Source organism: Microtus oregoni, unplaced genomic scaffold (assembly GCF_018167655.1).
Source record: "Microtus oregoni isolate MIOR12 unplaced genomic scaffold, Mior012 000019F_ref0000042, whole genome shotgun sequence".
Taxonomy (NCBI): Eukaryota; Metazoa; Chordata; class Mammalia; order Rodentia; family Cricetidae; genus Microtus; species Microtus oregoni.
Window position 1 is genome coordinate 40,315,528 of NW_024543078.1, and position 121,896 is coordinate 40,437,423.

General features: G+C 51.2%; 2 protein-coding genes across 3 annotated transcripts; both read right to left on the minus strand.

Annotated features, from left to right (window-relative positions):
* Window positions 1-61,980: 61,980 nt before the first annotated feature.
* LOC121459721 (carboxypeptidase Z-like) lies at window positions 61,981-82,981 on the minus strand. The gene is made up of 11 exons (XM_041669698.1): window positions 82,770-82,981; window positions 78,518-78,550; window positions 76,411-76,785; window positions 74,076-74,288; window positions 71,728-71,924; window positions 70,975-71,136; window positions 70,270-70,428; window positions 67,665-67,800; window positions 66,676-66,815; window positions 63,459-63,558; window positions 61,981-62,408 (listed from the first exon to the last, which is right to left on the minus strand). The coding sequence occupies exons 1-11, from the start codon at window positions 82,855-82,857 to the stop codon at window positions 62,062-62,064; spliced, it is 1,950 nt and encodes a 649-aa protein (XP_041525632.1). The 5' UTR covers window positions 82,858-82,981; the 3' UTR covers window positions 61,981-62,061.
* A 15,964-nt stretch (window positions 82,982-98,945) lies between these two features.
* LOC121459606 (probable tRNA (uracil-O(2)-)-methyltransferase) lies at window positions 98,946-119,134 on the minus strand. 2 transcript variants are annotated; one of them, XM_041669495.1, is made up of 11 exons: window positions 118,638-119,134; window positions 116,468-116,582; window positions 115,114-115,333; window positions 113,490-113,558; window positions 112,357-112,464; window positions 111,607-111,678; window positions 107,727-107,833; window positions 105,784-105,967; window positions 104,457-104,886; window positions 102,402-102,518; window positions 98,946-99,615 (listed from the first exon to the last, which is right to left on the minus strand). In XM_041669495.1, the coding sequence occupies exons 1-11, from the start codon at window positions 119,131-119,133 to the stop codon at window positions 99,386-99,388; spliced, it is 2,148 nt and encodes a 715-aa protein (XP_041525429.1). In that variant the 5' UTR covers window position 119,134; the 3' UTR covers window positions 98,946-99,385. The 2 variants fall into 2 exon arrangements, with proteins under 2 accessions (XP_041525429.1, XP_041525430.1); XM_041669496.1 differs by having other exon boundaries at window positions 115,114-115,304; window positions 118,638-118,772.
* Between the last annotated feature and the right edge of the window lie 2,762 nt (window positions 119,135-121,896).

Sequence of the window (121,896 nt, forward strand, 5' to 3'; positions counted from 1 at the left end):
ATTTGCAGGGCGGCCCACGGCTCGCCAGCTGGGAGATGCACGATTTCTCTCCAGGTCAATCATACCCTAGGCTGCCCCAGGCTGCTAGCTGGCTGCAGAAAAAAAACTCCTGTTCTCTTCCCACGGCCTGACTCATCTGGAAGCATCCATCTGGGTGTGGGCAGGATTGGTTCTCAGAGGCCACATGACCTTACGGTTCTCCACGCCCCCTCCACACGATGCCACTCAAAAAACATGCTAAGCTGTTGGCTTCCTTTAAATGAGGATCTCATTGCTCAGGGCCTGGGTTAAACGGCCCCCAGACGGGGACTTGGCAGTGTCCTACTGCAAGCAGCATGGGCACAGAATTTCTCTTGCATTTTACATGACTGCGGGGCTGTTCCTTGCGCCTGTCTGGTTCCATCTCATCACTGAGGGCTTCAAGGGGTGGCTGGCCGGTTCCAAGCACAGCCGTGGCAGCTTTGGCAGCACAGCTGCTGCTGGGGCTCCAGGCAGAGGTGCAGGTCAGGTACCATGGGGGACAGCACTGGGCATCCATGGGCCTTTTGAAGAGGGCACATGCTGGTGCAGGGCAGTGGGTGCAAATGGGCCTCACTGACCCCTCCACTTCTAGAGATGGGAGCATGGAGTGAGTCAGGGACTGCCCAGTGGCCAGTGTCACAGGGGCGTCTGTGTGAGCTGGATGTTTGCAAGGCTTGCAAGTCTTCACCTGTGGCCTCTCCATGCTCTCTTTATGCACAGCCATACAGAGCAGTGTAGAAGGCCACTCTGAGCCTTGAATTCCATTTGAAAAAAATGCAAATAAAACTCCTTTTGTGTTCAGCCAAGGGGTGCAGGGCTTTTCCCTGCGGGAGTGTGGGATGTGTTTCTGATATGTGTGGAGTATGGAATAATATGGGGAAGTGCACACATGTGTGACAAAATGGGAATGAGCATATGCACACGTTTGTCTATGTGACACTATGTGCATGCAGGACACAAGCATATATATATATATGGTGTGCACACTCATGTATATACATGTGTGCACATGGGCACTCAGAATATGTGCATAGATCATGTGTGTACACAGGTTGAGTGCGTGCATACGTACATGTACTTCCCTGAGTGCATGTGTGAGCATTGTGCGTGCTTCTTCCGGGCCCTGACCTTGCCTGGCAGGACCTGGCATGCAGCCGATGAAGAAGCCCTGAGACCCGCTCTCAGCTAGCATGACAGGACTCTTTGCCTGGCAGTGACACCAGGAACTTCCAAGCAGTACCCTCATTCCCTATTTCCAAATTGCCAGGCTTGGTCAGGATCCCATTTCTTCCCCTCCTTAAATCCTTTCTCAGCTCCATGAGTCAGGGTGGAATCCTCGAGTGCTGGGTCACAGGTCTGTGTGCTTGTCTTATAACGCTGAGCATTAGCTCACAGCCCCGTCCCCCAGCCTTTTCCTGCTGCCCTCTTGAATAACCATGTGCCATACAGTGTAGATGGCTTCTCTGAGCCTCCAGTTTCTGTGTGTAAAATTCAAACAAGTCATCTTCTGTGCTCAGCAAGGAGGTTGAAGGTTTTCCCTTGCTAGTCTCCATCCCTGCACTCGTGGTATTTTTTCCTCATCCACAGGCATCCTCTCAGAGCTGGGGCCCTGTGCCATCCACCTGCAGACCCTTGCTACAGTTAGCTTCCCTAGGAGAGTGAGACTTCCTTGGGACCCTAACTGCACACTCTCTATTCTTCATCAGATTCAGGACACAGCCTGAGAAACTCCAGGTCACAGGTCCTCACTGGGCAGGGTCTCTAGTCCAGCCTGGGAGTCTTGTTCACTTGGACCCTGAACTTTCACGACCAGGCTCACGGGCTGTTCGTGGAATCTGAGGCATTTAGGAGCTATCTAATTAAATGTTCACACGTCACTAAAGTGATTTTCCATAAGCACAGTTAACAGTTTGATAAATCTTCTCCTGGCTAGCTCCATGGCTGAAAGCAATCACTCCTGATCAGTAGGAGCCTGCTGATATCCTCTGGTGAGTTGAAGACAGATCACACCTGCCACTCAGCCTTCCCAGGGTCCCCAGGAGTAAAGACATTCCTATGCACCCGGCCCTGACCTCAGGGTACCTGCCCTGCACCTGGCTCCTACCTCAGTGTACCTGCCCTGCACCTGGCCCTGACCTCAGGTTAACCTGGCCCTGACTTCAGGTTACCTGCCACACACCTGGCCCTGACCTCAGGTTATCTTCCAAGCACCTGGCCCTGACCTCAGGGTACCTGCCTGCACCTGGCCCTGACCTCAGTGTACCTGCTATGTGCCCTGACCTCAGAGTACCTGCCATGCACCAGGCACTGACTCAAGGTGCCTGCCATGCACCCAGCCCTGACCTCAGGTTACCTGCCACGCATCTGGCCCTGACCTCAGTGTACCTGCTATGTGCCCTGACCTCCGAGTACCTGCCATGCACCAGGCACTGACTCAAGGTGCCTGCCATGCTCCCAGCCCTGACCTCAGGGTACCCACCTTGCATCTGGCCCTGACCTCAGGGTACCATGGCCAGGGGCTCAATCTCAGTGACATTTCTGGGTTCCCCAAAGAGGCCCTCACACCTTATGCAGGGGTAAGAAAAGGCTGAAGGCCATGAACTGTGCTTCCCTGATGGGACAAATGGCCTTTAATTCAACGCACCTGTAATGTGTGTAGAGGTTGCAACCATTTCTGTGGAAAATATTGGTGGTAGGAGGTGGAATGGGGACAAAAGGGCTATGCATGCTTGTATAGAAGTGTGACTATGTCAAAAAATGCAGCTAGAGACTGGAGAGAGTGCCCAGCTGGTAAAGTGCTTGTATGCAGGCGTGAGGACTTGAGTTTGATCTCCAGAGCCCTCGTTTAAAAATGCAGGTGTCTGTGAGAATGGCCAAGATCAAAAACACCGATGACAGCTTATGCTGGAGAGGATGTGGGGTAAAGGGAACCTTCCTCCATTGCTGGTGGGAGTGCAAGCTGGTACAGCCACTCTGGATATCAGTTATGACGATTTCTCAGAAAATCAGGAAACAACTTTCCTCAGGACACAGCAATACCATTTTTGGGAATATATCCAAAGGATGCTCAGTCATACCACAAGGACATGTGCTCAACTATGTTCATAACAGAATATTATTTGTCATAGCCAGAATCTGGAAACAACCTAAATGCCCCTCGACCAAAGAATGGATAAGGAAAATATGGTACATTTACACAATGGAGTACTACACAGCAGAAAAATATAATGACATCTTGAAATTTTCAGGCAAATGGATGGATCTAGAAAACATCATATTGAATGAGGTAACCCAGACCCAGAAAGACAAACATGATATGTACTCACTCATAAGTGGCTTTTAGACATAAAGCAAAGAAAACTAGCCTACAATTCACAATCCCAGAGAACCTAGACAACAATGAGGACCCTGAGAGAGACATACATGGATCTAATCTGCATGGGAAGTAGCAAAAGACAAGATCTCCTGAGTAAATTGGAAGCACGAGGATCATGGGAGAAGTTAGAAGAGGGGAGAGAAAGGGAAGGGAGTGGAGAAAAATATATAGTTCAATGAAAACAATTGAAAAAATGAACATGCAGGTGTCGTGGACACAATAGTAATCCTGTCACTCGGAGGAGGACACAGATGGCTCCTTTGGCATTCCCAGCTTGCACCTGCTTCACAGCCACTCTTGCCTCTGTGGTGGCTTGAATTTTACTTGTTCCCCCGAAGCCTCTGTATGGAAGGCTTTCCTTGGAGACAATGTTCTGGGAGGCACTGGAGACCGTAGGACATGGGACCTATTGGGGGTAGTAAATTGCGGGACTGTGTTGTTTGGACTGTATCTCTTGGTCATTTTCTTGCTTTCTCTCTGCTTCCTGTCTTCCATGAGGTGAGCAACCTTTGCCACAGGCTCCATGGTGCTCTGACTCACCAGCATCAGAGGAGCCATAAATGACAGAAGTCTCGAAAACCATGAGCCCAGATGACTCTCCTGTTTTGAACTTTTTCCGAGCTATTTAGTCACAACAATTAAGGTTTAACTAACACAGCCTATGCTGTCCTGTGGCTGTCTGTCCCTATGTGTGTGTCACTGGGTTTAGGAACACTCAACCTAGTCCAGGACAGCCTTGCTTCCACTTGATCACATCTACTAAGATCCTGTCTTTAAGGACGTCACACACTCAACTACCATGGCTCAGGACCTGAAGACATTTTCCGGTAGTGAAAAGGGCATGCAATTCAACCCCACCAGGGATAACAGGGGACTGTAGCATCCTCTATGCTTCCTGTACCTCTGAGTCGTGTGTTCTGGGCATGTCTGTAAAGAACTTTTGGTCCATTTGTTCTTGCTCAGCAGCTGACACCCAGTCCTGGGGCCCTGGGAAACCATAAAGTATGGAGTCATAGAGGCACTGTGGTCAGGAAGTATGGAAGGTAAGAGAGCCGCTCTCGGGCACACTCAGCCTCCGGTGAGTGGGCAGCACACAGGGAGGGGAGATGCGCCCTAGGGACAGAATAGGGTCCAAAATGTGGCAGCCCTCAATGCAAATAGTGTATATATGCTGGGCCTGGGACCAGTGAGTAGGAGTGAACTAAGGCTCAAATTGCCAAGGACCCCATGATGGTCCTCTGAGCAGCTGTGTAGGTTGGCTCTCTGGAGAGCTCTCTGCAGTTGGAGGAAAGACCAGCACCCTAGGAAAGAATACTAAGCATGGCATCCCCCAGAGGTGACATTTCACTAGCAACAGGCAAAAGATGGGCTTAAGCCTGGGTGTGGGAGAAGGGATAGGTTTGCCAGGGCTGGGGGAGGCAGTTTGATAGATAGGCACTGAATCCCTGGACACCCAAGCACAGCGTGCCCACGTCAGGCTCCTGGCGCCAAAATTGTCTTGAAAGCCCATTGCAGACAGCAGCCCACCGCATGCAATTCTGCAATTACATGGTAAGTCATTAATTAAAGAAGACCTGCTTTCTAAGCCTCACAGGAAGAAGGCTCTGTGTGCGCATTCACTCAGTGGTTCTAAGTGTATGGCGGTAGGCGAGTGCCATCACCATCTGGGGGCAGGGGACCTGGGTTTGAGTTTTATCTCAGTGCAGGCCCCTCAGTGGGTGGCTGGGGCTCCAGACTCCATGCACCATACCTACCTGTGCATGGGGAATGCTGCAGCTTTACTTGGTCCCTTCTCTTGGAGGCAGAGCAGAGGTGGATCAGGTTCACGGTAAGCACAGAGCCTGGAAAAAGGAAGTGGGGTCCCCTGGGTTTTTCTGGGAAAGGCAGAAAACACGACAGAATCAGGAGGATGGGATGTGCAAAAGGCATCTCAGTGTGCATTGCTTCTGTGCCTCAGCCTGGCCTATTGTCAGCTGTCTCCCAGCGCAGTGCTTGCTGAGCATCTCCTGGAGTCCTGTTCCCTTCAGCCTCATCTTCTCCCTCTTCCCTGCTTCACACCCTATCACCACAGGCTCCACTGAGCCCCTGTGTCATCCACTCAGGTCACGGCACACCCTATGACTCCTGGTGGACTGCTCCAGCCTTCACCGACCAGGACATTTTGAAGCAGCTGAAAATGTCAGGGTCATGCTTGTCTTGGAACTCCATCTTCTCTGTTCTCTTCCTGGGCTTATCTCAGGGTCGCTGGGTACCTCCTGCCCTGATGGTTATAGAGACTGATGTCTCTCTGCATGCCCCAATTTTCTTCTACCCCCTGATTCCTGGGGAGTCTAGGGCAATTGCAAACCTGGGGCAAGATAAATTAAGTTCCTAAATCCCATACCAGGAAGTAATACAGCCAAGTGCCAGATTTGAGGTTGATTGAGTGGGTGAATCTGGAGGACACAGTGTAGGGGAGCAACCACACTTGGCCGAGCTCTCACCTACGGAAGGCAAGAAGACAGCAATGAACAGCAGCAGTGGATGGCAGAGTGGCAGCAGGCTAGCAGGTGAGCATCTCTGAGGAGACAAACAAGAGTTCCAGGTAAGGGCCACAGTAAGCAGGGGCAGCCCTCTACAGCGACTGGAGGGGGAATATTCCTTCCCCCTGGAGGGGTCAATATGGGATATTAGACACTGATCGCAAGTGGGAAGAGACCCCTGCACATCTGGACATGATTCTTCCTCTAGTAATAATACCTTCTGTGCACCAGTCCCCTCTGGAACTCAGGCCTGGCCACCAGCGAGGCTCTCCAGGCTCTGCCTTGTCGCCCCTCATGCAGTGTTACTGGAGGTTGAGTCACTCTGGTGATCCCAGCTCCTCTCATCTGAGGACTACGGACAAGCACCCTACTTCTCTTTGACCTGGCTTTCAAGTGTAGATTGGGACTGATGGCCCAAGAACCATGGCTAAGACTGGGTAGTGTATGAGAAGCACTGTGCCACTTGGGCTCCTGACACGCACGAACCAGTGGTCACACAATGAGCATGTGAGGATGGTGACAGGCGGAGGAGCCAAGCACCCTGTCTTCCTGGCAGCCTGGCCCATCCCTGGTGACCCCACTGACTGTGGACCACAGGAGAGACAGGGCTGGGCAATGCAGACTCCAACCTCACACCTGACTAGTCACGGGGCGAATGCCTCCCCAAGCCCATTATGGCAATTAGGAGTCAGCGCTCCACTTAACTGCCAGAGCGGCCTTGCGGCTGGGCCCAAGGAGGCGGATGCTCCAGCAGTCTCGCCAGCCTGGAGCCCCAAGCTCATCTGTGCAGAGGGAGGGTGTGAGACCAGGCCCAGGGCACTTCCCTTGAACTTCAGTCTGGATGAGCCTTAAGGGCTTTGGGGACGTTGGGGGCTGGGGGAATAGGTAGAGCATGCTCACTTGCTCATGTGTACACCACACACACACACACACACACACACACACACACTGGGCTCTGGGCTTCCCATCCCTGGTACATCGATTTAGCTCAGCTGCTATGACGCACAACACATAACACATGCATAACACATAAGTCAGACCTGAGCTTCAGCCACCGACAGTTAAAGTCTTGTGATCCAGAGGCTGAAGTCTGAGATCAAGACATTGTTGTAATGAAGCCACCCATGCCTAGGCCCTGTCTCCAGATGAGGCCCTGGGTTCAGCCCTTCATCATGAGAGACATAATTGAGACCCTCATCTCTCCTGGCCTTAGATGGAAGATGGCGACCTTTCCCACAACTACAACAGAGGTGGAGCCCTGAGGCTGAAGAGTTCCACCTGGCTGGCTTTGCCCCTTTAGCAAACTACTGCATACCTCAGAGGAGCTGGACGTGGTCTGACCCTCTACTCTTGGGCCTGTGCCTCCTGAGTTCACAACTGCACTCTCTTGCCGCCTGTGTCCCAGAGTTCAGCACTGGCTGCGGTTTGGTGTGAGGGGGGCGATCATCAAGCCGTGAGTCCGGCTGGTTTTCTTTGAACCCCGATGGTGATGGCTTGCTCCACCTAAACATTCTGCCAGAGAACCACGGACTTGGACTCTCCTAGAAGCCTCTTCCCATGGCATCGGCCAGATGTGCTCACGCGGTCTCCGCTCTGGAGAGACAATGCTTTGCTCCCAGCCTGGACACTGCCTGTGTGCTTTTCGACTTTGTGCGGCGGTGTTGGGCCAGGCCGCAGGATAGATACGGCTGTTGACGCTCTGGATTCCGTCTAGACGCTGTAAGGAGTGTGAGCCACGACAAATTCATTAGCTGGCCTGAATAATTCAGACAGATTTGGAAAGCAGATGAGCAAGGCTCCCCTATGGCCTTGATAATATAGATTCTCCTTTAAGAGACAGAATATAAATTAATAACAGTCCAATTGCCGCTAATGCCACGGTGGAGTGGGCGCGGCTTCCAGACAGCTGCTCATTAAGGAAGCCATTCATTTCTGTCCCCTGGACAAATTGGTTGGTTAAGTTCTCAGAAGCAGCCCGCTGCCCTGGCCAGAGCTGACCACGCCGCTAATGAATTGCGGGCTGTAAAGCTGTATGGTGGAGGAAGGCTCCACTGAGATTGTTCTGTTCCAGACACCCCAGAAACTGCCTGTGGAGCAAAGGTGGGGATCACCTCCTTCCCACCAACCAGAGGAGGGGACTTCCTTTTTTCAAATTTTCTAATTTATTGTATTTGCTTATTTTATGTGTGTGCAGGGGTAGAAGTCAGAGAGGCAGCTTTGCGGGAGTTAGTTCTCTCCTCACCCACCACGTGGGTCCCAAGGACAAAACCCAGGCAGGCAGAGCTGGTGGCCAAGTGCCTTTCCCTGCTGAGCCAACTCACTGTCCTCACGAGTGGACTTTCTGAGAACTGTAGCATCCCTGTTTAAATATATGTCCATGAATACACACCCAAATGTGCCCCTGCCTGGGTCTGAGTCGCAGCCACACATAACCTAATCACCCCTAGGAGGAGGCCTGCGCAGATTCGATCCCCACCAAACCATGGCCCCACAAAAGGAGTAGCCTTGAAGCAGGGGAGCCCTGCTTCTCTGTGGCTCGTCTGGGAAGTGTGCCATCCCAGGAACAGAGACTGGCTGTACCCCAAAGAGATCCCACCTCAGATCAGAGAAAACTTTCAAGTGGTCAAAAGTAACTAAGACAAACACCACTGGGTGGGGGTGTGTGTCTTTTTCCTCTAGGCTCAGCGGTGTTGGCTCTTTGAGGTGCCCAGGCTGAGGGTGCCCAGAGGGCCTCCTTCTGGGTCTGTGTGTACGAGGTGGGAACATGGTCTACTTGCATATCCAGGGTATCTGCGGTATTTTGCAGTCACCCTGGGAGTGGCTCACAAGCAAGTGATCCCTTCCCCCTTACCTCTGATTTCTCCCTCTCAGCTCTGTGGCCGGTGATGAGAGCTGGCTTTGAAGGGGTAGTGGTGGCCAGGGCAGGGTGGTTATGGGGGAGGGCAGGGGTCCTGGGAACATGCAGGCCTTATCACTGATCAAAGCCAGGAGGTGCCGCCCAGCAGAAGAGGTGTGGCCCCACCTGGCTTTCATTATGTTTCAGCTCCCTCCAGCCTGGCCTGCTCTTGCTCAGTCCTCCAGACAGCCGGCCAGGAGGCCTGCCCATTGCACCTGGGGCATGTGGGGGCATCAGCCATGGTCTAACACTGCACTGCACGCTCAGACACCTGACCGCTGCCTCTGAGCGCAAGCAAGTACCACAGCCCTGGGAAACTCCTGACTGCCCACTCCTGCTTGGCCTTGGCACCACTGTTCTTTCTTGGGATACTCTCTTCCATGTCAGCTCTCACCCTAGAAATCTGCAAGTCTGTGTGGCCCCGAATACAGGTTTGTTTTCCTGCTTGGCCACTGGGCAGACCTGGAATGACCAGTGGTGCCCAGCGGAGACCTGTAGATAAGACCCCTTTGTTAAACAAGCCTCCTGGTCATGGGGGACTATAGTTTGCATCTTAAACGTCCTCACAAATGGCCCACATGTTAAAGTCTGAGCTTCAGTGTAGCACTGCTAGCAAGTGATGGAGCCTCTGAGAAGGGGGCTTATCCTAGCAGGTTTATAGGCGGCTGGGGGTGAGCTCTTGAAGGGGTTGGAAGTCTCTTCCTTTTTTGTGTTTTCTGTCCTCAACCATGCAGTGAGCACCTTCCATGTCCACTCCCCACCTCCCAATAAACTTGAAAGCAACAGAGCGATCCGGCTGTGAGCTGGAACCTTCAGATGGTGAGCCACCATGTCTGTTTCCTCTCATGGTCACTCTGCTCTGGACCGACGCCTGCTGTGACCCTAAGACCTTCTCTCTTGGTCTCTCCACCTGTGTGGGTGTTTGCCCAGAAGAGAGCTCCCTACATCACAGGATGAGCAGGAATCCCAGGGTCCTCAGCACCCCTGTCTCCATGACCCTGTTCCCAGAGAGTTCAGCCACAGAGGGGACACAGCATAGTGGGCACATGTCAGGAAGGGGACCCAGCCTAGAGAGAGAGAGAGAGAGAGAGAGAGAGAGAGAGAGAGAGAGAGAGAGAATAGAGAGAGGGCACGTGCCAGGAAGGGGACACAGTATAGAGAGAGGGCACATGCTAGGAAGAAGCCAGGACTGGAGGCAGAGATTGGACTCCATTCCCCGGTTCCACAGATTCCCTCCCTTATCTCCACTTCTAGAATGTTCCAGCTATTGACAGTCTGTGGGTTACTTTGCTGGTTCATTCCAGGAGCCCAGATAGTTATGGTTAGCTCCAGGGGGCTACTACTGCATTAACCTGAGGACCTCCCAACCCCAGTGGTGTCTGTCACTGTTTCAGCTGTCCCTAGAGGCTGTGGTTACACTTTCATACCTGAGCATGAGTCCCTAGTTCCTCTGTTTTAAGATTTATTTTTATTATTTTTAATGATATGTCTTTGGATGCATCCATATGTAGATAGCTGCACGTGACTGCAGGTGCCTGTGGAAGCCAGAGACATTTGGATTAGCCCGGAGTTAGAATTCCAGGCTGCCTGAGATGGATGTTGGTACCCAAACTCAGGTCCTCTTCCAGACACCACTGAGTCATCTCTCCAGCTCTGGTGTCTCCTTTGGTGCCCATAGGTTCTGGGGCACAGTTGGTGAGCTAGCACAATTTGCTTAAATTCTAAGTTTCTGTTTACAGAAGAGAAGGGTCAGTGGGCTGACTAAACCCAGAGCCCCACAACTGGCATGTGGGTGTAGGGATGGATGGCATAGTATGTCAGGTATGACATGACCAGGGTGGCATGCCCAGTGTAGGATGGGGTACAGCTGGTGGCTGGCCAAATTCTGAGAGAACTGCCCACTGTGTTGCATGTTTGAGTAGGCCAATTCTCTGTAAATCCTGGCCAGTCATTGTGCAAGAAGAGACAGTCCCAGATAATCAAGCAGTCCCCCTCCCCCCTGACTTCCTGTCTTGGGCAATCCAGGGACACACAGGTGCCTTCAAGAGAAGTCAGAAGTTGACAAAGGTCACGTACCCTCCAAGAGGAGACAGTCCACTTCTTACCTCCCTATGCCCAAACTCAAGTTTATTAGGAAAAAAGAACATTACAAATAGAATTGCTCACAGAGTATGATAGCACACACCTTTAATCCCAGCACTCAGGAGACAGAGGCAGGTGAATCTCTGAGTTTAAGGCAAGCCTGGTCTACAGAGCAAGTTCTAGGGAAACCAGGGCTACATAGAGAAAAACAAAACAATAATAAAATAAAACTGCCTTTCTCCCCTGCACCCGTGCTGAGACTCGAACCCAGAGCCTGGCCTGTGCCCCCCCAGATGTTCTTCTACTGAGATCTGCCTTGCAGCCACTAGTGTTTCCAGTTTGAAAAAATGACATATGCTCACAGTACACACAAGAGGAAACTGTGCAGCCCACGCTCTAGAATCTCCTTCTAACTGTTCGCCGCTGTGTCAGATCTCACAGAAACATGGCTGCAAGCTGCAGAGCCCTGCCCAGCCAGTCGTTTCGTTCCTTCTTAAAACTGTGTCCCAGGCGTAATTTCGTATGATTGAATGGGGCTCTCTCCTCGGAATGCTTGGTAAAGTCAAAACTCCCCTCCACTCGTTCTCTCTAGTGTGACTGATATCCCATCGAAGTCTCTGGTTTGCTATATTTTAAGTTACGTTGTTTAAGGGTCACTCTTTCGAGGAAGCCATGGGTCAGCTTTGGAACAAAATAACTCCACCACAATCACTACCTGACCACAGCCAGCTCCACCTGCTTTCTTCTTGTGTGCGTGTGAGCATGCGCATGTGCACACGGCCAGGAAACAACCTTGGCTGTGGTTCTTCGGGCACTGTTCATCATGATTTTTGACACAAGGTCTCTTGATGGCCTGGACCTTACCAAGCAGGCTAAGCTGGCTAGCCAAAGAACACCAGGGACCCTCTTGTCTCCATCTCAACAACACACATCTTTTATATATGGATTCCTGGATCAAACTCAGGTCCTTGAACTTGGAGATCCTATCAAAGAACGTATCTCATGTAGCACACGGTAGCCAGCTTGCTATGCAGTTAAGGCTGGCTTCAAACATGTGACAACCCTCCTACCTCTGCCTTTCAAATGCTAGGATTATAGGCTTTGCAAAAAGCCAGAAGTATTTGGAGAGTGGCTGCCACATTTCAAGAGTTCCTGACCAAGTCAGGACTTTCCAACTGTCCTGAGTGGAGAGGTGTGACTAAGGCCTTTTGTAAGACCCATTGGCAGCCTTGTGCCTGGCAAGCTGCTCTCGCGTGCAAGGGTCACCCAAGATTTGGACAAATGGGTAGCATTATCGAGGCGTGAGTTAGGGACTTTGTGTGCTGTGATTGACGCACCTCCCACTCCAGGTGTCCCAAATAAGAAAAATGCCATTTCTAGACACCAGGGAGGAGCATCTGCGCGCCCCTGCCCCCAGGACCACCTACTCAGGATGCTCAAGCTCTGCAGTGTGAGAGTGTTCTCAGGACGGGGTTGCTAATGCAGAATCTGATCCAGCGGGCACACTGATTTCTACCACAGCTATATTTCTACTTTGAACTTACTCCATAGCGCTGCTCTCCAGGAAACACGGTCAGCAGCCATTTCAAGTCTCAGGTGAGAGACTGTCCGACAGTACGTCAGACTAGGGGAAGCTGTCGGAATCACACGGTTTCTGTTGGGAAGTAGGGAAATATATGGTATATATGTATACTATTTTCATATATTATGTACATGGATGTTATAATGATGTATAATACATAATACAATATGAATTGTTTAATAAAATAATATAATATGCTATATAAATATACTTAGAGGTTGGGGGATGTGGATCAGAGGTAGCACTTGCCTAGCATCTATAGGGCCCTGGGATAAATTCCCAGTATTAGAAAAATAAATAAATTTGCCAATCAATCAACCAATACACTTACACATAAACATACATAATAATATTACAAAATAATATATAGAATATTATAACAAAATAATAGTGAACTAGAGGAAAATATATAAATATCTATATCGTACAGATATAAAAATATATAAGTATATGTGTATAATATATAATATAATTTATTATAAATAAATTCATCATACACAGCAAATATATTAAATATTTGCATATTTATTAATATTATCTTATTGTGTTCCATGTGGTAATAGACTTGGGTCAAAAATGCTTTAAAAACATTAATTTCTCAGGGAAACACTTCATTTATAATTTATACATGTAAGCCCATCTGTGGCCTAATTTAAGTGTGCAGCTGAATAGGACTTGCTCAAGCTCCACTTTGGGTCAGGCTCTTTCATGTAAAGAGGGCAGCCTGTGTTCCTGACACCCATAGGCAGCACAGGGACTTGTGGACAGGTGGAAATCCCAGGAGTCAGGGCAAGAACCAGGCCAGCTGAAGGGCTCAGAGGCGGCAAGCTGGTGGGTGAGTTAGCCAGATGTGGTCAACACAGCTGCCTTTCTGCTTCCCAGCATATTAGAGTGTCCGTTTCCACTCATGTATTCATGCAGCAAGTATTTACTGTTTCCTGTATGGTAAGAGGTAAGACCAGTTTTGGCTCCAGTTCTGTGGTGAAGTGTAGGAGCGGAAATGTGGCTCAGCAGTTAAGATCAGTGGCTACTCTTACAGAGGACATGAGTTTGGGTCCCAGCACCTACATGGTGGCTCACAGTGACATTTAACTCCATTTCCAGGGGATGTGATGGTCTCTTATGATATAAATGTGCACCGGGCATGCACGAGATGGCCAGACATGCACACAAGCAAAACACTCATACACATAAAATATAATTAATAAACCTAAAACAAATGCTGTCTGGCTGGAGAGATGGCTCGGCAGTTAAGACCACTGGCTGCTCTCCCAGATTCCCAGCACCCAGGTAGCAGTCTGTAACTCTAGTTACAGGGGACCTGATGCTTTTCTTCCAGCCTCTGTGGGCACTGCATGCACGTGGTAAACAGACATAATGCAGGCAACACATCCATACACATAAATAGATAAATCTTATGCGCACGATACACCGCTTACTTCTCAGTTCCCGCCAATCAGCTGAGTGAATTTGCACGTATCCCCTCTCCCTGGTTTCAGTCACCCACTCAAACACCTCCACTAAGTGACAGATCTTTCTAGAAACACAGCTGCTTCAGATCACGATGCCTCCAGTGAGTGTGTCTAGACTCACGCTCAGTCTGAACTTCCAGGCTGAGCCCTAGGTGGGGCTCCTTTTAGGGAATCTTCTAGTGACAAAGATAAATGAGAGGCCAATCTCTTTGGACAGGGAGCATTCCCGGCAGGCTCGGGACATCTGGTGCCCCGTGTTCCTGTGTGTCAACACTCCGGGAGATGGAAACTCCTTCTGGTACCTTATGTGGATTCCTTTTCCCCAAACATAGCTGCCACCATAGGCCAATGTCGTGGACCAACTGGACCTAGATATTCCTGTAGATTTCCCTGTGTCTAGTCTGAGAGGCTTGGTGTGACCTGCAGAAATGAGAGGGGATGTAGGCGGTGGTTCTGGGCACTGGGGTCTGAGGAATCGGCTTTTGTAGCTCTTCTTTTACCGGACCAGAACAGCTGTTGCCAGAGCCCGCCCCACCCCCGACGAGAGCCCGCCCCACCCCCGACGGAGACATTTGGTTAGTTTTGCTCCCTGGTTTGTTTGAGACTAAGGTGGAGTGGCTCCTGAAGTCATCCAACGACAAGGGCTGGGGTTTGCCAGCTTTGGTGTGGCATTAGCATCAGTTTGTGGATCCATCACACCGCCTAGGGAGAAGCGTTCACATTTATTCCAATGAGAAGAGAGGCCCAGGACTGAGTACTGCAGGTTCCAAATGCAGGCTGGCGTGAACTCACTGAAATCTGAGTTTCCCTGCATAAGAATGGGAAGAAAGAATGCCAGGCCAGCGCACACCAGGAGGCATCAGAGCATCCTACTGAGCGGGGAGGCAGTGGATGGCATTTCCAGGTTATTCTCTAGATGACGTGGGGGGGGGGGGGCGTGGAGGTCAGAGGGTAGCCTTACCTTTTGAGACAGGGTCTCTCCCTGAACCTGGAGTGCACCAGTTGTTTTGACTGGACAGCCAGCTAGCTCTGAGGAGGCTTCAGTTTCTGTCTCTCCAGCACTGGAATTACAGGCCCACCCTACCACGCTTGGCTTTTAAAATGTGACTTTTGAGGTGTCAAACTCAGCTCCTCATGATCACATGGCTAGTACTGAATGACAGCCGTCTCCCCAGCCTATAGACGAGGACTCTAATTGGCTAGGTGATCCAAACTGTCTTTAAAAACCCATTAAACTTAACGGCCCATCACACCAGACTTTGAGCTGCAAGGCTGGTTCTCAGAACTCAGCGGCCATTTCTCCACATTGCCAATAGCTTGTAAGATGATTTTTTTTAAAAAAAAAATAGGTATTTTAAAGAGAATACTTTCTTTTTAAGTATTTTCTTTTCATTATATGCATCTGTGTGTTTGTGCACATGAGTGCAATGCCTGCTGAGACCAGAAGAAGGTATCAAATCCCCTGGAGTTTGAGTTATAGGTAGTTGTGAGTTGTTCTGTATGGGTTCTGAGAACCAAATTCAAGTCCTCTAAAAGAGTAGTACATACTTTCAAAAACTGAGCCATCTATCCATCCTCTAATTTAAAAATACATTTATTTATTTATGTACTTATTTATTTTATTGTATGTATGTGTGTGGTGCACGCACATGTGAGTATGCACATGGGCATATATGCATGCATGCATGTGGTACATGCAGAAGTTGGAGGACAATATGCAGGAGCTGATTCTATCCTTCCACAATATAGGTTCTGGAGATCAAAGTCAAGTTTAAAAGACTTAGTAATTGAGAGCCCTTACTTACTAAAGCCATCTTGCCAGCCCATAAGTTGATTTTTTAATTAGAAATTGAAATAAAATAATAAGTACCATTTGGAGGAATAGAAGATAATAAAGATTATGTGACACTGCTACAGAAAACCTCAAATCATTGCTGGGCAGTGGTGACGTACATTTTTAATCCCAGTCCTAGCGAGGCAGAGACAGGTGGATCTCTGTGAGTTCAAGGCAAGCCTGGACTATAGAGCGAGGTCCAGGACAGGCTCCAAAGCTACACAAAGAAACCCTGTCTCGAAAAAACCAAACCAAACCAAACCAAACAAACAAACCCTCAAATCATTGCTAAGTGAAATTAAAGACAATCTACAGAAACGGAGAACAGTCCCATGTTCAAGGATGGCGGAACTCAGGATGGTGAAGATGTACCTTTCCCTTCAGCTGATGGATAGCTGGGGCTGGCAAATGGCGGTCACTTCACTGAGTGCCTGTTTGCATAGGTAGCATTTTATTAAACATGATGTGCACTGGCAGCATTAACTATTCGTGATAGCATCCACCAAGTCTGAAAACCCTGAAATCCATGCTGTCCTGGGATGCTTTAGAGCATTTCCCTTGTCCTTTACTGGTAGGTTTTGTATACTCCAAATCAAAATCCTGTATGCTTTAGGTTTCACTTTGCCAAAATTTGCGGAGAGCGAGAAAGCCTGAGTGACTGTATAAGGAGTGGATGAAATCCTGAGCAAATATGCATTATTGACAAGAACCAACGCTTCAAGCCCAGGGGAATTGGTAAAGCCTTCCTTCTGGTCAATCTCAGGCACAGCAAGGCCTCTCTCTGGCCCGAGCAGAGTGGTTTACTAATGATTGACCAGCAAAAGTAGCGACTGTGGCTTCCTCCTTCCTGACTGCAACCTGAGACTGCTCCCCTGCAGAGACCTCCTACTCAGCCTGGCTGTGCTCCCCGTGTTGTACATAATAAATGTGCTGAGGTTCACTGTGGTGTCAGAGTTAACGCCTGTGGTTCTACCAGAGGGAGCATGGCCCACCTGATTCCGGGTTTTCTGTATGTGTGTCTGCCCTTTCTTTGTCTCCTCGTCATCCCAGTTAGGTTTCCAGGACCAAGTTGTGCCAGACATGTGGGTGGGGTCTGAACGGGGACATCTAGATGTCAGGGACCTTGCATCAGTCAGATGGGAATGCACAAAAAAAGGTAACAATAAAGATAAATAGAAAGAAAAGGGGGTGCAATTCCCAAGTCGGGTGTGAAATATGGGACATGCAGGATTATAGATGAACTCTTATGTTAGTTATGAGGCTGAGAGAGGCAGTTATATATTAGTGCTTTAGAGATGGGTGGCTATAAATATATAAGCCTCTGAAGGAGACTCTGAGGACTCTTGGAAGTGAAAGGACCAAGCAGACGCCTAACAAGCTGCTCCATCTTCTCTCAGAGGTCAGGCCTCAATTTCAGTTTCCTGAGACTGAGCAAGCAGTTTCGGAAAGAGCCGCCAACAAAGGACAATCTCCAATATCCTTCACAACAAGGAAGAGCCCTGGTACATGTAGTACCAGGCTAGGCCTGAGCCACTGTCAGCAGAGCAAGGACAGGGCCTGAGACAGGGCCTGCCTAAGAATAGAAAACTGTAGCCCGGACCAGCCCCTGACTAGCCCTGGCTAATTAGAATATACTAATATGATTGCCACTTGCTTAAACCAATTATAGATAAAATGCCCTAAATGCCTTAGGACCTCCCCTTGACTGTGCTTAAAAGCAGCCCACACATCCCTCTCTGGGTTGTTGCCATCTTGCCTGTGTGTAGGATGGTCGGCTCCAGCATGTTGGAATAATAAACACTCTTGCTGACGGCATACGTGGATGGTATTCTTTTGTGGGACTTCTTCTCCAGTACTCTAACAGAAGCAGGGTTAAGACTATGGCTTCATCAGTTCTTAGGCTGTGTTCAGGACACGTGTCCTTGATGTTTGAATCTGCAAAGTGAGCTAATAATCCCATGTGTCTTTATCAGGGGTTCTAGGTTTCAGCTGGTAAAGAGCTTCGGTTATCCCATGCTCTTGCTCACTCTCTGCGGGAGCCTTCCTTCTGTTTCAATCACACTGAACTCAGCATGTCCCCAACAAGCTCCTGTTCATCTGGCAGATACCCTGCTCCCAGATATAGTGAGCACCTGTCAGGCCAAGGCTTGGGGCCTGCAGTTGGGGTAGGAAGGTAATGGTTTGACCTTTGCCCCTTAGCCCTGAAAGGTGTTTTGGGAGATACTTTTCCAGTCAGGCCTTGTATCAGTCTATATTAATGTTGTGGTTTGAAAGAAAATGGTCCCCAAAGGGAGTGGCACTACTAGGAGGTGTCTCCTTGTTGGAGGAAGTGTGTCACTGTGGGGGCAGGCTTTGAGGTCTCATATATAAGTCAAGCCCAGTGAAACGGTTCACTTCCTGTTGCCTTTGGATGAAGCGGTAGAATTCTCCAGCACCATGTCTGCTTGCATCCCACCATACTCCTAGCTACCATGCTCCCTGCCATGATAGTAATGAACTAAGTCTCTGAAACTGTAAGCCCCAACGTCAATTAAAATGTTTCCTTTGTAAGAGTTGCCAGGGTCACGGTGTCTCTTCAAAGTAACAGAAACCCTGACTAAGACAATTAATGGCTTTTCTCATACCTAGATACCTAGCAAGAAGCAACTTTAGAAAGGAAGGGTTTGTTTTGGCTTCCAGCTTGAGGGTACATTCTGTCCTGGTGGGACAGAGAGGCGGGAGGAGCCTGAGGCAGATGGTCACAGAGAGGGGAATGTTAGTTGTCCGAAGCCCACAATTCAGGATGAATCTTCCCTCCTAAATCCCCGTGGAGATGCCCTCCCACACAGCTCCAGAGACACTCCCAATTGTGGTTTTAGATCTAATGAGTGGACAATGGAGATCAATCATAAAGTAGTCTTGGCGACATTTGTTCTGAACCCTGAGAGTAAACTTCAGACAGTCACATAGGTCACAGGTCCAGGGTGTGAGAGTCAGGTGATGGCAGGGTTATGCTCCCTCTAAATGCTCCAGGGGAGGGTTCTCTGGTCTTCCCACTCCTGATGGCTCCAGGCTGTGGCCATTGTCCTTCAAGCCCCTGTCCCATCTACACATGGCGTCCTCCATATGCCTGTGTCTCTCTCTCCTCTCCTTATGGGGCTTAGGCTCTTATCCATTCTGGCCATGTCTCTACAGACCCAATTTCCAAGTAAGAGTCACAAGTTTAATCTCTGGGTAGACAGGAATTTGGGGAGCGTGCACCTAGTACAGAACACTGTGTTTCCCAACAGGCTGTGGGAATCCTTCCTTCCTTCCTTCCTTCCTTCCTTCCTTCCTTCCTTCCCTTCCTTTCTCCCCCACCCTCTCTTCCTTCTCCTTCCCTCCTTCTCTCTCTCCCTTTGTTCCTTTCTTCCTCCCTTGATTGTTTTACCCTTTCCTTTCTTCTCCTCTTCCTCCCTTGACTGACTGTCCTGCCCTTCAGCCTGGATGTCCTCATCACAAGAAAGCCAAGTCCCGTTTCACAGGTACCACACTCACCATGAGCCCCAACATTCCTGACCACGTTGGTGCTGAGTGCACAGAGACCACAATTGCTGGAGAAAGTCAGGGTGGTGGCCAGGCTGCCTCTCTCCTCCCAGGGCGAGGGTGGCCTCTGCAGGTTCAGTGCCCTAGAGTTCACCCGTTACTTCTGGCTCTTAGCATTTTGTGTGTGGTGGGGGTGTCCCAGGATGTGAGTAAGATATGAGGAAATGCTTCTAACAGCAGAGATGTGTGTCTGGCCGGGATTAACACCCTATGCAAGAGGCCCCAGAGCTCTGCCCCGCACTTGAGGATTTGAGGATAAAGTGGGAGGACAGCCACCTGCAGCTCTGGAGAGACCCTCCCAGAAGGGGCCCAGCCGGAGCCCTGACCCTGGATTCCAGCCCCTGAGCTGTGAAGCAGAAACAGCAGTGGGACATGTGTCAGGCTTTGTCCTGGGAACTGGTCCTGATGCTCCTGTGGGAACTAGGAGGGCTCGGGAAAGGAGGTGGTGGCAGGAGTCCCTTCTTCCCACTCCACTCCCTAGTCTATCCGGGGCAAACCCATCCCTGACCTTTCATGTGTTCCGACCCACTTAGCAAGGAAACCTCAATGCAACCTTCTCACCCAGCTCCCAGCACTGCCGAGAGGGGTCCTGATCACCTCCCTACCAACTGAAGAAACTGAGGCTTAGAGAGGTCTGTACCCCAGCTCTCTCTGCGCCATGAAAATCTGTTGCTACTTCCTCCCTGTCCCAGCACCAGGCCCTCATGGATACCCTGTTCCAGGGGCACCTGTTTGGATCTCCATGTAGGTTCCCTATAGTCCACAGGTCTAAGAACCCTCAGGCCCCTGGCCACATTGCTTTTTTGCTTTCTCTAGAAGAGGTGGCTATTTGGACTCAAGCTGGCTGCAGCCTCCAGGAGATGGGCCCCGCCTGCAGACACTATTAGTCCTAATTGCTTGGTGCTAACTTTGAAGGACACGGCCCTGGAAGGACAGGGAGAGGCCTTCCTCGACCTGTCAGTAGTAATTGAGGGTAAATTAATATTTACTAAGCAGAGTTCCACGGAGAGGGGTGGGCATGAGAATGGGGGGCCGTGCAGTCCAGGACCTGTGGCCCTCTCCCAGCAATCTGTGCTGACGGCAGGCTCCTGGGAACCCAGAGAAATCCAATCCACAGCTAATTGTGGGGCCAGCCTTTCTCGGAACTCTTCTGCCCCGACCTGGCTCAAAGTGTTTCACGTGCCCTCGGATGTGGTTGCACACATCAAAGGGAGTCACCGGAAACCTCATAATGCCCCGTTTCCCCTCACGCCACCCCCACCCCAGGACCAGGGACAGGGACTTTCTACTGCCTCCCACAGCACCTCACCCACTTGCTTCCTAGGACCACAGGCTCCCGCTACATTTTCACATCAGGAGAGAGAAGCTCTGGGAGGTGAAAGAAGCCATTCAAGGCCGCAGTGGTGGGTAATGGCGCAGCTTGAACTTGAAGCAAGTTTGCATGGGCTTTTAAGGGCATTTATGGAGAATCTTCCCAAAGAGCATGGCTAAGACAGTAGTCACAGTCTTTTTCACTCTAGAGGTGACAGTGCAAGATGAACATGTGCGTGCGTAGGGCTGGTTGCCCTGTGGGACTCAGGTGCCCCCGCTTTGGCTCACATAGCTTCCAAGGGTTGTCAGCACTTAAGGGCCTCCTGTTACCACAGGCCCCTTGCCTGTATGTGTACATGCAAACTGACCTGGGAGGGGTCACACTCTGGTGTCCACCACACCTCTACTACCTGGTCCTGGCTGGCTTCTAATTGGACTCCAGGCCCAGGTTCTGTTGGGATATGCCCCAGATGAGCCTACCAACCCCTCCTCTTGAAGGAACCGTGCTGAGCTCAGAGCTGGCCTCATTCACTATGTCTCATCTTAACCAAGGGCGCAGTTACATTTCCCAGTGCTTCTTCATTGCAGGTTCCAGGGTATGAGGCCACACTAGCTCATGGAGGGGGCGCTCACCGAACTTTCCAGGGGCTTGGCTTCTTCTCAAGCAGGACTCTGCAATGAGAGTCTCTTCTGGGTCACTATAGCAACTGGGTACCCAGGTCAGAGCCCTTTCCTCCCTATCTCTGTGACCAAGGGCCAAGGCTGGAAGCAAAGCTGCAGGATTGAACTTGGTGACATCCCACTGCCCGCTGGGATCCCCTCTCCAGGTCAGCTCCTCATGCCATGTACAAGGTGGGTGGCCTTTGTTCTCGGAGCAGCATTATCACAGGCCAGGGGTTAAGTGGCCACCCCAGGGCTGTGAGTCCTTAGTGGTAGGTCAGACAGGAAAGAGGGTCAGCTGACCTCAAGCCTGAGCACCCTCCTAATTTGGCAGAAGCTAGCCAGTTCTGGGAAGCTGGTGTGCTGCAAAAGTCACCAGTAGCTCAAGCTGCAGGCTTGGCTCAGCTTCTCGGCACCTCATGGAGAGGCAAAGGCTGCAGAAAGCAAGCCTCAAAGCTGAGAGCTTCCCCTTTGCATAGTGAAGACATTTCAGCCAGCAGAGGGGTCCCGGGACCATGGAAAAGGGGAGTCTGCATAGGGTGGAGGGTTCCCTCACTTCAGCAGCTCATTGGTAAGAGAATCCTGAGTGGTCCCTTCTAGCCCAGGCTACAGGTAACCCCAAGCAACCTCTTGGCCATTGGATAGGAAGGGTGATGCCTTCTCCTTACCCTAGCAGACATCACTAATGGATGCTGGTACCTTTTTCTGTCCTGGTAGACATCACTAATCAACTATCTTCTCTTCTGAGGCTGTGGCCAGTCCCATGCTCATAAATGTAAGCTTATGTACTTCTTAGGCCCATCGCTTTATGGCCACAGAGAGCCAGTTTAACACAAGCCATCTCTGTGTGCGAAAGCCCATAGGAGATTCCTACAAAGCCTACTGGGTCAGTAAGATATCATAGGGTCAGAGAGGTCAAAGCCAAGAAAGAACCAGCAAGACCGTACCTGGAACACAAAAGGAAGCCAAGGCACAAGACCTCCCAGTAGCCAGAGTCACGCCCACTAGAATCTCCCCATCACCCAAGCCCCTTGGCCAGGTTTCCTAGGACAGCTCCTCATACTCTGCAGTGCCATCCCTGCCCCTCTGATGCCATACAGGACTGCCATACAGACAGTAGCCTTGTCGGGCTCTGCCTCTAGAAACTACTGGCTGGGAAGCAAGGCTTGGGTCCAAGCCAAGAGCAGACCCTTTTCACACACATCTCACAGGGCCTGCACTGACACCCCCTCCTCATCTGCTATACAACTCTGGAGATGCTACGTGGGACTGGTTTCCATCATGTCTCCAATGCCTGGTCCATTCTGGAACCTGACTGGATTCCAGGCCCATCCAAGCTTTCTAGGGATGTGCCCCAGATGGGCCTGGGGGCTTCCTGTTTCTGCTTAGCTGCATGGATAGGGCAGAAGGAGTCCAAAAAGCTGAAATCCAATTGAGACAGGACATGCAGTGCCCAAGCTCACAGCCCACAGCCTCTCCCCATCCTTGTCTGTAGAACTTATTTAAGTGACACTCTGACATCCATGGGTACAACAGAATCACCAGCACACAGCATCCTGGGCTATAAAGAATGTCAGTCTCTTGGCACAAGACCTGGATCCCCAGCTCTCAACACCCTTTTCCATGAATCCCAGGCCTGGGCACACCGTCCTGAGTCCAGGCTCCTTGTGCTCAAAGTGACATCCCAGAGACTACAGTGCCTATGTCCTTTGTGGCCAGCTTCCTGGGAAAAGAGTTTTGGTGCCTGTGGTGACCTCTGAGATCAGGCTTGTGCTGGGCACCTCTCTCAGGGTTAGGTAGACTTGCCACATCAGCTGAAGGAAAGCACACTGGTTCCCGAGGCTGGTATGAGCTGGCACACTGCCCTCACTCCTAGAGAGGACCCGCACTCTCTGCCTGCTGTGTCCTGACTTTCTCCCAAGGTATCTATCTTTTCGCCCTAAAGAAATCTGGCAGTCACATCTGCACCAATATCCCTGCCACAGGTTTGTGGACCTCAGAGCTCCCTCATGTCTACATCCTGGCTGTGAGCCCCTTGTCAGGACACCTGTTCACACTGGGTACTGGTTAATCTGAGTCCTCTGAGTCAGAGGTCTTCGCTATGCGTGGGCTGTGGTCACCCATGTCTAGGGTCACTATTTGGTATGACCACAGTGAGTCCTGAACTGAGCAGTGACCAGCGTGTTGGAGACTCAGCCTCCTATCATAGCTGAAAGAGGTTCAGGAACCACTGGCCGCACCTGTTGGAGCTGGTGCTATGGTCTGCACCAGGACTCCATCTGAGTAGGCTTCAGCCCTGTGACAATAGAACCAATTATATCTCTGCTCTCTCCCTCCTCCTCCTCCTCTCCCTTCTTCCTTCCCTCCCTCCTCCCTCCCCTCCTCTCCCTTCTTCCCTCCCCTCTTCCCTTCCTCCTCCTTCCTTTTCTCTTCTTTCTCTCTTGCAGAGGAACAGCTGGAGTCAGAGTGGCTGCTAAACACCCTCCCCACCCACCTCTCCCTGCTTGTGACAAATGGGTTTGGAGCCAGCTGATTCTGAAGCTGGTTTCCCTGGCTAAACTTCAAGACATCCCAGGAAATGTCTTCCCCTGAGTTTCTAAAACTGGGGGGAGGAATCTGAAATCCAAAGGGGCCAGAGACTTGGGATCTATGGGAAATGGGCTGCCTTCACACTTTTCTCCCCCCCCCTCCCCCTCCCCCTTTTTACCTTCTCTTTCTCCCTGCTCCATATCTTTCTTTCAGTGAGTCTGTCTCTCCCCCCTGCTTTTCTTTCTTTCTCTCCCTCTGTCTCTGCCTTTATCTTCCGCCCTTCCTGTCTCATCTCTGTGTCTCTAGCTCCCTGTCTTTCTTTGTCTTGTTTTTCTCTCTCATTTGCATCTTTCTGTGTGTGAGAGCTTAGGCTTCTGGGCTGAGGCTGCAGCCCAACAGTAGAGCACTTGCTCAGCATGCATGAGGTTCTAGTACCACAAGGAACATACATTAAGAAAAAAAAAAGTTAAGGCTCATTTATATCTTATCAAAAGGAAAACGTAGGGTGTGACGTGATCAGTTCCATCAGACCCGAGCTTTTGACTCTTGTCTCCCCCATCTGGGTCCACAGTTTCCGCATGCCCATGGTGGAGGGGGCCCAGGGTGTGAATCCTGGCCAGTCAGTGCAAACTGGTCTCCCCTCCCCGCCTAGTCCCCTCCTCTGAAGGAGGAGCTGGATCAAATGTTAATCCTCTCCACATGTAGAATACTCCAGATAGCCTCGAGCTCATAGCGCCTTTTGAACTTGTGAACAGAAATTGATTCAAGGTGACGAATTTGTAATCAGTTTATGATTGATGGGCTGAGTTTCCAGAAAGGCAGCTCGGTGTCCCTCCTCCCTCCGGGGAAGCAAATGTGTTTCACTTTATCTCCCCCCAGCTCGGGACCCCGAGGACCAGGAGAAAGAAAATAAAGTCAACTGCGAGGTTTAACTTGTGTTAGAGCAGATGCCGCTCAATCTGCGCCGCGGGAAGGAAGCGCGAAGTGGCTCTGCCGCTCCCGCCCCCGCCCCAGCCCCCGCCGGCTCTGGCAGATCGGATGTTAAACTATTAGCGTGATTGGGTGACTGATGACTTTGCAACTAATTTCGCTGGATTGGAAAGAGAGCAGGACAGGATGAAAATAGAAACATCTGTTTGGCTAGCCTAATTTCAAAGGATAATTGCCCAGTCGCTTCGCCTTTTGCCACCCCCAAGCCTGCACCCTCGCTGGCTTGCTGCCTTTTTTCTTTCTCTTTCTTCTCGCTTCTTTTTTTCTTTTTTAAATCAACCTTGAAGTGATGTTGCATTTGGCCCTAAGTTCTTCTGAAGAGCTCCTGGGCCAGGAAGCTCTGAGTGCCAGTCTGACAGGAGCAAATCCAGAAGTCCCATGGGCTCTGGACAGCGTTGCCCTCCTGCTGTGGGGCAAGCTGACCCGCAAAACTGCAGCAGGACACTCTCTGAGTCAGGTGGCCTCAGCGAGCCTAAGAGAAAACATAACCAGCCCTCGTGGGAAAGAGCAGACACGCCGCAAGTGGCTGTGAGGCAGTGGGGCAGGTTCCTCAGGCCTTCACCAGCACCATCTTCAGTGTCTGCAGTCATGGGCATTTCTAAGTCTGGACAGCATTGAGCTGGCAAGCCAGCACTCCATAAAGAATAAGAAATGGCTATCGGGGGCTGGAGAGATGGCTCAGTGGTTAAGAGCACTGGTTGCTCTTCCAGAGGTTCTGAGTTCAATTCCCAGCAACCACATGGTGGCTCACAACCATCTGTAATGAGATCTGGTGCCCTCTTCTGGCATGCGGGCATACATGGAGGCAGAATGTTGTATACATAATAAGTAAAAAAATTTAAAAAAAAAATAAAAAAGAAAGAAAGAAATGGCTATGGGAGAAGTAAAGGAAGGAGGGGGCAGGGTGCACAAAAAGAAGGAAGCCTCGTTCAAGATATTTGCCATTGCTTCTGGTGTAAATACTCCCATGCACCCATTTACGGGCCAGTTCTAACAGCCTGATCTTTCTAGGAGGTGATGCCCAGCTTGATTCTTTTGGGCCGATCTAAACTAATTGCTGTACAATGCAGGCCTCCCCGCTTTGCCCTCACTGTCTCCCCTGCCCAGACACCTTTATGGGCCTCTCCTGCCTGAGATATCCCCCCTGGTTCTCCAAGTCACTTCCCTGTTGCAGGCCATCTTTGAGAACTCTTAGTGGTTGCTTCTAGACTAGCGATGAATCTTATTTGTTCGGTTCATGGAAGCCAAAGGCACCCCATATCCCTCCCTGGGACGACATCCTCCTGACAAGGCCTCTGACCACCAAGTCCCCTACATCAAAACCATTCCCTTCTTTCTTGTTTATTCATCCCACCCTCTTTGAGCCCCTATTGCAGTACACTGCCCTGGGAACCAAAGACCATAGGTCTCAGGACACAAGCAGCCCTGGCCTTGTAAGCCTCACTGTAAACAGAAAGGCTACCCAAGAACTCACCAGAGATGGAAGCTAAGTGTCAGCATGGTCTGGAGGGGAGGGGTGGCTCAGAATCCTCAGGAAAGGGAACTTTCCAGGAGCCTGAGTTAGGGCTTAGGATATGAACAGTTTTCAAGAGGAATCCCAGGGTGGCAGATGGAGGATGGGTGGTGTGTCTAAGCAGGACCGGAACATGCAAAAAAAAAAAAAAAAGGCCTTTGGGGTGGGTTCAAGGTAATTCTGAATCCAGTCATAAGGAAGGGGCGGGGATGGCTACCTGCTGAGAGTCAGGACACAGTACTACTACCTTCATGGCCTCATGGGTGGGCAGGGGTGAATTTTGTCTCCAAGATGACAGGAGGAGTCTACAGGGGCTTATGGAGGTAGGAGGGGGGGGTGTCTCAGACTGACATTCAAAATTAAAGATGAACATACATGGTTCAGAACCCTGAAGATACAGAAAAGAACAGGAGCCCTCTGCCCTAGAAATATAACTGCTGTCTGAGGACTGTGCCTTCTGCTCTCTGCTCCCTGGTCCCTGTCTAGAGACTGATGGATGCATGACTCACACCCCGACTTGTGTGTAATCTGATTACAGCTCTGCCCACTGTTTTCCTGCTCTTCGGCCATCCCTCCTCATCTGGGGTCTCACTTTCTGCGTTTAAAGTCACATACTATCATATGTAGTCTGATTATATTATATGGAAAGATCCAGAAAGAAACAGCCGTACGTTGGAACAGTCACACGTGCTTCTGAGCAGTGCGGTGGAATCTCTTGCTGTCACATTCTATCTCAAAGGATATAAAACACGAGGAATCCAGCCGTCTGGCTGTATGCTCGCTGGTCACTAGGTCATATTTCCACCACCAGAGCATCTGCTATGGAGCTCTGGGTTCGGGTGACCCTGGCTTGACTGGACCATTGTCCCACATGGAAGGGCACTGAGGCTGAGCCAAGTGTGATGTGGCACACCTATAATTCCAGCACCTGTAAGGCTGAGGCAGGAGGATCATCCTGAGTTTGAGGCCAGCCTGAGCTACATAGTGACTCCCAGCAAACTTTAGAGACAAAAGGTAGTGATATCGTTCATTAAAATATGCCAAATAGAAGGTAAATGTGTGTGTGTCCCTGTGCATGTGTGTGTGTGTGCGCGCGCACATGTGCATGTGTGTATGTGCGCCCGTGCATGTGTGTGTGCGCGTGCGTGTGTGTGCGTGCGCATGTGCATGTGTGTGTGTATGCGTGTATGTGCGTGTTTTCACAGAATCGTGGGTACAGGTGTGAGAGTCCATATGGAACAGAAACATGGAAGAGTCTCCCATGGAAGGCACTGGTCATGGAAGCTTCCACATAGGACACAGAAGTTAGTGTGACTGATGGACCCAGAAAAGGGCTAGTTGTCCAGAAGCCCAGAATGCACCCATGTCTTGACCCTGACACCTCAGTATATGGCTGTGTAATCCTGCATAGCCCTCTCTCTGGGGACCCAGTAAGTGACTGGAGGGTCATGGGATGGGGATGCTATAGAAACGTGTGGATTTAGGAAATGGAGAGGTATCCATGGGCATATGCCTCTGAGATAGGCAGGCATATCCTTTGGCTGCTGGGTAAGAGAGGAAGTCATTCAAGAGAATCAGGGATCATCCGGCCAGACAGGGCTGGGTACCTTGGGGCTACTTTCAACTAGCTGCCAAGCTCTTGCTTTCAAATGGAAGAGCAAGTGTGTCTGTCTAGTCTGGAGAGCAGTCACACCCGAGCCAGCAGCTCCACATGTAGAGAAGACCATACATAAGAAAAGAGAACACATCTGCATATGCAGTGACTCACATCAGGCGAGAACGCTGCACTTTTCCAGAGATGAAAAAGTCCAACATCTGTCCTCCTGGGGACAGCTATGACCATAGCAGAGCAAGCAGCCATGTGGAGGAAGTGCTGTCTCCTGACATTCACCGGGTGACCCACACGGGCATACAGGTGAGTGGACAAGGCCAGCCCACATATGAGTCCATCCTACAAAATGTCCTGACAGGGACATCCTTAGCCAAAAGGCAGACCTGTGATTGCTGCGGATGGGTGGGCCAAAGGTGGTGGCTGGCAGACCCCAGACTTTTTATAGGGTGATGCCCTAACCCTGGCTACACTGGCAGCTGCGGGTGTCTTTGAATGCTCAGGACCACTGAACTGTGTGTTCACAAGCAAGACCTTGACACTGGCTTCATTCTCTGGGGAGGAAGCAGAGTCCTGGCCAAGAAAATTTGACAATGGCTTGATCAAGAGAGCTGGGGGACAGAAACTCTCGTTGGGGTGAAGCTGGATGCTGGAACTCAGCCATGTGGAGCTGGAAACCCACTGGGCCTTGCATACATGCACCTGTGGGCAGAGCTGGCAACCGTCACTTGGGCCTTCCCAGGACAGCAGCCTTGCAGCTCTTCACAGCTTGAGTTCAGCGTCCTGTATGATCCACAGGGTGAAGGACACAGGAATATAGAAAACTGGAATGCTCCTGGCTCTGGAAACCTCTCTGGGGTGCCCCTGATAAAAAGAGGGGTACTGCAGATGACATGGCAGCCCTTGGCCACCAATGCTGTCCTGAGCCAGCTGCAGTGTGTGAATGTCCAGCCCCTGAGAGCAGCACTTGGCAGGAGTTCCAGTGGGGCGCAGTCTGGAGCAGTCCTCAAGGGCTTCCTGATGGAGGAGGCCCTGGGCCCGGGCTTCCTGAAAACTGGGTCTCATCCACTGTGAGTGGGAATAAGAGGTGTGTATGGAAAATTACTGGAAATACTCTTCCCTTTCTGTCTTTGGTGGCCTGCTGTGCACCACCTCACCGGATGAGAAGTGTCCCAATAAAGCCTGAGGGGAGCTTGGCCTGCCGTGGACTACAAGATGCCCTACTGGGCTCCTCCCACACCCCAGAATTGTAGCTGATAAAGTCAGCCACTGATTTTTTTCTAACTGGGTATTTTAATTAAATAGTTTGGGGAGAAGGCATTTTGTTCCCTTCTCTTACAACGTGTGAGCGTCGATAGATGAAGGGTCTCAGACTCTGTAGGAAGGAGTCCTCTGTGAGTGAGCATACACATGTGTGAGTGTGCATGCCTGTGCAAGTGTTTAAATAGTGGTCATATGTCAACATGTGTACACATGGCCATGTACCCGTGTGCACGTGTGTGTATAAGACTGTATGTGCTATATGTGTATGCATATCTGTGGACCCATGGGTTGGGAAACACCCGTACATGTATGTCCGAGTACCTGTTTTCACATATGTATAGGCGATGTCTATAGACATGTGCTCTTGTGCTTTTGTGTGCACATATGTATGGCGGGTACATCTGCATGTGTCTGTAACTCTGTGTACTTATGTGTATGCATAAGGATTCATGTGTGCCATATGCCCAGGTATTTGTGCAGTTCTTGTGTGCTATGGAGACAGAGAACCCCAGTACTCAGGGACTTGCTACCCCTGGACACTGCCCCTTCGTGTTCTGAACCCTGGGTAGTATGCCTGCCAGAACCTAGGTGTGTGTATACAGCCTTCCACAGAGGGAAAGCCTTGCATTAGCTCCTCCCACAGCATCCAGCCCTCCCTGGAAAGTTGTGGATAACTCCCTTCACATCTTCTCTAAGAAGAAAGCCAGGGCTCGAGGAGGGCAGGTGACCCTGGTGTCCTGGTGAAAGGTGGCTGGAGCCACAAGGCAGCAGATGCTGGGCTGGGTCCCACCCTGCCATTGTGCCCTTGGCCTTAGCCTCCCAATGCCAGCTGGGGGTCAGGGCAACATCCCATGGGAGGGGCTCCCCAACCGTCCTGCCTGCCCCATGCATTCTTGGGCTGGTCCTCCAAGCCTGGCCCCTTTGAAGTTGGCTCTTGAAATCTGAGGCGTCTGACCCACCTCTCCTCCCAGCCTCAGGCCTCTGCCTGAAGGGAATGGCCCACAGCAGTCCAGTGTTGAGGGCAGAAGCCTGGAATCCCAGAATCCCAGCGCTGTCTGCCTCCATTCCAGTATGCTCGGGGCTCTGTGCCTTCTGAGTGCCTTGCTCCTGGCAGAACTGGGCCATGGCTGCTGCTCTTGTTCCTTCCCCCCACAGCTGCACACTATCACCACGTCCCTCTCGAATACCTCTAGCATCACCTCAGGTGAAGCTGCCCTTGGCCAGCACCTTTCACCATTGGGAGCTCCATCCTGGGACACCCCTCTAGAGCACTCAGAGAGGGACCCTGCCTTCTTTGGAAGCACCACCGTGACCTCTCCCCTCTTTCCAGCTGCTCCTGGCTCCTCCTCCTCCCTGCTGTGGTAGGTGGTAGCTCAGCCAGTCCCCTCTCCTCCTCCCTTCTCCTCCCCTCTGTTGTGCCCTGGCTCCTTCTTAAATGACCCATCGGTCTCACCAGCTCAATACAACCGAAGCAGTAAGAATGCTGTGAAGATGGAATTAGACCAACATTACAGGAAAGTAAACATTGCCGAGAGGTTGTGAAGGAGGGGGTCCTCCATGTGCTTGACACCCAGGACTATCACAAAAGACCACCAAAGCCCCAGACTGCCCACAGGCCACCATGGCCCTGTGCAGCGAGCGACTCACATCCAGGCAGCTGCGTTGGGCCAATGTCCTCTCTTGTTGACACCAGCCTGACTTATTTTTCTGAACAGCAAAGACCTTTACCTGATTTCTCTCTAGAAGTGTCTCCGGTCTCAACATCCCAGGAGTGTCCTCCAGAAGCGCCTATTCCTATGTCGCTATCCTTACTCTTTGGGGGTTCTAACAGCATCATTAGTCTCCCCCCTCCCAACTGGCATATCCAGTCTCATCTTGTCCCCCCACTCCCGCTCACTGGTCACCAGCCACCCTCTCATATCACAACAGCTTCTGCACTCAGCCCCTCCATAGCTCTGGCTTCCTTCTCCCATCCCCTTGTCTTTCCACAGGCCAGGCCACCTGCCAATCACCCCACCCTGGATTCAGTGACGCTTTGAAGCTGGAGAAGCTGGTAGCAGCGTAGTCCTTGAGCTGAGAGCTGCCAGAAGCTGTCTTCCGAGTCGCTCCAGAGGTATTTATATTCTGAGCTCTTTGCCTCTCCCAGGCATGGTGGTTGGGGTCGAGCCCTACTTCAGTCCACTTTTGTGCTGTGTGCTCAAGGGAGGAATGGATAAAAAGGGCTGCAGAATTGTGAGGGGAGTTAGCGGCACAATCCTGAAGAGACAGCTCGATGCTCAAGTCCCTCCAAGACTCAGGAGACACCCTAGCCCACAGTCAGGGTCCCTGGAGAGATGGAGAACTGGGATCCCTCATTATGTTTGACCTATGGCAAGGTAGGAGAATGAGGGAAGCAAAGCCACCTACCTCATAACTGCGCGGGGAAACAGAGAAGAGACGGGTTATCATCCTCCCACTAGTGACCTAAAGACCTCTGGCTAGACCTCCTTCTGGAAGGTTCCATCACCCACTGATCATGCCATGGGCTGGGATAAGGATCTGGGGGAGCTCACTCACCAGACTACAGCTCTGTTCTTCTTGAGTGCACATAGAACCTTCCACACATTGGCAGTTGGTCTTCCAGCCATGAGGTGTGTGGTTCACAGGGCTGTGATCCCACCCAATCCTGTCCTGCTCAAAGCCTGCCATCCTTTTCATTTAAAAAGGCTTCGGTTTCAATGTGAAATGTCCTCATGGGCTCCTTGGTCCCCAGCTGGTGGTACTGTTTTAGGGAAAGTTGTGGTACCGTTAGGAGGTGTAGCCTTGGGGGGGAGGGTCTTAAGATTTATAGCTCCACATCACTTTCTGTCCTTTGCTCCCTGGCTATTGATGCAGGTTCAGCCAACCCATAGTCTTGCCGCCATGATGTCCCTGCTCTAACCCTGACTGCATCAGCTAAAGCTCTTCCCTTTGAACTGCTTGTTCTCAGGTGTTGGATCATAGCCAACATGAGAGGAGTAACTAGCATACCCAGGTGTTCTGAGACACCTGTCACAGTCCAGGTCCAGCTCCCCCCATCTTCAGTCCTGTCCCTATAATCCTGAACTGGCTCTCCCTGGTCACTCCGCAAGCTCCTCCAGACTCAGGGGCCACTGTGGCGGCTCCAGTCTCTGACCACAACCACACATATCCAGCTTTGCATCAGGGACACTTGGCCTCATCTTGCCATTATCCAAGAGCCTTGGCTTCAGTGCAGTACCTTGATATTAGCACATGCCCTGAGCCTAAAGCCTCCATGCAAGTGGGCTGTAGGTTTCTTGGGAATCCCATCTTTGGACCTTCCTTCTGCCTGAAAGGTGCTCACCACAGCAGGGCACAGCTACCTTACCAAGAAGGAAAGCCTGCAAGGAGCCCTGGGTACCATGGTTTCCAGGCAGAGGCGGCATCATTCCCAGAGTGGACTCCCATCCTGACTTTTTGCTTCTAAGACACTTCAATTTTTTTCATAAGAACATAAATATTGGGCTTATTCTCACCCTTAATGCCTGTCTGTCTGTCTCACCTCATAACCTATCCCAAACACTGACAGCTAGCTAGGAACTGGAGATTAGGAGATGGCCTCCAATGGGCATGAATGTGAGGTGTTCTGGAAAGAGCTTAGGCTGCAATGGGACCCTGCAAACTGAGAGGGCCCTGACTCAGGAGATCTCGGGGCAAGGGAGTGGTTACCTCTGTGGTGCCATGGGGAGGGCGGGCTCAGAAAGCAGCTGCTGGGTGAGGTGACAATACTGGGGACAGAGGAGGGGGTGTCCATGGGTTGGACACTGACTTGGGCTGGGGAGGCATGGTGGCTTATCTCTACCAGGGTTTTCTGATGCCAGGGTCAGCACCGTAGAGTTTACATCACTCCAGACTCCAGAACTGGAGAGAGGTGCCTTATCTTATAGACAGGGAAACTGAGACTTAAGGAAGCTTAGTTTAGATAATATGGAGTGGAGGGAGGCTCCCCAGATCTGCAGCCTGGTGCCTCAGAGCCCAAATGTACCCCTTCTCCTCATGTCCATAGCTTTGTCTGGCTCTAGGCCTTTGCTCTCGTTTTGTCCTTTCCTCATCACCAGCCTGTCTAAAGCTTCCTCACATGGCCAGGAAGCCTCCTCAGTTCCCTTGGGAGCTTCCTGTGCCACCTTGGACCGCCACCTGGATTCACCTGTCTGTCTCTTGCGTATCACTGTGAGCTCTCTGGAGGTGTGCCTGCTCAGCATGCCCACCCAGAACATAGTGGGGTTACAGCAAAGGTCTGTGATGAACAAGTCTTTGTTGTTTTTGAACAGGAATTTTAGTTCAAGCTGACCTCTAACTCACTACACAGCTGAAGATGACCTTGAACTTCTGGTCCTCCTACTTCAGCCTCCCAAGTCCTGAGATGTCAGGAGCTCAGTACCACACCCTGGCTAGCATGAGCATGTGCTGTTTTTCCTTTGGCTCCTTACCCACCCTCTGCACACACGGGCACACTGAGCAGGCATGCAATCACACACACCTTGTGTGAGAAGTACCAGTGTTTCCTTTCTGATGGGACCAGTGGGTTTGTGTCCATCACCCTTGGGTTCAACTGGGGATCTGTTTCCCTAAATCTGAGCCTGCAACAAAGTCATCCCTCCCTTGTGGGAACCCCCAGGAGACTTGAGCCTCTGACACACCTCTGGAACACTCGGACTAGGACAGGGACTTGCCCTGGGCCACAGAGAGTTGGAAATAAGTATCACTGTGCCCTAGACTTCTGCCAGCTTAGTGCACTCTCGTGTGGTACTAAAGATGGAGGTGAATATTAGAACAGAAACACACCCCTGCATCTATGTTGGGTGATTTTTCATAGTTAAAGATGCTTTATTAAAGAAATTATGAACTGTTGGCCGTGGCTTCTGCTCCCTGGGGGGAAGTGTGCCCCTTGGTGGCCAAGAAGAGAAGTGCAACCCAGGAGTGTGGTCAGACCCTGGAGGGCAGGGGGTTGATAGCCACTAAGTCACGTGTCTCTGAGAAGACCTTGGAAATTCAGATCTGTATAGAGCAATTGTTTCTACAAGTTCCCACTCTGTCCTCCATTCTCTCACACGAGGCTCTTTCTGTGTTCCCATGTGTCACAGAAACATGTAAGCCCAATATGAGCCTCTTAGAGGAGTAGGGATAGGGAGTGGGGCAGGGGTGGAGCTGAGGCGGACTGTGTGATTTTCCCTCCTTCCCAGCCTGAAGAGCCAATCCATTTTGTTCCCAGTGTCCTTGGAAGATGGCACAGTGGGAAGAGAATGATATTGGGTCCCCAAACCCGGACTTTTACCTCAGTAAGATGCGGCAAGTCTCCACCTGGGATCCTCCCTTACGGGGCAGGTGACAGCCGATGTGGCACCTTAAGGGGAGGTTGCAAGGGTTGACCTGGGATGTAGGGGTGCTTAGAGTGACCACACACTGCAACCTTTGAGGGAAAGTCCCTGAATGACACTGAAGTCATTGTTCTGGTTGCTTTCAAAATCTCGGCCTTATGTCCTTCCTGTGGGGTGAAGGTTTAAATCCTCACGTGTGGGAACTTGCACAGAACTAATTTACATACATTGTTGCTACCCAAACCGAATTGTACAGCATCCAGTTTCTCACCTCAATGCTTGCCCAGCAGACCTGAGTGCCAGAACACCTACCCTGCAAGGTGGACCACTTCATGATGGTGACCCGCTTGTCCTCACCTGCATTTGTGAGTGTGACTTCTCGAACCCAGCAGACCCCCAGAGCTCTGTGCCTCTGTTTCCCAGGCTGTGAAGGGGACTCACACTGCAGCTTCGAAGCCTTCAAAACCATTTTGGGTGGGCTCATGTGGAGAGTGCTTGCCTCGTGTGGGTTCCTCTGGGGCCTGTGGATCTCCTTGGCAGAAGGGCAGGATCCTCTATCATTAGCAAGTGTCCCTGTACTTTAATCCCAGCAGGATGCAGGCAGCATGCCTGCATGACCCTGGGTCTTGTTCAGTTCTTCTTGTCTGTTTGGCAGATTCCCACATCAAACCAGGGTTTTCAGTCTTCATGTCCAACTGTCTTGCCTCATATGCATTTCACTCACAAACTGCCGCTCATAGCCAAAGGGAAGCTCTGTAAAGAAAGAATCATAAATTTTTGAGAAGTCACATACCATTTAAAACATTAAGAGCACCCTTGCTCTCTCCGTCTCCAATACCACCCTCCCAGGACACTGCTCCTGTCTAAGACTCTGTCGGGCTGCAGTTGGTCAGCTCCCAGGGGTCAGCCTTGTTTGGCATACAGCCTCACCCAGCAAACTGCATCTTGTGAGACAAATTCTGCTGTTTTTTTTAGTACGTAAATAAAGTTTTATCAAAACATAGTCATGACCATTCAGCTACTTTCATGCTATAGCCTCATTATTGAGAATTTGGTTCCCAAAGACGAAAATGCTGCCAGAGGGAAGCTGCCCAATCTGGCGCTGAGATGGGGGCCAACCCATCCCGTCTGGAAGAATCTGTGACCCAGTTCAAGGCAGTGAGATGGGGTTATGTTGAAATACGAGCAGTGGGCTGCATTCCTGCCACCTGGCTAGCTTTACCTGAAATAATTACACAGACACTATATTCTTTTAAACACTGCCTGACCCATTAGTTCCAGCCTCTTATTGGCTAGCTCTTACATATTGATCTAACCCATTTCTAATAATCTGTGTAGCCCACAAGGTGGCTTACCAGGACAGATCTTAACCTGCATCTGTCTGGAGTGGGAGAATCATGGCGACTGCCTGACTCGGCTTCTTTCTCCCAGCATTCTGTTCTGTCTACTCCGCCTACCTAATTTTCTACCCTATCAGAGGGCCAAACAGTTTCTTTATTAATTGACCAATGAAAGCAACAAATAGATACAAGACCCACCTCCATCAGGGTTAGAGGGCCTCTGAAAATTGCTTCTTTACTGATCAGTAAATGTCAGGGCCCCTTGCCAACAACAGGGACCATCCCTGCCTTCAGAGTGGTCACTTCAGGTGATAATAAGGATGGAACAGGGATACTCATTATCACCCACCTGGTCAAGATAGAGTCCCGTGAAGAAGGCTTCGCTTGGGGACACTGCCCATCATGGGGGTCGGAGTGTTGAGACTGACTCCACATTACTCAGGTTCCTTGGAGACCATGCAGCTGCCAGCAAGGGATGTCCTTAGTGCATCAATGACAGCTCTTTATGAGAAGGGTGGCTGAAGCTAAGTCCCAGTGCTTTCCGCTTGGTGTGCAGGACACTTGAGCTGAGACCAACGTAAGAAATACCACAGACAAGGAGGTCATCAACATCCATTTGTACAGTTGAGGAGGACAGAAGCCGAGGCCAAGGCTTGATTCCTGATTTGCACCCCCATTGGCTTGCAGAAATGGCCTCATCACTATGGCCTGGCCTGGGCTCTTCCTCACAGGAGAAGTCCCAACAGGGAGCCTCAACTCAAGACTAAGTAAAAACCCAGGTCCTCATACAATCCAGCTTCAAAGACACCCTGGGAACTTCAGGCTTAAGAATGTTTATCTGGGAACAAAATACAGTCCCCAACAGTAATAAAAAGGGACCCTAGAAGGTGGGGTTCCTCACCCTTGAAGCTGGCATGCTACATACTTACTCAAGTTCACCAAGCAGCTTGGCCAGGACCCTACCTCTGATCCTTGCCCCTGGTTTTGGTAACACCACATTGTCATACTACATGAACCTCAGGTCATGACCTTTTTTCTCCCTAGACAGGCAAGCCTTATTATTAGCTTTGAGAAGGTGAGCCATCCTTGATTTAGAGCCAAAGGAGGATAGATTTCATCCATTCAACAACACTCCACCTATTCTATCTACCTTCCCATCCATATTCCTACCCAGCCATATGCCCATCCATCCATCCATCCATCCATCCATCCATCATCTATCCATTAACTCATGCATTCACACACATATCATCCATCTGCTTATCCACCCACCCACCCATTCATCACTCATCCACCCATCTATCCATCCCTCCACCCACTTACCTCTTCATCCATATATCCATCCACCTATTTACCTCTCATGCTCTCTCCCATCCACCTACCCATCCATCATCTCACCTATCCATCAGTTCTATTCACCTGCCATCCACTCATCCACCTATCAGCCTATTTATCCACCCATCCATCCATCTATCCATTTGTCCATCCTCCCATCCATGGATTTATTTAACACTTCATCAACCACCAAGGTCAAGATCCTTGCCTTCCTTTACCAAGTTGATTTCCCATTCTTAGAACTCCCATTTACTGGACTGTTGAAGGGACAGGCGACCTCTGAGTTTTGACACCAGGCAACAGTTTCCCTGCAGAGGTGCCATGGGAACCTCTCACTCTCAAGTACCACTGTCTCCATCCCACAAGATCCCACACCTTCCCAGGACCTTTGCTTGCTACTGGAGGCTAGGGATCCACAGAAAGGATCCTTTGCTTCCTGCCCACAGCTCTGTCTGCTGGGGCCTGAAAACCGATCTTCCATAAAGGACGGCCCAGCCAAACCTAAAATGGAAAACAGACTCTCAGCGGCTAGAGAGCGGCTGGCCCAGACAGCCTGGATCAAAGGCAGGCTGGGCTGTCCAGGGCCTCAGCATGGTGTCTGGTTATCAAATTTGCACTTGGCAGAGGCTCTGCAGCTCACTCTCCTGGAAGGAAGAAAGGTCCAGCCAAGTACAGGTAACCCAGCTCATGATGGAGCGTAGGGGACTTGATTCCACCTAACACGACACCTGCCATTTTGCTTTCTCTGCAGGGCTGCAGAGAGTCCTGACTCTAAGTGCCCACTGTCTGCCCCACACTTTACCTCCAGTTGGAGGTGTCTGCAGTGCAGCCTGGTCAGCAGGTACAGGTAACAGTGCACTTCACACTAAAGATCCAGTGAACCGGCCTCAGAGCTGGCATGTGGAGAGCTGAACATAGTCCTCAGAGGCTGGTGCCCTATTGGGTGTTTGGTGCTGCTTTTTGTTTTAGCTTCTGGTGCTCTGTGTTGGGAGCAGCAGGCTAGATTCAAGAGATGATACTATTATTTTCTGGGTCTCCGGGGATGGAAGCACCAGGGCTCAAGTGGGGTTTTTCCACTGCAGAGAAACCGAGAAGGATCTAAAGCAGATAGGCGGGCCATCAGAGAAAGGTCCGCAGCTGGCTCTGCGTCAGGAAGCCTCTGCTGGCTAGGGGACCCTGTGGCACACAACAGCAATGGTTCATTGCTCACACTGTGTCCGCCTAGGGCTCTGCTGGCCTGGCTATGGCTGGCCTTGTAGAGACAACTGGGGCAAAGACTCCTCACCATGTGGTTGTGACCCTCCAGCCAGCCAGCCTGGGCACATGCCCACAGGGAAAGCAGAATGGACATGCAAATGAGACCCCAGAGCCTGACACCTGCAGAAACATTCCTGTGTCACTCCTGCCTGAGTTGTTGGGGGACAGTCACAGTACTGACATGGAGAGGCAAGGAGGCGTGACCAGGACCCTACAGAGGCTGGACACAGAAGAATGAGCATCAGCCCTTGGCTGTAAACCTACGGAACTGTCCCATCTCCTGGGGCAGAGGCCACCTAACCTACCACAGTGAGACAAGCTCCAAACCCACTGCAAGATCACTCGATGTCATCCTGTCTACCTGCTCAGGTGTCCTGGCACGGTCACTTGCTCCCCACTCTGCCCTCTGCCCCTACAGAGTAGAGTGGTCATTTGCCCTCTGCTTCCTGGTGGCTGGCCTTTCTGTGATGGGTTCAACCCTGTGGCCTGGTGGCCCAGCCCCCATGGCTGACTGAGACTCGGTGAGTATCTGCCGAACCAACTCAGTGACAGCTGCAGCAGCAAGAGCGATGGCGGCGCCGGGGCTTTGCCCTCCCAGGGCTGGCCTCGTCCATTATCGGCTTCGGGCTCTTGTCATCACACGCCAGGCGCAAATCGGAATCAAATGTGGCGCCTGCGTGGCAAAGCCCTCCTTTTCGCCTTTGCACAAAAGCTGGGGGCTGGGGGCAAAGTCCTGCCAGGTCAACTTGAAAGGGAGGAGAGGCAGCAAGGGAGGAGTGGGGCCTGATGATTCTAGAAACTTTGGTTTTCATTTTCCCTCCTGGCTCCTTGGGTTCCAGGGGCGGACAGGGCCAAATCCCACAAGAAAGCCAGCTCTGGTCAGGCCTAAGCGAAGCCACGTGTCTTCAGAGCCCTTCAGACATTTTGAAATGGTTTCCAAGCATCGGTGGGCCCCCCAAATTCTTGACTATGTCAGCGGAGGGCTCCCCCACTGGGTCCAGTAGTGTCAGTCTATCCTCCAGCAGCTTCCTCATGCCTCTGATGAAGCCCATGCTCATTTGGGTATTGCAGGGATTGATGTTGCCTAGCAACCACCTACTTCTCCTTTCAGCTCCTTAAATACTTGGTCACTAAGAGGACTGAAGGCCACTTCTCTGCAGAGATGGCTAGAAGACTCCACTCAGGGTCCTCCATGGCCTGGACACCATGGCAGGTCACTTGTGTTCACACCTGGCTTCCAGTCTGGATTCCGAACCCCATAACCTCTCTGTTTGAACCTTGGAATAGACTGTCGTTGGCTTGCAGGACCCCGCTCCTGGCATACAAAGATGAGCTGTTCTTACCCACAGACCTAGGATCCCCCACCCCTCCAGGATTCATGATGGCTTGAATCCCGAAACTCTTCCTCCATGTCTTCTGCCTAAAGAAGATCTGTGTGGTCTGCATGGCTGGATGATGCCCGAGGCCTGCGCTTTCCAGATGGGGTTGGTCTATAGAGAGCTCCAGTGGAGGTGGGAGGGAGGAGCTAGCTCAGCATCCCCAGTGCTAGTCTTTCTCTTACTTCTCCATCTTTCATGGGGTCAACAAAACTGAATGGATCAGGGTCACTAATCCATCCCCTGCCCCACTCTCCTGCACTCTCCCCACCATGATCTACTCTCTCCTCTATCATCCTGAGTGAGCATCTGGCCCTGTGGGTGGCTTGAGACTGATACCCATTGCTGGTGGCATCTTCCATGGACCTTCAGAGGATCACAGTAGGGACCAATGCCCTGCTAAGCTATCCTTTGGGATTTGGGGTTTTGAGAAAATGCTGGATCCCAAGGCAGCTGGCCTCTGCCTGTTATGTAAACAGCAAAAGAATGCCCCAGGAGGCACAGTCCTGGTATTATTAGTCAGGGCCCAGCAGGCTGAGCAAAGAGGCTCTCATAGGAAGGAACCAAGGCCAGCCACTAAACCTATCCAGGGCACCAAGGCAGGTCAGGGTAGAGACAGTGTCTCTGACTTCTCTGACCAGAGAAGTGAGGGCTGGTCTTTGAATCTGGAATGTTCCCCAAAGTCCCTTATATGAAAGGTGTGGTCCCCAGCTGGACACGACTAGAAAGTGGCAATTCTTCTCCCATTTTTTTCGTGTATTTATTTTATTGCACATGTGAGTGTTTTGTCTGCACCATGTGTGCACAGTGCTCTGAGCAGAGGGCGCAGAAAGAGCTGGTGGCGGAGGCAGGACTTGAAGGGAAAAAGTCTACATACACTATGTCTTGCCATGGATCTGGTGGTAGCCACTTGGTACTTAGCAATTAGGACATGGGACATCACATGGCTCGAGCTGACAAAGAGAATTTCCTTGTCAGTCTACAGAGCAGATGTAGAGGGTGGGAATAAACGTAGGAAGCAATGTGGGAGCGTGTGGCAATGATCTGAGGAAGATCTCCACCTGGTAGAGGGGGCAGCAGGCTCACAGAGAGTAGACAATGCCAAGTGTGGTACCCATGGGCTCTCTGTTGGGTAAATACTGTCTTCCCAGGGTAACAGCTAGGTTGACTGGGGATGCGACTGTCTGGGAGTCATTGCTGAGACCAGATTGAACTCCCAAGGAGGGGTAAAGATCCTTATGAGACAGCATGTGTGTTTGCTATGATTTGTGAGGATTCAAAGGTGTCCTGCTTGTCTGTGGCCCTTCCACATACAGATACGGCTGCTTCTCAGGTTGCAGTTGGAGGTGGAGAGAGGCTTGTAGCCGGAGAGTGGCCAGAGGTGAGAGTCGCATTTCACAAAGTATCCAGGGGCCAAGGATAGAGCTCAGTAGATATAGCTCTTGCTGTGCAAGCATGAGGGCCAGAGTTTGGATCCCCAGAACCCACATTAAAGCCAGGCCAGTGTGGTGGCTGCCTGGAATTCCAGAACACTGGAAATAGAGAACTCAGAGGGCAAGAGGGCTAGCTAGACTAGCTGGACTTGGCAGGCTCTGGGTTCTGCAAAAGACTCTGTCTCCAGAAATAGGAGTGGAAAAACAATCGAGGAAGACATCAGATGTCAACCTCAGGCCTCTGCCCACACACACTTCTGCATGTACGAGTGCGCCCACACACATTTGAACACTCACACACATGAATGCACACCACACACATACACACACACACCACTAACAATACAAAAGGCAATAGTAGCCAGCCATACTGGCACAAACCTGTAATCTCAGCATTTGGGAAGCCGAGGCCGGAGGATATTGTAAGTTCAGTCAGCCTACCCACACATACCCACCCCCAAACAAATCCAGGTGTCAGCCAGTAAGGTCACCTTACTCTCCAGTGGCCCAGTGGAAAGAGCTGCCCAGGACAAGTGGGTATAGGAAAGAGGATGAAGGGAGGGTAGAGTAAGGAAATTGTCACACCTGAGCTCTGACCTCTGCCCCAGTGGTGCCTGGTGACAGGAGTTCCTGAAAGGTGGGACAAACCTCATTAATTTCTACTCTTTCTACTCCTCATGAACCACAGCAGTGGCTGCTCTGCAGAGAAGTGAGAATGGCATCTGCAGCTAAGGGTGGAGCGGGCAGAGGCTCAGCAAAAGCAAGGACCAAGGAGGACGGGCAGGGCAGGGCCTTGGAGACGGAAGCCTTGGCTCAGCACCCGGGACAGCTCCCGCCTCTCAGCGGGAGACCATGGAGGCGCAAACTATGTACAGTAGGAATCTAGCTGAGCCCAGAAGAGCATCCTGCATAGTGACCCAAAGTTGCCTCGGAGCCAGGGTGGGGCTGGCAGACAGGGCTCCTTCTCCTAGAGACCTGACTCTAGGAAGTCACACCTTGTCTCCATGCAGCCCTGGCTCCCTGCAGCCGTGGTCTGGTCACGTTTTCTGCTTTCTTCCCCTGGCCATCTCCAGAAGCAGACGAGAACTCATTGATGGGGATGAATAGCTTCCCCTTCTCTGAGCCAGGCTAACTCAGCCACAAAGCAGGCCCAGTCATACCCAACCCACCCTGTCCCCATGAGGAGGCTTCAAGCTACTCTCTTCCCCTAAGTTCCTCACCTCTGCCTCTTGGCTGTGTCCCCCAGAAAATCCCAGCTGGACAAGGACAACACCTGCCTCCATCCTCTCCGTGCACCCTAGCCTGGACTTCAGCATTTGTCCCCAAGGGTCTACCATGTGTCCCCAAGGAGTCTTGGCCTGAATCATGTGCTCTTGACAGCCCCCTGACTACTATGATCTGTTTGGTTCCCAGAAAAGCCTCTAGGTTAAGCGATGCCTCTTCTCAATGACAGGCCAGGGACTGCCAGTAAGAGACGTTTAGTGCAGGCAGTGAGTGCTCAGGTAGGAGCCAAGTGTGGCTTCTCCAGCCTTTGCAGTCAATTGATCGCTAGCAGGTTGTTCCTGGAATGGGGGGGGGGGGTGTTCTTTTAAACTAGCTCCCTGTTTGTCCCTGCCCACACCCCACACAGTTACCTCTCTTTCTCACAAAGAGACAGAGTCCAAGTCACCCTCACAGCCCACCACCATCACAGGAACTGTGGAGTCTGAAGCCTGTTTCTGGCCTGGCTACCCAGGTTCCAAGATGCCCCTTGCTTTCAAGGGTGCCTTTCATCCATGGGGTTTGTATCACATAGCATTTTTATCCTCGCAAAACCATGAAAAGACACACTGTTGCTGCTGATGCCAATGAAGCTCAAAAAGGTGGAGTAAGGTCCCCTGGTTCACTCCTGCTGGGTCTGGCAGAGCCAGACTCATCCAGCCCTGCTGAATCCTAAGGCTGAAGCTTTTCTCCAACACCCCTCGCTCTGTCTTTAGCAAGCATGGGCTGGGTCAGGGGGCTGTCGAGGCCCCAGGACTTCAGGGAGACCTCAGAAGGGCTCACGCAGGCGAGGTACGCATGGATCCTGAGGGGTTAATGATAGCTGTGTCTCTCCCTTTGCAATCACTATACTGCTTGCTTCTTCATGTCTTATCCAAGTGGTCAGTTTCTCTAGCTAAAGGCAAATGAGACTGTGACAGCAGGCATCTGTCGTGACCTCATCTCAAAGGAATTTCTTTGATGGCTCCTCATTCTCTGTGATGACTGCAAGCAGAATGTCTGCTCTGATTTGATTTTGTAAATAGTCTTCACCGGGTTGTAAGCATTTCACGGTAACCCTTATTACCAATACGGTGGTATAAGGCTTAGCTGTCGCTGCAACTTGGCACCTGGGGAGGGTCTCAATGAGAAATGACATTGGGTTGTCTTGCGGGTATGTCTGGGGGTGCTGTGTTAATTAAGTTAATTATATGGTAAGACCCAGATCCCAGTGGGTGGTAGCATTCTCTAATCAAGGGGGCCCTCTACTGTGTAAGAGTAAAGCAATGGAGCTGAGCACAAGCAAGTGCGGGAACATGCATACATGCATGCGCTCATCCCCCCCTTCCCTTGGATATGGATGTGTTGTGACTATCTCTCTCAAGCTCCCATGACCTTGCTGGTCCCACAATGATGGATTGTGAGGTGCCATAAACCCTTTCCTCCCCAAGTTGCTCGTTGTAGGGAAATGAACCTAGAACCTCCTGCCACTTCCACTCCAGTGTCCCTGGGCGAGCTGCCCGGATTGGCCGACTTTCATATTATCTGGACCAGGTCTCTGTTTTTTACCCTCTTCTCAAAATACTTTCCAAATATTGGAGTTGTTTGTTCTTCGAGTGTTTGGCTGGCCTTACCTTCAGGCACTCGTTCCTATTCTGGAAGGTGCACAAGTCATGATTACATTTCTATACTGCCTATGAGGCCACTGAGATTCCCGCTTCATCCTAAACAGAATGATATTTGACATTTCTCTGGAAACCCATGCAGCTTGTCTCTCCTTTTCAGTTTTGGACTTTCACCCTCCTCTGCATGACAGACTTCTTAGAGTTTGTTGTCCCATTCTTCTAGCTTCTTGCCTGCTGCTCTCACGCGAAGCCTTTTTGTATCTTTCTTTTCTACTATTCTCTAAGTTTCCTAATACCTTGTCTTACTTCTGAGCTAATTATCAGTGCATGTCTGATGTTTTATTGATGTTAATTTACTTGCACTGTGGCTAGAGAGTGTGTGGTCGCTCTGCTAGCCGCTCTTGACATTTATCGAAGTTTATGTAATTTATGACCTGGTATGACTTTTAATACAGGCTCTGCGGGTGTCTGAAAACCATGCAAGCCCTCTGGCTGTCGCGGGAAGCTCTCTATGTATGCTCGTTAGGTAAAGCTTGTTAATTGTATCAGGAATGTTCTCCATTCCAGCAGGATAATTTTTTGTCTCCTTCCTCCATCAGTCACTACAAAATGTGTTTTTAAACATCCCTGCAGGGTAAGAAGTGCCCAGATTCCTTTGTGGTTCTCTTTGCAGCCTGAGAAAGTTTGCTTTATGGATTTTGAAATTGTTATTGGGTGTGAGCAGTACAGTAGATGGTTCTGTTCCAATTTCTCGACTCTGAGTCTGTGGTCAAGCTTTCTCTCGAACTCCATTGGTCAAGGTCATCCCAGCAACGGCTTGTTGTTGGTTATTTTGGTTTGGTTTTAGGCCAGTGCTTCCCAGAGTGTCTTTAGCATTCTCTGGAGAGCTGTCCTCTCTGTTATAAACCTCTTTCACAGAGAACAATAGACATTGTTTTTAATCCCATCTTTTCATTCTTCGATCTGGGATTTTGCAATGGTCCAAATTTCTGTCACACACAGCCCTCGTGGCAGGCATGTCCCCTGCCACTTGCCTTGACTCCTCTCCTTGGGTTCTGCTCTTGCTGTGGCTCCTGTGAGACTTCTTCATGAAGTCCCCTCAGGAGACTTCCCACTTTTCGCCAGTTCTCTCTCTAGCTGCCTTCACTCTGTGGGTCAGTGTTTGATTTCTACATTTTTCACATCTAGAATTTCACATGGTCAATATTGATAGCTCCTTCTTGAGATGGCTGTGTTATCTTTTCATTCCTTAGGACATAAGGCACATTTACTCATCACTAGATGATTCCACCACTGCCATCTTTGGAGTCTATTCCCATGGTTTCTAGTGACGGTGTAGCCATAACCAGGAGTTGCTGTGTTAGACACTTTACGGCCACTGTTTGCTATTGACTCAGTTAGGGTTTCTATCACTGTGACAAACACCGCAACTAAATCAACTTGGGATAAAGGATTTGTTTCATCTTACAGCTCATAAGTCCATCATCTGGGGAAGTCAGAGCAGGGACCTGAGGCAGGAACCTGGAGGCAAGAACAGAATAGGAGTCCATGGAGGAACACTGCATGCTCCCTATGCTTTGTTCAGCCTGTTTTCTTAAATACTCCAGGACCACCGGTGAACTGGCCCTGGTACATCATCAGCCAAAACAGTATCCTACAGATTTGTCTCCAGACCAATCTTATGAAGGCATTTTCTTGAATTTGATCCCTTCTTCCCAGATGACCCTAGCTCATGTCCGCTCGACATAGGTTTAGCACACCTATTGACCTCCAGTTGGACACACTTCCTCGATGAGCACTTTGAGCCTAGCTGAGGGGTCCCTGCCCATTGGAGAACAAGCAGAGTCACAGGTTATATAAGCAGGAGGGGCCGCCCTGCATTTCAACCCAAAGCTGAGGGGGCCAGGAAGTCCACACCGCGTAAGCCCCTCTTCAGGTTGTCAGCCACTAGCTGCTATGAGGCCCTTGGTGAGGCTTCTGGGGACTGTCTGTTTTAATCTTTACAAGTGAAGCAAGGCCCAGGCCCCATAGCCAAGTTTACCTGTCTGCTCTGAGAATGTCTATGTCGCCGACTTGGAGTGGGAAGATGTCTGTCCCCCCTAAGAAGGGAAAAGGACCATGGTCCTGCGGTCTCTGGAAACTCATTGTTCTCCAATTTGAGCCTTCTGCTTAAAGTGATTTATTACTCCTTGTTAAGAGCGGCTGTAACTGAACAGACCTAAAGTCATGGTCCAAGATTTAAAAGCCACTTCCGATCCCATTGAGCCGCTGGTGGGCAGTTTAGGCACGTGGGACCTCAAAGGACCCTACCCCTTCTCTTCTGGCAACAGCGTGGAACCAACGCTGCAGGACTGGATGCTCAGCGTGGAGCATCATTTGGAAATGAGAGCATACAGCTGTGCAGAAAACAGGTCTCTGCTTCAGGGATTTGGGCACCAAAGCCATGCCAAACTTGAGCAACTACTTGGAGTTGACCTTGAGCATGGGTTCCTGTCCTTGCTGCAGAAATGAGATTCCTGCCAGGGCTGGCTGGGGAGGCCGTGTGAGGTAATGTGTGTGCCCCAACCGCAGAGACCACCTGTAGACATCCTGCTTATTGTTAGACAGATAATGACGGGCAAGCGCCCGGGAACCCAGAGCTGGTTGCGGTAAGGCTGCTGCATCAGAGGCCTGGTGGTTACCTGCCGCGATTAGTAGGACTGAGGGGGAAAGAGTCAAAGGACTGGGGCCTCCCTGCCTCCCACCAGCAGCTGCTGCAGGAGGGAGAGAAAGCCAATGGCCCTGTGGGCCGCCGGGGCTGGCTCCAGCTTAGTTAAACTGTTTTTATCTCCCATAAATCCTCATGAGCGGCTCTGAGGCTCGGCAGAACCCTGGATCGCCAGTTAAGTGTTTTCCCCCGCACTGACTGCCTCTGTTAAATTGCCTGGCGTTTATGTGTCTAGACTCCGCAGTTTGGGTATCGATTTGGACAGTGCCCGAGGATCAAGGCCACTGTCCTGGGCAACGATGGGTGTTTCTGTAATGCAGGCTGCTTTCTTGTTTTCCAGTGTTGGGTCCCATTGTAAAGCCACTTGGGGACCAGAAGAGATTGCAGCCCGCCTTTCTCTTGCTTGGAGCCTACTAAGCTGGCCAGGTTCTTCCATGCCTCTACAGTTTGTCAATGCTAACTCCTTGTACCACGCTGTCCTCTTGCCTCCCTCTTGCAACCTCCAGACCCCAAGCAAACATCTCTCATGTCTTTCTCGGTCTTTCAATAATGATAGGGAGATGAAGACACCCGGGAGCTCTCAGAACCATTCTGAGAGTTAGTCAGACTGCACCTGGCCAGGATATAAATGAAAAGGATCATGTGACCTGCTCCAGCTCACCAGCAAACCCGAATTGCCATTGAGTGTGTGAGGAGGTTGTAGTGTTCTCAGGCCAACCTTTAACCTCCTATGTCTGCTATACCCTGACTTACACTAGGTGATGGTAATTCAGTGATTCCTGTCCTGGCTGCAACACTATACCCACCACCACTCCACTCCCCCAAACCCAGGAGCTTCTGGGTGTCTAAAAACCTCTGATCAATAGCAGAGAACTATGAAGAGCCACAGCTCACAGTTCGGTGAACCTTGGTCTGGGAAGGCGAGGGAAGCAGTGTCCCACCTTTCCCCTTCCACCTTTGACCTCATTCCCTACTGCCCCTTACCCTGCTGTGCTGCTTTAGGGTGAAAACACAAATAAGTTTCCAGACATGGAAACGCACGGAGGAAAAGTTTCCCCCAGGGTTCCAGCTGCTGGAGTCCACACACTCGTGTGTTTGATGATTGTGACGACGGAAGTATGGTCACAGGCTCTACTGTCCTACCATCTGCCTCGGGAAGACGCACTGACCCCACAGGTGATTTCCACCTCAGTCGCTCTCCCAGTCTGCACACAGCCTGTCATTCCCCTGCCATCCCAAGATCCATGTCTAAAATCTTGCACACAATGAATTTGCGCCTCACTGGTGTGTTGGTGTTGTGCTCTCTGTGTCCTTCTTGACTCTGCCAGACAGGCTTATATGTTGTTTCTAATTTCCTGTCACACTCGGTACAGCTGTACAGGGCAGGGTCTCTCAGCAGGAGCCTGTGTTATCACACCCATGAGTGACCAGGCAGCTCCTGGGTGTAGCTAAGGCCAGTGGTGGAGCTACAGAGCAAGAGAGGCCACCCTCCTCTCCCTGCTCTGTTAGTCAGCTGATCTCAGCCCTTTCCCAATTCTGTGGCCCCTCTGCCCTTCCCAGCCTGTGAGTTGGCCTCTGTGCCTCATGCCTTCCTTCAGCTTCCTTCAGCTGCTTGTCTGCACCTGAGTGTCTTCCCCACAGTTTAAACTGGTGGGTGGATTCCTGGTGATGCCTTCAGCAATTATTCCGGCGTGTCCCAGCTCAATGCTTCAGACTTGGATCTCGGCTCCTTACAGATTCATTTTCTCCATGCAGAACATTGTTCTGCCTAGCCGTTTTCTAACGGCCCAAACAGCTCCACATTCTTATGCAAATATTTCTTTTCCACAATGGGTGTTTTTGATAAGCTGCTGGACCTAAGATGCTAATTATTCTCCTAAGATCTTATGCCTGTGCCAGGGATGGGAGGACTCACCTGTAACCACAGCATCCACGAGGCAGGGGCCAGAGGACGTGAGTTCAAGGCCAGACCAGCATGGACTACAGAATGAGACCCTGACTCAAAACCAAAGCTTGGCATAGTGCCCCTGCTGTCCTGTCCCCTGCTGCTTCACACACTTCCGGGGAGCACCCGAGAGCCCTGCTTGCTCCTTGCAGAGGCAGCCCCTCTTGCCTCCAGGGTACGGTCTCTACAGAGACTAACATTTTGTATGAGCGTCACCTTTCACAGCAGCAGGCTTCTCTACTTCTTCGTGATAAGAAGGGCTGAGGTAGACTCAGGAGCAGAGCGCTTCTTAGCATACGCGAGGCCCTGGGCTCAATGGCCCAGTGCAGAAATATGTAATCAGTCTGGTGACATGTTTTTCCTAAAAATAAGCCAAGTTTTCCCTCTGAATTTTCCAACAGCAACAGCATGGATCTGTGGGCGGTTTCTTCCATGTTCCCAGGCCCTGTGGCATCCAGCGACTTGCTGTTTCCTGTGCTGTTCATCCTCGCCTTTTCTCTCTTCTCAAGCAGTCTGTGTGGAGTTTGACCGTTTTCCAAGGCTCAGAGATGGACTTGGCTAAGACCTTCTCTTTTGTTTTAGTTTCATTGTGGTGGGACAGGACCAGATAATAATGGCAGCTCCTTCTTGGGTTACAATGGCTGGGCTGAGAAGTTTTTGTTTTTTACAAAACACAAAGGAGACAAGCCAGTCAGTAGAAACTGCACTTAGAGTTTGGGATCCTGACATCCTCCCAGACGAGAACGTGAGGAAAGACATTTTCTTTCTTTTTTTTAAAAAAATGATTTATTTTATTTTTGATTTATGTATGTGAGTGTTTTTCCTGCTTGCATGTGAATGTACCATATGTGTGCCTGGTACCTGTGGAGACCAGGAGACATCAGATCCCCTGGAATTGGAATTATGGACATGTGTGAGCCTCCGTGTATGTTCTGGGAACTGAACCTGGGTCCTCTGCAAGAGCAGCCAGTGAAGTTAACTGCTGAGCCATCTCTTAAGCCTGGTGTAATCTTATTTTCTGCTCCTGAGTGCCAGGATTAAGGCACCGAACAGTGGACACCCTACAGTGGGTTGGTCACACCCCGAGGGGAATTCAGGGCACCTGCAACTGGTAACAGGTTCATCAGGACCTAAGATGATCTCTAGGTACAAACTGCCCTAGTCTGCAACCTTTGGCAGACAACCTGACCTCTGTGTACTAATGAGAACATTCCCATTTCATAGATCACATGAAGGGAAACATCAATAGAGGGAGAGTTGCCTTCACTCCAAGCATTTAAACCAATGAGCCTAGGAGAGAATTTCTTTAGTTAACTACAAGAATCCCCCAACCCTGGGCAAGTAGCATGCTAGGAGGTGACCTGTCTAATGAAGTTTGCTCTTTTGCTCCAGGCACAGGCCAGAATGCCTCCTCCTCAGCCCCCCCAGGTGAGCTTGACAGGACCCAGTTGGCTCAGCATGAGAAAGGGAGGCTGTGAAGACCCAGAGCAAGACTTCAAGCTGCCCCTGCTGTCAAACGACAGAGCCAAAAGTGAGAGGTGAGCAGATGAGAACACTCCATCATCAGATTCTCAAAACCCAATCAGGGCAGGGGAGATGGCTCAGTAGGTAAATTGCTGCCAAGCCTAAAGATCCGGGTTCAGTCCTCAGGGCCCACAAGGTAGAAGACGAGAACCAACTCCACACAATGCTATGATGCATGCTTTCTTCCTCCCAACATACACAGTAAATAAATAAATGCAATAAAAAAATAAAGACAAGCAGATTAAGCTTCACAGACTGAAAATCTAATTGGCACAATGACAACAGCAAAGGCAAAATATCCAAAGATAAATCTCAAGACAGTCCCTGTGGGAGGGGCCTGGAGAGTATAGCAGGCACCAGGGACCCCAATGATCCTGGGAGGCAAGGCTCCTGAGAATAAAGATGCCTGTCCTCCTCAAATGAATGGATGGCTCCTCCACATGTACCACACAGCGCCTCCCTCCTGCTCTGTAACTCAATAAGAGGATGGCTGGACTGGGGATGTGGCTCAGGGATAGAGAGCCCTTCCAGCCCACCAGACACTCAGGACTGGAAAAATTAAAGTTTAACAGTGACCATAAGATGCCAGAGAGGAGCAGACCCAGGAGTGGCGCAGACACCCTTGAAGGTGCACTGGGATGGAACAGGAATGCTCCTGGGTGGCCTTGCAGTACAGGAGGTAGAGAGGAGGCTCTGGACTGGGGTGCTTCTCTCAGTGGCAGTCTCTTGATGCCTTGTGTCTCAGTTTTTTCATCTCAGCTTACCCAGTCCTTACTGCGGCCTAGGATATTTGAGTGTGTGCCTGCAGGCAACGACTTTGTCTAGTGAGCACACCCAGCTCTCCCCTGGCAGGCAGCCAGAGTCCCAAGCCCCTACTGTGGGGTGGGAATTGGGTGGGATGACCCTGTAGGTAAGATTGACCCTGGTCTAGTTCACCTTGATGCAGGGAAGAAGCCAGCACTGTCTGGTAGGTAGCACAGGAGCCTGCAGTCTGATTCACCATGTACTGCAGAGTGCTGTCTCGTATACAAGAATCAGTCTCCGGCACCCCAAGGACCTCAGACTCAACCTCATGTAGAAGGAGATGCCCCTGCAAGACATGCTCACATCATACGAGCTGGAAGGCCTGGAGCTTGGGCAGCTGGGGACATCTCCGCCAGGCCTGCAGGCTCCAGCTCATCCCTTCGCAGCCCCCCCTGAGGTGCTCAGGCTGCTTTCCCAGGACATAGTCTACCCAGCAGACTCCAGTCCTGCTGATCCGGGCCTCACCAATAAATCTTTCCCACACCCATAAATCTTTCCCCGTAAATGCTTATTACGGGAGGGAGACTCCGCCGGGTGGACCTCGTGTCTTCAGTCCATCGATCACTTTGGCTGGAGTTGGTCGTGTACGTATTAAGCAGAAAGCCTGACTGGTGTGAGCAGTAAGAAGGCGTGTTAGGGTGAAGTTTGCCTCAGTGCAAGCACAAATGGAAGGAAGGGTGAGCTGCCTGCTTCCAAATGCTGTGGTCACAGCGAAGTGAGCATCCTGGCTAGAAATGTTAGTCCAAGGGACACTGAAGGATGTAGAGAAGTTCATCAAATCACTAGTTTAGGAAGAAACAAATGAACAAACACAGGAGACGACACAACTTTTCCTACAAGTTCCCATGGCTGCTGCCACAAACGGGCTCTGATAAAGCGGACACAATGCTCTATAGTTCCGATCAGAGACCGGAAATGATTCTCACAGAGCAGAAATCAAGGAATCAGAAGAGCTGGCTCTTGATGGGGACTCTAGCTGCAGATGAGTCAAACTCCTGCCCTGTTTCCATCGCTCAAGGCTGCTGATTTCCATTGGCTGTGGCTGCGTCACTCAGCTCCTGAGTGCACGAGAGGCCATGCACAGGCAGAGGAAGGTGCAACTGTAGTTGCCAGCCATGCTCCATGCTCCACAGGGACCCAGGAATCCGAAGAGTGTTTTTCTTGGGAATTTGGGGTCCATATCTCATTATGCTGAGTATAATCAAGAGGGAGACAGAAGGAGGCTGACTACAGAAGGGAGAAAGCCGACTCCTCTCTACCCCCAGCCTCCGTCTCCCAGATGCCCTTACAGGAAAGGAACTAGACAGTTCTCTGTGCATGTCTCCAGGAAGAAGCCTCTATCCCCAACTTCTTGGATTGGAGTCCCTGGTCTGGGAGTGCAGAATCTGTTTCCCATCGGGCCCTGTGAGCAGGGTCAGAAGCAGAGGGCCATTCTGGTCAGTGGGCAGGAGGTATTTGCTCAGGCCTACAGGCGGATGCTTTGATGTTTTGGGTTAAGCATCAGGGCAAGCTCCAGCAGGGCAGGGACCCCGGGCCAGGATTCTGAGCATGGCCCTTAGAATGGACATCCATCTGTGAAGCATGTCTCCTTCCCTCACCAGCCTTGCCAGGCCAAACTCCACGACTATTTTAGACACAGCTTGGCTGTCTCAGGGACCCTCTGCCTCACACTGGCCCTGTTCCCAAATCCTCACACCCCTTTCCCCAGGAAGTCAGCTGGAGAAGCTGGAAGAGGCCAGTGTTTGGGGCTACGCAGGACAGAGCCAAGCCCTTGGCCAGGATAGGCTGGTCTGGACACTCGTCTTTGCTCTTGTTTTAGCCTTCAATGTGGGGAGGAGCACGGGGTGGGGGTGGACAGTGAGGAACACAGTGCATGCTTGCTGTGCCTCTGAGGTCGATGCTCAAGCAGATAGAAGAAGTGCAGCTTCTTGGGTTCCCTGGGGGAGGGGCTGGGCTAGGGGCTGCTTCCTTCCTTCTCAGTGACTCTCAAGTGACAATGTGCATGAGAAGTTAACAAGATGACCAAGGGGCCATGTGTCACAGAAACACACTTCTCTTTCCTCCTTACTTCCCTCCTGCAGATCAGGGAAGGCTGGCATTGCACACCCTATGCCAACCTTATCAATATGCCCCTGCCTCTTTCCCACTGCTTCCTAGGAAGAATTTGAGCAGAGAAGCAGCCACACAGCAAAACTGATCCAGGAAGATGGGGACCAGGGCAGCCCCGGAGCTCCAGCTAGAGCCCAGACCCAACAGCAAAGTCAGGCCTGCCCCTGTAGTGTCATTTCACTTGTATTTTAATAAATAAAACTTACCTGAGGATCAGAAAAGTAAAACAACCACATTGCCCAGCCTTATAAACCAGGCAGTGGTTAACACACGCCTTTAATACTAAGCCATACTACTGGGATTAACTCGGCAGTGCTCATCTTTAATCCCAGCCCTAGAAAGGATTATAAACAGGAAGAGACAGCTCACAGACACCGTCTCATTCTGAGATTCCTGGAGGCAGGATCACCATTTCCGACTGAGGTCGAGGTAAGAGCCAGTGGCTGGCTGCTTTGTTTTTCTAATCTTTAGGTTGAACCCCAGTTTCTCTCTCTCTCTGCCCAGCCTGCCCTTCTTCATTGGCTTCCTGGCTGAGAAACAGGACCCCAAGACTTGGCCACATCCACGGCCATAGAATGAGGATAGAGACCCAACCTGGGTTCAGCTCCTGTCTAGACTTACAATATACTAATAAGATCTAAAGCCCATCAAACCATAATAATTCATAAATAGCTGAGGACCTCCAAAGTCCCTGGAGGGCACCTGCTTATGATTGTGATCTTGGGGACCTCAGTCCTCCTGTCACACCATTCAACCCCTTACACTCTCCAGTGCCCCTGTCCCCTCCCCCAGGCCATAGCAGATTGGAGGCTGTGGATGCAGGGCCAGGGCAGCTCAGGCCAGGAGGAGGGCTGTGCTGATGTTGATGGACTCAGGCAGCCGAGAGTGGCAGCTGCTTTCCTGGCCTTTCCGAGCAATCCGTCTACCCTGGCTGCTCCCTGCCCTGACACAGCTAGGGACCTGCTGGGAGAGGCTCAGCCAGGCCTCTGCAGGTCAGTGTGGACTGCAGACAACTGACCTTATCCCTCTGAACCTTTTCTCACACCTCAAGAGCAGACCCCTGACCTGCCAGAGACTGTGATGCAGCCTGCGGGGCTCTGTTTATCTTGCGCATTAATTCTGCAGCATGGGCTTGACCCTGAGACCCTGACCTGGCTGGGGCGTCTGCAACCAAAGGCTCAGAACTCTCTTTTCTCTGTCTGCACCATCTTCTTGGGTTTAACCTAGCATCGCACTTGTACTTGTTAACTGTAGGCAAGACTAGGGATTCCCAACCGCGTCAGGCTTAGGACAGTGGATGAACATGAGCAACATGTGGACACAAAGCTCTGTCCACAGCTACACCCACCAGTCCACAGCCCATGTCTCCCATCCATAGCCCACATGCTCGAGCCATAGCCCACAGCCCCCATCCACAGCCCATGTCTCCTATCCATAGCCTGCTTCCCCCACCCACAGCCTACATGGTCCATCCATAACACATTTCCCCATCCATAGCCCACATTCCCCCACCCATAGCCTGTGTCCACCATTCCCAGCCCATCTACAGCCTACCACCCAGACCCTGGAACATATCCTGAGGCAAATACAGGGCAAGTAGTGGACACATATTTGCCAAATACAGTGGTGAGGCGCCACTTGCTGCCTTCACGTCTTCCCTGCCCAGGATAAGGGCATTGCCTTCCTCTGAGTGAGCAATTCTCAGCTCCTGCAGACAGAAACTGTGCTACATCTACAAACCCTCAGTGTGAAACTCAGTACTGACTCAAGCCTACATGGGGCTCTGACTGGTGTTTTTGTGTGTTTTCCTTACCCTGACTTTATTTTGTTTTTCTGCTCATATTTTCCCTTTGCCTAAATTCTCTCATTTATTAATTATATCTGGCCTTGTCATGGTGTCCCTGTAAGCTGGCTCAAGCTGCTGATAATGCAGGCTCAGATATTCTTAAAAGCTCATGAGTCCCGAGATCCCATGAATGGTACGCCTGGGGTAAGTGATAAAGATACATGAAACCAAATAGCTGTGGAAGTGTGGAATTGCATTTTGGCCCCAAGGTGCCCCTTAATGCCAGCAGGTGACATCAGAACCCAGCTGGCATGGCCAAGGATGCTTCTGGGGTTCCACAAGTTAGAAACCAGCAGTAGTTGCTGGGTTTGAGAGACCTATGGTATGCCAGGCACTTGAGTATTCTCTTCCAAGCACTGATTCCCAGGCGCATCTAAGGGACAAAGAGTCAGGTCTCACCTCCGCAGAGGATAGGAAAAGGAGAATTGGGCTAGGAGCTTCAGAACCCAGGAGCATCCCCACCCCCAGTCTGTTCCAGGCAAGGTGGAAGCCCAGTGGGTAGGAGGGCAGAGCATCCTTCCAACCTCAGAAGCCAAGTGCCGGTGGCTCAACTGTGTGAGCCTAATCTGTTTGTTTTGCGATTCTCTACACTCAGTGGAGACAAATTGACTTAACTGTGGAAATGGTTGCTGCTGAGAGGCGGCTGGCTCCTTAGAAGCAGCTTTGGGTGGGTGGGTGGGTGTTACAGCAGTGGTCCTAGCAGGTGGCATAGGCCACAGGAGGCTGCTGAGACCCACTCCTGGGATCCTCTCCTGCAGAGGCAGCGCTGTCTTTGCAGGTCTCCCAAGCACTTCCCATCACAAACCTGGTGATGCTGCCCTGGGTATGAGGAAGATAGACCTGCCCTCTTGAGCAGTGGCCTCCTGCACTCCCATGAAGAAGCAGGGACGCAAGGATGACTCATCAGTCACCAAACAACATCAGGAGATGGCAAAATAAACAACAAACAAACCCTCTTGGTTTTGTCTGGAAGGATGATACAGAGTAGCTATTCCCCTGCGATCAGGAAGCTCTATCTGTGCCTCTGTCACCTCTGCCTCCTCTCTGGGTTGTGAAGGTGAACATTCTGCCTAGAGGATAAATTTTGTTCCTGGAATACAGAAGTTGCCATCATATTTAAAAAAGCACACACCAGGTGTGGTGCTGCACACCTTTAATCCCACCAGCACTTGGAAGGCAGAGGCAGGAGGATCTCTGTGAGTTCAAAGCCAGCCTCTACACAGTGAGCTCCACGACAGTCAGGACTATGTAGAGAGACCCTGTCTCGACACACACATACCCTGCCATTAAAAGAGGCTGAATGACAGGCACTTTGTCACTCACCTCCAGGATCAGCCCCAGGAAGGCCCAAGGCAGGAGATCCCAACTCAGTTCTGCAGGTAAGGTCACATTCCTGAGTCAAGCTATTTTTCTGAGGACAGATCCCACCCCAGCAAAGTCCATGGGCAGTGGACTCTCTGGACATGTCCTGGACACGGACAGGCGAATCTCTCAGGAGCCCTGCTCACGTCACAGTATGGGACCCAGTGATCCTCTCTTCCTCCACAGGAGTGAAGTGGCTGACAGGAGCCCACTGTTCCTGCAGGAGGCCTGCCCAGAGCAGGAGGAAAGCATCCTGTGTCCCTTCCCTGTCTCAGGTCTTCTCCTCAGCTACAGCACAGGAGGACAAAGAAGGAAACATGTAAGGCACCCTTAGAAGCAGAGGGCAGAGCGGTCTCTAGGCAGAATGGAATGGAAGCAGAGAGTGGGGGGCTTTGTTGGGCCTCCCAGTGCCTTCAGATTGTGGAGCTCAGAACAGAAGCCACAGTATCAAGAGTTCCAAAGAGGCTTTCCTTCTTGGGTCGGCCCCCAGGACCTCATCTGGCCCTAATCACCCCCAAAAGATCCATTTCTTTTCTTTTCGTTCTTCTTTTTCTTTTTTTTCAAGACAGGGTTTTGCTGTGGCTCTTGAGCCTGTCCTGGAACTAGCTCTTGTAGTCCAGGCTGGCCTCAAACTCACAGAGATCCGCCTGCCTCTGCCTCCTGAGTGCTGGGATTAAAAGTGTGCTCCACCACTGTCCTGCTTCCAAAGCTCTATTTCTAAATATCACAAGGTTAGGTCGTAGGAGAACGTGGCAGAGGCTCTATGAGTCAGGGTCACCAGTCTCTGCAACCTACCCACACACATTCCCACCTCCATCAGGAGACTCATTAACGACCACCACCCACTTTTTCATCTGCATGCTGGAGCTGTCTTTGGTGAGGGGCCTCACTAAAGCGGGTGTCGAGAAAGGGGCTCAGAAAGCCGAAGTCTTCACTTTGCCTGCAGGGAGGCCCCGGTGCCAGCTTCCTACAGGCTGGCTTCACAGCAAGGATGGTGTATGAGAGCCCACCAGGTCTGATGGTGCTTCAGCAGCTCCAGCTACAGGGTATCTCTCCTGCTCCAGGAAGGAAGAGAAGCCCTCAAATCCCCATCTTGTCATCCACTCCCACAATGCTTTTGGCAAGTCAGGCACCTCACTGAGCGTGACCACAGTGCCCAGCCACCACAGCATCAAGCTATTACAACATTTGGCCACTGCACTACCCAGCTACCATACTGCCCAGCCACCACCACAATGCCTAGTCACCACGGCACCCAGTCACCATGGCATTCAGCCACAACGCAGCAGTCTGCAGGCAGGACAGCACGGAGAGGAGGCCAGCCCAGGGGACAGCAGCTTGTCCCTGCCCTGGGCAGAGAGGCCTTGCTGGAAATCTTCTGTGCATTGCTGCCATCTTGGAGAAACATCCTGGGTTTGCCTCAGCCAAGAGAGATGCAGACTGGACAAAGCCAGCTCTGATTCTCGTTATTAAATCGGACGATATTGTATTTATGGACCTCAACTTTCTGATGACAAAAAATTATCTGTGCAACCAAATAAAGACAAACGGAGCTCAGAGCCAGCTCAGGAGGCAATTTCGGCCGCTAATCCCCTCACGGGCTGCTTATCGCGCCCTGGGATGGTGTCATCGGTAGGGCTGGGACATAAAGTGCCCTTTTGGGTTTTTCTTAAGCTAACATTAGCAAATTGTATATAAATTCAATCTCAGTTAAAAAGGCAAGACAGTCCACAGCCAAGGGCAAGGCCACCCTCTGGGGGCAATTGTTGTGCTTTGCGTCCAATCAAACGCAGGCTAAGAGGGGAAATGTGGTTCTCTCGACTAATCAATTACATTTGAGTAATTGATCGTATATTATTATTGATGAAAGCCTGTAATATTGTGAGTTAGAATGAGTTAGAAGGGAGTGGGCTCTCAAAAGATTAGATTTGTATACGAAAATGGAAGGGGAGAAAAATGACCTCCATAAAGTCTTTGGAGAGTGGTTTATGATCTCGTTCCCCGGGTGGAGTGAGGTCTTGCAGCTACTGTCCTCTGCCTGTACATCGTCTGAGGAACAGGGGACATGGAGCTCTGCAGAGCACTGTGAGGTCACGGGACAAGCCCAGGATGGCAGGATAGCCCGAGGGAGAGGAGAGGCTGGCCAGGCCACCTTAGAGGGGGGCACTCCACAGAAGGTTCAAAGGAGCAAAGAGGCTTAGAGGAAGCGTTTCTCACATGGAAAAGCACCTACAGTCAATGCATCATGGGAAGAGCAAGAAACATGCACAGCCTGTACCATCCAGAGCCTCTTTTGACACTGACTGTAGTATAGTCAGCCTTGACTTGCACTGGGAAACGTTCCAGCATGTCTAGAACTGTTCATGTCAAACGAGGGGAAGGAAGATCTTAAAAAGTCAGTAAAATATCATAAAACCAGAGGGCTGGGGAGGGAAGAGCGCACCAGACAACAACAGCTTCCTCCAGGGGCATGACCTCCATCCTGTCCTTAGGTACAAGTGGAGTTGGACCCGCTCTCAGTGGGTCGGAGAGAAGACTGCAATTAGTAGAAGTGTCTGTAAGTGACCTTCTAGGTGCTTCCAGAATCAATAGTCCCGAGTTCTCTCCAGCCTCCAAGTCAGCACCAAGCGTAGTCAGATGGGTGGTGAATAATGATGGGCAGCACCCGTTACCATGGCAGTGCCCATCATCCCAAGCCCTCTTGTTATTGATGTGGCTCAGTCCCCACCCATCCCCAGGAAACACTAAAGACCCTTCCTCCATACCAGCAAAGGGGGTTTCCACTCCATAAGCAAACTAACTTGAGTGTGGCCACCAGGGCTCCATGTCCTGCCCTCCTTCCCATCTCTGGTGCTCTGCAGGATCCAGGGACCTCCCTCCCCAAGCCTCTGCAGAGCAGACCCCTCCTTAAAGCACTCTCACGATCTCCCTTCCCCTTGGAATACACTTGACTTCAGATCATCTGTGACTGAGGGTGACCTTGAAGCTCTGGCCCTCTGGCGTGCTGGAGTGTCACCCCAAGTGCTGACGTAACAGGCGTGACCCCACACGAGGCTTCCTTGTCATAGTCACAAATCCCTTCATGTCCATCATGTGTGAGGCTTCCCAGTTGGGATCCAGCTGTTTCTCAGGCCACAAAACCTGCAGAAGCCCCTTCCCTTCTCATAGGCTCTGGCTAAGACCTTGTCTGTGAGTTTCTAGCTAACAGATCCCCAGACACCAGGATCTGTCACCTACGAAATGAGTTTACATCAAAGAAGGTATTGGTGGCCAACACCCTCTTCCCTACCCCCTTTCTCTACCTCCTGCCTGGGCATCAGCAAGCCTGGCTGCAGGCGTGTGCTGTGAAATCATTCTCAGAATGGACCTGATGAACAGACCCCACTTCTGTGATACAGACCCCGATTCCCTCTGTTCAGATCCTCTCCATGTTTCTATCTCTGGTCCTAGGACCCACACTCTCCTCAAAGCCCCCACCACGCTGTTGCCTGTCTCTGTCTCGCTACAGCATTAATAACTTCTAATAACTGCTTGCTCCTCAGTGACCCATCTCAGCATCCTTGAACAACGAGTGGGGACCTTCAGGACTTTCAGGCTAACCCCTGAGTTCAGTCTTTCTTCCTTGGAGCCCTCTCCCACAAGGTCTGACTCGCTCTGAATCTCTTCCTCTTGTGTTTGAAGTCCTAGGTTTTATCAGACCGCCTCAGGCATTCTGTAGCTCACCAAGAAGCTTGTAGCTCCCCCCCACCATGGAGTTCAATCTGGACACACCCATGTGTCACTCTTCAGTGTCCCTTTGGGAACTTTGTGTCCTTTGAATATGCAGCCTATATACTCCGGTGGCCCTAGGTACTTCCTTATAACCTGCCTGGCAACAAGGCCCAGAGTGGGCAGAGGCTCAGAAGCAAGGAGCAGATACACATATGATACTCATAGAACAGGGTATCAGAAGATGACAAGAAGTCACTAAGGATGGCCAGGGTTCCATCGGCAGAACAAGGGGCTTTGGAAGGGCATGGTAGAGCGATATGAATATTCATAAAGAAAGGAGGTTGGTCCGGCTGTCACAGCCTCATCACCTCCAACTGGGCCACTGCCCAGGCTCTCTGACTACCTTCAGGCCTCTCCTCAGGGCCCAACACTTGGAGTCAGGCATGACTGCTGTTGTCGGTCACCTCAGCTCCACACTCCAGCTGCAGTGTGAACAGAACAAGAGAGCTACATGGCTTCTTTTACACATACCCTGCCAGGACCAGGCTGCCACCAGCACATACAAGACCCTGGCAGTCTGGACCTGCTTCTTCTACTGCACCCACATGATCTTCCTTTGGGGTTCCCACTACAGGGCATGCAGTGACTTCAGCATGGTGTCTTGTACACAGTGAGGCCAAATAAATGCTGACCTGTTGACCATCAGACACCTCGAGAGATGCAGGGCACAAAAACTCCAAACTGAACAAGACTCCCGATCATCCTTGGAGGCTAGGCAGCTGTGAACTGTGGTGCTGGTGGGATGGTTTAATGGCTCTAGGAGCCACCACATATCAGAAGCCCATGAAAAACACATGTAGACTGTGGCCTTGAGAACTTGAAAGCAAAAAACAAATAAAAACGAAACAAAACAAAAACCAGGAAGTGGCGGTGTGTGCCTTTAATCCCAGCACTTGGGAGGTTGAGGCAGGCAGATCTCTGTAAGTTAGAGGTCAGCTTGGTCTATAGAGTGAGATCCAAGACAGACAGGACTACACAGAGAAACCCTGTCTCAAAAAAAAAAAAAAAAAGGAAGAAAACTTATGTCAGGGCCTAGGCTGCCAAGAGGCCAGGGAACATATTAGTGTGTTGTCATGACCCCATGACACGGGGGAAAACAGATACCTACAAACCAAGCAGAGAGAGAGCAGCTCTTCCAGAACTAGGCTATGATAAACTTCTATTGTGTAAAAATTCCAGTTTGACTTTACTATGCAGTGTGAGCTGGGTAGCACTTCTTCACTGGTGCTCTCCTGGAAAGCAACAGAACTGTCCATCTAGTGACCCCTGGGACTGGAAAACCTTACAGTATGAGAGAGATACGGTAAGAGAGAGAGCACCCGTGGGGAGCATGCGGCTATGGAAGGTCCCTGAAGGAAGGGCCAAGGAAGACTGGGCCTCAGAATCAGAACCCCCACGGAGCCTGTGAGCCCCAAAAGCAGATTTCAATCAAGCTGCGGGGATTCCAGTGCCAACCAACTCTTCATCTTTGCGGCCTTGAGCCTGTCTTGGAGTCACCTCTGTGTAACCCCACTTTCATCCAGGTGACTCCTGGCCTCTCGATCTGCAGCAGCAGGATCCAGAGCTCAGCCCACAAAGCCTCAGGGACAGGGAGAGCACCACCTAGAGGCTTCTGGCCAGGACCAGTTCAAGCTGCCCTCAGTAGCAAAGACCCCATTCCTCCCCTCTCAGCAGGAGTCTTTCATCACAGTGGGTAAACATGCTTTAATAAGCTGCAGAGGCCGTGTGTGATGTCTGTGACTGGGGGACTCCAGAACCAGAAGCCCAGGCTGCGGAGGTGGACATCCCGGTAGGGCCTGAGGGGGTGCTAGTACTTGAGCAGCCAGTGTGGCTTGGTTGGGCTCAGTGACGTGAAGTAAGACCACCACCATGGCTTGCTCCCACTAGCTGGCTGCCTACGTGCCCTGGGGGGCTCGAAGTCCAGCTGTGTGGCCTCTCCCTGGGGCTCTTGGGACCAGGGTAAAGCTCTTGAAGGTCCAGGAAGGACGTTCTCAGGTCCTGTCCTCAGAGGCTGGAGGATGAAATCCACGCGGCCGGCCCTCTTCATGCGCAAGGGAATGGTGACTCTCTTCATAACCTTGGAGTAGCCGGGAGCCTGAGCAATGACGATATGGGAACCAGGAGGAAGGAGTCTCCAATAGTCGCCATCAGGGGCTTGAAAGAGAACAGACACAATCCTCAGAGGGCTTCAGCCCCAGGCTTGGACAGAGTATGATAGATGGGGATAAGAGGACCTTAGCCCTTGGGTGGGACGGGCATTTGCCTCCACCTGGGAATGTCCTCTTCTTTCAGGTCCCTAATTCATCCCTCAAAGCCCTACTTAGGTGCTACCTTGTCCTGGAAGGCTTTACCTTGTCCCCATAACCAATCAGCAAGTCTACTTCCTTGTACAATGATGCCACCAGAACCCATGTTACAGGTCTTTTTAATGATTGTTGAGATTACCTTATTTTACGTGGGCGAGCCTTTTGCCTGCACATATATATTTTCACCACAGGCAGGCATAGTGTCCACAGAGGTCAGAAGATGACATTAAATCCTCTGGAACTGGAGATGGCAGGTGGCTATGGACCACCATGTGTGCTGGGAACTGAGCCTGGGTCCTCTGCGAGAGCACTGAATATTCTTCCTGAGCTACCAGCTGGGAAAGGCCTGAGGACAGCCAGAGCCCAGGTGAGTCAAAACCAACTTTGCAGAGTGTTGTGGGTTCCATATGGAGTGTCCCCCATTGCTCATGTGTTTGAAGAAACTGGTGCCGGATTAGTGGTGGCATTTTGGAAGGTTGTGGAACCTTCAGGAGGTAGAGCCCACTGCCGTGACTTCTCTACCAGGCTGGGCTAGGAGACGAAATGAATCCTCCCTTCCTTAGGCTGCTTCCTGCCAGGCATTTTGTCACAGCAACAAGCTAAATAACTAAGTATCCTACACACAGTGACCAGTGTGACCTTTGGGGCCATAAGAGGATCCTGGAGGGAGGTGGCTCCAGGCTGCCACCTCTGAGAAGGAGGTGTTTTTCTGGGAACACAGCAGCCACAGCAGAACTGCCTCTTCTCAGGCAAACCCAGCAGGAGACACAGCACAGGGCACGCAGGGTCTCTCCCTGCTGCCACTCTCACAAACCAAGCCAACTGGGAACAGACAGAGCACCTGTGGAATGGGACGCCTGCACCGGCCTCACCACAGATGGATGCTGTCTGTGCTCACCTGTGGTGACATCGTGGCGGATGCCTTTCACTAGAATCCGTGCATTTTTGACAGGCTTTCCGTATTTGTCCGTCACCACACCCTTGATGCCCCGGTGCACCTGGAGGTACCAGAGAGAAGGTACAGAGGTGACACCTGCCTACAACTGTTTCTTTCACTGATGCCCCACCAGGTTCCTCTGGGTTGGGGTTCTGCAGGTGTAATTAAGTCACTCTCTGGGCCTTATTTCCTTTTGGGGGGTTGTTTTGTTTTTTTCAAGACGGGTTTCTCTGTAGCTTTGGAATCTGTGTTGGAACGTGCTCTATAGACCAGGCTGGCCTTGAACTCACAGAGACTCACCTGGCTCTGCCTCCCGAGTGCTGGGATTAAAGGCGTGTGCCACCGCTGTCAGGCCCATTCTGGGTTTTTTGGCTGACACTGCAGCTCTGCCCCAGAGTCCTGTTCACTTTCCTTCTTGACCTCAGACACTGAAGATGACCTTCGCTGTCTATTCCTAGGTGCTTCTGAGCTCCAATACCTTCCTAGCTTCATCAGGCATTCCTGGTTCCCTCTGAGCAGAGGTTCTAGAAGGAAGCCTGGCAAAGACACAGCCAGGGGCCTCAGACCCCAACCCACTATGGATTCTTGCATGTATTGGTCTATGCACCAGACACCCTGCCCATATCTTCAGAATAAAACCTAAGACCCATAGAGGACAGTCACAGGCCTAGATCCACTCAGGACTACTGTGAATTAGCCCCATGGCTTCCCAGCCACACTCTGTGTCTTCCGCACACAATGACTCCTACCTCAGGGCCTCCTGACCCCAGTAAATCATTAGATTCTTCACACTCAGCTTCCTCAGCTACAGAATGGGTCTAAGCGGAGCCAAAGCTGCCAGCAACACCTAGGGCTCACAGTGCCTCTGAGACCAGCAAAGACAGGAGCTTAATAATCCCTGGAGTTAATCTGCTCAGAGCCAGAAGTCCTTGGCAGCTGCCACCCCTCACTCTTGACCCTCAGTGGCATAAGGGGAGACGTAACCATCAGATCCCTTCCTTCCTACATGTTACCAAGAATCCGGTGTTTAATGTGCCCTGGGAAAGGAGGGCACGTAGAATGCAGGGCGAGCTCAGGATAAGAACTCAGTTCTGATAGGAACAAGTTACCCGGACGGGTGACCTGGATGTTCCTGAGCATGGCTTGCTGTTCTGTGGATCTGAACCCAGAAACACTATCCTGTGGGACAGGACGAGGGGTTTCAAATGCCAAGCTCCCCCCGTGGGAAGTGTTGGGAAAACTGATGGCGCAGATGGCACCACACCACCCAGCTCCTCCTCAACTGCAGAGCAGCAGGTGCTGAATCCCACATGTGACATGGGCTCTGCTGACCTGGCTAAGGCTGTCCCTTGAGTCAGTGGTCAGTGCTCACCTCCAGCTCCCACACAAGCATGCCTAGATCTCTGCCCTTCACCTTCACCCTCTTAGAAGTCAGCCCCAGTCAGCCCCTCTCCCCACATCCAGACACTGCCATTCTTCAGCCTCCAGGGTGTCCTTCCCGCTAATCCCTTTGCCTCAGCTCTTCTCTCCCTGCTGGGCCTGAGAGTTGGGCCTTACTCTTCTGCCCCTTAAGGAAACAGAGCCTATCCATAGAAGCCCCTCCCCCTCCCTAGAGTTTGCTAGTCTCCAATCTGTACTTCAGCTCGGGTCCTCTCCTGCCACCCAGGGCCTGGAGCTGTGTGGCAGAAAGAACTGGTCCTGTCTCTCCGACCCCCACCCCTGTTCTGCTCAGGATCACTGTGAAAGTGACCTCAATTGGCCATGACAGACCTGATCCTTATCAGGACCCATGACTGCTTTCCTGGGGGTCATCCGTCTCAGAGGCCAAGTGCTGCCTGACTGGCCACCACTCCGCTTGCCATTAAATCTTCATACGCTAATACTTCATGTACAATATCCATGGAGCGATCCCAGCCCCACCAAAGGCTCCTACTAACTCATTTTCCCCAGACAGCCACAGAATGGCCTGAGCACAAACCTCTGCCCCAAGTCCTGCCTATGGATGAGACATGCCTGACAGACAGACATGCCTCACAAACAGACATGCCAGCTACCACAGAACAGACACCCAGCCACACGGCCACATTCTGTTCTATCTGGGGTTGTGTTTGTCCCATTTCTGCTGCTCTATCAAAGCTCAGCCTGCTCTTACCTAGCAAATGGTTCCTAGTCTCTCTAGGAAGGACAGGGCTCCAGGACAGAGCCTTGGGGACACAGTCTAGACCTGAACTCCAGACAGCTGCCAGGCCACAGTGTACAGTCATTCCTTTTCCTCTATCTCCCCTATGTCATAATCATGTTCCCCTGTGGCCACAGTGGCCCTTCTTTCAAGACCCATCAACTAAGAGTAGGGCTGCCTAGGGTAGGGCTGCCTAGGGATGGGACCAATCTAGGGGTGGGACCAACCATGAAGCACTGTGCGCTTGCCACAGCCACCTTGCACCTGACCTTGCTTGATTTCCTCAGGAGGTGCTATCTCCCTATAACCCGCCAAGCCTCGTCAAAATTTTGCAGCCCTCATGTGAGCTGTGCTGGTTGAATCACTGGGCTCAGGAACGCATTTCCCTGACTCAGCAGACTCTAGCTGAAGGATCCAATGGGGCTTCCTGAGGGTGTCTCTCCAGCCATGCCTGTCTCTGCCTGCCCACCTGTGCCCACATGGCCTCAATGCAAATAGGCAATTAGTCTCGGGCGATCTACCCTCCACCCTCAGGCCTGATGTGTGAACAAAATGTATCTCAAAGTCATCATCTCTGAGACCCTCCCTTCCCTCCTGCAGCCACACCTCAGTCACAGGAAAGGACCCCGGAGATCTCAGTCACCTCACTGAGTCCCCTACTGTACCCCCTCTGCTCAGAGTGCACCCTCTTCCTGCCTGGTTTATCTCCTCACTGGCTGCTTTTTGGTAACCTCCAGGGCTTGAAGGCTGGGCAGCCACCCTGCTCACAGGCTGCTAGCCCCTGCTCTCTCTTTGGCAGATGCCAAAGGGCATCTACCTGGCACCCCCTCCCCTTGAGTCCGAGAAGTGGTTGGGAAGCCCCCTGTCCTAGTTGGATGGTCAGAGAAGTCATGAACAGACACTTCCATAGAGCCCCAGACAGAGCCCGGGGATGAGGGAGTCTAAGGGTGGAGCTGGACCCCATCCCACCATGGTCAGCTCCCAGTGAGCAGGGCTCACCATCTCCAGGAAGTTCAACAGGGGCTCCTTGTTGTGTTGCCACAGGCCGTAAAGCGCGTCCTCTGGCGGGAACTTCACACAGCCCAGCTCCACTGTGATCTCAAAGCAGTTGGTGTGTAGGTAATTGAAGTCAGACATACCTGTGGGAGGAGCAGCTGGGTGTCAAGAGCAGAGACCATGGCCCTGCCAGCTGCAGGAAGGGAGCCGGCTGGCCTCTCCAGTTCGGCCCTCGTCGGACATCTGAAAGCCTCAACAGTAGGACCCTGTCCCTGAGGAACCAATGTACCTGAAGCTTTGCAGGAAGAGAAGTTGCCACACCCCAAAAGATGCCATAGCTTTGGAACACAGAAGGGCAGCTCTCCGCCACCTGAGCAGGACTGGTCAGAGGGGGCGAGGTGAGCCCCAACCTTGCTAACTAAGGCCTCGAGTCAGCCTCTTGCCCTCATCTGCAGAACGGTCCAGGTGGGAAGTGTGGTGGGTACAGAGCGAATAGGGTGAAGGGTGACTGTTCCCGTGCATGTGGGCCCTTCAATGGGTGCTCCAGGATGCGCACAGCATTTGTGCCTTCCCCCAGGACACAGCAGCCAGTGAGGACTCAGGGGCCCTGTGGATGCTGTGCTCAGAAAAACCCAGAGCCCTTAGAGTAAAAGTGCCCCGTGATCTTATGTAGAAGATAATCTCATCCGTTAGGACCTATTACACAGAACCAAAACTCCTCCATTGTCCCTGAAATGTCAGCTCCTCTGGGGACTCACCACTGCACCTACCAGCCCTCTATGACCCTTAACAAGCAGCAAGGGCTTGGTCATGAGTGGAATCACCACATGGGTGATTATAAAATAAACTTCACAGTGGCTTCCAGTCACAGGACCACATCATCCCAGTCCCGCCTCTCCTGGAAGATGGTGACCAAAACTCAAGCCAGATCCTGCCTGAGTGCCAGGGCCCTGCTGAGGGAGGCCCCACCCACCCGCCTGTGCAGGCCGCACCTCCAGTGAAACTGTACCAGTCTGCCCCGTTGATGATGCTCCCCTGCTTCAGGAAGTTGCCCCCACACCTGTTCTCCGACCTGTCCATCATCCTGGGGTGGACATCAGCATAGGCTCTGGCTAGCAGCTTGAACATCTGGAGGTGGAGATGGAGAAGGAAGGCGATGGCTCTGTAGCCCTTCACCATCTACCTAAACATGGGCATGGCTCCTGGGTTAGCCCCAGGACCTGAACTGTCTGACCCCATCCTGCGGCCACCATCCTGTGTTCCTCTCCTCCACTGCCATGTGGGTGGAGGCCCGGGAAGAGGCTGTAGCCATCATCCCCCAAATCCTGGGCACATGAGCCTCAGGACAGGCTGAGAGCAAGGATGTGGTGCAGGGGAGTGGTGTCTGCAGGCCGTGTTAGCAGGTGGGGCACAGACCTAAGGACTGCACATGAATAAGGCAGCTAGAGCCGGGTGTGGTGGCACACCTTTAATCCCAGCAATCACAAGGCAGAGGCAGGCAGATCTCTGAGTCTGAGGCCAGCCTAATATACATAGCAATTTGGGGCAGCCAGGGCTACACAGAGAAACTGTGTCTCGAAAAACCAAAAAGAAAGAAAGAAAGAAAGAAAGAAAGAAAGAAAGAAAGAAAGAAGGCAACCTCATGCTAGGCCGGGCAGGTACAGACACCCAGGAAGGCAAGTCACTGGGCACCAGCCCTCTCAGCAGCTGCCTAAGCAAGTGCCATGGTGAGCTGCAGCTGTGCCAACTAGGGCTGTGGCAAGTAGGAAGGTCTGAGGGCATGATTATGGCTCCCAGGGCTAGCTCTCCCTGGCAGGACAGACACTGGCAAAGGTGTACCTAAGGGACGCCAAGCGAGCTCCTTTCCTCACACTCCCCCACCTCTCCTGAGACTGTGGTTTCCACAGAGCCTGCTGCCAGCTGCAGGCTGCATAGTTATTGATTGAGGATTGATGGCTGGGGAGTAGGCTCATTTCTTCTGACTCTAGTGGGACCCATTGAGGTGAACCTCCCCCCGACGGACATCCCCAGATGCTGAGGCTGGGAGGCTGGCCTGACAGGGAGGGGCTCCTGCTGCTCAGGAGCACACTTGGGGATACACTTGCTCTACAAAGGCACACAATCTGATACCCCACACTGAATGAGCGTGCAAATGAATGTGTGAGTGAGCATAGATGAGGAACGAATGAATGAATGAACGAATGAACGAATGAGCGGATGGTTAGAAGCAGGGCCAAGGATCCAGAGGGTACAGGTGTGGCTGGCACAGCCCTTGCAGCCTGCAAGTATGAGTGCACTGAGCCTGGTCTGGTTGCGCAGTGGCCCCTGACGGCCTATACCTGAAGCATCTGTCCATACCTGGACATCTCCACCTCACCCTTGCCCCATGCTCCACTAGGAGAAGGCCCAACCTCGGAGAAGCCCTCTCTAAGTCTAGGCCAGCTTGAGGTTCCTCCCCCGACACATGTGTGAACACAAGCACATACACATGCTCCAAGGGCATGCAAACACAAACATGAACGCACCCGTGTTCACACAAGTCTACATACACTGTGCCCCAGCCTTTGGGACCCTTCGTAGAGGCTGGGCTCTCCTGTCCTTGTTTGTTTGGTTTTGGTGTTTTGTGTTTTGTTTTTTGTTCTATTTGTTTTGTTTGTTTTCCTCTATGGGCAGAGGACCCTCAGAGTAGGAGGGAGCAGTCCCCTCTGCCATTGTGGCCCAGGAACAGGGAAAGGACTAGGTAAGACCACTTTGCTAAGTGTTTGGGATGGGGGTGGGGGTAAGGGAAGTTGTTTCCCCTGGCCAATTGGCTCAGAGATCAGGGAGCTTGGTGCCTGGCCCTCATCCGTCCTGGATGGTACCTACCTCCGGGTCCCTTCCTCTATGTTTGCACTGAAAACTGCCCTGGAGGGTAGACCAGGTTCCCTGCACCCAGCTGATTCTCCAGGAGGCCGGACTAGATACCAAGCTCAGACCTGCACAGGCTCCCCTGGGGCAGGAGCCCGCAGCCTCTAGTGATACAGGAGGGAATGGAGAGCTGGCCCCAGGCCTGGGGGACACCAGGAACAGCTGAATCCTCACCCCACGCTGCTTTCTTATCCTCACAAGGCAGAGATCAGTTACCTGTCTCCTTGCAAACTCAGGACTGGGTAGCACAGCAAGGCAGCTTTAAGGTTGAGAGTGCCTGGAAGGGTCCCAGTGTCACGTAATCTCACCCACGGTGAGGAAAACAAACCTGAGAAATCAGGGTCTTTACCTCAGGACCCCTGCAAGCAGCAGAAGGCCTAGAGCCCTACCCCTAATCTCTGCCCTCAGTTTAGAGTCCACTGGGCACCATACATGTGGTAGCACTGCTCCCTACTGGTGTGGTCTGGAATAACATGAGACACATCAACACAGGAAGAAGCCACAGCTTCTCCCTGAGGTTGGTGACATTGAGAAAGAGCTTTTCTCTGCTTGACTGGCACTTCCTGGAGCGGGACAGCAAGCAAAGAGGCTGCTGAGGGTTCAACAACACCTATGTCTCCATGAGTTAGAACAGAGTGACTGTGCTCACCGAGAACGCCTGCTCAGGCTTGTCACCATTTCATCTCTCACCTTCTCATCGGGCGTGGGAGAAAACATCTTTTCCTCGTGGGGGTGCTTGGAGAAGTCGAAGGGATAGGACACCACCAAGTCACCCCCATGCAGGCTGGCTGAGAGGACGAAGGGAATGTTCTGTATCCACTTCATGATGGCCTTGGTCTCGGGGGCCACCTGCGGGGAAGGAAGCGCTGCTTTCGGGATCTGCCCGCTCCACTGACCACCCAACATCCATGTCTTTCCCACCCACACCAGACCCAACAGAACTCCTGGCCAGCTGCTACAGTTCTCTCCAGTCACCATGAAGTTCCTGCTGGACATTCAGGCTGGAACTAACTTCGCCCCTCCTGGTCAGGTCAACTTCCCAGGCATCTGAGGAGCATCCCCCACCCGATCCCAGCTCCTGACTGCTCTGTTCCTGCATTAGACCCCACTGGCTTCAGAAGTTGTTCTTACATTAAGCAGATTATTCTAGCTACAGAGGAGAGAGCTCCTGTCAAGCTTGGCTCATACTTAAGGGGAAACTCGGGGACTCTGGGAAAGTGTCTGGGTCATGAGTGCTTCAGCAGGATGCAGGCCTGTGTCAGCCCTGCTGGAGACCAGAGAATTCCAATACATCGTTCCCTGGTCCAGCGAGGCATAAGTCTAACTCGCAAGCCCTCGAGAGGGACCCCTGGAGTCCCTAGCTCAGAGAGTGGGCTCTAGCCACACAGCTCCTACCTTACCCCACCAGTAGTACTGTGAGATGGGGATGTGGTCTGTGCGCACACCACGAGCGGAGGCCAGTCGGTAGTACTCCGAGGTCAGGTCAGGGAAGTTGCGGTTTAGATCCAGGTTCTGTGCGTTCTGCCTCCCACTGGTCCAACCGTTGTAGCCAGCACCCTGAACACACGGGCCCAGCCAAGGATCAACAACTCTCCCCCCCCCACACACACACATCTTCCAGCCCAGCTGGGATGAGGGTCAAGCAGGACTGTGGCTTCTGTGGCTTCATTGATGAGCCCTTCCTCCCACCTCTTACCCCTCCACACAGCCTTTCCCCCACCCCTCAGCATCATTGCTCCCACTGTTCTCCCACGCCTGGGTACCCGCCCTGCCCCACCATAGCAGCCTATACCACTGGCCTTTTGCCTCCCTTGGTTCTCATCCATGTCCTTCTGTCCCTCCTTGTAAACTGCCCTAACCCCCACCAGCACACTTTCCTGTTGCGACGCTTTCCCTGATTTTTCCTGATTGGCAAGAACTCTATCACTGAGCTACATCCTCAACCCTGTCCTAGAACAACACACCAAGCTCTGCTCTGTCGGTACCCATCCTGCCCACCCATCAAGCAGAACGCTGCAGTACTGCTGCTTGCTCAGTCCTGGTCACCCGGAGAGGTGGCTGCAGACAGACCCTCATCAACAACGAATAAAGTCAGAAGTTAAGAGTGTCAGAGGAAGCGGCCCATCTCCAGGCAGCAGGAGCTCCCACCTCTGCAGCCGCCACCTCGTAGCCATCAGGGTTCATGGATGGCAGCAGGTGGATGCGGGTGGTGTTCAACAGGCGCTGGATGCGGGGGTTGCCCAGCAGGTACTCAGAGCACAGATACTGGGCCAGATAGATGAGCATCTCCCGTCCCGCCACCTCGTTGCCATGGATGTTACCAATGAGCTTCACCTCGGGCTCCACTGCAGGGAGAAACTGTGATGTGGGGTGTTGTCTCACAGGCTTGGTAGGACTGATTCCTACCAAGAGTCTCCGAGAAAAATGAGTTATCTAGGCACTTACTTCTTGAGCTCATTTCTTATGTTTAGCCACAATGATTAGCCATAAGTAAAGGATGCTACAATCATAAATGGTGCCATTGATTTGTGTAACTTCTATTGATATCCTTTATCCATATTTGTGCAACAAGTCGAACACTTCAGGGCTTACTAGGTAAAATAGCTGGCCCTGGGAGGGGAGGATGAATAGATGCATGGATGAGCAGATGAGTGGCTGGACAGATGGATGAGAGGATAGATGGACGTATGGATGAATGAGTAGATTGATGATGGATGGATGGATGGATGGATGGATGGGTTGGTGGTTAAATAGACAGATGGAAGAACACATGAATAAACAGATAAATTAATGTATGATTGGGTAGATGGATCAGTAGATGGTTTGATGGATGGATGAAAAAATTAATGAGTAAATGGATGGATGAATAGATGAATGAATAAAATAATGAATGATGGATAGAGGAAAGGGTAAGTGAGGGTGCATGAGTGGGTGGGTGGATGGCTAGATGGATGGATGGATGGATGGATGGATGGATGAATGGATGGGTGAAAGGGTCATGGAAACAGTAGACTAGACCTGGCAGCCTTCCTCAGTGTGGCTGTAGGAAAGTCACCCCTACTAGTTGAATCTAACATTGCTCATGTGGAAAACAGAATCTCCCATCCCACCTGTTTGGCTCAGCATCATTCAGCTATAGGTGTGGAAGTCCATGCCCTTCACCAGGTATAAACGACAAGGAACTTTCCATGTCTGTAGGGGTGGGGGTTAGGTTTGCTCTTGGAGACCAGATGTGACTTAGTGACTTCTGGCCCCTGTGGGAGATAAGGCCTTTGAGCTTATGATGTCCACACTGCCCAGTCCAACAAGGTGAAAGCTGGGTAGAGGTGGACAACTCAGCAGAATACTAAGCCCACAGATTCTGGAACTAGAGGCAAGGATGGCTACAGGACAGCGGGGGTGGGCGATGGAGCCAAGGGAGGACCTGGGCTTAAAGATGCTCTCCGTGCTGTCTATAGGCACTTGTAGGGTCAGCACAGCCTATTCACACTGGAGATGAAGGCCCAAGACAAATCTTTATTAGAACATTCTAGAGCCCCAGATGCAGTCAGCTTGGTGTATCTTCTCCAGCTCAGAGCCACTAAAGTTTGATTTCCTAATTTATACCACAGCAAGGAAGCTGCAAAGGGCCTGAGCCATCCAGCATTTTCCGCAACTCAGAACAGACCTCCATACCTAGTATTGCTGGACCGTGGTTTGGAAATGGAAAACCCGTGTGTCCACCCCATTAGCAATATGTTTCACACGTGGACAGAACAGAGGGAAAATAACCAGGACCCAGACCTGCGCAGACCCGGGACTCACAAGGTTGCGGGGCAGCAGTGGTGGTGACAGCGGCACACTCTCCATCAAGGGAAGCTCTGGAGGCATTGCCCACTAAACCTGACTCCTGACCCAGCGTCCTCTCCAGGACCTGCTCCAGTCCCTGCAGTTTTCACCCTCTCGGAACACTTTGTACTCTCCCTGTGTATGTCTACTGTGTAGGTGGCTTATTTTCTTGCTATTACTCAGTCTCCTCAGATCAGCATCCCTGCTGGGATGAGACCAACTCATCTTCTTGTCCATGCTCCCAAACTCACAAATGACATGAGTTTTCTGAAGAAATCCTTTATACACACACACACACACACACACACACACACACACACACACACGGTCTTTCTTGGTTCTGGCTGTCTTAGAGCTCACTATGTAGACCAGGCTGACCTCCAACTCACAGAGATCCTCCCGCCTCTGCTTCCCAAGTGCTGGGATTAAAGGTGTGCATGACCACACCCAGCTTGAAGAAATCCTCTTTGATACTGTCATTGAGGACTGTGGTCATGCAGCACAAATCACAGCCCCCAAAGCGTCACCAGGCCCAGGTGATCGTGGGTGGGTAAGCAGATGGAGACACCAAATGGCCACGCCCGGCTTGTGTACCCCAAGGCTAAGTGGGTCAGCAGCATTCTGTTCCCAGGGACCGAATCACACCCGGGCCTCACATGGTCACTCACTCAGCTCGTGCTGGCCTGGGCGGCTTGAGAACTCGATGACCAGCAGGTCCTTGCCTTCAAAGCTGCGCCCAATGCTGTAGGTTTTGGCCACCTGGGAACAGCGGGCCGCCGTCCTCTTCAGGACCCGGGCCATCTGAGCATAGGAGTGGTGGGCAAAGCGAATGAAGGTAGGTGGCAGGCCTGAGGGCGGGGCCTCCTCGGCATCCGGCTCTCCTGAGGAAAGACGTGGGATTGGGGCTGGGGTGTGTACGACATATTGGCTCACGGCTCAGATGGCTCACCGGCCTCTCCCAGCAGCCTCCTCCCCCAACCCCCCCATTCAATTGGGGTGTGGAGGTGACACGTAGGCCTCCTGGATGGCACCGCCACAAGGTAGCCCGTAACGGTGCCCAGGAGATGCATATGGAACATATCTCCACTCCCAGTGTGTAATGACAGCGATGTGTGCGTGTCTGCTGGGAGCTTTCCAGTGTAAAACGTAGTTCCCAAGAGAAGGTGCATTTAGGACTCTTAGGCCTACAGAAATCACTGAGAGGCTGCCGTCTGCCTCTAACCCTGACACTGCTCTGCACCCCACTGTACTGGAGCCATGGGCTGTACTGTGTTAAGACTTGCATGGTCCAGGCAGCATGACCCAGAGTGGCTTCCCACAGCCTGCAGTCTGCTGACATTGTTTCCAAACACTTCTTCAACGGGGAGAACCCACAAGGAAGAAGATGGGACTGGGACAGTGGTAGGTCACAGTGTGACACCCCCCCCACGCCACCACATTTGCCCCCCTCATTTCCCTGTCCCTCTCTATAGCAGAATCCCAGCAGCTAGCGGCTCTGGGGCCCTCCTTAGTCCTGTTGACTGCAGGCCACCCAGGGCCACCAAGAGTTAATGTCATTCCCGTTGTGTCCCATTTGTGGTTTTCTTTCTGCTCGAAATGATTACTGAGAAGAAAGAACAGACGAAACTAGCAATTTGGTGGTAGACAAGCCCAGAATAATGCCTCTCCAGCAGGCAGTGCCTGGGCTTTCTTGAGGCAACAGGCTCAGTCAGAATGGGTTGGCTTCCTTTCTGCTCCCCAACCTTGCTTGCCACCTCCATGCCCGAGCCCACTGTGGGCACAGTCCTGCCTGCTGGCATAGCGCTTTCTACCACCTTCTGTACCTGCAGGTGAACCAGCCAGTCCTCCCCAGAGGAATACCAGGCTCCAAGACCAAGCTCAGCATGGCGCACCTCCTACCAGCCACTCACACATCTTTCCCAAAGCCTCTCTGTCTCAGTACACAGTAGGCACTCAGCAGATGAGGATGGACAAACCAGCCCATCTACCAATGGCTGGCCAGAGTGACTCCATTGGAAGTCCTTTTGCTGTCTTCTTCCCTGGCCCTATCTCCCAAATGCAGCAGAAGACTAAGAGCTTGCAAAACAAGGCCACAGGATGCCTGGGCCCGCGCAGTCCAGCTGCTGCCCTTCACCAGCCAACACAGGCCACGTGGGGCTGTTGAGCTCAGACAGGAAAATAATATTAAATCACAGCTAGTGGCTTCTGCCTTGGACAGTATAGAGGTACTTGTGTCCATCCCACAGAAAGCTCCATGGGCCAGGGTTGCATGGTGGGTGCTGGTCCCTGGTGGGAGCACTTTCTAACCACTGTGTATAAAGTGGCAGAGCTGTGCTCACTGAAGTGCTGTGCCAAGCAGCCCTCTGGGACCTCCACACACATCCTGAGATGAGCTACTCACTACCACTCAGCAAGGCCCATTCCTCTGCTACAGGCCCGTCCTGAAAAAAGCCAAGTCCTTCTCTCCACCATCACACGTCCTGCCATCCCAAAGAGTCCGCTTGAAGAGGCACTTGGACTCACAGAGCCTGTCATCTTTCAGGCCCAGCCTTGGCCAGCAGGTCTGCTAAGGAATTCCCTTCCCAACCCACATCAGAGGCATGACCAACGCAATGCAGTTTTCTGGAGGAAGCTGTAGCTAGGCACTCTGTCTACCAAGCCTATGCCCCCCCTCATCTGTCTGCTGGGCAGAGGCCTCTTTGTGGGGAGGCTCCTTCATAGGCCTGACTGGGACACTTCCCTTTTTGATAAGTGAGTCCATTGATGCAGGAGCCTTTGAGAAATGGTTCCTTAGCAACGGGATAACCATTCCTATAACCCGACTGGTACCCTTCTACAGAGAGCAGAGACAGTACCAGAATGTGGTTCTTCTCTGTCTGTGCCATCCCGGACTCAATTGATCTGTTTGCCACATGGTCCTAGTGGATCCCTGACATCTGCCTGCCCACACAGTAACCCCCAGAGCTAATGTACAGCCTGGAGCACCCCAAAGCCTTGCCTTACCCCGGAGCTGTTCCAGAGGATCATAGCAACCTTCCTCTTCTGGTGCGAAATATCGGGCACAGTCTAGAAAGTAGGGCCAGGCCATGTCGATGGCATCAAAAGCCGGTTGGCAGGTCTCCCGCAGGCCCTCACAGACATGCCGGCAGGGCCTTCGGGTGTGGCCTCCCTCACATCGGGGGACCAGCACAGAGCACCCCAGCAGCCTCAGGTCAGGGTTGCACTGGCCCTCCAGGAGAAAGTGTAACACACCCAGCAGCATGTACTCAGGGCTGGACTCCACCGTCTCCCACGACCGGTGCTGCAGGGGTGTGGGAAATGATGTCTGGTTGTAGGCGGCATCGATGCAGGTCCTGAGATGCAGGTCCACGCAGGTGGCTGGAGAAGGAGAGTCTTAGGTCATCTGATGACCTATGCCCAAGTAGATACCACCTAAGGCCAGGTCATGCCATGGTGGAGCACTTGGTCTTTGGGGAGAGGCGAGGACAGGGCTACCGTGGAGGAAGCAGGGTCTATGGGAGCACACAGGGAGGCCTCTGAACTGACTGCACCCAGCCATCTACCAGCAAATGGGACAGAGTGGCAAGAACCTAGCAGAATGGGAGCAGGCTGCCTCCCCTGCCCAGGGATGCTTGATGAGGCCAGTAGATTGGTAGAAGCAGAAACAAGTCTCGAAACAGCCCCAAAGGAGAGATGTCCGTGAGAACACAGCACACATGGAATGTCCTGTCCTCTAGGGACAAGGTTAGGCCCTCTCAGAATTGCACGTGGCAGGCCTGGTTCTGTTCCTCCTCTTACAAGGACACTGTAAGTGCAGGCCAAAGAATGCTAGCTCCTCTGATATTGGACACTTTGCGCTGGGCCAGTATACATGGCTCCAACTGTCCTTCCTCCTGCAGCCCCCTTTTGCCAGGCAGGGCCTTCTGACTTTCTCCAGAAGCCCCAGAAGCTGCTGGGCGCAAAGTTGTACCCTCAGTCCAGCCTCTCCCTCTGCCACCTGTCACCTGCTCCTCCACTCCCATAAGAGACATCATGTGGTGCAGACCCTAGATCTCGCCTCTTTCCCATGTCATGGTGTGCAAAGGACCCGGTTTTCACGCTCAGCTGCCTTCTTTTCAAAGCATTTTAGATATGTTCATTTTTGTCTTATTTTCTGGCCTCAGGATATTTGAATTCATTTATTTATAGGCAGTTCAACCACAGCTGGAGCGTGGAAGTCATAGGACAACTTAAAGAAGTCAGTTCCTTCCTTCTACCCCAGGGAGGACCCCGGGGATTTAACGCAGGTGATCAGTCTTGGCAACAAGCACCTCTGCCCACTGAGTCATATTGCCAGCCCAGTTTCTTGGTATTTTTGAGACAGCCCTTGCTCCATAGCTCAGGCTGACCTAGGACTTCTATGTAGCCCAAGTTGGCTCCAAATTTATGGTAATCCCCCTGCCTTCGCCTCCTAAATGCTAAGGTGACAGGCATGAGCCCCCAAGCTCAGCTATGGCACTGGTTGTTCTATGGGGGAAATGCTCCCTGGTTTTGCCTATCTTCTCCACACAGAATACACTGGATGCACATCAGAGAAGTTTGCCTCTTCCAGAGAAACAGCTGTGTTCTCAAGCCTGTCCTGGGCGTTTTAAATGCATAGCCTTGAAGTCACTAAGTGAGATGCTCTCTCCCTCCTTGTCTCAGTAAGGATGAAACCAGGACCTGGGGGTTTTAGGAAAGGACAGGTCCCAGTTCACAAGCCCACCTGGGCCTGCACAGCCGGAAGTCAAGGGTGGCATCTCTGTGCTGGGGTGTGGATCAGAACAGCCTGTGTTTAACATGCAGGAGGCCCTGGGTTCCACCCTGAATAACAGCCCCACCCCCAAAGAAAAGAAAATGAATCTTATAGCAGGAAACAAACGCAAGGTTGGCCTTGGAGGGACTCCTAGCATACCCCAGGAAAGAGCTGGGCAGGAAGGGCAGGCTATCCTTTCGTTTGGTCTAATTTAGTTGGATCTGCTGAGTTTGCTATGTTACCCACATCGGACGTCAGCATCTCTGATTTGACATCATGGAGGTCAGGGGACTATAGAGTTCCTACAAAACAAAGCATGGGTGGGGTGGTACCTACCACTGTGTGTGGAGGCCAGCCTCTGACAGTTACCTGGGAAGAGAGACAACCCTGAGTTAGCAGCAGACACAGGCACACATCTCTCCCTCACAGCCCTTGCCAAATACTCACTGGGCACCAGCCCTGTTCCATCCTCTGCCGCCTTCATTCCACTGGTCTGCACTGTTGACGTCTGAACTTAAAGCAGCACGGGCACCTGACTCTCGGGTCAGGAACCTGAGTCTGACAAACCGTACAGCTTGTCTAAGAAAGTGGGTGCATTGTCATTGCTCTGGCCCAGCCTGGAACTAACTTAGAGGTCCTTGTGGCCACATCCCCATAGCCAGCCAAGCACCAGCTTCCACAGTGTCCTGAGCCATCAGCCTCAGACTGTGCCCATGTCCCTCCACCACCACACTCAGACTGAACATTATTCTAAGAGTCATCCAAACAGACACCCCAGTCCCAAGGACACTGGAAATGCGGGAATCTCAGAGCTGTGTGAGTTGGGGACTCCTTTTTGGGGAAAAAACCCCACAAAACTATTCTTGCAATTGTGGGGCCTCAAGGGCCTCCTAAAAACTCCCTAATAAAATCCAGAAAGGGCCAAAAAAAAAACCTCTTGAACACCAGCAGTTATGTCCATTCATGGTCCTGTTGGACACCCCATGCACATGAAAGTGCCAAGGAGGAAACTGTACCGGGTTTAAATTGGACTGGCCCTGAGACAGGGCCAGAAAGGACTTTGATGGCTTGTGCTGGGAAAAGGCCAGAAACGTGGTAGGATGACCATGGTCAAAAGAGGAGTCTCAGGAGCAAGCGTGCGTGCATGGGAGAAGGACTCTGTCAGCAACTATGACTGTGGTGTGTTTCATTTGTATTCTAATAAAGCCTGCCTGAAGATCAGACAGTAAAACAGCACCACTGGTCAGTCTACGGACCAGGCAGTGGTAACACACACCTTTAACCCCGGTAGCCACACTAGTTGCCATAGAAACTGGGTGGCGCATGTTTTTAATCTCAGTGGTGCACACCTTTAATACCAGATCTAGAGAGGATTATAAAATGGGAGGAGACAGCTCTCAGACTCAGTTTCATTCTGAGATTCCTGGAGGCAGGATCGCCTTTTTGGACTGAGGCAGAGGTAAGAGCCAGTCGCTGGCTGTTTTGCTTTTCTGACCTTCAGGCTGAACCCCAATTTCTCTGAGCTTTTATTAATCGTACTTCAAACGACTGTATTTTGTCCTGTTCAGGTGGAACATGGCAGCCAGGAGCCTGGCAGGGGCACAGCACCCTTAGGTCCCTCACAAGATCTGGCCTTTTCCCAGCACAAGTCATGTAGCAGGTGATCACGGGAGTGAGTTGCCTGTGCCTGCCACCCACAGAGAAGGCAGCCAGGGGCTCAGTCACACTGTGGTGACTAGAACCCTCTCAGTGTCAGGATGCCTCAATTCTTTTTTTAAAAAAATATTTATTTATTTATTTGTTATGTATACAATATTCTGTCTGTGTGTATGTCTGCAGGCCAGAAGAGGGCACCAGACCTCATTACAGATGGTTGTGAGCCACCATGTGGTTGCCGGGAATTGAACTCAGGACCTTTGGAAGAGTAGGCAATGCTCTTAACCACCGAGCCATCTCTCCAGCCCAAGGATGCCTCAATTCTGGTCCTGTTCCCAGGCTGTCATGAGACAGGCAGCATTTGAGACACCATTCCTCTGCCTGGTACTCACAGGGTTGCCTAGGATTTTACCATCTTTGAGTTTGGGGGTTGCTCTTGGTGGTTTGAGACAGGGACTCGTGTCGCCCAGGTAGCCTTGGACTCTCTTCATGTTGCTGTGGATGATCTTGAACTCTTTTTTTTTAAAATATTTATTTATTTATTAAGTATACAATATTCTGTCTGTATGCCTGAAGGCCAGAAGAGGGTGCCAGTCCTCTTTACAGATGGTTGTGAGCCACCATGTGGTTGCTGGGAATTGAACTCAGGACCTCTGGAAGAGCAGGCAATGCTCTTAACCACTGAGCCATCTCTCCAGCCCCTGATCTTGAACCCTTAACCCCCCTGTTCTCCTCACACATGCTGGGATGACAGGAGAGCACATTATGCCCGATTTCCTCCTCTTAAACGACGGGGACGGACTTACAGACTCCTAGGGTGTGGATCTGGGTGTGTACCCAAGCCACAAGAAGCCCCTGGCACCCCAGGACATACTCCCCTCCTCGCACTAAACATGCTGTCAAGAACCTTGCACATGAGCCAGTGCAGTAGAGAACAGAGAAGGGTCCAGCCCCTGGCCTGCCTCTGGGCTCACCCGCGCACTCAGTGAGAGCCTGGACAATCTCCCTTTACTGTTGTGCAGGTGGACCTAGGATGTATAAAAAACAAGCTAAGCAAGCCATGGGGAGCAAGCCAGTAAGCAGCACTCCTCTGTGGTCTCTGCAGCCGCCCCTGCCTCCAGATCCCAGTCTGCCTTGAGTTCCTGTCCTGACTTTCCTCAGAAGGTGTGAGCCAAACAAACCCCAAGTCATGATGTTTATCACAACAATAGGAAGAAAACCAGAACATACTTTATTCATCTTTTATGTCAATGAAGAGATATTGAAGTAGTTTTCCAGATTATTGGATTAAATTTGTATTATTTAAAATCAGTCTCACCCATTTCTTTCCCTCTTTGAAGTCCGCATGGCTGACCTACATCAACCACAAGGTGGCAGCATTTCACCAAGGCAGGGATGGAAGCTGCCCTCAGACCCACCTTCTCTCTTCAACTGACCCCTCTAACAGAGAAGTCAGAATGCCCTGGGGTAGATCAGAGCAGCTGCCCCCAGTCAAGGTGTCACAGTAACATCCCAAACTTAGGCTCAGTGAAGAACTAGAGCCCTCTGCCAAGGTAAAGACCAGGCAGAGAAGTGTATGCCAGGTTTGCTCCTGGCCCCTGGGACAAGGGGATGGGATGGAGGTGGAGAATGAAGTTGTGACCATCCTTAGATATGAACCCTGGACTGAAACCATCAGGCTGATCCAGAAGCATCCACGATCTGAAAGCCTACTAAACTTCCATGTGTGCCCCTAGGGAATGAGACTGGACCCAAGGAAGTTACTCCCTCCCCGCTAAAATACTCCTGATGTGTTGTGGTGTTGCTCAGTCAAGCTAGGGACGCAGCTCACCTGAGTGAGGAATCAGGTGTCTGCAAAGCAACTTAGGTCTGGGGTCTGGGGGGTAGTGCTCCTGGCATGGGGCAGACCAGGAAAGGCTTCCTGTAGCACAGGTTCCAAACAAGCTTTTGACTCTGCATTATCTGTGACATCAGGAGTTCAGAGAAGAATCCTCCTTTGCAAGTTTTAGCAGTGCTAGACAGCCACAGACTGCACACAGATCCACACAGACTTGCCCACGCACACACTTGACTAATTGGCCTGCACCGTCCATTCTGCAGGATGGACCGAGGGCCAGAGGAGGCCAGGGGTAGGGAGAAAACCCCAGGCTGAGAGCAAAGAAAAGGAACATTGTGTTCCCAACATCCACCTGGCCAGAGCAGGCGGGCTCTCGGGTGACTGCAAATTCTAGCTCTTAAAATCCTACATCTGATACCATGGGCTCTGAAGGTGGTGGGGAGGTCCAGCTAGATTCAGGTGGTTGCTATTGATAAAGACCCCAAGAATGTGAACTAGATGCACCCCCACCCAAGTAAGAGGGAAACTGGATCCCAGCTTCTGGAGAGGCAGTGGTACCAGAATGGAGTTCAGGACTCCAGACTCATCCTCGGGACCCTCAGTTAAGATCCCTGATCCCTCCCTTATCCCTGTCCTATCCCTGCAGAAACAACACTCCACCCTTCTCTGGGCCACTTTCAAAGGCAAGTTATACACGTTGCAGCCAGGAGTTTGGAAGGAAGGGTCAGGAGTTTGCTATAGCCAGCACCTCCCCATTCCTGGAAGGACAAGGGACTCAGAATGCCTTGTCTTCCAGACCTGGCACCTGCTCACTCCGACCCATTTACAGATCCCACCAGTCCAGGTGCCTGCTCTGCGCTGGCGGGTGCTGTGTCCGTCTGGGCTCTGCTGTCGTCCTAGGGTCCCTGGTTCAGCTGCGGAGAAAGCCCAGTGGCCCAGCAAAGTTCTCTCTACCGCCTAAGGGTCACAAGGTAGCAGCACCCTTAGGACATTCTATCTAGGTAGTAGCTCCACAACCCACAGGGAGAGAAAAGATCCCAGGTGGGTTGAGGGAGGTTGTCTAAAATCTACCCAGAGAAGCAATTGCGACCTTACCGGAGGGATGGGATCCAGGCGAGCAGTTGGGGTGTGCGGCAGCGGCCAGTGTAGCCAGGGCAGCCAGGAGCAGCGGCGGTGTAGGCATGGTGGGCGCGCAGATGCGCTGGAGGGTGCAGTGATGTGGCACTCAGGGCGCGCGGGTGGCGCTGCTGGGCCAAGTGACTGGGGGTGGGGGGCGAGGAGCCGGCGCAGGAGTCGGGTTACAACCGGCCGTGCCAGACACTGGAGAAGGGATGCTGGGGAGGAGGAGGAAAGACAGATAAAAGCCAACTTGCCCCTAACCCCTCCAGGAGCCCCGCCTCCTCCAGAAAGGGACTTGCCCTGCTGTGGGAGGCTCTGGGGAGCCGATCATCAAATCCCTGCTGATTAGGCCTAAGAACGTTGGTCTGTGGGTAGACGGAGCTTGCACCAGAAGCGGAGATGGGTCCTGACCCAGAGCTGACCCCACCTGGAAGTGAGCCAGGCCTTGGTCAGAGACAGCAAAATGAGGTCGGTTATGCCTCGCGTGCCAATCCCCTGTGTAGATTCTCTACTAAGGAAGCTGCTTGTGGAGCAAAGGTACTATGGCACCCCCTGCCTGGGCGCTGGCACGGCTCCGGCTCCGATCCTGTGTGGGGCTGTGGGCCAAACAGGTTCCCTGGACTTTGATTCCATCACTTGCAGGGCCCATCAAGGACCTAGCTCACTGGACCCTCCTGAAGGACTGTATAAACTGAAGGCAGTGTCATGAAGTGGGGAGGTGGCCCACTGGTGACCAAACTCCAGGTTATATCTGGGATAATGGTAGCATTTTTCTACACACCTGGTCCCTTATTTCTTGCCTTCTCCACTCACAGCTTACTGGGTGGACTCCCAGGGCTACCAGCACCCAAGTGAAAAATAAAAAAATAAAAAGATGACCTGTGTCCCATATGCTCAGTCTTTCTGGGCCTCATCATTTGGCTCAGGTCAGACGCTGTTACTGTTGTATCTATACGCATATCTGCCCGCTAGCCACTGGTCACTGCCCCACCGCCTCTCTGTCCAGTTGTGTGCACATGTCACAAGCTTGGGGACAGCTCCTTGAGACACCAAGGTAGCACTTAGTTCTGTTCCTAGCTGAAGTATTTGGCCCAGATGAATTTTAGGGGTCAGATGCCTTTATGGGCATCCTCTATGCCCGGGACAGCTGGAGGCTGTGGTCCAAGCCACTTAGACTTGGGTGAGAGGTTACAGTCCCTCTATGGAGCAGACCCACCCTCAGGGAGCGTGAACCATCTCCACAGCTGTTCTGGTCAGAGCCATGCAAGGCAGCATTTGGGTCCACCTGGGCTCAGCCTTGCCCAACAAGGACACTTGGGTCTGCCTACCAGCCTCCTGAAACCCCACCTCTGGCCTTCTCTTTGAAGACTCCTGACTTGGCCTCTCATCTCTGAGTCTGACTGGCAGTATGCAGGCTAAATGCCATGGGAACTATGGGTCTCCTGTGATCCTCTTCCACCAGCAGGTTTGATTCTCATTCATACAAAGCTGTGCAGCCCTCAGTGGGGGCTTCTTCTTCATCCGTAGTCATACATAGGAACCCACGCAGCCTAGAGTCCACAGCCCTTCAGACTTGATGAAATAATCTCCACTGAGCTACCAGTACTCTTCCAACCCCAGCTGTCCTGGGAACAGGATCTCCTCTATAACCCAGCCTTGGCTCATCAGCAGAGACAGCCCAATCCTCCACTAGGTGATTCTTCATGGGGAACTCACAGACAGGGTTATACTTTCCCAATGGGGAAGAGACTGCATCCTCGCCATCTGCCAGAAGCCCTGCACCCAACTGGGCAGCCACAACAGAGGTCTCAAAGCTGCACTGCCAGGATTGAGCTGAGTAGGCAGGAGGGCAGTTAGAGCTTGGCTACACAAAACCCAAAGCCTGGAGCAGGGAGAGCGATCCACAGGGTCCCAAGAGAACACTGCCGCTGGTATTCCAGTGTAGCCACATTCCCCAGCCTTGCTTGGCCATCATGGGCACTCAGCACTGACAATGGCACCAGCGGTCTTCTCTGACTTGAAGTGATGGGCATAGCAGCTAGTAGGAGCATACAGGTGGGGTGTGACACTCCCTGACCCAATGATTCTGATGTGGATGTGGGCCTCAAGAGTGTTTTTATCAGGAAAGTTACCAAACAAAACCCCAGGAGGGGTGCAGAAAGCCCTTATACAATAGTCACCAGGCAGCAAGGGGGGGGGGCACTTGGGTATAGGAGCATGGAGACAGTCTCTGCCCTTTGTAGTCCCCCACTCACTTACTCTCGTCCTGCTTGCTGTGCATGCAGTTGGAGCTGAGCCCTGCGCCTTGTCACTCTTGCTGCTGTGCTTATTGCCACCTGATTTGTGTCACCACAGGTCATGTTCTGCTTCACGTCACTCAAGGTGTGGTGGGTCCCACGGATAGTCCAGCAATAGATACCTATGAGCTCAGTGAGAAGTCCACAGTCAGCTTCCCAGTGCTCTGCACAGCACTGGATGCCAGCCAAGTGTTCAGAACGCCAGTGCTCTGGCACGAGGGACAGCCAATGAACACAGCCCGTCCAGTATAGTGGAGGGAATGTCCAATGCAGCAAATGGCTCAAAGGCAGCACTCCTGAAGCTCTGCACCGTGGACCTAGCAGAGCGGCACTAGAGCATTGGACAGCAGCGACACCACCAATGCCAGGTTGCCGGGGTCCCACAGGTGGCAGGACTGTGCTCCTGGTTGGAATCCAGGAGCTGTCCAAGGAGAATCCTGCAGTAGAGCAGATGCTGCAGCTTCCCAGAGATTCGAAGCCTGGCAGAGTCCAGAACAGCTTGAGTGAGGCAATGCTCTTAACCTCTGAGCCATCTCTCCAGCCCTGACTCTGCCTTCTTTCTCCCAGCATTCAATTTAGTTTTCCTGGCCTAGTTCTATTCTGCTAAGCCACTGTCCAAAACAGCTTTTTTATTCATTAACCAATAAAAGCAACACATATACAGAAGGACCTCCCACACCATTTCCCTTTTTCTGTTTAATTAAAAAGGAAGGTTTTAACTTTAGCATAGTAACATAACCAAACAGGTATCAAGCAAGAATTACAGTTGCAATATTTATATCTATTTTATCTTTTATCATAAATAAGGAAAACTATAACTATCTATTCTTCAACTCCATCAAAGACTCCAGAAGGATATAATATTACCTAAGTTAACAGGAAGTGCATTGCAAGCAACTTCCAAAACTCTAGAATTGACAGAGACATCTCACTGTCTGGACAGTCACCCAAAGTTCTTCTGTATCATTGGGGAATCTAGTTCAGCCTACAGGCCCATAGTATCCAGCAATTTCCTATGAAGCAAGAAATTTCAAAGACAGTTCTGCCTCTATTGGCAGTTTGTCAGACACTTTCTTCTCTGTCCTGCAAAATGTCTGACAGACTCTTTCATGAAGCAGGAACCCCAAATGACCATCTCACCTTTAGGCAAGTTCAGCAGTCATTTTCTCTGTGGGCCCTGCATGTCCAGTTCATACAGCATGGCATCAAACAGTCCAGGCAAGAGCAGCTTCTTGCCCAAATGCCTAGCCAGTGCCATAAGAGAGCCTCTTCAGTGTCCATCATCCTCTTGAAGAAGATTGGTGCTTCCAGGAGCAGATATGTCTTGTTGTCATGAAAAAAAGCACCTTAGGGAAGAAAATTTTTATTGTTGTTATTTTTATTTTTAGCTTATTATTCCAGAGTAGTAGAATCCCTTCTGGCAGGACAGATATGACAGCAGGCAATGCCACATCTCAACAAAGGTTCCGTAACCTCTCCAAACAGCTCCATCTACTGGTGAGGGCATGCTAATGCACATGAGTGTGCTTATGGGGGACATTTCCCATTCAAGCCACCACAGGGGTCCCCTGCTTCTGATTTTGTCAACAGTTGTTCTGAGGGTGATTACTTCAGTCAGCCCCTCCTAGGTGCCTTCTTGTCACACTTCACACTATCCATTGTGCCAGAAGCCAAGCAGGTGTGAACTCCACCTGCCCAGGTCCCAGGATCCAGGCCTAGGAGGTAGATCTTTTGATATCTATTTTAAAGTTTGGAGAACTGGGGCATGATGGCTAAAGACTCAACCAAGGCTACCCTGAGGTAGTCAGAGCTCAGAGACAAGTGTCTGTCTTCCCTGCATTGATACAAGAATGCCTGAAGCCAGGTGGGAAGGAACGGGTACATGTCACACCTAGGCAAATTTCATAGTCCAGGCCACCCGTGACAGCTCCAAAAACGAAGGAGGTCAGGGAGGAGATTGGACAGCAGCAGCAGGCATAAGCCAGACCTTCACTTGCCACACTGTGAGCATTTACTGAGGGCAACTCAGGGTAGTGACACCTAGGGACATAGTTTGGCCTGAGCCAGAGAGCTGGTCTGGTCATGGGCTCCTAGGCGTGGTCGCCCACTGCAATCTGCCCAGCTGACTCCAGGTGCCAGCTCTTTCTGGGAAGAAGCCTAGTATGGTGTCCCCAACAGCTCAGAGATCAGTGACCATAGTTATTGACATAGGCAGGGGGCGTTATTTACTCCACCCGGGTTCCCCAGTGTACATTCACAAAGCCCACTGTAACTCAGTCCCCAGCTGTCCTGGGGTCTCTACTGCTTTGATAAAACACTATGACTAAAAGCAACCTGGGGAGGAAAAGGTTTATTTCGCCGTATAGCTTCTAAGTCCGCCGCTGAAGGAAGCCAGGCCAGGACCATAAGGTAAGAACCTGTAGACAGGAACCAAAGCAGAGACCACGCGGAAGTGCTGCCTACTGACTTGACCCTCAGGGCTTGCTTAACCTGCTTTCTTACTGCAGCACCCATGACCACCTGCCCAGGGGCGGTACCACCCACAGTGGGCTGGCCCTCCCATGTCAATCACTAATTAAGAAAATATAGCACAGACTTGCCCACGGACCAATCGTGTGGAGGAATTTTCTCAATCACTATTCCTTCTTCCCAATGACTCTCACTTATGTCAATTGACAAAACACTAACCAGCACAAGGCACTCCTTCCAGCTGTAGCTGGCTCATATCTCGGTCCCATGCAGCCCTAACGCCAGCGGGCTGTGAGAAAACTGGCTCCAGACCTCATCTACAATATCATAACACCAGATCCAAGGCACGAGGCTGCCTAGTTGCTCAGCTTTGTGGGTAGGAAGGCAGGGACAGGGTGTGGGTCCACCTCAGCACAAAACTGGCCATCTGCTGAAGACAAACTTAGGAGTCTCCGCTTTGGTGAGGTGGTCACCCCGTTACAGACACGGGGAAGGGCGCTGCAGGTAGCAGAGTGGGAGAGGGATTTGCCAGGTGCGATGATGAATCTCAGCTGTCAACTTTAGGGACTCACCATGGAAAGTAACCTCCAGGCATGTTTGTGAGGGAATGTGTAGATCACTGAGGCAGGAAGACCCTCACTGGGGGTGGTACCGTCTTGTGGGCTAAGGTCTCAGACTGAAAAAACCGGAGAAAGTCACCTAAGAACCAATCATCTCCCTCTGCTTTCTGACCATGACCACAGGGTGACACGACGCGCTGCACTGGGCTCCTGCAGCCGTGTCCTCCCTGCCACGGCAGACCACCCCACACTGTGAGCCAAAGCGACCTCTCATCCACAGGACTGCATGGCTATGACCAGATACTGACTCCTAGGCAGCTCCCCAGATGAACTCTGAGTTCATCTCAGCCCCCAGAAAACACAATGGCTCTCGCCTGTCCTTCACCCTAGCTTAATGGTAGACTGTCCCCTGAAGTGCCAGTGAAGGCCATGAACTCTGACCTCTGTTGAATTCCAGGCCCTTTCCGAGCCTGCACGGGACAAACACTCAACAAAAGGGTGTTTTTTAAGGTGTCCTCACCACTAGGTTCTGATGGCTGTGGCTCTGCCCCCGTCTTCCCCTCACCTGAGGGACCATAGTCATGGTTCAGCGAGTGACACAGACCTGAGGTTGTTTGAGGGTTTAGTGCCAGGGGGCAATCAGACCACAGGGCAACGGGAGTCTCTGAAACATCCCCGAAGCTAACTTGAAGGGAGGCTATGACATGGGTGTCTAAAGCGGCTGACCTCATCCATTCTTGAGGCCCCTCCATAGGCCTCTCCCCAAGTGGTCCAGAGTGACCTCCTTTACTTAAAGCCAGCTCTTTGTAGGCCTTAATCACTCCCTCACATGGACATGCGTAATGGAACCTAAAGTACTCTGCTAGATGACCAGTAGTGACATACAGAAAGCCACCACCACACACAGCCAGTGACAGCATTACTGACATTTTACAGGACACCTGTGATATCCATCTGGCTGTCTACCACCTGTTTTCCCCTATTTTCTGGGTCATAAGGAGGTGCCAGGCACATAGCTGCCCCAGAACATAGGGGTTGGTGGTCCCTTTCTGAGTCCTGGCACCTGCAGTCAGCAAGGGCTGGCAACTCTGACTTGACTGACCCTAAGCCCATCACCCATCAGACCCAAGGTGGCCCTGAGTGCCCGCAGCTTCTATTCTCTTGCCCTTCACCAAGGCTCACAATGCAGTCTGACCTCATGGCTAGACGTGGCTCTGCCCACTGAGCTACAGTGAGCTATCCCTGGTGTCCTATGCACCTTCACAGGGGTTCAGGACCTGGATCAGAACAAGGTGCAGATGACTAGCTTCAGGCAGGGCTCTCTAGACAAGAGGACTCTCAGAGGGACACCTCTCAAAGAAAATGGCCCACAGACCACCCTGCCCAGCCTGCATCCAGCATGCTAGGAACCTGTAAGACGATGCACTTGTCTAGAGAATCCTCGTCTCTGCCCTTCAGCTTGGCAGTGGGCAGAGCCTGGGCTGACTGAAGCATTCTCCAAGCTGAGAAGCTCATGACCAGCCGCAGCCGGTGCCTACTGGGTCAGCTCCATCCCCTTGGGTCAAAGTCTGGGTGGGACTCAGCCAGTTCCATGCTCAGGACTCCAGGTCCAGGAGGGATAGCTGTGGTCTGATTCTCTTCCAGGATCCCAGGCCTGTGGGCAGGATTTGGTTCCTGAAGCTTATTGCCCAGATCTTGTCCTCGGCAGCAAAATCCTGGCCATGGGCCCCTTCCTTCCTCAGAGCTAGGCAGAGAACACCCCTCAGGTACATCCCTGTTGGGGTAACAGCCTGCGCTCTTTGGTGGTTTGACTGGTTAGGCCAGGCCCACTCAGAATGGACCTCACCTTTTTTAAAGTCAGTTATAGCACAGGAGGAGAATTCTACCAGGTCCACGGGTTCCACCCACAGTGCAAGGCAGTTGATTATCCCAGGGCACACTAGAGGACAGAATTTTGAGAGCATCTAGGCATTCTGCCCACTACAACCTGTATCTCGCTAGCACCACTCTCCCGCCCTGTCAAGTGGCCACAGCACTCAGCTCCCTGACTCTGAAACCAGTCTGGGTTTGCTGCCGCATGGTTGTGACTTCAGGGCTGTGGCCAGGACTCTTGAGTCTCCCTTGGCTGGCCCCCGCTGCTGCACATCTGCCACACAGTTCTATCCTGCCAAGATACGAATTGCTGCCAGTGCTGAGCCTGCCCAGCACAGTGAGGACCTAGGAAACCTGGGAGTGAAGGGAAGGTCAAACCACTCCATGAGGACTTATCTAACCCTTGCTTCCCACCATCTGCAGCCCATGGCCACAGTGGCTGCTTGGGCAGCCTGGAACTCCCTCCCGCCTCAGGGGCTGGATGCTCTCCCAGGGGAGGGAGGGCGGGCAGCACTCAGCACAGGAAGCAGCTATTCTGGAGACTCTGTCATGCTGGGCACAGCTGAGGTGGCAGCCCATGCCACATGGGCAGCCTGGCCCAGACTCCAGGTAGTGGTTCAGTCCCTCTACCAAACTCCACACCCCTGCTCTGCAGCCTAGAGTTAGACTCCGCCCAGTTCTACAGTCCTGATATGGACGGGCTAGGGCCCACACCTCAGTTTACAGACAGGGAAAATGGAGTCTCAGCATTTCTGATCTTGTTTGCGTTTTCCCGTGTAGACCCCCAAAGGAGAAGGGGTCTTACCCCCACCATGCCTGCTTGCTTGATTTTTTGGTGTGTGTGATGTGAATGGGTGTTTGTCTGCTTGTATGTGTAGATGCATGTGTGTGCTGACAGGAGAGGTCAGGAACAACCTCGGGAGTCATTCCTCAGGAGCCACTTTGTTCTTTTGAGATGGGCTCACTGATCTAGAATCTTCCAAGTGTACTAGTTTAACTGACCATCCCCAGTGCAGCATGCACTGCAACACCCCACCTAGTTCTGTGCATATGGTAGAAGAAAAGAACCAACTTCTAATCTACACATGCATGTTATGGTACATGCACACGTGTGCGTGCATGCGCGTGTGCGCACACACACCTGTACACAACTTATGAATGGGTGAATGAATGAATGTAAAAAAAAAAGACATTTTAAAACCTAGGTTTTTGGCACAGTGGTTAATAGAAGGAAAGACTTGGAGGAAACATGAGCTGCGTTAGCCTCCCAGGTCCGTCCTGTTCCATGCGCATTATTTCAGTGGCTCTCAAGTTACAGCTCAAAAAGTTGCTAAGAATTCAGAGACCACCAAGTGGCTCTGGGGTGTCTTAGAGGGGACTGCAACCTGATTAGATGAAACCAGGGGCCACCAGAGCTCACAGGGACTTGGGACACGTCTCTTTCTGTAAATGGAGTTTCTGGTGTGATTCACAAAGACAGCTGGGATGGAGCAAGGCCACGCTACTTGGGCTGTAAGCCCAGCCCATCACTGTTTTACATTCTTAGAAAACAGACATCGTCCCTCTGCTGGCAGCCCCGACAGCAGATGGTGCTGCTGTTGTCTTTCTTGATACTCAGCCACTGACAGACTTCAGCCAGACTCGGGGATGAGGGGCTCCCTTCTTTCTCCCAGGCCCTAATTTCCCATGTCTTTCTGTCTGCCTCACTCACACTGCTGAGTTCTACTCAGCATCAGCAGCCAAGACAGGCTGACTCGTGGTCCTTTAGAATGGCTCTGATGGGCCAGTGAGATAGCTCAGTGGAGAAATGTTTGCTGCCAAGCCTGGCGACCTGAGTTCGATCCCTGGGACTCACAGTAGAAGGAGAGACTAAAATCCTGGAAGCTATCCTCTGACTTCCACACACGTACTGTGACATTTATGCACACATCTGTGTATGGTGAAACTCACAAATAAATAAATAAATAAATAAATAAATATTTAAATTAAATAAGATGCCTTTGGCAAGACTATGATGTGGTTCAGAACGTGGGACACACACGTGGTCATAGTGACTTAGGCAGCAGGTTTTTTTTTTCTGCCCCTGTGGTGTGGAAATGAGAAAACATCTGAGAGGAACAGAGTTCAGGGCTATTCACAAAGTAGAGAGCTTCCCCAAGATTGCGCTGGTCCCAAGCTCAGAGAGGAACGAGCTCGTTCCCAACTGCCTGAGAGCCTATAGCAGGACAGCTGTGCCTGGCGCATGGCTCTTGGGGGATGGAGGAGGTACAGGGCCAGGAGGCCCAAGGGCATCAGCCACCCTCAGTGATATTTCCCATGGGGTGCTCCACATCCCTGCCCTGCCTGCCTGATTTGCAGTGTCTGGATGCTGCAGACTGCCCCATTGCCTTTAATCCTGAACCTTGCAGGAATTCAGTTCAGACTAGCCCTCTCAGAGGCTTCCAGCGGCTGGTTTAGTAGGCCAAGTCCACATTCCTCATGCTGGAATGTTTTGGATTCCAACAGGCACCCTTGAACTTCACAGAAAAGAACTTCCTACCCAGCAAATTCTTGAATCTCCTTTGAGATGCATCTTTCCCACTGCCCTGACCCTCTGCACGGGAGGGCCCCTGTGGTGGGCCCCCGGGGTGGGTTCTCTATCTACCTCTACTACAGGGACCCCGGAAGTGGGGAGAGGCTCCACAAGGAAGGACCTTAAAAAAGCATGTCTTCTAGAGATAGCCCCCCTTAGAACCTCCATCCCAGCAAGTTGGCCTGGGTCAATGTCCTGCTCTAACCCCTCTCCATAACCTTCCCTGACACTCTCTGGGAGTCTAACACATTCTCTCTTAGCAAAGCAAGTGAGCTTGTGACTGTTTCTCAGCACAGGGATCCTCTGCAGTAAGCAGGGGCCGGCAAGCTAAGGCCAGATGTGGCTTTGTAAATAGTTTCCTTAGAACACAGGCATTTATTGGCTTTCTCCACACAAACAGATGTGTGCAGGAGTTGCAAGGTTTCCAGTAACTAACGTGCAACAAGGTGAGACCTGCAGGTGTCTGCACAGACTCTGCCTCTGCGTTGGTCCTGTGATGGGCACTGCACAGGCAGACCCGCCTGAGAGCGGGATTCTCCCTGACAGGACACCTCACTTGTGGGTGCTGGAGTCTTGCTTCTCTCCACCCTGTCCTCCCTAAGGGCAGAGTTCTGCACCAAGGAGATTGCTGAGGAGCGTGGCAGGGGAGGGGGGCTGCACATTCTCTGGCTCTCTACAAGGGCTCTGCAGCTCTGTGCTTGGACTCGTCCCCAGCTGTGCATGTGGCAGGTCTTCTCTGTCTGCCCATGCATTTGCCTTGGAGGATTCGCCACAGTGTGGGCAAATGCTGGAAGATGACATTTAGGTCCTGGATGGGAAATTGTGCTCTGAGCCAGGACTGTAAGAACTTTCCCCAATGGACCTTTTGAGATTTATTTTTAAATTATTATTATTTTATTTTTCTGTGCATGAGTGTTTATCTGCATGTATGTACAGCATGTGTGTGCAGTACCCAAGAAGGCCAGAAGAAAGTGTCTGATTCCCTGAAACTGGAGGTACAGATAGTTCTGAGTACCATGTGGATGCTGGGAACAGAACCCGGGTCCCCTGCAAGAGCAGCAAGTGCTCTTAATCGCTGAGCCATCTCTGCAGTCCCCAGTGCATCTTTAAGCATTTAGATTTTGCTCTTACAATTAGTGTGTTGATCCACCCAGAGTCTAGTTTGTGTATGTGTTTGATGTAAGAAATGGCTGTCATATTTTCATCGTCCCTAGGACAGCAATCATTCCAGCTCATTCACCAGAATGCACGTTGAATGAATGAGGAAGTCAACTACCTAACTAGTGTAACGACACACATGAGACAGTTATTGACTACCTCGCTGACTGAGTTCTAGCCAGGGTGGAGGCACACTCGCAGCCCTCGCTGACTGAGTTCTAGCCAGGGTGGAGGCACACTCGCAGCCCTCGCTGACTAAGTTCTAGGCTAGGGTGGTGGCACACTCCCAGCCCTCGCTGACTCAGCCTCCCAAGAGCTGAGTCTATCAGGTGTGTGCCGCATGCCTGCCTGGATATTCTATTTTCATTAGCTGACTTTTGATCACAAGAAAGAACTTTCTGCTGAGCAGTGGTGGCTCATACCTTTAATCCTAGCACTAAGAAGGCAGAGGTAGGCAGTTCTCTGAGTTTGAGTCAGCCTGATCTACAGAGTGAGTTCCAGGACATCAGGGCTACACAGAGAAACCCTGTCTCAAAAAACAAAACAAAGAGTTTTAAGTCCATTTAACTGATGGCCAGACCAAGAGTGGGCTTGAACCTCCAAAAAGTCTTAGTGTCTAAGTTCAAGGATATAACATGTTTCTTTTTTAAATTTACTTTTTTTTTATTTTTATTTTATTTTATTTTTTTTTGGTTTTTCGAGACAGAGTTTCTCTGTGGTTTTGGAGCCTGTCCTGGAACTAGCTCTTGTAGACCAGGCTGGTCTCGAACTCACAGAGATCCGCCTGCCTCTGCCTCCCAAGTGCTGTGATATCTTTTCTCCTTCTACATACCAATCAGGATACATCATTTTTAAAGGCAAAAATCACATATATATCAGAGTTAGATGAGGGTCAGAGTCACCTTGAAGTGTTCACTCCTGTAAGATCAGTCACTATTTTAGGGCATAACTTGGTGATTATTTTGGTTAATACACCTGGGCCATAGTCGAGGCCATGGGAATCTCAAATGTGCTGTCAAGGCAGATGTGACGGTTGTGGGGTGGGGTAAAGACCACTGTCTAAGCAAACACACAATGGGGTCAGGACGGGATGGCTTTACCTTAGTTGTTTCTCTGGAGCCTGGGATGTCCTTCCCTCTCCTCTCCCTAACTTCTCTTCATCCCTCACAATCTTGCTGTCTGCTCTCAACTCCTAGAGAGGCCCATGTCTGGTACTTAATCATCTCCCATTGCCTCTCCCTCTGTCCACATCAGATAAAAAACAAAAACAAAAAACCCAAAGAGGGGCCAGTCGTCAGCAGAACCTGAATGCCACTTCCCTCACAAGTGTGTGAGACATTGTACAAAAAAACCCAGCTCTTATGTCAAAGGTGATGAGATAATTTATGCAGATATGGATGGCTGAGGTCCAGGGGCATGAATTCAGGTTGCCCCGCAATGCAGTCAGTTTCATGATGTTTTTATAGAAACAGAACAAAAAATGTTATCAGTGAAGGAACACTTGCTTCAAATATACTGCTGGGAACACCAGCTAGGTGGGGGTTACAGCCAAGTGGGAAAACCTGGGTCAGGCCTCAGATGCCTTAGTTTTTGGGTTGGCGGAAGCTAGGGATCTGCTTGTACAGTCCGCAAGTCTGCCTGGTTGTCACGAGGATGTTAGACCACACACGGAGGTGGGCAATGGGTTGCTATTAAATGGACTGGTGACAGCCTAAGGTACGGCCCTGGACTTGCATCATTCCGACTTCCGACAGCCACAGAAGTTCTAATGAGTCACTCAGCATCGGAGAATGTTCAGTTCAGTTCCCCATTAATGTCTCTGCTTATCTTCCTTGTCCATAAAGACATTCCGCTGAGCTCTCAACACTTGATGGCTTTTCTAGTCCAAAGTTCCAAAGGCCATCCACAATTCTCCCCAAAACAATCTGGTCAGATCTGTCACAGAAGTAACCCACTATCCTGGTACCAACTTGTCTTAGGGTTTTTATGGCTGTGATGAAACACTATGACCAAGTCAACTTGGAGAAGAAAGGGTTTATTTCAGCTTACACTTCCAGGTGACAGTCCATCACTGAGGGACGTCAAGGCAGGAACTCAAACAGGGCAGAACGTGGAGACACGAGCTGATGCAGGGGCCATGGAGGGGCGCTGCTTACTGGCTTCCTCTTCAGGGTTTGCTCAGCCTTTCTTGTAGAACCCAGGACCACCAGACCAGGGATAGCACCACCCAAAATGGTCCTCCCCCATCAATCTTATGGAGGAATTTTCTCAGTTGGGGTTCCCTCTTTTCAGATAACTCTTGCTTGTGTCAAGTTGATATAAAACTGGTATAGTAACACAATTAGTAACACTTAGGGCCTCATAGGAGGCAGGAAGGAAAACTCCAGCAGTGAGGTCTCAGACAATCCAGAATGACATCCAGCCTGTCTCCCTTCTCTGTAGCTGGAGATACATTTCAGCCTGGGACTGTCCCAGGCTTCCCACCCCTGGGAGTGGGAGGCCCAGGCTGGCAATTCCAGCTCGCATTCTGAGTGGTCCCTGATAGCCAGGCCTGTTCCACGTCCTGTCTGGAGTTGCAGCTCATCCAACGAGGACAGGTCAGGGCAGCGCCCCCATGGACACAGACCTGATCCTAGCCTTGTTCCCAGAACAGCCTATGGGCTGTGAGTGGGTCCATTTAGGACCCTTCCAACTCTGCATGTAGGAGAGGAAGGGAGGGAGGAGATATGGAGGAGATGGCTTCAGAACACAGTGGGAGGCTCTGGGCAGCTCCCGAGAACCGTCCTCTCCCTCTGGGCCTCCTCCTCTCATAATCCTACTTGGGCTTTGCCTTGTTTGCTCTGGAGTGGGCCACAGCAGAATAAATCACTGCCACATGGCTCAGTGTTTCTAGAGAGCCAAGCAGCTAGAAGAAACATCTTTGTTTGCTTCCCAATGGAGACGCTGCCTGGCTGGTAGTCAGGGACTCTTTCAGGGCCAGGTAGGAAGAAAGGCCATAGTGCACTGTAGAGCCAGCCTCACTTGGTTAGGCACGGCTTGTCTGTGGCTCCTGGTGGGCTCAATGCTGGAGGTATCACCAGAGTAGGTGGGTGTATGCTGGTCCCGCAGGCCAGAGAACCTGCCAGGCCTCAGGCTGACTCCTTGACTGGTTGCCATTTGGGCTATGATGTGGAAGCATCATCCCAGTGAACAGTCAGCTGCCCTCTGAAGGGAGAGCCTTAGGGGGCTGAACCAGTAGGCAGGCCCCACCCAACCAGGCTAGCAGCTTCTCCATTTGGAGCTCCAACTGTTTCACTCATCCAAAAACTGGCTTGAGCTCTGCAGACGTGGGCCCATTGGAGCCTCCCTGTTGGAGAGGCCAAGAGCCAAGCCTACAGCCCTCTCCCGCCCTGGCCTCTCTACTCACTCAGCAGAAGTGCACACTCAGCACTCTGGCAAAACTGCTGTGTCCCTGCCCCTACTTGAGGGAGTAGAAGGGACTGGCCAGGTCACATGAGGACCCTGTGCCCTGGCAGAGCCCAGGATCAAAGGCAAGCTGGGTCAGTGGGCACCGAGTAGTGTGGGGTCCTAGTCACAGTGTGTGCTCTGAGCACAAGTCTTGCTTCTGCCTGGGGTGGGGAACTGCCCCGGCTTAGGAGGCTAGCTCATGGGAACAGTTAGAATGTCCTGGGGAACCTTTCTGCTTGAAGCCTGCTCTGAAGCCATCTCAGTGTGAGATGGAGTCCAAAGGAAAGGAGACTGTTGTGTGTGACAGTGCGCTGTCCCCCAAGGTTTGTGTTTGATACTTGGTCACCACAGACAGATCCTCAGGTGCTGGGGAGAGTGTGGAACAGTCTGGACATGGGGTGTAGTTGGCACACAGGGCCATGATCTTTATCCACTGGTGCTCATGAGTTTGACCAGCCTGTTCTGAATGTGGGCAGGACCTCTCACCAGCGACAGGCAACCACTTGTGTTATGTGGCACAGATCCTTTCCCAGTCTAGCCTCTGCTGAGACCTCAGTCCTAGGCCATCACTTGGCTGCAGCCAGGAGGGACCTGAGCACGAAGGCCCACCAAAGCTGTGCCTGTCTATTGTACTGTCCTAAGCCCCAGGTCCTTACTGTGTTCTCAAACACAGCAGCCCTCCCTTCCAACGCTCAGCTCTCATCTTTGACCACTCTGAAGACTCAGAAGCTAAACGTCTTTAATGGACGCAAGTTGGCCACACTCCAGACAAACCCTGTATTTATGCACACATGTGCTTGCACGGCATTAGCCTGGGATGCACGCTCATCAGCCATCGCTGCATCCTGACTTTGGGCATTTCTTCATCTCTGAGCTCACTTGCACCTCTGGTCCTATCACTGACCTGGTAGAATATTGGTTTAACAGAAAGCCCAATGCAGCAGGGCTATCCAGAGACAGGCACAGTCCTCCTCCTCCGTGCACACGTCCCTAACCCTGCTCACATTCTTCCCATGCAGGGGCTTCTGGAAGCTGTCCTCACTAAACAGTCATGGGAGTGAGCCCACAGCTCATTCTGAATGAGCTTCTGCAGTCTTCTCCCAGAAGCCAGGCTTCACCATGGGATTTTGAGAACTAGAAAAAGTGGAAACATAAGACGCTGTCCCACATCTCAGTCTTGCTGCCTTAACATGGAGCCCAGGAAAATCTCAGGGAGGCCAAGCTCCCTGCCCATGGAAGCCTGGCCACTACATACTAGAGGACCAAGGTTAAATCTTCAGGCACCTGCAGGGTCAGGTGGGAGAAGGCCCTGCAGATTCTGGGCCCCTATGGACCTGAGAGAAAAGGCAATTACAGGCAAGGCCAATGAGAACAGAGGCTATCCCCCCTCCCCCAACTCTGAGCAAATCCTGGTCACTGAGGACACACAGCCCAGCCCATCCAAGACAGAGGTGGTGAGATTGCCTGGGTGCAGATCACTACCACTGCTCTGGAGTTGTGATTGATAAACTGGCAAAGAAAGGTGGGAGCAAACTCTGTGGGCTCTCATCAGCTGGGACCAAGACCCTATGGTGGCCGCCCTGCTCCAGGATGCTGCAGGGCCCTCAGCTCTGAGAATAAACAACTTCATTCCCTTGGCTCAGATGACACCAGGACACTTCTATATCAAGTTTCAGACACTCAGCAGAGATGCAGTGAGTACCACTTTTTGTGTAAGACCAAAAATAAATTTAAATGGAAATAATTTTTTTCTGAAAGGAAAAACTGTAAAACACTTCTGGGGATAGGGTGCCAAAGAGAAGGGTAAGGATGAGGCAGTGTTCATCTGAGTTATGCCTTGGAACAAGGGTGGCAGGGTGTGACTCTGGAAGCTGTTCTCTAGGACTCTGAGAATGGCCTCACAGAAAAGTCTTGTGCCTCTGCTTGTAGGAGCCTGTGACCACCCTGCAGCAAGCTCCCAGGCAGAGGAAACCTGGGCACACAGTCCTGAGAATGAGAAGGTCATGTATGCAGAAGGTGACACGGTGGCTCTGGCATCTGAGCAGTCTGAGAAGGGCTGAGCAGGCTCTGCAGCCTGGAGATGTGTGCCAGTGACTGACGGTGGCTATGCACAGACAGTCACACCAAAGTCAGTTCACCCCAACAGGGTGTCATCAGGACAGGGAGACAGGTAGGAGACCCACAGAGCCACCAGCTGGAGACCACTGAGGAAGTGACTCAGGGAGCCTGCTTCTGCTTCTTTGAGGTTTGGGACGGGCGCAGCTCTTCAGGCCCATGGGCAAAGGGGCAAAGGGCGGCAGGCAGCACGCAGCCATCAGGATGGTGAGTGAAGAACCAGCAGATGCGCGTCTTGAACACCTCTGCAGGCAGACTCCGCTTGGCTTCTGGAGGCTTCTCCCTCTGCAGCTCTCGCCGCCAGTCACGGATGTGAACTTGCCCATTCAGAACTGAGTTTAGAATAGAAAGCCTGAACGTCATTAGTGTATAGAAACTGAGAAGAACCACCTTGTGGGGGGTCTTGACAGAGGGGTGCAGGGTCAAGGTAAGGACCTCTAGTCATGAGTCCTGCTGGGCAGGATCTGGTGCAAGGGGCACATTAGTCAGGAAATGGCCAGGGTGGCCACTGCCCTGCCACTTCATTTTCAGGAGCCAACAGCTCCATGTGAAACTTGGCCAAAGCAACCAAACCTTCTGGCTTCCCCAGGGCTGTAAAACTACCTGCAGCCAGCATGGCGGGAGGAGGAAAAGTGGCTCATTGAGGGAGCCTGGCTCAGTGACCTCCAGAACTGAGCTGAGTGTGTGTGTGTGAACACAGCTTCCTGTCGGCTCTGGGTCCCCTGTGGTATGGCTCCAGTGAGGCTGGCTGCTATCATCAGCATCCTGGGAATAAATATTTCCCTTGGAAACCTGAGTAATGAGTCCTGAGAGGACCTTATGGTACCTAGAATACAGGGAGGGTTTCATCTTCAGGGATGGCTTGAAACCCCCAGAGTCAAGTGACATCACATGCAACCACCTTCCTTGGGCTGAGGTTGGTCTTCCCTGGACTAAAGTCCAGGTTAAGGTCACTTCAGGACACTCAGAGACGTTTCCCAGAGCAGATCTCCCCAGTGCAGCACAGGACACAACTCGAATCACTGTGGGCCCAGAACTCTCTGAACTGTGCTCAGGGGAGCCTCAAAGGCATCTTCCAGAAGGAGGAGGACATCTGACTGCAAGTGGCCACGAGTCCCTGTCCCTGTCAGAAGTTTTGACATGTTTAAGCAATCTGAGGCCAAGCCACAGTGGACATGAAGCCTGCCCTCAATGCTGGTTTAGGACTTCTCTGTGGACACAGTGGCCAGCAGGAAAACCTCCCCAAATGGCTATGAGCCAGTAGCATGCCTAGCTACACTTCTGGTTGCTCTTTGCAAGGTTATGTGATAAGACCATCTTAAGTATAAAGACCAAAAGGGAGCACTAATCACACAAGGAGTCCAACATCTAGTATGCAGGGCATTACCAGTGTGCCCAGTTTACACAGGATGCCAGGCAGCGCTCCCCGCTGGCCCCACAGCCACCACTCTGGGAAAGATGGTGTCAGGTGCCAAAGGGCCAGCCTTCCAGGGCACATGCCAGTCATTCAAGTCAGACCACCAACAGCTCTCCTCTGGGAAATGTGCTACTAATTTGAACTGGAATTACGGGAACAACTCTGCTGTCTTCCCCCTCATTCCTGCCTCCTGCTGGGGGCTTGTGGGACTGCAGAGAAACAGAATTCTCTACTCATCAGCTGCTGGACAACAGCAGCCTCTGGCTAGAACATGCTGGGACCCAGGGAACAGGAAGAGCACTGAGGGTGTGCCCTGTCTTCAGGAGCATCAGTGCCAGGGGCTCGCCTGGCCTGGACTGCCACCAACTCATCGGAGCCTTGGCTAAGTCCTCTAGATGAGGAGGCTGCTTCACCAGCTGACAGGAAGAGACAGCCATGCAAGTCCTGGAAGGGGTGGAGCCGAGGCGGAGTCAATACTGACATGGCATGGACATGCAGTGTTCACGCGAGCTGACCTAAGCCATCTATCTGAAAGCTGCTTCCTCAGGAGCTCACACTCCTCCAGATGACCCAGAGTCACATCAGCTTCAAACCAAACGCCACGCAGAGATAAGCCCCAGCTTCAGCACATACTTTCTGCATGACTGCAAAGAGAATGCTCACACGGCAATGATCTCTAAGACTTTTACTCAGAAGTGATTCCAAAACTAATTGTCCCCCGAAGTGAACTCACAGAGAAGCGGTTAATCCCATAGACACATATTTACACTGGACAGGAGCGATGGTCCTTCATGAAACCAAAGAAAACATGGAAAACAGGGAGGCCCCTGAGGCTGTAGGATTTTAACTGATTCAAGTTTTGTAAATAAGCACAGATTTCAGGCACTGGGCAGCTCATCTGGACATGTGTGTGTGGGGCTCTTGGTTTCAGCAACACCTCCAGGGGGCTATGTCAGGGAGACACACACTCCATGAAGCACAAGTGGCCTGCAGGAAGGTCCTGCAGCTTTTCCTGACTTGTGCTAGTTCTACACACTCGTGACCTCATGGCACTGTCTACACCTTGGGTCTCTGGGCAGACACTGCCATACTCCACTCCCCATCCTCAGACTCAACACTCCCGCAGGGCAGGGATGCAGCCATGACCCGTGGAGAATGGACCCCTTTCTCTCTGGAGCTATGGAATCCGGTGTTGGAGCAGAGCTTCAGTCTACTAGGAGGGTGACTCAAGGGTCCCGGTAAGGTGGAGGCATTAAGCAGAGTCTAGGAGATGGTTCATGTCCCCAACCTGCCTGAAGGGCTCTACAGTTTCGCGTGCTTCTTACTGCAGGAAACAGGTAAACAAATGTTCTTGTACTGACACAAGATGCAGCCAGCAAGCTCTGCACTGGCCTACCAGTCCTGTATGAGGAATAGGCATTACAGAAGCAATGGAGGGCATATCCTAGACAGGACAACCTGAGTCGAGGTTGGAGTGTACCTAGAGAGAATGATGGCCATGGCTCACCCTAAGATACAAGCTGGTGATGGGCTGAGTGGGCACAGGGCCGCCATATTGTCCACTTGGTTCTTATGAACATCTAGGTAGCACCTAAGTATCACAGCCATTGGGGACAAAAAGCAGAGTTCTACAGAATGCACAGAGAGGAACTGCTGGGGACAAGCAGGATGGACAGTGTATGGTGACCTCATAGATTTTACCTTCAAACACCTGATGGTTATTCCTGAGCAGGGTCTGTAGGCCTCCACACTCCCGCTTCAGCTGCTGCAGGGTCTCTGGGCTCAGTTCTGCAGCCACTTCTGCCAGGGAAAGGCTCCCTGTGGAAAAGCAGGTGTCCGCACACACCACAGATTACAAACTGTAACCAGCACAGACTGTCAGGTCCCAAAGCCAAACCCAATCCTACAGCTTCAAGTCCCGTGTGTGCTGCAGCTGCAGGGTCCTGTGTGTACAGTTTAATGACTCCACATCCTATAACCACAGGACACAGGGCAGAGGTCACCCCAGCCACAGTGACACAGTGTGCCAGCACGCAGAACCACTTGCTTCCACTGGGCAGGCTGAGCATCAAATAAGTCTACCAACACCTGACAGAGTGGCCCAACCCCCACATTCCTGGTACCATACAAACAAGACACAGCCCAGAGTTGAGGAGGCAGCGCCAACAGGCAAGCCTTTAGCTGTGTCTCCTGGCCAAGCTGTCATCAGAGCGTTCAGGGCACTGTCCACGCTGGTAGGCACACAGGGGGCTGGAGTGAGAAGTGTGACACAGGACCACAGGTATCACAGTGAGGTCTCTCCCACTCACAACAGTGTGACACAGGACCGCAGGTATCACTGTGAGGTCTCTCCCACTCACAACAGTGGGACACAGGACCACAAGTATCACAGTGAGGTCTCTCCCACTCACAATGCTGCTCAAAACCCTGCATACACCTGAAAACACTCTCATCAGATACCCTGTGACAAGGAAGTCTACTCTGCCTAAGGTGACAATGGGTCACCTCCCCACACTGCAGCTCATCTGGGTCTCACAGCAGAGCTGGAGGCTAAAATCAGACCCAAGGGCCTCCTTCCCAGTGTCCAGAATGGCTTACTGAGCGAGACGCCCAGGCCTCCACCAGGCAGAGCGGGGAGAGGCTGACTGTGGGCTCAGAGGCCTGAGACCATTCCCTTCTCACAGAGATGCTTCTCACCCAAGGGCACCTGAGAGCCTCCAACAAGTCTAGGCCTCCGGACACCCATCAACAAAGGTATGGTACCCTAGTGCTCCACCTGATAGCAGGAAGGATGAGATCTAGGCCCCAGAGCCGTCTCTAGACCTAGGTCTGAAGAGGGTCCAGCTAGCTCAGGGCTCCCATGCCAGGCACCGTCTAACAGTCCCCCAATTCCCAGCACGTCTCACTTAAACCAGGACTCCTGCTGCACAGCGCACTCAGGAACCTCCACATCCATAGCACCATTCCAGCACTGCCCTGAGTTCTTCCAACCTTCTGGGGAAACGTTTCTGCAAGGACCCCATCATAGCATCTACACAGTGATGCTAGCCCCAAACCACAGACTGTTGGGTCTTCAAGTTACATGGCACCTGAGTCAAGGCCACTCTGGACAGTGGCCCAGAGGGCCTCCCAGGATTGGTTAGTTCTGAAGGAGAACATACAAGAAGGTCCTGCCATATCACATATGGAAGTGACTTGGAAGAAACCTGGACCCAAGAGGCTCAGATGAGGATGTGGCATGGGGGATGAGAGTGGAGCCATTCTGCTCTAGGCTATGCCAGGGGCCACTTGCTCCTGTGCAGGGTGAGAACTAGGCAACATTCACAGCTTCAGATGCAACCCTGATTCTAGTCAGCAGATGGCCCCCTACCACCCTCTAGTGGTCACAGGTGGAAGCAAGGGGTGCAGCTGAAAGCTTTGACAACCTCAATTTTAAATGTAAGAACAACCCTACTTTCCCTGTTTCTAATATGCAGGTTCCAGCCAATGAGCAATCAGATGCAACTGTCTCTTCCATGGCAACAGTTTTATATTTAGGGTCTGCACTGAATGAAAGTATTGAATTTGCATTCAAGGGAATGGGGCTTTTGACACTTGGCATCATCATTTCTAAGGCTAGAACACCAGCAGCTCTGGCCTCCACCTTCCTTTCCTAAACTATGGACAGCTGTTCACTCTCATCCTCGGGGTATACTGAGCTATAGAGACCCACGGCCCATGCTGGCTAGAGAGTCTGCCCGGGGCGTTAGGGCCTACCTCCTTCATTCCAGGTCTTCAGACTCCCGTCCTCAGAGCTCCCCGTGGTTAAGTTCTTTCCATCTAACAACAAATTTGCCACTTGTAAAACCACTTGGTCAATAAAGTCTCGAGGGAGGGCAGCGCAATTCCTCACACGCTCGGCCTTTTCTCTGGGGCAGAACCCAGGCATCCAGAGCCCTGTGGCTGGGGCTACTCCTCCCTCGGCAGCCAAGGCGTCAGGCATGCACTCGGCCCCAGCATCGCAGGTCCTGTGGCTGTCTTGGGGACCAGCATCGTGGGCAGCTGTCTGGGGTGCAGAAGGCATATGTCCTTCATCAGGCGGGCACTGGGAGTGACCCTGTCTGCTGTGGAGGTACCGAGTCCTCTGCTCATCCATCCAGACCTCTGAAGAAGGCAGGTATGTTCTGGATTTTCCAATGAGGCAGACCTGTGTTTGAAGAGATATCGTATTGCAACATTCTTCACGGAGCATGCTTGTGCTAAATAACAATTTAGAGCAAAGTTTTAGAAATCAGTTATAAGAAGACAGAAATCCTATTTCAGCCTTTTGGTTGTACTTGGGATAGATTCCAAGGCCTTGCACATGTGGGAAACATTGCCCTCTGAGGTCTACCCTAAGCCCTGAATTCCATTTTTTAACAGATACCAACAGACAAGATTTATAAATAAAAAAGCCAACAATAAAACCTAGTGAGGAATGTGGGTGCAGATCTGTGGAAGGAGTAAGTTAGCTAAATGCTTCACTCAGACCGTCTTTATTAGACCTGCCTTTCCCCAGGAGTGACACAATTCACCTCTGAAAGTTCCTGGGGAATCTGTGTAAGAATGAGGCTGTATATTAACCTGCCAGCATGACACCCGAAACAATGCAGGTACCCAAAGCATCTAAGGAACTTCCTCCACACTTTCCCCTGGTCATTAACTCCAGAGTTAGAGTGCACAGCAAAAGGGGCCAACGGAATTCCATTAGGGTCACTCAGTCCTGCCATGTACTCTGGGTTTGGAGCAACGGAGCATCTGATGTGTTTGGTCCTCACCAGCTGTGTGGCTGTCTAGCACTGACTGGGCACCTCCCATACTACCCAACGGTAACACTGGGTCAGAAACCGCATGAGCTTCCTTGGTTTTCATGATGAGCAGTGGAATGGCAGGTGCCAAACAAAGATCTCTGACACCCCAGACTGAACCTTCTCCAACCCAGAGGAGCAAGACTTGCTGGCATGACGGCACTTGGGAAAAAGGTGCAGGCCTGAAGATGGGAGGAAACGCTGGAAGAGCCCCAAGCAGAACACACTCCCCAGCCCCGCCCTGCCCTGGCACATACCCGCTTGGTAGAAGGAATCCTGAGGCAGTCTTCCTGCATGTGGAAGCCACAGGAAAGTCCCACCTCCAGCACGAAGTCCAGGTACTCACGGTACTGTGTCTTCCTGCTCTGCCGCCGGTGGTATCGCCCCACAAAGTCAAAGAAACAGCAGGGCAGGACGAAGAAACGGCAGGTGTAGGAAGACCTAGAGGAGGAAGAGACCCAGGAAATCCTTAGGAGGCCAGCACAGACCAAGAAGACCCAAGGAACCCGGAACAGATTCAGGAAGACCTGAGGAGCCCAGCACAGACTCAGGAAGACCTGAGGAACCCAGAACACACCCAGGAAGACTCGAAGAGCCCAGCACAGACCCAGGAAGACCCAAGGAACCCAGCACAGACCAAGGAAGACCCTAGAAACCCAATGCAGACCAAGGAAGACCCTAGAAACCCAGCACAGAAATTCAGGAAGATCCAAGGAGCCCTGCACAGAGACCTAGGAAGATCCAAGGAAACCTGCATGGAGACCCAGGAAGATCTGAGGAACCCTGCATAAAGACCCAGGAAAATTCGAGGAACCCTGCATAGAGACCCAGGAAGATCTGAGGAACCCAGCACAGAGACCCAGGAAGACCTGAAGAACCCAGCACAGAGACCCGGGAAGACCTGAGGAACCCAGCAGAGACCCAGGAAGACCAGAGGAACCCAGCAGAGACCCAGGAAGACCTGAGGAACCCAGCACAGAGACCCAGGAAGACCTGAGGAACCCAGCAGAGACCCAGGAAGACCAGAGGAACCCAGCAGAGACCCAGGAAGACCTGAGGAACCCAGCACAGAGACCCAGGAAGACCAGAGGAACCCAGCAGAGACCCAGGAAGATCTGAGGAACCCAGCACAGAGACCCAGATAAGTAGGAACATCACAGCATGCACAAGCAGCAGAAGGTCAAGTACCTAAGCTGCTCCTGGTATTCTGACATCTAAAGTAATGGGTCTTTCTTATCTACTTTTTTAAGGCCAACAGGTCTCATGTGGCCCAGATGCAAATGCACTCAAATGCACTATTTAATCCTAACTTTTGTCTCCACCTTCAATGTACTGGGGTTACAGGCATAGTCACCACACCGAATCGTTTCCCACAGATCTCTAAAACCCATGCAGCACATTGTATCTTTCAACAAAACAGAAACTGAATTAATAAAAAATAATTTTCCTGTGTAGTTACTCTGGCCCACTGTGGCATCAGCTTTCTAGAGCTGGAACTTCAGGTAGCAATCAGAAAATAAGGGAGGACAGCAGATGGGTGGTGGCAGCGCACGCCTTTAACCCCAGCCCTCGGGAGGCAGAGACAGGTGGATCTCTTTGAGTGCAAGGCCAGCCTGGTCTACAGAGTGAATTCCAGGACAGGCTTTAAAGCTACAGAGAAATCCTATCTTGAAAAAGAAAAAAAAAATGTGGATTTCAAGACAGGGCAGCAAAGGTAAGTTTCAGACTTGACCTGGAGTGGAGTTAGGAGCACAAACAGCTCAGAGTCCTGGTGGGGAGAGGCCCTGATGGAAGACTAAGAGAGGTGGGGCTGAAGGCACTGGCAGTGTTTCAGACTCTACAAAGTGTTGTCTAAGTGTGCAGCGGATCTGTCTAAGGAAGTCAAACCCTCTAAAACCAGCATACTTTCCAAAAAAGGTGCACACCTATGAACATGAGACAGAAATCTGTAAGATGACATAACTGGGATCAATGTTGGCTGACAGAACACGAGAGGAAACACGTGTGTGGCTTAGGATTTCTAGTAGCCACAGTTTCAAAAGAAAAGCAGGTAGATTTAAATTTACTCAATATATCTACGCTACCGTCATTTCAATGCTCTAAGTTACCCTGTCAGATGCCGCACTGCCACAGTGACTAGGGGCCGCTACCGTGGGCATCAGTGCACAGGAAGAAACAACCACCTGCTTTTCCTACTCACCTGGCTGCAATGACAGGGATCCAGGGAGTGAGCTCATCAGAATGGTTACCAATCAGCCAATCAACACCAGGGAACAGGGTCTTGTCACTCGGGATGATGGAACCTTCCTTAAGAATGTCACAGGAGAGGAAGCAGTCAGTATGTCTGCCAGAAGCTCTGCCATGACTCACAGTCCACCTACACTGATCCTCCTAGGCCTCCACGGTGCGCAGCTTACTATGAGGAGGAGGTGACTGTCCTGCCCATAGTTGGTCTCCAAGGACACAAATCCCTGGCAACTTTTGGGGTCCCCCAAAAGAGCACTTTTCTGGGTGATGACTAAAACTTGTTTCCTGCATAAACACAGAAAGCAACCAACAGAGAGACAGCTGACGACTGGTCCCCTCTGAGAAGAGGACATGAAGTCTGCTCAGTTCTGGGCTATTCTGTCACTATGGTCAGTGAACTCTCAGCAGTGACATCTCACCCACCTGCCTTCTGAGTTTCTGCACGTCACCCTTCCTGGAGGTCAGAAGCCAGCCTCGAATTACTGAGTGACATCTCAGAGAACTGACTGGTAAACAGAGAGGAAGGAGGTCCATCACAACTTGAGATGGTGCAGGATGGAACCCAGGGGTTGGAGTAGCACTCTAACCATGCCTGCCTCTCCAGCACTGCTCTACACCAGTCCTCACAGTAGGACTGTTAGCTCCCTATGGCAGGCCTCACAGTAGAAGCATTACAACTGTAGTGCTGTTTACACAGATGCTGAGACACTGAATGTACAATTGGCCAATTGCCAAGTGCATCGCCACAAAGGAAAACAAGCCTTTAGCAACATTTATTATCATTGCACTCACTCTACATGTAAACCTTCCCGCTTGTCTCTTCATGAATCAAGAGCTATTTATACTTTGGGTTGCCATTACCAGGCTACACTGCCCTGGAAACAGCCAGACTTACTTCACAAAAGTCTTCTCAATATAGCAAATTGAAACCATCTTGTTTGATGCACAAACTTAAGACAATCTGAGATCATCATGGCAACATATTAACAAGGAATTCTAAACACACTTGCACTGAACAGGGTTAGAAAGAAGCTTAAGGGGCTGGAGAGATGGCTCAGTGGTTAAGAGCACTGACTGCTCTTCCAGAGGTCCTGAGTTCAATTCCCAGCAACCACATGGTGGCTCACAGCCATCTATAATGAGACCTGGCGCCCCCTTCTGGCTTGTGGGCACACACCGAAGGAATGCTGTACACATAATAAATAAATAAATATTTTTTTTTTAAAAAAAGAAAGAAGCTTAAGTCAAGATGGATGGGATTTCTAGGCAGAGCTACTACCACAGACACCATACAAATGCAGCTAGAAACAAACTCACTGGGAAATACACCAGCAGTACACAGCTCAGGCAGAAAGTGCAACCGACTTCCACTGAAATACTCAACACTAGAACCAGCAATGTTGGCACTGGGACTAGAAGGGGTTCCTGAGTCAAGGGCTGGGGACCCCTAATAAACAGCTCAAACTTCTATACATTTCCTAAAAGCTCCTCACACCAACCAGCCTCTCCTTCAGTTAGGACTTACTAGTGGGACAGTTTGAAGTTCATTCCAAGCAGAGGGTTAAGACCCGACTGAGGACACAGGGATGCTGACTCTGCTACATCACTCCTGTGGATTATCAGTCTCACACATAATTCAGAGTCTTAGGCACCAACCATGAGGATCTATGAACTGCACATCCACCTGGAGGGCTCCCTATGCACCTGCCAGCTGACCAACAGTCCTCAAATTCGAGACGCTAAAAGCATCTTTCTTTTTGGACATAAGGTCTCACATTTAGCACTAGCTGGCCAAGAATTCACTCTGTAGACTACTGAAGAATATTAATTTAAGATGTGTTACATTTGTTTAGGCTGAGGAACATCTATTTAATGATGCAAAGATGTGTTGTATTCTTTCATGTTGCATTTGTTTAACTGTGAATCTGTGCTATTTTACCTGCTTAAAACACCTGATTGGTCTAATAAAGAACTGAATGGCAGTTCGAGACCAGCCTGGTCTACAGAGCTAGTTTCAGGACAGGCTCCAAAGCCACAGAGAAACCCTGTCTCGAAAATCAAAAAAAAAAAAAGAAAAAAAAAAGAGCTGAATGGCCAATAGCTAGGAGAAGGGATAGTCGGGGCTGGCAGGTAAAGAGAATAAACAGGAGAAATCAGAGGAGGATGGAGGAGTGAAAAGATCAAGGGACGAGAAAAGAAGGGGCCAGTTACACAACCAACGGGGGGGGGGGGGGGAGAGAAAGAGAGAGAGAGAGAGATATGTAGGATAAAGATAAAAGCTCGGAGGCAAAAGGTAGATGGATTAATTCAAGTTAAAAAAAAAATTGACTAGAAATAAGCCAAGCTAAGGCCAGGCAGTCATAAGAATAAGCTGCTGTGTGATTTACTTGGAGGCTGGGTGGTGGGCCCACTAAGAGACAAGGAGCAAAGAGCCAAAAGAGTAAAACAACCAACAACAGTAGGTAGACCAGGCTGGTATAGAACTCAGAGTTTGCCTGTCTCTGCCTTCCAAGAGCTGAGCTTAAAGGCATATGTCACCATGCCCAGTTCTAAAAACATTTCTCAAATTTCTTTCCTATTTTTAAGGTCAGGGCTCATGCAAGGTTAGCTTGAAGTCATTATATAGCTGATCCTCCTGCCTCTATTTCCCAAGTGTTGGAATTACAAAAGTTCACCTCAGATACTGAAGATACTATAGCGGAAATAAACACACTGTTCAAAGAAAACAGCAAATCCAACATATTCTCATCACAAAACATCCAGAAAATCTGGAACACCATAAAAAGACGAAACCTAAGAATAGGGGTAGAAGAAGAAGAATTACAGTTCAAAGGCCCAGAAAATATATTCAACAAAATTATAGAAGAAAACTTTCCCAACCTAAAGAAGGATATTCCTATGAAGGTACAAGAAGCATACAGAACACTGAATAGACTGGATCAAAAAAACAAAACAGAACAAAACAAAAAACCTTCCCCTTGCCATATAATAATCAAAACACAAAATTTCCTATAACATAAACCAACAAGCAATTAAGAATCCCTGGGAAAGCAACCATGAATACAGAAGGAAGAATGAGTTGAGGGACTGGCAGTGAGCTCCTTGCCCCTCAAGCCTTTGTCATATCATCTCAACTTGAAAAAGAGGTATGATGAATGAAAATGCAACAGTCTCTAAAGTTGTACCTTTTGCTGCAGATGAACAGTATTAGCTGTGGGCAGTGACTGGGCAGCAGTGGCTGTCACTGTGGCAGCTGTGGGCAGATGGGCACAGTGGCAGCTGTGGACACACGGGTACAGTGGCAGCTGTAGGCAGTGTCTGGGGCAGTGGGGGCACATGGGTACAGTGGTGGCACTGATGAATACTTGGTGCTCATCATGTTGAAATGGTTAATTGTGACTGCCAACTTGATGGGGTGTAGAGTCACTAGGAAACACACTTCTGAGTATATGAGGTTATTTCCAGAGAGGTTTAACTGAGACAAGACCAGTGGGGCTACTGCATGTTATCACTCAGAGCGGGTGTCTGAACAGGTTCCTGCAGCAGGCCTTGGGGGGGGGGGACATCTCCCCACTGTAGACAGCATGGAGCATCTCCTATGCACACACATGAACAGCATAGCTCAGGGAAGAAGGTCTCCAGCAAGGTCACTGTAACCAGAGGCTGGGCAGAGCTCAAAGTGTCCCTTGACTCTCCTTCCTATGTCAGAGCACTCACACTAAAGTGAACTCCTACGGTGACTGAATCCAGAGGTGCCCCTGCCAACAGCTGACTCTAGGAGACAAGTCTTGCTAGAGCTACAGATTTGTGGGGGGTAGCGGGGAGAGCAGTACCTCCAATTGAGTTTGGGGTCCATACATGTCCCAGATCTTCCTTCTTCGGACATCAATCCCTCTGCCTGGATGCTGAAATAAGTAGTTTTGAAATCATGGGTTAGGTTCGGGCAACTACAGTAAGCAGGCACAAAAAAACAAGTCTGCAGGCACTGCCCTGCCACATGGGAAAGGCAGGACATGACGGGCACAGTTCTCAACTCCTGGCAACACTACACATCTAAATGGCTAGTGAGAACTCACACCCTGCCAATGATCACCACAGATCTTCAAATGGGACCACAGTAGCCTATGTCCCAAGGCAGTGCCCAGGGAACACGCAGGGGAAGGCAAGCTTGTGATCAGTCCCATCAAGATCTCTGCACCCTGCTGCAACCTTATTGATTCCCCCACTTGGGTAGAGGGCCACAGAACCTTTCTGTCACCACGGAAACCCAGCTTCCAGGTCTTCACAGGGACACCACTGCAAAGGACTCCTTTATAAACACCCCAGAAAGCTCAAGCTTGAAGCTGTGGGCACCACTCTGAGCCAGGCTGACTCGAGTCCAGGCAAGAAGTGTTGTTGGAACTGGGTGGCTGCACACTCTGGAGTCAGGGATGGCGCTTCTCTGTGAGTCTGAGGCTAGCCTGGACGACACAGCAAGCACTAGGCTACTGAAACCTTGCCTCAAAAAATTAAAAACAAGAAACATGGGTCCCCTTTGCCCAACCTATAGGACCCTTAAGACAAGACAACAGAGCCATGCTCACCCCCTCACTGCTCAAGATGTGAACCAGGAGGCCATTTCCGCACCCTAAGTCCACGAAGGACTGCTTAGTGGTGACTCCCCTCTCGGTTCTCTCGTCTTCCCATAGGATCTGAGGAAAGAGACAAAAGTAAAGACAACCCACATGTTGACTCATGCTGTTCCAGAACAAACCTAACAGAAAAAGGCACACACGTGCCATCTTGGGAAGATGAGGCAGGAGGACTGTAAGCTCAAGGCTTGCCTGGGAAACCTGGTGGGATCCTGTCTCAAGATTTTAGAAAGAGAGTTGTGACGAATGGCTCAGTAATAGAGCACTTGCCTGCCATGTGTGAGGCCCTGGGTTCCAGTCCGAGTATTATAAAGAAAAAGAAAGACTCAAACACTAATGCCACGGGGGGGGGGGGGGGCGGGGAGGATGGAGAAACTTCTCCCAAGGCCCAGGGCTCCCAGACGGGTGACACGAATGTGCAGAACAGATGGGGACTTTGGCCCGAGGACACGGGGTCACCCAGCCCCACTCTTCTCCTCTGATGCTACATTCATTCAGGGCCGGGGTATAGCTCAGAGGTAACCATGTTAGAGTGAGCCCAGCACACAAGGTCCTGGGTTTGATCCCAGCACCATAAAAATGGCATCCACATCCAGTGGTCATCTCCAGGCACAAGCATGCCAAGACGATTCAGGGTTTCTTTACCTTCTGCATGCCTTATCAACCAAAAGAACCTTATTCCCTAAACTAAGAGAACTACAAGTTAAAGGGAAACTGGGAAGCTCTAGTTTAAATGCTTTATAGATAAGAAAATCAGGAGTACTGAGTTAAAGAAGTGTCCAATTGAGCTGGCTAACCAGCAAGTTAAGGACAGACTAGAAGAGAGAGGCCCAGGCTGCAGCTAGGTGGCACTAGATTGTCAGTGCCTCCACAGTGACAACTGTGTCTCACTGATTCCTGCCCATCTGCCCTCTTACGCCCCAATTCCTGATACACATTCGCTCTGTGCTCATGCAGGACGTGAAGTCACTTCACAGCAGAGCGAACCACAAGCCTGACTTGGTGACTGGTCCACCCCAGCTAGCAGCATCTGCCAGAAGCAAGGTTCAGACACTCCATGAGTGAACACTGCCAAGTGCTCTTACCAGCAGGTATGTAGCGATGGCCACGTCTTCATAGACAAACTTTTCAGGATCTGTTACTTCAGGCCAAACCTAAAATGTTTTCAGGGAATATGTAAATAGCTGTGAAACTGCCTTGAACAACTTAAAGTATTTCCTAACAGCCTAAGTCAAACCAACTACAACTAAGAGAGCTTCATACAAGAACACAAGTACTACACTGCGTGTATGGAACAGAAAGTGCCCCACACAAAGAGATCCAAAGCATCAACAATATAGTTTAAGATGTCCAATACAGAAAAAAGTCAGTTTATCCGGATAAAGATAATTCTAATGAAATGAAGGAGGAGGGCAGGGCTAGGAAGGAAGCTCAGTCGGTAAAGAACTTGCTTCACATGAAGATAAGGATTCAGATCGTCAACACCCACATGAAAAGCCATGTATGGCCATGGGTCACTGGAAATAGGAGGACCACTGGGGCTTGCTGACTGCCGGCCTAGCTCCAAGTTCAGTGGAAAACCCCAGTGATGAGCACGTCACATGACATTCTCCTCGGACTGCACGTGTACGCACAGGTGTATCCACCCTCACACATACACATGTGAGCACACACACAGACACAGACGGACTCAGGAGACTAGGCCAAGTGCTCAGGGCCAGGCTCTGCTGACAGGCAGGACAATAACGCACCTTGAGAGTCAGCCATGTACAGAACTTATGGGGCCAGTGAGTGACATAAGGGACAAACCTTATTTTAGATTGTCCTGGGAACAATCTAAAAGCTGAAAAACAGGAGTACCTTCTTAAAGGTATGGAGAGTCCACAGAAGACCCCCGGGCCAGGGTCTCCAGGAGAAGGGAGCCCAGCTGCGTACAGACAGACTGAACCATATCTCTATAATGAGTCACTGTGGCTCAAGCCTGTGGTTTTGGTAACTTTGCCCTATAAGTACAAGGACTAGCTCAAGGCCGTGTTGTCAGGAAGCATGCTACTTTTTTTTTTTTTTTTTTTTTTTTTGGAGCACTTGCTTTAGTAACACCGGTAAGTAAATGGGGCCAGAGCTACTGAGACAGCTCTGCGGTTAGAGAGCTTTCTGCTTTTGCAAAGAACCCAAGTCAGGCAGCTCACCACCACTGCATGGACTCCAGGGGATCTAACACCCTGTTACGTCTGTGGGCAACTGCAGGCCTGTGCACATATCCCCACACAGACAGACACACATATAAATTATTTAAAATTTTAACTAGTCAGGTCCACATGGTGGCACATGCTTGTAACCTTGGCACTTGGGAGGATAAGACAGGAAGACCATGAGTTTCAGGCTAACATGGGCTACAGGGTAACCCTAATTCAAAAAACAAAAATTAAATTTAAACAAAATGTAAATGTTATAATATAGTAACTAACACAATGTTTAATATTTTTTGATTAAAATTTCCCTTTTGAGTTCCTGAAAAATATAAAAAAGTTTACTCCTGAGTTTAAAAATGTATCGGAACACCCACTTGGTTTACATTGCCTGCACCCACAGTGGGTTTTCAGTGTGGTGCCTGAACTCGATAGGATGCCCTCAGGGAAGAGTCTCCTGGGCAGGCACTGGCTGTGTCACCTGTTAAATGGCGGACCTCGGACACTCCCGGAGCATTACCTTTACCATGTCTCTGTACTTCTCTTTGAGCTCCTGGTACAGCCTGCTGTAGCGCAGGACAGACACCAGGGAAAGGGTGCTTTTAAATTCACTCTTCCTGTTCTCCACGGCCCACCTGGCCAGCTTGGACAGCAGTTCTTCTCTAAGCCAGGCAGGTTTGGGATAGACAACGCCATCTGAATGCCACCTCTCTGGACAGAAAATTAAAACAGATATGAACCTTCAAAAATAAGAGAAATACCAGTAAGAAGAGCTGGCTTCAATTCTTATTCTTAAGTTATATGTTTATTCCCCAGAAGACAGCAGGAACTAAAACATCTTTTTTCTCACACTCTGTGTGTGTGTGTGCGGTTGTGATCAAACCCAGGGCCTGTCAAGGCACACAACAGGCACTGTTACACCACTGAGTGACAAGTCTACACTGTGTAACAAGCAGGGCTCTAAACTATGACAGGATCAAACTCTACAAACAGCAGCATGATGATGGGATTAGAGTTCCTATGAATTTGGCCTAGATTTGAAAGGTCTTCCAAAGGCTCCTGCATTGAAGGCTTGGTCCCCAGTTCATCCAAGTTTATAGGTGTGGCCGCTGGAAGTGGCTGGACCACGAGAGAACCAACCTCATCAACAGGCTGACTCATCGATGAACACAGCGTATGGGCCATTGGGAGTGGTAGGAGCTTTAGAGGGTGAGCTTCTGTTGGAGGAAGTAGGGAGGGGGAGGTGCACTCCTGAAGGGCAGAATTTGTCTATGGCTCCCTCTTGCTGTCAGCTTCCTGGCTGCCCCGAGTAAGAGGCTTGACTAAAGCACACGCTCCTAGCTTTTCACTACAGGCCCAAAAATCAAAGAGAGACCACAAACTAAAACCTCTGAGACCTTGTAAAAACTACTACATACATACATGTATATATGTGTGTATGTGTCTGTGTATGTGCACACACGCATGTGTGTCTGTGTGTGCTTGCTCAGATTCTCTCCTTCCATCATGTGTGTTCTGGAGATCACTCAGGTTGTAAGATCTGAAGCAAGCACCTTTGTGAATGGAGTCATCTCCCTGCCCTTGAAACTCCCTGAAGGTGATTCCCTTTGGTATTTTGCCACAACAACAGAAAGTTGACTAGCAAGAGCATCCTAACTCGCTGCTGCAGACCATGAAGGCCACGTGGAACATAGAGACATAGTAACCACCAACTCAGGACCAGCACCAGGAACCGGCAGAGTGGTGACTGTAGTGTACATCTGAGACCATCCCACCAACACAAGACCTTGGCTCTTCTGCACCCCCAGAACCTTCCAGCTGCCCAGGGATAGGACATCACACAGCAGTGCAACAGAGTGGCATCCGACTCTTACCATTCTCCTTCACTGTGATGGAGCTGGAGCTGATACACATTGCTCATCTTAACCTCCAAATTCCCCTCACCATCTTCTTCCAAGGGTAAAAAGGTGACACTCCCATTGGTGACATCTGAGGGAAAAGACAAAGCCAACAGGTCACCGCCACAGTTCTAAACTCTGTCCCTGGTGGAGACCCTCGGCTGTAGATGAAGAACCTGGACTGCTATTCAGGCCCAACGGCCTTGTACCTCATCAACTGGTAACCTTAGATGGCTCTCTACATTAAGATTAAGATTTTTTTTTTTGACAAGGTCTCACCATGTAGCCATAGCCACGGCTGGTCTAAAACTCAGAGATCTGCCACCTGGGTACTGGAGCTAAAGGCACGAGCCATCACATCCAATGATTTGTTTGTTTTTTAAGATAGAGGTGCATGTAGTACAGACTGGCCTCAAACTTGCTATGTAGCTGAGCCTGGCTTTGAACTGATCTTTGTGCCTCCACCTCCCAGTGTTGGAATGACAGGCTTATGTGCCAGGTCCATATTGAAAAGTATGTATCATGCACCACCAACTGTTTTAAGCACCCTATAGTGAGTAATTTCACTAATCTATTAGTATCCGATTTTGCAAATGAAGAAACTGAGGCACAGAGTCCTACAGCTAAGTTTAAAGCCATGCCATGGGGGCTCATATATGGAGGTGAATACTGTGATGAGTCTCCTGCAGAAGCCTGAGGAGAAAGCAATCCTCATATTAGCACTGCTAATGGAGAGATGGTGCCTCTCCAAAAGAAAGGAAGGGGAATTCTATCTAGCTTCCCTCTTCCAAGCAGCCAGCACGCTTCCCTTCTGGACAGGCCCCATTTAAAGCTTGCACAGCTCAGTAAAGATAGTTGGGAGATGGAAAAGAATTAATGTGCTGACAATAATGACAACAGAACTACACTCCACCAGAGGTTCCAAGGCACTGAACACAGCACTTGAGATGTCTTGGGAAGGCAGAGAGGCAGTCAATAGTATGTAGGAAGCAGCATTCACCTACAGTGACGACAGCCCAAGAGACCCACAGGGGTCCCCAAAGATGTCCATACCCTAAAGCTCATCACTCAGGAGTATGTGGTATTATGTAAAGGAGGAACTTTGTAGACCTTATAAAGGAAAGTACTCTGGGCTATTGAGTGGCCAAACTCATTCCCATCAGCACCAACTGGTGGTGTACTTTCTACAGGTGGATGCAGGGTAGGACATCAGGGAGATCCATTCAGAGCATCAAAGGGCCAGGCACTGCTGCAGGCATAAAGATGCAGGGGCCACGACAAAAGAATCAAAGAGGCCTCTAGGAGCAAAACACTGACCCCAATTCTACAACCCTAAACACTGGATCCTGACAGCCCAGAGGCCCAGTCTTTCCCAGAGACTTCTGGGAAGAGCCCAGTCAGCCAGTTTTCGGATTTGGGCCTTGCAAGAGTCCAGTACCTGGAAATCAGCAGAGCCCACCAGGATTCTGATCCCCCACCCCCCACCCCTGTCTTTGAGCAAGTGTCAGTTTGTTCCACCAGCCATTACATTTGCAGCAATCTGCTACTACAGAGTGGCAACTGGGAAGTCAACACATTGTGGGGGTTAAATTCAAGGCAGGGATCTCTGAAATCTCAAGGCTAGGATTACTCAAAGTTCATGTCTGAAGTACAACCACTACTGATGACCAACAGGCTGCCATCCACCCGGGCTCAATACTCAAGAATATGTGGTCTCAATAGGCTCTGTCACAAGTCACCTCTCGGGGCAGATTCCCGCTCAGCTACCTCTACAGATGCTAAAGTATCCTCCAACATCCAGCCCATCCTTCACCTCTCCCGGAAGCCTTCCAGACCTCCAGCATCTGTTCAACAATCCCATCCTCTACTGAGGACACTTCCCATGTATCTCTCAAAGCCACTCAACGTCCACGACCTCCACACGTTGCAAAGAGACAGGCCCTACAACTACGTTAGAGACCTGTGAATACATGCATCTCAGACCGCACACATTGGCACATGTCTTTAAACCAAGCACCTGGGAGGCAGAGGCAGGTAGGTCTCTCTTTTTGCCTGGTCTACAAAGCAAATTCCAGGCCATATATGACCCTGTCTCAAAAAGCAAACGCTTTTCAATCTATTCGCGCTCTTCCCAGTACGCTCCCACCTTGCACCACCAGTTCTTTCTTCGGTGCTGTAAGCGGGCAGCGAGGACTCGCTTTCGGGATGACAGTTCTGAGAACCAGGTCGAGCTTCTGAGGGGCTTCAGGCTGAGAACCCATCGCGGGCCCAGAGATGAAGGCCAACATTTCCGGATTGTCGTGGACAAGGCTTTGGGAGACTCGGTCCCACAGAGAGTCCAGGTCAGCCGCGGAGACGTCGCCTTCGCTGCCCCTAGGTCCTAAGCCTGGCTCTCCCTCGGGAGAAGCTTGTCCGGGTTCGCCCGCGTCACGCTCCTCCAGCCCGGGTTCCTGTCCCCGACACGGTCCTTTCTCTGTCTGGGCGCGGGGCAGGGAAGCGCTCCTGCGGGCCTCGGTGCGGGCGCCGCACAGGCGCTTATTGGCCACCTGTGGCCTCTCCAGCCACACGGCCACGGCGACCCAGAAGCCCGTGGGTAGCAGAGCATCGGGGTCAGACAACCGCACTCTGCCCAGCTCAGCCATGTCTCCGCGCACGGCGCGCTGCGATGACGTAACCCGGCAGCGCGCTGACGTCTCGGAGCTAGAAGCGGAAGTCGGCTCTCTGTTTTGTACAGTGGGCGGTACCCTCCGGTGAGGCGCCCTCACAGAGCAGTGACGAGGGCGGAGCGGAGCGTGGAACGCCAAGTGGACCGCGTCTCCCGGGAGCCTGCTCGGCTGAAAGCGCAGGCACTGGACCTCTTCTCTTGTTCTCTGACTTGCTTTCCTGCGTGGGGATAAGAGTTTCCTAAGAGCAGTGTATCCATTTTATGCCCCTAAAATGAAATTTGGCCCCATAGGTTCTACCTCTTGCAGGGCAAAGCTGGTAACACCGAGAGAAGTATGGGGGAGGCGTCGTTACTTTAGCAAATCAAACATAACCGGTGCTCCCAGCAGAAAGCCACACGACATGGAGAATTCTACAAGGTTGGTTGACTAGAAATAATTTCGTGATTGTTGAGAGTTGGAATGCAGGTACCTACAGTGGTTATCTGGCTCTTTCATAGCCGTGGATTGCCTGACCCAAAATTCCTATGACTAAAAGGAAAACCTCTGAAATATATTAACTTGGTAGAACATTAACTTCTGCCAACCCAAAGCTTAAGCTGTCATCCAAAAACATAAGAAACCTACAGCAGAGACGTCCCTGTTTCGCTATAACTTGGCTACCCAACCAAGTATTTGTTGTACAAACCGATGTAAAGGCTAAGAGTGTCATCAGCCATTTGCATAGGCACATTGTTCTAACCCACTACCTGATGGTACCCGCAAGTGTACTTTAAAAATACTTTGTGAAGCCGGGCGATGGTGGCACACGCCTTTAATCCCAGCACTCAGGAGGCAGAGGCAGGCGGATCTCTGTGAGTTCGAGACCAGCCTGGTCTACAGAGCTACTTCCAGGACAGGCTCCAAAGTCACAGAGAAACCCTGTCTCGAAAAAACCAAAAAAAAAAAAAAAATACTTTGTGAAATTTGTTACTATTTGTCATGAAACTCATCACAGACTATGCTATCTCTAATTCCCTTTAAGGTGAGAGCTGTGTTTTTCTTTCAGCACATTCCAACAGCACACCTTTCCTCTGTGGTCCAGTGAGCCAAGTTCTCACCCCTCAGCCTCACCCCTCAGCCTCACCTCCCAACCTGCTGGCAACACCCGAGTGGACGAAAGTTTCACCTCGTTGCTGCTTCTGGGTTTCACTGTGACCCTCAGGCTGCTCCATGGACACTTTGAAGCAGCCACACAATTACAGTTGCCTGCTGCCACTGGAACAGATTGCAGCTCCTGAAGGTAACAATGGAGCAGCAGCAATGACGGCAGTCCCGGAGCTGCAGGAGTGACAGAGAGGAGCTGTGGGAGAAGCAGAGGGTGGCAGGAGCTGGCAGTGGGTGGCAGCGGAGAACTGACGATGGTAGCAGCTGCCACATCAATGAGGACAGTATGAGAAACAGCGAAACACGGCACTGGCAGCAGCCACGAAGGTTGTCATAGCAAGAGAAGCCGCTGAAAAGTCAGAGGGCAGCCAGGGCCCAAACCAGAACATCGGGAATAAAGAGAGGGTACAGAGAGGATGGACGGCTGTAAAGCAGCTCTAGGCTGCTTGAAGAATTTCAGAGAGCCAAGGGTCTCAGACACCCTCCACCCTGGAGCTGTCACACTAGCGCTGTGAAAGGCTGTGGAATTCTCACACTCTAGACGTGTATTTAAGAGCTATGACTCAGGGTCCCTCCTACACAAATGAACACTAGAGGGCACCACTGTTTGCTTTTCATGCAGCATGGTACTAGAAACTCACTGTTAACATAAGCTACAAAACCCGTCAAACCCAGACAGCCCTTGAAGAACTTTCCTTTTGCTTCGTCAAGATTTCTGTACAGTTAGTGAAAAGAGCCTCGGCCTACTGAATGGTAATACCAATCTATTCAAGGTCTTTAGCTGTGCTGCAGCGGCCAAAGATCAACAGTGACCAATGGTAGCTGCAGATGTGGGCAGGACTGAGGATACAGAGCTAAGCCAACTGTCCCAGAGATGCTGCCAGCTGGCAGAGGAGGCTGGCCAACAAGTCAGTATCCGTTGAACCTGAAAAGGTGTGTGTGTCTGTGTGTGTGTGTGTGTGTGTGTAGGGGGGTGCAGAAACAGAGAAAAGTTAGTGACTCAGTGTGGCTCCTTTAGCCTCAAAAGTGCTGAGAGAGAAAACTCAGTGACAAGTGACTTAAAAGAAATGATCTGTGCCTCTTCCCAAAAGCCAGACTCCAGAATACCCGGCTGTCCAAATAAAGGGGCCAGAAACCAACAAAATGCTTCCCCAGGTCACTGCGGCTTTCACAGTGGGGAACACAATCTCATGCATATATCTGTCTGTGTTGCCAAAATTAAAGGGCAAGGTTTCCTGGGGGAATGAGTATATACGGGGGGAGGGGAGCGTCGCTGGCTTGGGGTTTCTGGTATAAAGCTGGCTATCATTCCTCATTTTAGTTGCTATTAGACTATAAAGTGGTTTGTTGTTGTGTTTGGGGGTTTTGTTTCTCTGTTTTTGAGGCAAGGTCTTTCTGTTACCAAAGTTTCCTGGACCCTAGTAGCTGTAACAGGCCATGTTACCAGGGCCTGGATGTCCTACCATCTCTACCAAAACAAGTTAAAGAGACCCAAATTGGTGGATGCTCAAATCAGGGCTTGGGGAAATGGGGCTGAGACTTTATAAGATATGCCTCACAGTAAAACAAAGTGTGGTGCCAGGGGCAAGAGCCATG

Excerpts from the sequence above, each read along its gene's own strand:
- LOC121459721 (XM_041669698.1), bottom strand. The coding sequence starts at position 82,857 with ATGCCTACACCGCCGCTGCTCCTGGCTGCCCTGGCTACACTGGCCGCT. Across the intron at positions 78,551-82,769 it reads GCCTGGATCCCATCCCTCCG|GTAACTGTCAGAGGCTGGCC; the intron begins GTAAGGTCGCAA and ends CTCTCTTCCCAG. Across the intron at positions 63,559-66,675 it reads TGTTGAACTTCCTGGAGATG|GTGCACCGGGGCATCAAGGG; the intron begins GTGAGCCCTGCT and ends TGGTACCTCCAG.
- LOC121459606 (XM_041669495.1), bottom strand. The coding sequence starts at position 119,133 with ATGGCTGAGCTGGGCAGAGTGCGGTTGTCTGACCCCGATGCTCTGCTA. Across the intron at positions 111,679-112,356 it reads ACATCTTGAGCAGTGAGGGG|CATCCAGGCAGAGGGATTGA; the intron begins GTGAGCATGGCT and ends TACTTATTTCAG. Across the intron at positions 104,887-105,783 it reads GGATTCCTTCTACCAAGCGG|GTCTGCCTCATTGGAAAATC; the intron begins GTATGTGCCAGG and ends CTTCAAACACAG.